The sequence below is a fragment of the Apodemus sylvaticus genome, chromosome 16 (genome assembly GCF_947179515.1).
Source record: "Apodemus sylvaticus chromosome 16, mApoSyl1.1, whole genome shotgun sequence".
Classification (NCBI taxonomy): domain Eukaryota; kingdom Metazoa; phylum Chordata; class Mammalia; order Rodentia; family Muridae; genus Apodemus; species Apodemus sylvaticus.
Genome location: NC_067487.1, coordinates 68,051,202 through 68,195,380, shown reverse-complemented (window position 1 = coordinate 68,195,380; position 144,179 = coordinate 68,051,202). Strand labels below are relative to the sequence as shown.

At 44.1% G+C, this 144,179-nt stretch overlaps 1 protein-coding gene across 1 annotated transcript; it reads right to left on the bottom strand.

Annotated features, from left to right (window-relative positions):
• Positions 1–35,795: 35,795 nt before the first annotated feature.
• Positions 35,796–143,432, bottom strand: Cmya5 (cardiomyopathy associated 5). The gene is made up of 15 exons (XM_052159650.1): positions 143,284–143,432; positions 93,254–95,658; positions 91,325–93,169; positions 85,731–91,000; positions 80,812–80,907; positions 79,387–79,620; positions 77,671–77,693; positions 70,818–70,936; positions 65,465–65,614; positions 61,503–61,649; positions 59,839–59,986; positions 46,537–46,670; positions 45,275–45,383; positions 42,267–42,440; positions 35,796–36,405 (listed from the first exon to the last, which is right to left on the bottom strand). The coding sequence occupies exons 1-15, from the start codon at positions 143,430–143,432 to the stop codon at positions 36,159–36,161; spliced, it is 11,250 nt and encodes a 3,749-aa protein (XP_052015610.1). The 3' UTR covers positions 35,796–36,158.
• Positions 143,433–144,179: the final 747 nt, after the last annotated feature.

The following is a 144,179-nucleotide window of genomic DNA, read 5'->3' as shown; positions in this document are numbered from 1 at the left end:
ATGGCAGTGGGATTTTCTTTAGATTGCTGGGGACCTAGGCAAGGCGATGAAAATGCTCTGTCCATGAAGTCCAAGGCAGTAGCTGGGTGTGGCTACTTCAAGTGGGAAACTACATTTTAAATTTTAATTTATTTCTATTAATTTACCCCCTATTGTAAATGTAGATATATAGGTCGTTAACTATAGGACACGGTTTGAAAGCAGATTCAGGGAGTTGAGACAAGACAAGCTCCTCCTGCAGCAGGCTCACACCCACGCCGCCCCCTTTCCTGGTGGATGAGCCTTCCACGAGCCACTACAGCGAACTGGACATTTCAGAAAGCAGCTTCCTCTAGCACATGGCCATATCAATTTCTTTCCTAAAAGTGATTATATCTTCCAACTACTGTTTCTGTGTGGGCTTTCTGTGTGTAGAATATATGATACTAAAGCCCCACTGTCTCGTTTGAATGTTAATGTACAAACCATGAAGCTTTTTCTTGAGAAGAAATGTGAGGCCAACCTCAGGTCAGAAAGGACTACTGCAATCCATTAATACTGTCTGCTAAAGTTGTGGGCAGGGGTGGAATGGCAGCACTGGTTCTCATATTGACCAACTCATTATTGATCTTTGTAGCTTTGCTTCAAGAACTATTGAACTAAATTATGTCGCTTACATAGTCCATCGAATATAGGTTCCTATAGTCTATGATTCTAAATGTATTTTACAGCAGCTGCCTCTTGTTTTGTTTCTTCTTTCCCAATATCTGTAACGTCCTAAGTCTCTTGACAAGATAAAACTAAAATATATAATAAATATTTGATAAACACCTTAATCTCTTGTTGGATGAAAGCCAGAGATAAGACAGTGAGGAGAATGCAGTCTTCCCGTGAACTTACCCCTCTGGACTGGTAGACAGCGAATGAGCGAATGCCCTACAAACAGCCACAGGACTCATTCTCTGCTTGGTGCAGGATTCCAAGATTGGAACTAAGAGCAGATTCAGCACTAAGATTACATCTGTCCAGCAGAGGGCGGAACTGTGAGCCGTCTCCCCTGTCAGTCTGTTCACGGCTCAGGGATGAGATTCAGACAGCTCCCACTTGCTACTGATTTAGGCCCGTAAGTGACCATAACATTCACACCTTATTAGCAGTGGGGTGAGGGGGGAATGGGGGGGGGAGACCACAGGCCTTCAGGGGCATGGTCTGAGGTGCCACAGACACTCCCCAAAACAACGGGTTGGAGCTTGGAAATGTGCTTGGCCATCTGTTGGGGTGGGGAGACCGGCAGTGACGTTTGGGTCATTATCATCCCTGCAGCTTTTCTGTCACCAGTGACTGGTGAGACGTGTGGGAGTGCAGCCACTTGGAGCTACGTGATGATACTGTGTTCTACCAGTGTTTCTGTGTGGAAGTCTGACCTCCACATAGTAACAGTATTAACAGGGAACATCTCTGTGGGATGTCTGAACCACGTGTAACTGAAGACTAGGGGAGCCTGTCCAGGGACTTGGCAAGAAGGTGCAAGAGAACAAGCCCTCACCAGACGTGGAGCTTGCTGCCATCTTGATCTTGCACTAGCTTGCTTCCAAAGCTTTGAATCCTCAGCTGCTGTTGTTTATACAGTACCCAGACTAAGATAGTTTGTTATAGCAGCAGGAACAGACTAAGATACAGAGTAATAAGCAGGAAAACCCAGGTCTGAATGAATGTCAAATGTCACCCTGGCTCTTGGCAGTGTGTCCTACCAGCTGTTGTTTAGACTGTGCAGCCTTAGGCCTTCTGTGCTATCTGAGACAGTGATGGCGGGTGAAGGAGGAAGAGATACAACCCAACACTTCTGGAAAATGCCCACTGGGAAAATAAACATGGATCTAAGAGAGTCCCAAAGGAACAAATGTGTCCCACATAGACCACCAGAATAATACCCAGCAGGCCCCTGTAATGAGCACAGGCCTTGAATCAGCCTCGTGGCTGTCTGGTGGCAACCCAGGCAAGGACGTCTGTCCCACTTGCTTCCAGGAAAGCTTGCCAGCCCCCCCACCCCCACCCCCCGACTCAGGATACTCAGCAGATACTTGTTAGCTGATTATCCAATTTTAAATTCTCAGGCATCTACATTTTTTTCCCAAAGAAATTTGGCAAAGAAAACCAAAGAACTATTTCTGGCTTCTCTTTAGGTTACACTTTCTCCTGCTCAGTTTTGAGCCAATACAGTAAGAATATAGAATTCCATATGGGGCAGCTGTACCAGTTTTATTCAAGATGAACTTCCTTACGACTGTTATTTGTGTTCTCATGAGAACGCATGAGAAGGTGACGCTACGGGTGGCCCCAGTTCTGGACTCCTTACCCTCAAACCTTATTGGCTCTTTGCTTCACCCCTCCATGTCTTCTCTTTCTTTTCTGAGGTCTGAGCAACTGGAACTGGAGTTAGAGACAGTTGTGAGCCACCATGTGGGTCCTGACAATGGAAGCCAGGTCTTCTAGAAGAGCACCCAGTGCTCCTAACCACTGAGCCATTTGTCCAGTCCTTCCCTTTTAGTTGCTAGAGGTTGGATCCTAAATGTCCCGCAAAGACTCACTTATCACCTTGATCATTGGCTGTTGGCAAAGTGACAGGAACTTTACACAATGGGCCACCATGAGAGGTCTTTAGGTCACTGAGAGTGTGTCCTGGTTGGGAATCATGTGACCGCACACTTCCTCTTCCTCTCTCACATCCTGGTGAGGAGTTTCACTCTTTGCTTCAATCCTACATAACTGAACTCCCTCCGCAGAGCAATGGGCCACTAATCATGAATTCTGGCCTCTTTAAGTGGTGAACTAAAATAACTGTTTCTCTGTGTGCATGTGTTTCCTCATGACACAGTCACATGAGTGAGCCTTTTATTGTTAGCATTACTAACACATTTTAATATCTACTTCATGGTTCCTGGTTTTTATTTTAATCATCTATAGCATAAATTTTAGGTTCCAATCGCTACTGGACTTCATCCATTTATATTATTTTAAGTCTCTTCTAGTTGTATCTTGTTTTTTTTAAAAATATACTCTGAACATTCTTTAATTAGAATTCTAACTTTTCCTCTAACTTCCTAAACACAAAATGTCTCACATGTTGGCTTTTTAATTTGAAGCCTTTAATTTCTCTCATTTTCAGCCTAATGTATTTTAATTACTTTTCCTTTATATTGAAATTTTAAATTAAGTTTTTTTTTAAGTTTTGTTTGTGCCACATATTTGGCTTTTGTATTGTACTTAAAGCTTCTGTTTCTGTGCTGTTCCTCTTGTCTCTTTGTCTTTCCCATGGGAGTGGACAGTGTGGCTCTGGACGGCTCAACCCCAGCCAGACTGGAAGTCACTTTCTCTCCAGCCGCCTCCCAGTGCACCTTTGATCTCTTAACAGAGAAGTCACCTCAGGTAAGTGTTGTCTGGCAAAGGTTCTCCCTTCCTCTGGCTTAAGAGAGCCTGGGGCAGAGTCCCATCCTGTTCCCACATAGTGGGTCTCACTGTACAGAGGGGAATTCAAGAAAACAACCTCCAGGCCTTCTATCTTGTCTCACCTAAACATGGGGATCTTTGAGGCCTGGGACTGTTTTTGAATCTCCTCTTCCCCAGTATGCTTGCCCTGCCTGGGGAGAGCACCATCCTCCCCAGGGAAACAAGGACTCGGAGGACTCCTGAACCTACTCTCAGGACCTTACTGGGTGAGTGAGATTCCATCTTGAGACAATTTGACTCCAAAATCCTTGAGCCCCTTTGGAGGAAATCCCAGGGTAGGCTTTCTCAAGAGGTATCTACTCTAATTACTGTTGAGCTCAGTGCTCTGAAGCACCAGCCTACTCGAAAAAAGATGCCATCTTTGGGCCTTTCCAAAGAAAAGGTAATAGGGTATGTTTAGACCACCCTAGTCTCACACCAGTCTCATTGTCCATGGGAGTGAGCCTGGAGAATTCTTTGGCTCTTTCACTAGAGAGCCTTCTTCTAGTGTGGTTACTTAGTTCAGAAATCTTACATACATACCCCTTAATTTTAGAAATATTTAAACATAAGCTAGCATAGCTTGAAAGAACTTATCCTATTAAATCTTTGACCATCTTACTTGGAAAATATAAACAATTTAAAATCTTTGACAATCTCCACCCCCAAATATTTGAGTCTCCAGAGATTCTGCCCTCCACCAAAGAACCACATCGTTAAGCATAGTCAGCCTCTGGGGTCCTCCTGATATCCTAGGTGGAGCCACTTTGCTAAGCAATGTCCACAAGGCCAGTTTTACTCTGTTATTCTTTTGGGGAACCAAGAGCTGAGAAATTCTCCTTTTCCCTGGTAAATATAGGAGATTTGCATTTGTCAGATGCAGCCTGCATCTGCCTGTGATTCTGAAGTCTTCATCCTCTAATCAAATGGCCAACAGATGGGTGGGAAGGGGGTGAAATCCAGGGAACTGGGCCATAAACATTTCTCAACAGCCATGAGACTTCAACTTTCATACAACATTGAGTTATAATACTATTCCTCCCATAAGATGTCCCTTAAAACATGCTAGGTGTCTAAAGCCTCATGCTGCTGAGAGCACAGAGGCCATGCCCTCATTGTCCTTGGGAGATTAGCTTCTGAGAAGCAAGTTGGTCATGTAAACCCAAGAGCTTTTGAAAGGTTAATATTCTATATTGAACTATCAGTTTTATTTTATTTTTAATCTTAAAATTCAGTTGTTATTATTAGTGCTCGCACGCGTGTGTAAAATATGTGAGTGTGAGCACGCACCTGTACCATGGTGTGAGTGTAGAGGTCAGAGGTAGCTCTGTGGCATTAGCTTTCTCAGGGTGCAATCACCTTTACTCCTTGACTCATCTCATTGACTCAAAGATCAATTTTTAATAGAAAAGATTACTAGGGACACATTAGAAACAAGGAAGTTTATTAAAACATTATCTATAATGTAGAAACGAAACAAGAGAAACAGCTAAAAAGAAACACAAAGAGGTGGGGTTTAGTGTAATACCTGCTTGTACATGTAGAAGAGGAGCTATTTTATAGTCATCCTGTACCAGGTCTGCTCTATCAACACAGAAAGATGCTCTATTTAAATAATCTAGACCAATCGTACTTCCCAATTTCTGAGATAAAAATTGAAAAGAGGAACCAGAGGTTTAACAAAAAAAAAATTATGAAGAAATAATAAGAGCATGTTGATTATACATTAAAATGTAAAATTTCGCCTTAAGAAACATTCAAAGATAAGAAATAGATGTCTTAAGAGTGAAGAAATTCAGTACATTTCTGGGATTCCTTGTCACTTCTGTGTTGTTCTTTCTCTTTAGTGTTTATCTGTAAGCCTGAGGGGCCTGGGGAGTGACTGGATCCTGACCAGGCAGAAGGGTACAGGTGACTCCCCCTACCAACCAGAAGTTCTTTGCAGTACCCCAGCTCCTGAGAACAGTGACTCCGCCCACTGGAAGGCAGGAGGGATGGGAGGCCCACAGACTAGAGGTTAAATTCAGCTCTGAAGTTCAACGTTTGGGATCCAACTGACCTGCAGTCCTGGGAGCCCTTCTGTGACATCAGTCTTACCAGGGAGCAGTAAAGCACAAAAGAAAGATACTATTTTTTTAGACCTCTTCAAACCACCAACAGATTGGTTGGATTTTATAGTTAAGAAAAAAAAAACTGGTTATACAAAGAATAAATGTAATAAAGCACGGCTAGTCTCAGTGAGGGAGATGTTCCTGACATGGAAAGCTCTCGGGCCCTGGGGATGGGAAAGGGCCCCGGGCATTCAGGACTGGCCTCTGGGGGCGAACCATTGAACAAGCAGAAACACCAGGCAAGGTCTACCCCACTTCCTGCCCTGGTCCTAGTCAGCTCAGTCCCAAGATGCTGCTGGAAGAAGCATCTGCGCAGTCCTCTCCTTGCAGAGACTCTTGGTTGCTAAGCAGATCCCTTGGGTAACTATGTGGGCATAAAACCTTTGCAGAACTGCCAGGAATCTGCTTCACCCAATTGTCAGAGTGAAAAAATGAAATCATTCCTCTCACCTGTCACTACTTTGCACAAAGCTTCCATTATTGAATGGTGATGGCCCGGAATGTATTCTCACCTACTTGTGGGAATATAAATGAGTTTTTGCATATTCTACCTCCAAGAGAGTGGGAGGGGAGAAAGGGGGTGTTGGTATCTCCAGAGTATATACTCTGGGGATCCAGTGATTGGGGAGTAGTGGGTAGAACAGACCAGCTTGGTCTTCACTGTTGGCAAATGGGTGCTTGGAACAAGTGAAGAATCCTTTGTTTTTGAATGAGTTCTTAGACTCAGCAGTGCCTGGGGACCCCACTGACACCCAACTTGTTGAGTCAGTATCTGTGGGAGATGAGATTCAAACGAGATTTCTGCTTTCTAAAGAAATTTCTGAGATGAATCTTTTAAGCACTAGTGAAGTTTGAAACCCACCACTTTCTCAAATACTCATGTCTACACTGATAATAACAAAGACTTATTACAGATGTTCAAATAAATGTCAGGAAGGAGTGGTTAACTGATGGTGGGGTGGTTAATTTTGACAGCGTATATTGAAACAGCTGCTTTGAGTCTTGGGTAACCAGTCTCTTTAGAAAGCCAAGTGTCTTGCCCTCAGCCCTAGAGATTCGGTAGTTTCAGAAGGGTTGCTCACCCCTGAGCCTAATGTGAACTCTGACCAGAAAGCAAGGGTTTCACTTGATTCACTAGATGGGGGCAGATTCATCTCTAGGAGGTGAAGAGGGACAGAAGGACTAACAGTAGAGAAGGGTAGGAAGCTGGCCACGTAGGCAAGGAGTAAGAGTAGATCAGCATAGCTTAAGTCAGCTGCGCAGGGTGGGGGGTGAGGCGGGGTCAAACTGTGGACTTCCAGTTAGTGAGTTTCTACCAAGAGTGTTTGGTAAGACAGAGTTATGACCAGATATGCATTCAAGAAAAGCAGCTGTGATCTGTGTGGTAGTGGTGCATGCCTGTAATCCCAGCGCTTGGGAGGTAGAGACAGGAGTTGAAGGTTAGCCTCAGCTGCACAGTGAGTTATAGGCTTGTCTGGGCTTCATGAAAACCCTCCTCAAAAACAAAGCAAAACAAAACAACAACAAAACAAACCAGAAGCAGAAACTAATGGAGGGGGAGAGAAAAGAAAGGTAATTCTGAAGAGTATGCAGAAGGTAGGCTGGAAGATGGGAGGAGACTGGACTCTCTTGCAGCTTTAGAGAGGCCACACTGGGCAGGAAGGCAGAAGCCATGAGATCTTTCTTGTACACAATATTTCACTTGTAAGCCATGACCCTGTTCAAAGAGTGTGCCTGTTGGGATTTTGTTTGTTGTTTGGTTTTTGGATTTGCTTGTTTATTTGTTAATTAAATCATATGGAACTTCTGATATAGCACCAAATATGCAGATGATACTTATTTTAAAGAATTTAAAAACAGTATTTAAATTAATCTCACAAAATAAACTTCAGTACTCGGGAAAGCTAATGAAGTTGGTGCTTTTTAAACAGGTCTGTGGCCGGGCAGTGGTAGCGCACACCTTTAATCCCAGTATTTGAGAGGCAGAGGCAGGCAGATTTCTGAGTTTGAGGACAGTGTGGTCTACAGAGTGAGTTCCAGGACAGCCAGGGCTAAAAAGAGAAACCCTATCTTGAAAAACAAAACAAACAAACAAGAAAACAAACAAACAGATAATTATAGTGCTGAGAGTTATGTAAGTCTAGGAATAGTGTTTCCCTGCCATCCACAAAACCCCATCATTGCCTAAACCGTGTGTGGTAGCAAACACTTGCAAGCCCAGCACCGGCAATGTGGAGGCAGAAGGATTAGAAACTCAAGGTCATCCTTGGTTACACACCAAGTTTGTGGCCAGCCTGGGGCTACAAAAGACTAGCTCAAAAAAAAAAAAAAAAAAAAAGAAAGAAAGAAAGAAAGAAAGAAAGAAAGAAAGAAAGAAAGAAACAACAACAAAAATAATAACAAAACTTTGCTTTTTCTAGAAGTAATTGCCTTAAAGATTAGGGAAAGTGTTTCTTTTTGAAAACAGGACCTGCTTAGATAGGTGGTTGGTTCTTTCTGGCTGTTGGCCCAGCAGGAAACTGCAAGTTAGTAGCATGATCTCTGGAGAATGCCCAAGACCTGTGTTCTATTCCTTGGTAGTTAACAGCCCATCTTTTCTCTCTGGGTTTTACAGAAAGGTCATTTTTTCCTATTTCTGTAAGGTCACCCTCCTCAATTCATATTCTGACTCTTGGCAGCTCTTCAACCTGATCTCAGACGCTCCTTGGCTCGGGGTGGGGCCCCTCAGCCTCTGGCCCGCACACACTTCTGCTCAGCCAGCAGTTTCTCCTGCTTCCCATCTGTCTTCTCGGGGCCTCATCAGTCTCCTCTTCCTAATTTAGCCTTCGCTCCTGAGGAGGGAGCAGTCCACCCTCCAGTTGACTTCTCCCTCAATTACTGCGGAGTTGACATTTCCCCCTTCCTTCTGAGCAGTCCTCCCTGAACTCTCACTCAGAATCTGAATTATTTTGCATTCAATGACTTTTCAGCTTTTGATTTAACATTTAACAATGTTGCCTGTCAGCCTCCCTTCTTCCCTTCCAAATGCTGAGAGTGCTTATCGGAGCTTTCCTTACTACTTAGAGGGGGGGGGGGTTGCTGAAATTTTAACACAAATTTGACTGGTTTTATCAAGCAAGGAGGCAGAGATAGAAGCCTGGTAGTTCAAGTTCATTATTTTCCCTTTCCCAGGTCTTTGGCATGACCTCAACACACACACACACACACACACACACACACACACACACACACACAGGTCTTTGACATAACCTCAAACACACACACACACACACACACACACACACACTTTTTTAGAACTTTGGTTTTTTAGTACTCTGGCCAGAGACTGTCAAGCTTCATCCTGAATAGAACGCTTGTACAGCAGAGCCCCAAGGATGGGAGCAAATTCATCTCTCAGTGGAGAAGAAACCACATCAGGGCTTTTTCAGGATTGTTGCAGGACAACTCTTATTTAAATAAATAAATAAATAAATAAATAAATAAATAAATAAATAAATAAATCCAGAGGAGAAAGTACCCCAGGAACCTCATTTACAGACAAGATTTCTGAGTAATGAAATCCTAATTTGATTAGGAAAAAATGGTCTCATGGATAGGTAACTGCAAGGTCCTTAGAAAAGTATCAGTATGAGAAAGTTCAGTTATAAATCTAGGAAGAATTGAAATTGTATTCAGATGGTAATAATGGCAGAGTTTTCTATTAAACCTAAAAAGCACACAGCACTGTTCCTATCAACACCATTCAACAATCAATGAGGAAATGCAAATTCAAGCCAAAAGAAGCCACTTCAAAATGTGTGATGGTTTGTAGATGCTTGTCTCAGGGAGTGGCACTATTAGAAGGTGCGGCCTTGTTGGAGGAAGTGTGTCACTGTGGGCATGGGCTTAGAGATCTTCCTCCTAGATGCCTGAGCATGCCCAGTCTGTTCCTGGCCTCCTTTGGATAAAGATGTTGAACCCTCAGCTCTTCCTGCGCCATGCCTGCCTGGATGCTGCCATGCTCCTGCCTTGATGACAATGGACTGAACCTCTGAACTTGTAAACCAGAACCAATTAAATGTTGTCTTTTATAAAGCTTGCATTGGTGTCTGTTCACAGCAGTAAAACCCCAAATAAAACAATATGTCTGCTGGAATACCCAATCTGGAACCTCGTCATTATTGCAAGCTGATGGAAGGAGTTCATCTGGGTCAGCAAATGAGGTGAAATAAGAGGGCCTGGTTGGCATAGGCTGGAAGTAAAGAGTGTTTGCTTCCGTAACAGAACATAGGATAACACTGATCATAACAGAGGTCAAGAAGGAACTGATATCCTGCCTACTATATAGTACCTATCATGTGTCAAACACCAGATTTACATTTGCATATATAAACAATTTTATCTATTTGTGTGTGTGTGTGTGTGTGTGTGTGTGTAAAATCAACAACACCTGAGGAAATCACTGGAGAATAGAAGCTGTGGGATGAAGAACCACTATAATGTTTTATCACATTTCAGAACACAGACAAAGAACACACAAATTCTTTTCTATCTGCATAGGTATGCATAGTCTAGGTGGGGTTTTAACTATATTTGCAAAGATCTTAAGAGTTTGGTCATTATCAGATCAAAGGTAATTAGACCGACTGATTTGAAAACATTAAAAGGTAATGATGTAAAAACATGTATGAAGTAAAAAGTAATTATGATAATGAGGCTAGTAAGAAGGAATTCTGATAATGAGGTGTTAGCATAAAAGTAGGTTGACTGGAGAACAGAGCTGGGCATCTACACAATCCTGGTCAGCTGACTTTTAACAAAGATGAGAAGGCTTTTCAGCACAGGAAGAAGAACAATGCACAAAAAGGCAAGCAAGCACACCGAAAGGCCAGTGCAAGCTAGTCACTGCTGCTGTGAGGAGACACCGTGACCAAGGAAACCTTCAAAAGAAATCTCTTTTTTTTTATTTATTCGATATATTTTTTATTTATATTTCAAATGATTTCCCCTTTTCTAGCCCCCCACTCCCCGAAAGTCCCGTAAGCCCCCTTCCCTCCCCCTGTCCTCCCACCCACCCCTTCCTACTTCCCCATTCTGGTTTTGCCAAATACTGCTTCACTGAGTCTTTCCAGAACAAGGGGCCACTCCTCCGTTCTTCTTGTACCTCATTTGATGTGTGGATTATGTTTTGGGTATTCCAGTTTTCTAGGTTAATATCCACTTATTAGTGAGTGCATATCATGATTCATCTTTTGAGTCTGGGTTACCTCACTTAGTATGATGTTCTCCAGCTCCATCCATTTGCCTAAGAATTTCATGAATTCATTGTTTCTAATGGCGGAATAGTACTCCATTGTGTAGATATACCACATTTTTTGCATCCACTCTTCTGTTGAGAGATACCTGGGTTCTTTCCAGCATCTGGCAATTATAAATAGGGCTGCTATGAACATAGTAGAGCATGTATCCTTATTACATGGTGGGGAATCCTCTGGGTATATGCCCAGGAGTGGTATAGCAGGATCTTCTGGAAGTGAGGTGCCCAGTTTTCAGAGGAACCGCCAGACTGATTTCCAGAGTGGTTGTACCAATTTGCAACCCCACCAGCAGTGGAGGAGTGTTCCTCTTTCTCCACATCCTCTCCAACACCTGCTGTCTCCTGAATTTTTAATCTTAGCCATTCTGACTGATGTAAGGTGAAATCTCAGGGTTGTTTTGATTTGCATTTCCCTAATGACTAATGAAGTTGAGCATTTTTTAAGATGCTTCTCCGCCATCCGAAGTTCTTCAGGTGAGAATTCTTTGTTTAACTCTGTACCCGGATCAATGGAACAGGATTGAAGATCCAGAAATGAATCCACACACCTATGGCCACTTGATCCTCGACAAAGGGGCTGAAAACATCCAATGGAAAAAAGATAACCTTTTCAACAAATGGTGCTGGTTCAACTGGAGGTCAGCATGCAGAAGAATGCGAATTGATCCATCCTTGTCTCCTTGTACTAAGCTCAAATCCAAATGGATCAAGGACCTCCACATAAAGCCAGACACTCTGAAGCTAATAGAAAAGAAACTGGGGAAGACCCTTGAGGACATCGGTACAGGGAGAAAGTTTCTAAACAGAACACCAATAGTGTATGCTCTAAGATCAAGAATTTACAAATGGGACCTCATAAAATTACAAAGTTTCTGTAAGGCAAAGGACACCATCAAAAGGACAAATCGGCAACCAACAAATTGGGAAAAGATCTTCACCAATCCTACATCAGATAGAGGGCTAATATCCAATATATATAAAGAACTCAAGAAGTTAGACTCCAGAAAAGCAAACAACCCTATTAAAAGAAATCTCTTAACTGCTTGCTTGCTTATGGTTTCCGAGGGTTGGTCCGTGACCATCATGGCAGGCAGGCGTGGTGCTGGAGCAGAGGCTCAGAGTTTACCTCAGGGAGGGGAAAGTTCAAAAGCCCACCTCCAGTGACACACCTCCTCAAACAAGGCCACAACTCCTAATTCTTCCTAAAGAGCTTTCTCACATTCTAACCCCCACATTCTGTTCTCTGGACCCATAGGCTTGTAGCCATCTCATAATGTAAAAATAATGCAAAATGCATTCAGTCTGACTTCAAAGATCACCAAGGTCTTTCACCTTCGGAAGACTGCTTCAAAGCACAAAGTTGCTTCTTAAACTCAGGGTGATCTCTTTACTGTAAACCCCTGTTAAAAAATAAAAATAAAAACCAGATCACAAACTTCCAACATTCAATGGCACAGAATATATAATATCATTACAAAGGGGAGGGAAAGGAGCACAGTGAGGAAATCCGGAACCAAAGCAAGAATGAAACCCAGCAGGGCAAACTCCAAATTTCGCACCCTCATGTCTGATATTAAAGGGTTTATTACATAGTTCTGCATATCTCCTACTCCTTCCAGCTTTGCTGACTACAACACACATCTGTCTCTTGGGCTGGTTTCACTTCCTGCATGCCTGCCCTCTCCTTGGCTTGTATCCCACACTCTAGCATCTCCAGCACCTTGGAGTCTCCAATGTAATTGAGGCTTCATCTCCACAGTTCACACAATGGCCTCTCTAGGCTTCCATGCAAGGACTCTCTTGACACATGTCTGGCCTTGGCGGCTTCCCTTAGCCACAAAAGAAGTTTCTACAGTCATTTTACTTCTTCATTCTTCTTGATGAAACTAGAACCATGTAGCTAAAGCTATCAAATTCCGCTACCTCTTTAGGCTAAACCCACTCCAGTGACTGTACCAATATTATACAGTTGTTATCACTATATCTCTGTAGTATAGCCTGAGGTCAGAAATGGTTATTCCCCCAGAGGATCTTTTATTGTTTAGAATAGTTTTCGCTATCCTGGGTTTTTGTGGTTCCCAATGAATTTGAGAATTGCTCTTTTTAACTCTATGAATAATTGAGTTGGAATTTTGAAGGGGATTGCATTGAAACTGTAGATTGCTTTTGGCAAGATGGCCAATTTTACTATATTAATCCTGCCAATCCATGAGCATGGGAGATCTTTCCATCTTCTGAGGTCTTCTTCGACTTCTTTCTTCAGAGACTTGAAGTTCTTGTCTTACAGATCTTTCACGTGTTTGGTTAGAATCACACCAAGATATTTTATATTGTTGATGACTATTGTGAAGGGTTTCATTACCCTTATTTCTTTCTCAGCCCATTTATCTTTTGAGTACAGAAAGGTTACTTATTTGTTTGAGTTAATTTTATATCCAGTCACATTGCTGAAGTTGTTTATCAGCTTTAGGAGTTCTCTGGTAGAATTTATGGGGTCAATTAAGTATACTATCATATCATCTGCAAATAGTAATATTTTCATTTCTTCCTTTACAATTTGTATCCCTTTGACCTTCTTTTGTTGTCTAATTGCTTTAGATAGAACTTCAAGTACTATATTGAATAAATATGGAGAGAGAGAACAACTTTGTCTAGTTCCTGATTTTAGTGGGATTGCTTCAAGTTTCTCTCCATTTAGTTTGATGTTGGCTACTGGTTTGCTGTACATTGCTTTTATTATGTTTAGATATGGGTTTTGAATTTCTGTTCTTTCCCAAGACCTTTAACATGAAAGGATGCTGAATTTGGTCAAATGCTTTTTCAGCATCTAATGAAATGACCGTGTGTGGTTTTTTTATTTGAGTTTGTTTATGTAGTGGATTACATTGATGGATTTCCATATATTGAGCCATCCCTGCATCCCTGGGATGAAACCTACTTGATCATGGTGGATGATCGTTTTGATGTCAAAGTAGGTCAAGGACCTCCACATAAAACCAGGTATACTGAATCTAATAGATGAAAAAGTTGGGAAAAGTCTTGAACACATGGGCACAGGGAAAATTTCCTGAAAGGAACACCAATGGCTTATGCTTTAAGATCAAGAATCGACAAATGGGACCTCATAAAGTTGCAAAGCCTCTGTAAGGCAAAGGACACTGTCAATAGGACAAAATGGCAATGAACAGATTGGGAAAAGATCTTTACCAATCCTACATCTAATAGAGGGCTAATATACAATATATACAAAGAACTCAAGAAGTTAGACTCCAGAGAATCAATAACCCTATTTAAAAAAGTGGGCAACAGAGCTAAACAGAGAATTTGCACCTGAAGAAATCAAATGGCTGAGAAGCACCTAAAGAAATGTTTAACATTCTTAGTCACCAGGGAAATGCAAATCCAAACAACCCTGAGATTCCACCTCACACTAGTTAGAATGGCTAATATCTAAAACTCAGGTGACAGCAGATGCTGGTGAGGATGTGGAGAAAGAGGAACACTCCTCCATTGCTGGTAAGATTGCAAGCTGGGACAACTACTCTAGAAATCTGTCTGGTGGTTCCTCAGAAAATTGGACATAGTACTACTTGAGGATCCATCTATACCACTCTTGGGCATATACTGGGAACATGTTCCACTATGTTCATAGCAGCCATATTTATTTTTTTAAAGATTTATTTATTTATTATGTGTAAGTCCACTGTAGCTATCTTCAGAGACTCCAGATGAAGGCATCAGATCTGATTATGGATGGTTGTGAGCCACCATGTGGTTGCTGAGATTTGAACTCAGGACCTTCAGAAAAGCAGTCAGTGCTCTTAACTGCTGAGCCATCTCTCCAGCGCAGCAGCCATATTTATAATAGCTAGAAGCTGAAAACAACCCAGATGTCCCTCAACAGAGGAATGGATACAGAAAATGTGGTACATTTCTATAATGGAGTACTACTCAGCTATTAAAAACAATGACTTCCTGAAATTAAGAGGCAAATGGATGGAACTTGAAAATATCATCTTGAATGAGGTAACTCAGTCACAAAGGAACACACATGGTATGCATTCACTGATAAGTGGATATTAGCCCAAAAGTTCAGAATACCAAAGATACAATTCACAGACCACATGAAGCCAAAGAAGACAGAAGACCAAAATGTGGATGATTCAGTGCTTCTTAGAAGGATGAACAAATACTTATAGGAGGAAATATGGAGACAAAGTATGGAACAGAGACTGAAGGAAAGACCATCCAGAGACTGCCCCACCTGGGGATCTATCTCATACGCAGTCACCAAACTGGATGCTGTTGTGGATGCTGGAAAGTGCATGTTAATGGAAGCATGATATGACTGTCTTCTGAGAGGCTCTTTCAGAACCTGACAAATACAGAGGCTGATGCTCGCAGCCAACCATTGGACTCCAATGGGTCCCTGGTGAAGGAGAAGGAAAAGGGACTGAAGGAGCTGATGGAGTTTGCAGCCCCATGGAGGGAGCAACAGTGTCAACAGGCAAGACCCCTTGGAGCTCCAGGGGCTGGACAACCAACCAAAGAGTACACATGGAGGGACCCATGGCTCCAGCCGCATATGTGGCAGAGGATGGCCTTGTTGGACATCAGTGGGAGGAGAGGCCCTTGGGCCTGAGGCTGTTTGATGCCCCAGTGTAGGGGAATGACAGGGAGGGAAGACAGGAGTGGGTGGGTGGGTGGGCGAGCACACTCATAGAGGCAGGGGAGGGGGAGGGGATAGGGGGACTTTCAGAAAGGGAGACCTGGAAAGGGGAAAACATTTGAAATGAAAATAAAGAAAATATCCAATCCAAAAAAAAAAAATTTAGACAGTGAACTATACACCGATGCTAAAGCTTCAAGTACTTCCCAGACCTGCGCTAGTGCCCTGGTGTGCTCCTAGCTCTTGGGTGGCTGGGGCCTCTGGTCTCCCATCTGCACCCTCATCCCCACTGAGACCAAGAAGCACAAGAATGCTCTTTCTGACAGTAGCTTCTGAGAATGCCAAGCACAATGGACAGAGCTCTACACACCTTTGTAGCCCATCATGACTTAGAAAGTCTCTTGCATAAGGCTGGTAGACCAAAGGCATAGAACTTTATGAATCATAACCCAGCATATAACAGGTCAGGAACTCCACCTGACTTATGTTGAATCACTGCTCACAGCCCAGTGATCACTGTGCGCTCACCAAACGCCAGCTCCAAGAGTCTTATTCTAGACGGAAGAATAAATGATGTCAGTGAAGTCAGAGTTTTCCAGACTAACAAAAAACAAAATAAAAAACCCAAAACAACAACAACAACAACAAAAACCAGATGTACTGGGAGAAAGTAGACAGGCTCAGAATCCAGCTTCAGCTTGAGGACCCATGGGTGCAGGCAAAACTCAGCCACCAATCCAGGGGCAGTCTCCCACCACTCAGAATAGGAGAGAGTGGTGAGTCCTCAGAGACTTGGAACTCTGGAGAATGAAGGGCAGACACAAGAAAATAGAACTAGGTGTCATTATTCCCCACAGAACACTTCACTTTTGTTTCCCTTTAAAAAAAAAAGTTTTAGAGATTCTGTTACAGATTCACAGGTAGGGTCTTAAGAGAAGAAAGAGCTCTATTAACTGAGTTAGGCATGGAAATCAACCAAATGGTGGACAAGCCCTGGTGGGGAGGGGAGCTTTAAGGAAGACTGAAAAAAAAAAAAAAAACAACCCAAATACCAGAGAAAGCACACCGAAGCTCTGGCGAGAGCATCCATCGGGACCATGGGGAGACAGAAGACAACAAAGGTGCAAAGTTTTGCCTCCCCGAGTCCTGATGGTGGCTTGAGGGAACATGCTGAGTGCAGGAATTCTGGGAAAGAAAAGTCACAGTGTCAGAGATATGGCCACATCCAGGAGGCGAGCCACAGATGGAGAGGACATTGGTGTGCTCCGCCTGTGATCGCCATTCCCGCAGACGCCTGCCTCAGCTTGTGCTCTACGGTTGTCTGTGCAGGGTCATTCTGTCCCACTCTGCGCTGTGTTTTCTATATTAGCCTATCCCAGGTTGCCCATGGCAACGCTGGACCAATATCTGAAGGCCAGTTGTGGTACCAGTTCCTCTCAGAAGCCTTTCTGCATCCACTCCACTGTGAACTTTGATCCTTCTGGAAAGCAGCTGAGACTGACTGAGTCAGATCCTCTGACTTCCAGATTCCGCTGTCCACCCAGCCCCAGCACCTCTCACAACAGACAGCAAGAACCTACTGCAACTCCACTCTATTTCTGTCCTCACACTGACTGGCCAAAGTCAACGTGGCAACAAATTTCAAACGAAGCACCAGATTTGTTACTAAGCGATGCCCGTGTAACTCCACACCTAAATGTTCACATTAACTTCCTTCACTCAGTGCGGATTTTACTCTGAAGATGAAGAGTAGCTCCCCGAGACACAGGATTTTTAGGATGGGATGGAGAAGGCGTAAGTGTGTGGCTGTCCCCTTAGGAAAGTACAGGACCTTCTGGTCCCCAAAGTACTGAGAGCCCACAGCAAACTTAATCTGCTCAGCACTCTCCAACTGTGTGCTTAAACATACAGGAATGGGGCTAAGATGATGAAGTTGACATGTGATTGCTTGTTTTGTTTTTTTACCACAGTTTAAGAATCAATCAGGTCTAACCTGAGCCATAACGTGCCGTGTCAGATGACAAGCAGACATCATCAGAGGCACAAGGAAGCAGGTACTCAGCAGGAAAGGGCCTTGCTGTCTTGGCTACATGCATTTTATTTCCTCAGCCTTCACCTGGGACTCTGAGGGTTCTGTGTCCCAAACCCATGTTTAATTTCTTGGGGTTACTAGAACACATAACCACCTGGGGGTAATTTACACAAAAGACAGCTATTCTTTTCCATCTCTGGAAGCCAGAAATCTGCAATAAAAATGTCTACAGCAATGTGCTCGCTCCAGAGACTCTAAAGGAAGCCCTCCCTTGCCTCTTCTTAGCTGCAGGGATTGACAAACTTTATCATCTCTTGACAGCAGATAAACCAACTTTTGCATCAGTCTTCAAACGAATTTTTCTCTGTGTTCTCTGTGCATCCAAATCTTTACCCCCTTACAGCAGTGACATGACAGCAAGGCCTCTTCTCAGCTTCCTGATAACATCTACAATGACTCTAATCCCAAATAAGGTGATTTTTGCTGGGAAGCGTGGGGGGAGGGGAGGTTGGAGAGGGAAAGTAGTGTTAGGACCTTTTTCTGAGCCACAACTCAACCCTTCACCAGATGAGGGTATCTCCTCTGTTCTTCTCAAAGGAAAGGATTCTGCCTAGAGACACAAACAGTTTAAACAGAAGTTCATTTAGCAAAGCAAAACTTAGTGTTCCCTAGAGAGAGCCTGGACTGGCTAACCTAAAGGAGTTGCATTTTTAAGGGCGCTTGGCGAATATTCATGAGATTACTAGCATATTCATGAGGTGAGATGAATATTCATGAAAGACTGGCATATTCACAGGGTAAAATGAACCTTTCTCCCCTCCCAAATCATAGTGGGCCAGGGTATTTCTTCCCACATCTTGAAAAGCTCACAAAGTGTGTGAGGCAGGGGGATGGCGGGGAGGGCAAGCGACATTATAATACAAGTGCCCGTGGCATTAAATGAAACCAGGATCTTTTAAGCACAAACTAGACTCTTCATTAGTTCTTATGGGTGGCAATTATGGAAATGTCTTGGTCATTAGTTTCTGATACAGCAGGGAGAAGCTGACTAAAGTTTCAAGGATGTGTAACCACCAAAGGGGCATCGCCACCCTCCAGAGGCAGTTTCCTTGGTCCCCCATGTTTATCTGCCTGACTGGTGACACAGCTGCTGAAGGCTACAGCTTTCCTCGGCTCCCTGTTGCCGGACTCCTTGACTCCCTGGTCTCAAGCCTACAATAGTCACAACTATTTTTCTTTTCTTTTCTTTTCTTTTCTTTTCTTTTCTTTTCTTTTCTTTTCTTTTCGTTTCTCTTCTCTTCTCTTCTTTTCCTTACGTATGTGGGAAGATGGTGTGTGTGTGTGTGTGTACTGTGTATGTACCTGTGTGTGTGTACACATGAAGGCTGGAAGTCACCCTCAGGTGTTGTTTCTTGGTAGCTAGCCACCTTGTGTTTTGAGATACATTGTCTTACTGGGACCTGGGGATCACTGATCGAAGCACAGGGATCCACTGTCCCCACCTCCCCAGGCTGAGGATACAAGTGTACAGAACCACATCTGGACCACGACAGGGTTCTGAGCAACAAACTCTCATCCTCATGGTTACACAGAAAGCACTTTATTGGCTGATATTTCCCTGCCCACCCTCAGACATTTTTTTCTTTCAAATTTATTTGACCAACCCAAGAATTAGAAACTTCTATCAGCAGCAGTATTGGCTGTTCTATCTCCTTCGTCACAGAGAAAGGAAGGAATGATGCTCCCCAAGTGCATGTGCTTACGTTTTAGACCCACACCAAACATGCACGAGCCCTCCTTTGGGGCCAGCACAGGTGGCAGTGGCAGATTAACAAGCAGAAGGGACGGGCGGAGCTGTCACTGTGACCCTGGGAAGCGTGTCAAAGCACAAAAGCGCCTTTCCCTGAATCATAAGGGACATAATTTTGACTTTGAAAAATCTCTAGCTTTGTAAAGATAAGTCTGCACCTTCCCATGAAACCCTCCATCACCATGGCAACCAAGAGGGTCCCATGCTCTAACTCTGAAGGAGCTGTGTCCTGAAACTTTGGAGTAGTCAGCATGGGTTCTCTGCCTAGGACAACTCTGGCTTGGCGAGGTAACTAAGGCAACTTACAATCTTTTTTAGAAAACAGGGTTTCTTTAGAGATGGAGTCCTGTCCTCTCCACCTCACTTCTCTTTTATTTCTTCTTTCGTTTTAATTACGCTAACAAGGTAGAGCAGACGGCAGTGTGGAGTGTTGAGCAGTTCCTTTCTCTGCCCCGTGAGGCCTCTCTACTCCAGAGCCCATCCCTCTGCAGCCATGGAGTGTTTCCATTTCCTTCTTGGCCCCTGCATGACCCTGGACATAAGGGAACATAATGACAGATGGTGTGTACACACGTGTGTGGGTGCATGCACAGAGGCCAGGGGAGGACATGGGTATCCTGCTCCGTCTTTCTCTGCTTTCATCCACTGAGACAGGGTCTCTCACTGAAACTGGAGTTAGGCTGGTAACCAGCGACTCCCGTCATCTTCCTGTCTCCACTTTCTTCTCATCTAACCCTGCCATAGCACTGGGATTCCAGGAAGGCATATGGCCAAGTCTAGCCTTCCGACATAGATACTGGGTTCTGAAACCCAATCCTCTTGCTTACACAGCACACATTCTTACCAGCTCCCCATCCCAAATTTAACTTTAACCCACCATTTCATTTCTAGGAACTTACTTAAAGAAAGTGATGAAATGTGTATGAAAAATATTTATTAATAAGAATAGCACCTTTGAATCTTCTATTATAAGCAGAAGTTAGAGGAAACATCTTTATCAAGTAAATGATTACATATATTTGCAGCAGAATATTAGGCACATGTTTAAAATAATATTCTTGAGACTATTTAAAGATATGGAGAAAACATAAAGGTGTACAAAATCATAATCTATACCAATATTATTCTCAGGCTTCTACTAAGAAGAAACAACTCATGGATGGATGGATGGATAGATGGATGGATGGGTGGGTGGTAGATGGATGGATGAATGGATGGATGGGTGGGTGGGTGGGTGGATGGATGGATGGATGGGTGATGGATGGATGGATGGGTGGGTGGATTGATGGATGGGTGATGGATGGATGGGTGGTGGATGGATGGATGGATGGATGGATGGATGGATGGATGGGTGGATGGGTGGGTGGATGGATGGATGGGTGGATGGATGGATGGATGGATGGGTGGATGGATGGATGGATGGATGGATGGATGGATGGATGGGTGATGGATGGATGGATGGGTGGGTGAATTGATGGATGGGTGATGGATGGATGGGTGCGTGGTAGATGGATGGATGGATGGATGGATGGATGGATGGATGGATGGATGGATGGGTGGATGGATGGATGGGTGGATGGATGGGTGGATGGATGGGTGGGTGGATGGATGGGTAGATGGATGGATGGATGGATGGGTGATGGATGGATGGATGGATGGATGGGTGGATGGATGGGTGGATGGATGGATGGGTGGATGGATGGGTAGATGGATGGATGGATGGATGGATGGATAGATGGATGGATGCAGCACTCAATGGATGATCACTTGCCTAGCACTCGGGAAACCCTGGACTCAGACCTAGAACTGCCAATAAATAAACAAAGTTAAAACAGATCTAGTGCCCTAAGTACTTTTGACAGAAGGAGTGGCAGACTGCATTCAGAGATCAGCAGTTACGGGACTGGGGAGATGGCTCAGTGGCTAAGACCACTGACTGCTCTTCTAGAAGGACCTGAGCTCAAGTCCCCCAGCACTGACATACTGGCTCACAACCATCAGTTACTCCAGTTTCAGGGGCTCCATAGGCTACTGGCCTCTGTGAGCACCAGACACCCACGTGTTGCACAGGCAAACATGCAAGTAAAACATCTATACACAGTAAATAAATAAATCTGGAAGAGGAGAAGGAGGAAGAGGAGGGAGGGACAAGCAGCAGTGTTATAAATAAGGGCTGGGGCTGGGGCTTTTCCCCCATAATTAAAAATTTCATTTGACTATATTATACACAAAAAATATAGCATAAGCCTAATATATATGAAAAATAAATACCTACATATATACAGCCTAAATGTGAAAACTAAAACAAGTTTTAAAAGAAAATCTATGTTACTATCCCCATGATCAAACAATAGACAGAACTTTCTTAAATCAAATATGAGATCATCTAACTAAAGGGGGGAAAAGATAAATTGTATTTGACCAAGACATGAAAACATCTGCTTATCATAAAACATCATTAGGATGCTGGAAACTGATGCTGCAGCAATGAGGGAAATGCTCCCAAGCACACATCCAAGGAAAGACTCACATTTAAAATATACAAAGGCATTCCACTAGAGAGAGAAATGACATCATAGAAAATGAGCAAAACATTTGACCAAGAACGAAAGGTGCTCAGTCTACATAACTGCACGTGAAGGCATCTCCATGCACATCTGTTTAAAATCAAATGCCCCAGATGCACCAAGGGACAGTAAGGGTGTTAAGGGAAGCAACTGAATGCCCAGACCCTCTGGTGGGAACAGAGAGGGGTACGACATTGGCGGTCTCCTAAAGTTGAATACATCTTGCCATAGCCCCCAGTGCCCACAGCAGTGATGGACAGAAAGTGCGTCAAAGTGCATGCATTTCTCACACACACACACACACACACACACAGCTTATGAGCAGAAGTACTCATAACAGCAGTATTTGTGAAGAGTCAAAAGCTGGTGTTCTTTCTAAAGAACATCAATACACATATACAAGTTCAAAAGAACCCCTTGTGATGACCTCAAATTTACTTAACTTGTGGAAAAATAAAAAACTAAGTAGCTAAAAGGTTGGGGCCCCCAGAATAATGGGCCAAGGGGACGCGAGAGACCAGGTGTCCGTCAGTCATGACCCCTCCCAATAAGCTTGACTTGTTGCAGTTGTGCTGTGGTCTCCACTAAAGCAGAACATTGTGTTCCTGAATAGTTGCACGTTCACAGGAACACATCACAATTTAGAGCATAATGAGGTTTTCACAGGGAATGTGCAGGTAGGCGCTTGTCAAAACAAGGGGAAAACATTAGCATCACCAGGAAGAGGCGCCAATCATCCCTTGAGACGACTGAGCATCCACAGTATGTTAGCTTCGCCTGTTCTTGGACCTTATATGAATGAAATCACACAGTATGTTTCTTGCTTTATAGGTTTTTTTTTTTTTTGATCAATGCCACCAGGGCCCCCCAGTCCCTTGCTCCTTTCCCCTAAATTTCTTTGTCCCCTTTCCTCTGTTTCTAAACACTGCATCATCTGTCTCTGTCACCCAACCCCTTTGTCCACAGTGCCTAGCTGATAGCCCTCTGCACCCATCTGAATTGGTCAGCCACCTCTCCACGTATGGTTTTTCCCTTTAAAACTTGATGGACTCTGTAAGCTAGAGTGTATCTCAATCTCCTCTCTCTCTCTCTCTCTCTCTCTCTCTCTCTCTCTCTCTCTCTCTCTCATTATCCCTCCCCCCTCTGATCAGTTGCAATAGTCCCATCATTAATGAAAATGACCCCCATAGCCAGGCGGTTGTGGCCCATGCCTTTAATCCCAGCACTCTGGGAGGCAGAGGCAGGCAGATTTCTGAGTTTGAGGCCAGCCTGGTCTACAGAGTGAGTTCCAGGACAGCCAGGGCTACACACAGAAACCCTGTCTCGAAAAAAACAAACCAAACCAAACCAAAACAAAACAAAAAAACACAAAACAAAACAAAACAAAAAATGACCCTCATAGGGAGTAGCATTATTGGAGGTATGGCCTTGTTGGTGTAAGTGTGGCCTTGTTGGAGGAAGTATGTCACTGGGGGTGGCCTTTGAGGTTTCAAAAGCTCAAATCAGGCTTAGTGGCATGCTGTCTCTTCCTGTGGCCTGCAGATCTAGATGGAGAACTCTCAGCTACCTCTCTAGCACCACGTCTGCCTGCACATCACCATGCTTCCCACCATGACAATAATGAACTAAGCCTCTGACTGTAAGTCAGCCCTAACTGAATGGTTTCCTTTATAGGAGTTGCCATGGTCATGGTGTCTCTTCACAGCAGTACAACCCTAAGGCAGGAGTATTTATTTATTGGCTCACATTTTCAGGATATTTCAACCCAGGGACGCTGGGAGAAGACGGCGGGTGAAGAGCTTCAGTCTGTGCCAGCTGATCCCATCACACCAGTCAACCATAAAGCAGCTGATGGGTAGAAACTGGGTTATAACCCTCAAAGGCAGGTCTCCAGTTGACCCTCCAACCACCAGGGCCTCACCCCCAGAACAGCATGCCCTAGCTGAAAATTAAGTGTTCATTCACATGGCACTGTGGGGACGTTTCACATTCAAGTCATAACATCACAAATAAACTCCATCTTAAATTGTTCTGTGTTTATCTCAGACACAGGAAGTTTAGACACATGTGGTGGAGAACCAGAGAGGGATCTCCACAGACTCATTTAGAAGCCAGGCTCCTACCTTCCTGCTCTCTCATGGTCAGTGTGTGAACTTCATTCTCAGGGTGTCAAGATGTCTGTGTCACCCCAAGGCCTTGAACCTGCATTTTGGGAAAGGACAGACAAGAAGCCCAACACCTTCAGAAACCATGACGCTGGTCTATGTCTATGGTATACAGGTCACATTAGTCACTGAAATTCTTCGCTGTGTCCTAGTTTCCCACAATGATGTGTACTTATGCTTTTTAAAAATAAAACTTTGCTAATTACATGATAATGAAGCAAACTCATTCTCGGATTTTGAACTTCAAGTCTTGTGGAAATAACGCATTCATTGGGTTTCCTGTTGGGCTGAATAAGTAGAGAATCTTTCTTATCCTTCTAGGGGCAGGAAAATACCCCTGGTCCTATTCTTGAGGGGATGCGGAGCCATGACTACTTCATGACTCTCCTACGATGCAGATGCACAGAGCAGCATGTGGGGGCCTCCAATTGACATTCTCTGGGAGCAGAGGTGTTTCTGACCTGAAATGACTTGAGAAAGAGGCAACGTCCCACACAGCCGGGTTTGCTGTGTGGGTGTCTGTCGCTGCTGCTCTGCTCTCAGAAGCATCTTTTATCCACTTTCTGGAGTTCTGCGGGGAGGGGAGGGGTGGCTTAGCTAACAATACTTAAGGGAAAATGCAAACCAAGAAATAAGCGTGCTTAGAGTTTAATTCACTAAAAGAAGTGAAGTAACAGACAGTGTAAATTGTATGTCAAGACAGAATTGATTTCCAGAAAGGAATCATTGTTCAACACTTCTGAAGAAAATCACCCTGGAAATAGCTCGTGGCTTGAGCAGAGTTGAGTGTGTTCATCATAGCTGAGTGAAAATTCTTGACCCCAGGCCTTCTATCCTCCTCCATTAGCTATTTCCAACTGAGAAAACTTGTTTTTCTGCGAGCAAACTCCAGTGGAGTTTCTAGAATTTGGAAGTGGAGCTTTAAGAACAAAAGGAGAGGCTTACCTCCCCCTTGACCCGTAAGCCAAGAACTCAGGGGAGCCAGAGGAGAAGAGCGGGAAGTTGATTGGCAATGGCTGTAAGTTATAAGAAAGAGAAATGGCGTTCAAGACCATTTCAGAATTCTCTGTCAGCGAAGCAGCTTCCCTGTTCACTCAGTGTGAGGTCTCTTCTAAAGCCTGTCCTGTCCAGAGAGCATATCGCACACCAACAGGGACCTTCACAGCTACCCCACACAGTTGCACTCTTCATAGAAGTCTCTTCTCAGACCCCTACATGGACACCCAAAGGGTCGCTGGATCCGTCAGACCCTTGATTGCCGTGAGAAAATAATCCTATCCCCTTTGCTCCCTGAATGCCCCATTAAAGCCAATGTGAAGGACAAAAGCTTATCTTGGCTCATGGTTTTGGGGTATGTCATTCTTTATGGTGGGGTGGTGCCTGGGGGAACTGAGCAGCCCACATCTAAAAGCTCATAAACAGAGAAAGGAACGGCTATGCTCTCTGGGTCATTTCCTCCTTTTACTACAGCTGGGTCCTCGGGCTATGAAATGAGCCACCCACACCCCTTACTTAGTCCTCTCTGAAAAGTTCTGACAGGCACACCCACAAGTACACTCTCACTAGTTCACTGGACATTTCCTAACCCAGTCAAGGGGCTAATCAAGGCCACCCATCGCGGGTCATCTCCCACCAGAACCACCACAGATGACCCAACTCAGACATGCTGCCTCAAGACAGCCAGTCTGCTTGCAGATGGCACCAGGGCAATTTTTGTCTCCTCTACAGGCCCAGTCAGGCCCTGGGCCTTGGTTTAGGTGTTTTTACAAGATGGAGCACAGAAGTCCTCTGAGTTCTTCTGCCTATATTCTCATCTAGAACTTCTCCCCTGGATAAATTTTAAAAGAGCACAAAGAGACCAAAAAAAAAAAAAATTGTTCCTTCTGATGAGCTTATTGGAATCTTGTCACTCAGCATGATGACATAAGTTAACAGTTTCAAGCACCTATTGTGTGTGAGACACTGTTCTAAGTGCATAGTGCATACTAAATGTTATTCCTCGCCACAGCTCAGAGTAGGACGAGCAGGCCTATTAGTGTCACTGTGCTGCAGAAGAAACCTGAGTATGAAAAGGTTGAAGTACATCATCTTAACTGCACAGAGCTGGCAAGTTATTTAGTGCAGACTCCAAAAATCCATTTTCCCGGCCCTAAGTTTGCTCATGAGGTTTGACAGACAAGTGGGTTGTGCTCATGCCAAACTCAACGTGTCCTAACTGAACCAATCTCTCTCCCCACACAGCAGTCCTTTGCTCTCAGCACAGGAAGCTCCTGAGAATCCAAGCTCAAAAGGTCTGTGCTTCTGCTTTTACCTCTTCTGGTCACCCATTGATCCTGCACCACAGTGGTCTGGAGTCTGCTCACTGTCTTCCTTTCTCTTCGCCAGTATTATACCTTGTAATCTCAGTGGCGCATGTCTCTGTGACTGACTAGCAATCTGCCTCTGTGATGACTCTTACTGCACCCACTTCTTGAACACACCAGAGATCTTTATTTAGTCCTGATGGATCCCTAAGCCAAATAAAAGCACTGCCACCACTTGGGCTTGAAGCACCCTTTGTGCCCGTTGTCCCATTTCCTTACGTGTTCCCTGTTCTGAGGAGGACTGTTCCCCAAAACATTAGTTGCATTTGTTTGTTTTATACCTTTGCCCTCCTGTGACCTTCTCAGTGCTGGGCTGGCAGGCAGGCCAGTGAAGGAGTCCTTACTCTAGCACAACTGAGGCACAAATATATTTTTTTCTTGTCCTGTCCTCATTGCCACTGGTTTGAATCACACACACCCCCCATGCTCATCCCGGTGCCCATTTTTGTCGTGTTTTGTTTTTTAGATTTGTTAAAGTTTATTTTATGTATGTGAATACACTGTCCCTGTCTTCAGACATACCAGAAGAAGGCATCAGATCCCTTTACAGATGGTTGTGAGCCACCATGTGGTTGCTGGGAATTGAACTCAAGACCTCTGGAAGGGCAGTCAATGCTCTTAACCACTGAGCCATCTCTCCAGACCCCAGGTCCATCTTTTAATGGCTACATCAACAGTCTTACCATCCATAACTTCCCCAATTCTAATCTACATGTTGTGCTCTAATCTACATATTTGAGTGCCTACCATGGCTTCCTTGAGGTGCAAGGATCACCTCTTACCCTTCTTCATTCCTATCCTGGCTAGTTTATGTCAGCTTGCCACAATCTAGAACCTTTTTGGAAGAGGGAAATCCAACAGAGAAAACGTTCCCACCAGATTGGCCTGTGGGTAAGCCTGGGCTGCATTTTCTTGACTGTTGACTGATATGAGAGTTATGCCTAACTCACCATGGGTGATGATTTTCCTGGTCTTGTGGTCCTAGGTTCTACAGGGAAGCAGGCAGGTCATGAGGAGCAAGCCAGTAAGCAGCACTCTTCCATGACCTTCCATCAGTTCTGGCCTCCAGGTTCCTTCCCTGTCTGAGTCCCTGCCCCGACTTTCCTCAGGGATGGAGGAAATGAAAACAGACCCTTTCCTCCTCAAGTTGCTTTTGGCCACGGTGCTTCTTGCTTCATCACCGTAATAAAAACCCCAATTCAGACAATCCAACAAGAGTCAACATAGTATACTGACATGATAGGTGTAAAATACTTCATTTAAATTGAAAGTTGAATTAAATCACATTGAATAGACTATAGATAAAAGTTGTCTTGAAACTTGTTCCATGAGCACATTTTGCTCCTTCTTCCCCAGTTGTATTTGTAAAAGGCAATTAAAATTCATGCAAATATAGAAACAATATATATTTTCACATGAAAAATCCGGTCTACACCCAGGCCAAACAATGGGATGGGGGTGCCTTTGACAGGAAAGAATTCTCTAGAAATGGATCTTAGGATGGAAATGGTGTTCGGCATGAAGACCTAGTTGAGTGTTGAGTGTTGAGCATCATGAGCTTAGCTCAATGCCCCCAGCTGAGCTGTTTGCACAGGTTCCCTGAGAACCCAACATCCTGCGGCTCAGCTTGATTTCTAGGGACTTCCAAGGAGCCTGACCTTTGGCTGTGATTGTTTCTTCCTGTTGTTGTTCACCCGGCCTCAAGTATAAGTTGCAGGTCCCTCAGTAAAGTTTCCACTCTCTCCTAACTGAATGACCCGAGTCTGTGTCTTCTGTTAATTCCCCAGGCCTACACGCCTGACACTTGGTACTGTGGCTGGGCACTGTCAGTTGAGTGGTTTGAGATGGAATGTTCTCAGTGGACTGCATCCAAGCAATGAAACAGACATGTTACCCTATGGCTGCTATGAGAGGTTCATGACTGTAGTGGGTGGGCCTGATAATGCTTGTATTGCGATGCTAAGTGCAGGCCCTCAAGACCTGGAGTAGCCCCTGTGACTCTGCCCCCAAGTCAACTCTAATTGGTGAAGCTGACAGCCATTAGCGGGGCAGAAGAGACATGGGTGGGGTTTAGGTTTCCTGAGCTTGGGGTCTGAAGAAGGAGAAGAATGTGCAGGAGAAGGAAGAGGAAGCAGTCGTGAGTTAAAAGTCAAGAGAGTGTGGCCCTAATGCTGCCCAGTTAGAGCTAGGAGCAACCTAGATGCGGCATAATAAGTAATGACTGAGGGTATCGATCGACAGGAAAATAGATTCTAACAGCATGGAGGGTGGGCAGCTGCCGGGCTCTTAAAAATGTAAAGGCTGTTGAGTGCGTCGTTCATCCAGGAGCGTAAATACCTAAGGCAGGGTAGAAATCCCCCACGGGGGATTAAATACGTTTAAATATTTCCTACTACACTTGACAGAGAGAAAAGTGACAATTAATTACATGACTTTTATTTGCACTTAAAAAATGTGTCCAAAAGAAGAGACAAGCCCAGGATATTACTTTCCAGGATAGTATAGTACTAGATTAGCTCTGGATGATGAAATTAAGGACAGCTTAACTTTTGTTCAAAATATTTTCCTAGATTTCCACAATAAGGAAAATACTACCTTTCTATTGGGACTACATTGACCATTGACAGCAAGATTAATAATTACATGCTAAAGTATAAAGACATTGTGATACTCTGGTGGATCTACCACCATGCTCTGTAATTGTAGCCAGATCGAGAACAGCTATTTTTTTTAATGTTGGATGCTCTAAGACGTTTGTACATATATATGCAACGTGTATATACATTTTCCATTTGTCATAACAACACTTTCGTCCTTTGTTTTTATAGAATGTATCACTTTCTGATACTAAATGGGTCACTTACTTCTCTTCTTCTTTCTCTGTAGTAGTTACTTTTCTGTTGCTTTGAAAAAACACCATGACCAAGGGGATTTATAGTTTATTTGGGCTTACAGTTCCAGAGAGAGTCCATAATGGTGGGAGAGGCATAGTGCCCGGTGGCCAATTAGGAGGCTGAGAGATCACATCCCCAACTGCAGACAAGAAGCACAGGGAATGAACTGAGAGTGGAGTGAGGCTGTGGACTCTCCATGTCCATTCCCAGTGGTGTGCTGCCTTCAGCAAGGCCTGACTCCCTTCCAAAACAGTGCCACCAGCCAGGATCGTGTGCCTAAATACCAGAGTCGGCAGGGGCCATTTCTTACTTTAACCACCATGCTGTCTATCCCTCTTCTGTGAAATAAGCACTAGACTCCTAGGAATATCTGCCTCTCTGATCACTGCTGTGCCCCTAGGGACCTACCATAGCGCCTGGCTACTTAAACTTGGTGAATGGTTGTTGTATGCATGCACGAACAAAGCCACAGAGCTCTGAGACTGCAGGAGCTGAGCTAGGAGCTGTTCTCACGTCAATTACAGCCCACCTGTCGTCAATCTGAGAGAGAGACAGGGAGATGACACATGACATCTTGCAGGGATGGTTTCCTTCTAACTAATGAGCTAGGAAGATTTGCACATAATAGACTGTGTTCCACCTTCTACAATAGTCCCAGAGACAGACACGAGGTTGTTCACATCAAAAGCAGGAGGCAGGGGTCTAAAACTCACACCAAGCATTTGCTGAGTGAAGAAGAAATGGTCACCGAACCTGGGGGCTCCTGTGTGAGAGTCCTTAACCACCGAGTCACACTCTCAGGCCAGGGTCTCGATTTAAGGCCACTTTTAAGAAGCAGATCCTTGAGAATGGGAGAACTTGGGCAGAAGACAGAAATGTCTCCAAAGCATATGACTTTCAGGAGATCCTAGCACCAGCACAGGAAAGGTCAGAAATCCAAACGTACCTGGGCCTGTTGCCACTTGACTCAGAAAAGCTTACCATGAAGATCACCCACTTGACTTGCCTTGACCACCAAACAACCCTCAGCAGTCCTGGGGCTTCTGTGTGAGCAAAAGCCAGCGTGTGTGGGAGTTGAGAGGAAAGCAACTTGAGGCACTCTACAGTCCAGCACAGACAGGTTGGAGACAGCAGACAATGGAGCCTGGGGGTCTACAGAGGGAATTTTACAGCGGGCAGGTACGTGCTCCCCAGTCACCGTGGACATTCAATTTTATACAAGTCACACAATTGCCATTCTGAATTATTACGTTTCCATGGGTCAGCTAATGTGGATGAGACCCAGAGATGGTGACTTCTTGAGAAACACTAACAAATCCAGCTTCCGGATCATCAGTGGGTAAACCAAGCCTGCACCGTGGTGATAGTTCTGAACCTGTTCTCCTCCCCACCCTGCGAGCACACACACTTTCATATACACACACACATTAAACAGTCAGACATGTTTACACATGAGAAATGGACACACACTCACTTGCATACACGTAAGGAGACCGCTGAGGTCCTGTTTGGCCAGCCACCTCCCTCAGCGATACCTCGGGGACACCTTCCTGCCCCCTTCCCTGGAACTGCAAAATGGTGCAGTTGAAACGATGGAAGCCTTTGTGCCTGAATCTCTCCATCTTTGGTGTTACTGCTTTGTCAGGAGGGCGAACAGGCTGTTGTTCAGCACAAAGTCAGCCCAGATACAATGGTTCGGCCTCCCTCGGAATTCTAAAGCAACCAGGCAGCAGGGGCGGCTCCTTTTGAAGCAGAAGTGTACAGGGCCACGGGGTTCCTGGTCAGAGCTGAGAAAGAGGCCATGTGAGCCTTTTCATCTCTCTGTTCCATGAGGCCTTTCTGGACCTTTCTCTGCAGGACCTGAGACCTGGCAAGGGCTAGCCCAGGGGCCTTCAGGAAACTCCTATTTAATGTTGAAAAACACAGCACAGAAACACATAAAAAGCTACATCTCTGATGTAACAACTTCCTCCCCTCCCCCACAATAAGCACCAATAAATTTAATGAATGAACTAACTGTGGCTTTCTTCCAGCCCTTCCTTCCTTCCCTGCTCCGCCCCCGCCCCTCCCCTCTCCGGCCCCCTCCCCGCCCCTCCCCTCCCCTCTCTGGCCCCCTCCCCGCCCCGCCGCCTCAAGTTTTTATATAGTTAAACAACATATTCACTCTAGAAGGCAGGGCACTGGGGAAGCTCTGAAATACCATGTTGGGAGCAGATGAAGTCCCGAGTGATGGGCACAGCCATGTCAAGGACCACAATGCTTCAGATCGTGGGAGGAGCAAAACCTTCCCTGGGTTTCTCAGGGGCTCAGAGGGATGCAGAACCTTCCTCTGCTCCAAGTACCAATGTTGGCAGAGAGTGTGGAAACTGTCTCTTCCAGGATGACTGCTCCTCTATAGAAATTGGCTAAGCCTGCCTCTTCATTCAACCATATACAATAAACCCACCTCCTCGGTTCTGATGTATTAACTAAACAGACTAAGGTTCCAGGCTGCTGTTACAGTTGGTACCCTCCACCAGAGCAAACATGGCCCGCCAGACACCAGCGTTTGTGTATGTGTCAGTGTGTCTGTCCTTTCTCCGTGTCCTCATGTCCTCTTTGCCCCAGTTGTGGCAAGCCCTGGAGCCCTGCAGTCATGAAGCCTGTTACTTCTCTCTCAAGTTTCCCAAGGAGTGAAGTTCTTCACAGTACTGGGGTGGCTCAACACAGCCTGGGAGGTCCACTTGGCCAAGAAGATATTGGCCAGTCAATCGCTGGTCCTGTAAAAGCACTGAAGGAGGAGGTGTGAGGGGATTCTAAAACATTCTAAGAGGTAATGGCCAAATCTATCCCGGGCAGAAGAGTGTCCTTGAGTATGAGGAATTGCTTTAATGCACCTGTTAGTTCTGAGAGGCCCAGGACTTGCACAAGATAAAAGAGACAGAGATAAAGAAGGCATATTTTGCTCTCAGACTGTTATAAAAGATGTCTATTCTAGTGAGAGGTTTTCACATTTTGATGTTTTCTAGTTCCACTGTCTGACCTAAAAAAGGAAACTCAAGTGAACAGAAGCTAGAAGTGTAAAGAAACAAAGTTAACTGGAGAAGGGCTAGTCTGCTGGCTACAGCAGGAAGGCCCAGTTGAAGACAAGATTGGAAGGGACTTTGAACAAAGGTAATGCTTCAGCTGGGGGCTTTGTGTTCTTTTGAAATCCCCCCCCCCCCCCGGTATAGGATCTCTCTGGCTGTCCTGGAACTCACTCTGTAGATTGCTTTGGCCTTAAACTCTCAGAGATCCCCCTGCCTCTGCCTCTCGGGTGCTGGGATTAAAGGTGTGCGCCACAATGATCAGATAGCCCCAAGTCTTAACCTAAGCTATGCCAACCACAGCCTTGGGTTAGTGTCCTGTAAGACACCCAAAGGCACCATGTTCATGCTTGAACTATATAACTAAATGGGCCCACGAAAAATGGAGAACTGATGAAATGCCAGAGGGTAAGAGGGAGAAATTCAGAAGCAGAGGAAGGGTCAGAGGAAAATGTAATCAGGACAGGAAATCCTGAAATTTGGGCTAGGAGGCAGAACATCCTATGGTCAGTGTTATAGCCAAATTTGGATAGAAAGGGATGGATCCTGTAAAGAATGGGATAACGGAGCCTTCTGGATCACACTGGGTCAACAGAGGATGTTAGCCAGTCATTTGACCATAGAAGCCTTTATCGAACGCAGTAATGCAGGGTATTAAAATTGATCTGACTGTATTAGTGAATTGCTCTGGCAGCTGGGCTCAGGACTATAGGAACATACATTTATGGCACGAGTTTAGCCACTTGCAATTGAACATAAGCATCTCTACAGAGTTACTGACCCTGGGCAATACCAGAAATCCTAACATCTGAAAACAAGTGACAGTCTATAGTCTTGCAAACACTGGTCATTTCAGAGCATAGTGTCTTGGCCTGTCAGCCAGTATGATTTGGATATACATTTATATGCATAATGCATATGTATGCGTATATGTATATGTATATCACGTATATATATATATATATATATATATATATATATATATATAATTTTTATTTAGTTTTAGTGGATCATGGAAGGGTTAGAGAGCAGAGTTTCAAAGGTTATGGCTGGTTACATGGGTAGAGTCTCACCACAACCCACCATCACTACTACAAACCAGAGTTGAGCTTCCTGGTACCAAGGTTTCAAATACACAGTGGTGATGGTTTAAGCCCAGAGACAAGGAGAAAAACTATACAGCCAGAGAGTGGAGGGATGAATATGCTTATCCCAAAGATGTCAGGAGCCCTGGGGTACCAATTTTTCCTATGGATGGCTATAGTAGATGCCTTTACCAGAAATAAAACTGTTCCATGAGCGTGAACAGTTGGGAGCTCAAGGGTTCTCTCAGCAATGGGATCTGAAGAATGCTGCCCGTTTAAAAATGATGGTGTCGGATCTGTAAGCATTTGTGTTGGTTTATAAAGTTAGGAGCGACGATACAGTCGGCTCTGCTGGGCTTTAGGGAACTATCCCCGAAAAATGACAGGAACATATTCCACTTTGCTCTAGTTTTGATGAAGAATATGCCCACTCAAGGTTGCTAAGTGTATATGCAGAGAGAGAGAGAGAGAGAGAGAGAGAGAGGGGCAGACATAGAAAGTCAGACAGAAACAGTCAGACAGACACAGAGAGAGACAGACAGACAGAGAATGAGAGAGACAGAAACAGAGTCAGACAGACAGACACAGAGAGAAGAGAGAATGAGCAGTCTCTGCCTTCCTCCTTCCCGCTCCTCACAGGCTCCTTTAGTGACTGTATATTTGCTGAGATGGGCTGCCAGGCATGGCAGAAGCAGCATGTGTTTCCTGTAAAGCAGTGCCTATCGGGAAACCTCCCACCCACTGAAGTCTGTGACACGCCCACCTCTGCCAGGTTCAGGATGGCTTCAAGAGGGAAATCCAACTAAAGCGACCCTGACCATTGCCACCAGGGCTTCCAATCTGACTCTGCCCAGTTTCTCGATTGCCCTTCCTCAGAATCACCTTCTGTACGAACAGGTAATGCTAAGTTTTAATGTCTATGTCTGGAGAAACCCAAGCAGACAAATTCTAAAATTCATGTGATTGCTTATACTGGTTTTGTCTTTAAGCTACATTACATCGTCATTGAAAAAGAGTTTTAAAAACAAACAAACAAATAAACAAACAAAAAAGACCATGGTGGCCCATCAGTCAGAACCCAAGGCAAACACTTTTGAGTCTTGAAAAAAAGTGAAAATTCCATCTACCCCAGGGAACAGGGTATTCCTCCACTTTCTCCAAGAACCATCTCCCCAACAACTGCTATAATTTGAAAGGGAGGTGTGAGGTTCTTTCAAGGAGTTCTATAGGGCCGGTGCATCCAGACCAGATTTTCTAGCTATTAAAAAGCATATTTTAAAATGTAACCCAAAAATTAACATGTTATTTCTCAAGTCGAGACAATAACTGAACTACCAAGCATGGAGGCACATGTGTCAATTCCCAGTGCTCAGAAGGCGGAGGCAGGTGGATCTCTGCATGTGAGGCTAGCCTGGTCTCCATAGTGAATTCCACACTATCCAGGACTACATAACGAGATCCTGTTTTTTCAAAAAGGAAGGGATGGAGGGAGGGAGGGAGGGAGGAGAGAATACTAACAGAAAATTTTTTTGTTTTGTTTTTTGTTTTTCGAGACAGGGTTTCTCTGTGTAGCCCTGACTGTCCTGGAACTCACTCTGTAGACCAGAATGGCCTCAAACTCAGAAATCTGCCTGCCTCTGCCTCCCAAGTGCTGGGATTAAAGGTGTGCGCCACCACCGCCCGGCTCAGAAAATCTTAAATATGATTAAGATGCTCCTATCACTGAAAGAAGACCAATCAGCATGCCTTCTAAATTCATCAAACTTACATACACACTTTAGGAAGATTTTTGAGAACTTTCAGTACAATACCTAAAACATAAATAAGCATATTTTTCATAAAAGAAGTGCCCAGCTCCCAGTGTTTGACTTTATGGACAGCTGTACAGGTGTATGGACTGGGGCTTGTGTGCGAACCCGTCTAATGAGCGTTGATGGTCGCACTGCCCCCAGAACGTGAAGGCATTTTCTCTCCACTGTATCCTGGGCCAGAGAGGCTGGGCTGATGAGTTATGTGCAATAACTTCACACAATAGATTTTATTTTATAAGATGCTAGCCATTTATTTAACAAAATGAGAAATCTAGTGCTTTTCTACATTCAAATTTCCAGAGAAGTGAGGCTTACATTCTATAGCATATGTGATAATAAAAGAATTCTTTGTAAATTTAGATCAGCTAAAACATTTTCTTTAATAACTAGGGTTCATTATCATCTAGTGAAATAAGGTGACATTTTCCTGTGGAAGAAGTCAATGTCCCTTTGTAAGAGGAGACATGCCAGGGACACAACCCTCCTTCCCCCTCTGACCTAGCTACTGGGAAATTTGCTTGACATGTAGAGCAGACATAAGTCCTTTTCTCTGGGTTTGGTTTCCAGGTCAAGTGCAAATCCTTTGAATTTAGGAAACACTCCAACTGTGAACCAAGGGTGGTGGCTGTGTTCACCCCTCCACTGACACACTGCTCCACAAGGCACGGGGTCCCTGGCTTTACTCACATGCTGACTGCAGCACCCGGAGCTATCGTCAGTGCAGGTGTGGGAGACTCTCTGAGTAGTGCACACTGCCTGAGAGACAAATGACAGCTCTGCATCCCAGCTCTCACTCCCATTCTGATAAAGTCTGACTACCCGGGATCACTTGTGCCTAACAGAATCCGGGGGCTCTAAGCCCAGATGCAGAGTACATTTCCCAGGCTTCTCCAGGGCAAAGGCAGGATGCACGCCCTCACTGAACCTGTGCCTCACGATGAAGAGCAGCTGTCCACTCTGGGCATTTATAAATAGAAGCCTCTGGGTGGTGTAGTCCAGCAGAATGCCCACTCTGGCTGGGCGCTCGGTGGCATGCACCTCGCTCACAATGCCACTGTAGAAAAATGTATATCTGAAATGAAACAGAATAGAAAATTCAGTTTTTAAAATCATTGGAAATCCTTAGGATTTCATAAGAAAAAAATCACTAGGAAAGAATCAAGGTCTCACTTCGTCAGGTCAGTTCACGGTAATGAGTTGTACTAATGTTGTCCTAAGTGCTTTTGCCGGAGTCCTTCTAGATGCTAAGGCGTGAGGCCCATGCCCGCAGAGGTGAGCTTTAATAGCTCTCCTTCCATCTCAGGGGGCAGTCCCAGAATAACCAGCGTGTGCCTCCCTTGTGATTTTTCTCCACATTCTAATTCTTTCCCGGCTGCCCACATGTTTTAACTGCCGCATTCATGGTGTGTCATTCTTTTGAATAAAACTCCTTTGAGGCTGCCATGTATTTAAACAGTACTGTGGGCTTGCCTTCCATGCAACGTATTAATTTTACAGTTTTAAAGATTTATAGGTAGCTTACATAAGGGCCTTTATGAAGTTCAAGAACAATGCCATTAGTTTTTGCTAACTCCAAGCTTTGAATAAGCCCCCCTTGCCCAGACCAACTTTTCCATTTTATCTCTAAGTTTTCAGCAGCCTTACAGCTCGATTGGGTTGCCTTCAGGGTCTCTGTCCAATACAAATACATTCACATGTGATACATGCGCATGACTGCGTCCCTCGGTCCTATCTGGGCCCTCCAGGGATGTGGGGGCAGACAAGCTCACACGAGGCCATCAGGAATGGGCAGGACAGGAGTGGGCGGGAAGAGGAAGGAGACAGCTCAACAGAGAGAGCAGCAGGAACAGAACAAGGCAGCAGAATAGGCATGGATGTGGGAGAGAGTAATCCCTGTCTGCTTGGTGGGCTGGAGAGGACGTGGAGCACTGACCATAGGTCGGGATGGAGAGGACGTGGAGCACTGACCATAGGTCAGGATGGAGAGGACATGGAGCACTGACCATAGGTCAGGATGGAGAGGACATGGAGCACTGACAATAGGTCGGGCTGGAGAGGACATGGAGCACTGACCATAGGTCAGGCTGGAGAGGACATGGAGCACTGACCATAGGTCAGGCTGGAGAGGACATGGAGCACTGACCATAGGTCAGGCTGGAGAGGACATGGAGCACTGACCATAGGTCAGGCTGGAGAGGACATGGAGCACTGACCATAGGTCGGGATGGAGAGGACATGGAGCACTGACCATAGGTCGGGCTGGAGAGGACATGGAGCACTGACCATAGGTCAGGATGGAGAGGACGTGGAGCACTGACCATAGGCCAGACTGGAGAGGACATGGTGTACTGACCATAGGTCAGGATGGAGAGGACATGGAGTACTGACCATAGGTCAGGCTGGAGAAGACATGGAGCACTGACCATAGGTCAGGATGGAGAGGACATGGAGCACTGATCATAGGTCAGGATGGAGAGGACATGGAGCACTGACCATAGGTCAGGCTGGAGAGGACATGGAGCACTGACCATAGGTCGGGATGGAGAGGACATGGAGCACTGACCATAGGTCGGGATGGAGAGGACATGGAGCACTGACCATAGGTCAGGATGGAGAGGACGTGGAGCACTGACCATTGGTCAGACTGGAGAGGACATGGAGCACTGACCATAGGTCAGGATGGAGAGGACATGGAGCACTGATCATAGGTCAGACTGGAGAGGACATGGAGCACTGACCATAGGTCAGGATGGAGAGGACATGGAGCACTAACCATAGGTCAGACTGGAGAGGACATGGAGCACTGACCATAGGTCAGGCTGGAGAGGACATGGAGCACTGACCATAGGTCAGGCTGGAGAGGACATGGAGTACTGACCATAGGTCAGACTGGAGAGGACATGGAGCACTGACCATAGGTCAGGATGGAGAGGACGTGGAGCACTGACCATAGGTCAGGATGGAGAGGACATGGAGCACTGACCATAGGTCAGGATGGAGAGGACATGGAGCACTGACCATAGGTCAGACTGGAGAGGACATGGAGCACTGACCATAGGTCAGACTGGAGAGGACATGGAGCACTGACCATAGGTCAGGCTGGAGAGGACATGGAGTACTGACCATAGGTCAGGATGGAGAGGACGTGGAGCACTGACCATAGGTCAGGATGGAGAGGACGTGGAGCACTGACCATAGGTCAGACTGGAGAGGACATGAAGCACTGACCCTAGGTTGGGATGGAGAGGACATGGAGCACTGACCATAGGTCAGGCTGGAGAGGACATGGAGCACTGACCATAGGTTGGGATGGAGAAAACATAAAGCACTGACCATAGGTTGGGATGGAGAAGATGTGGAGCACTGACCACAGGTTGGGATGGAGAAGACATGGAGCACTGACCATAGGTTGAGATGGAGAGAACGTGGAGCACTCACTATAGGTCAGTCTGGAGAGAACATGGAGCACTGGCCATAGGTTGGGCTGGAGAAGACATGGAGCACTGACCATAGGTTGGGATGGAGAGGACATGGAGCACTGACCATAGGTTGGGATGGAGAGGACATGGAGCACTGACTATTGTTCAGTTTGGGGAGGACATGGAGCACTGACAATAGGTCAGGATGGAGAGGACGTGGAGCACTGACTATGGATTAGGACAATGTATTCGAGGTAGCAGAAACCCCAGGCACAGCAAGCAGTTCCAGGGGCACACAGGCTAAGACTTGGGATTCTGGGTGACTCTTGTTTGAATAGTCCTAAGTAGGGACAATAGCCACTAACTACATATAGCCACTTAAGTTAAAATGAACATTTAATGATGTATAAAATTCAGACTTTCAGCCTTACCAGCTACAGTTCAAGAAAAGCTGTAAAGACACCATTTTTCTATTATTGTAGAAGATACTATTGTACAACACAGGTCTAGAGCAGTGGTTCTCGACCTTCCTAATGCCATGACCCTTTAATACAGTTCCTCATGTTATGATGACACTTCCCCCTGAATCACAAAATTGTTTTCATTGCTACTTCATAACTATAATTTTACTACTGTTACGAATCTTATTGTAAATATCTGTGTTTTCTGATGTGACCCCTATGAAAGGGTTGTTTGACTCCCCAAAGGGGCCATGATCCACAGGCTGAGTGCCACTGGTCTATGGGTTTTGGAATGACCCAATGAGCTGATGCCCTTCACCTACGGCTTGAAACGTCCCTATCCCCCAAAGGCCAATCGCCAGTCCGTCCCAAGACAATCCCCATTGTGGAGTCAAGAGGAAAAGATGTTCCTTAAAATCTTAACTCCATTAGTCCCACAGAACCTGGAATACATCTCTGCTTCTGCCATTTCCTTCCTAGCACCCCACTCCTCATGGAACTCTTAAGTGGAATTCACTTGGTTATCACAGGCCACCACTCCCTCAGGCCCCCGTGCTATGGCCCTGGTCACCAGCCTGTGCTACAGGAGATGGTGGACTCCTTAGGAAGGAGGGCTTCATGGGAGGCAGTTAGGCCTCTAAGGAAGAATCTCTTTGAAGTGGGTAGTGAGACCAGGGTTCCTCCCTCTTTCCTTTTGCTCTCCAGCCTTGATGAGGCCAACCGCCTTCCTCTGTTGTGCTTTCTCACCACCATGGCTAAAGGTCACATGGGCCAAGAAACCAGGAAAGAAGCCATGAGCTGAAACCAAGCTCTGCTCTGCTGGAGTTGGTTTTCTTTAGTTTAGCTTGGGCATGACCCCACCCCAACCTCGTGACCAGTTTTTGGCTGTTCCTATTTGGAACAGCTTGTCTCTGTTCAAACAAGAATCATCCAGAAGTCTGACTTTGGCTATCACCCTCAATCTGCCTGCCCTGGGGCTCCCATCACCCTGAACTAAAGCTAATTCGGGTGGAGCTGGATCCCTGGTTTCTACACTGAGGACAACTTCTCTCTGGGCTCCTCTGTTCCTAGCCTGGTCACTGCTTTGTGGTTTCCCTTCTTCACTGGGTCCTGCGACTGCCCCTCCACCCCAAGTTCTGAATCCACTATTTGTGGATTGCTTTTAGGAGAAAGGAGGGAATGTGATAAAATAATGTTACAAACACTCTCTAGGTGTGGCAGGAGGGGGCAGCCTAGCCACAGCCTGACTGGAAAGGATGTGAATGGCCTTGAACCAGTGCTGCAAAGTCAGGAAGGACCAAGAATGGAACTCCTGGTGTCTCCCAAGACCATCTTCATGCTTAGGTTCATTCAAAAGTCATGAAGCTGGTTTAAAGTCGCTGCACTAGCAAACTGAGAACCGCAGGCAGACATGAGGTACCACTCTCCAGAATTCTAAAGGCCACAGGTGCCTGTTGTGGTGCCATCAGTGTGAAATAAAGGTGCCTGGGGCTCGCCTCTGTGCTGTCACCACACAGCTGTGCTGTGTATATTTGTCTCACTGGGCCAGAAAGAACAAATGACCAGAGCTATAGGGAGGACTTGTCACAATTCTGTTTTCTACAAAGTTCTAGGAATTTGTGGTTCTTGTGATGTGTACCAGCGTTCACACTGGAGGTCAGAGCAGAGCTTTGGCAATTGGTTCTCTCCTTTTACAGTGGATTCCAGAGATGGAGTTCAGTATGGCCAGGTTTGCATAGCAAACCCATTCAGCCAATGAACCATCTGCCTGCAAAGAATTTTTAAAATGAAATCAATGCCGATGTTGGGCTTCCATAATTTGCCAACTGTAAACTCTAGGTTTAAATGATTTTAAACTCTGGGCAGGCCTGAGTCCTTACGCTTAACTCAGCACTGAATATCAATTAATCATAATTGCACTAACTTGATGAAATGCGACTTTAAGCTGCACTTGGAGATGGCAGCCTCGTGAACCGTCTCAGAGAATCAAACTGTCAAGTGGGAGAATCGTGCAGCTGAAGACATGAGAATCCCGGTCTGGGGGCCTGCTGAGAGCTCGTGGGAGCACTGAAGGACGGCTTCCCGTTTAAAGCTGTGCATTTGAATGATGTCTGCCACTTGGGAGACGTGTTACAATGCTTAAGTTCTTCCTTGTCTCTGATTTTACATGATCCTACAACCCCAAAAGGGAGCAGGCCGGGCCACAGCCCTGGGCTATAGTTGCATAAAGAATTGCTCCATGGCTAAACCAATTCACTGAGAGGAATGGATAGGGGGCAGAACCAAAGCTAAATCCAGGACAAAAATCAGACCATCCTTTAAGCATGCTGAGATCACAGCATGTTCGCTTGGGCACTGGCTTTGAATATTCACCCACCAAACAATATGAGTAATGGAGACCACGGTTTGGCAAACTTATCTATAGAGAGACAAAATACCTTGACATGGGACAGCTATTCAGTCTCTGTCCAATCTGCCATTGTTAGTGCAAAAGTACCCATAGACAATACGTAAATAAATGAACATGGCTGTTTTCTAATAAAACTTTACAAAGGCAAGCATGGGATCAGGTTTGGCCTGCATGCAGCAGTGTGTCAGCTTCTGTTACAAGCAGATGTTGGGGAGCCGCCTCTCTCTCACACTCCTGCAATTCCTTCTCTATAGAGGGAGCCCTCTGAGCCCCATTGTGGTATTTCTCTCTTGGATGTGTTGAGAAGGGAAATTGGCCCACTTGATTATTCCTCTCCTGGTCTCTTTGTCGAGGCTGGTGAGCGGACATACACCTTTCTCTGCCTCTCCTGAGCACATGCCATGGCTAAATCTGGGTGGATAAGTCTGTGTGGTAATGAGATCGAATATACGACATCCTCTTATCTAGTTCATGCGGTAATCGGGGTGATGCCTTATCTGCCTACCCTTTATGGTTCTCTCTTGCTTAGTTTGGAACTTGGGCATGGATATGGGAAGCTGTCCAATAGGTCCCTCAGAGGTCCCTGCCTAGATGCAGTAATTGATCTTCGGATTAAATTAGGAGAGGCAGGGCTCCAGCTTACCTCTGTGACTCGGAGCAATGCATGTACCATGAGGTCTCCCCTTGTCCCAGGGCACCAGCCCTCACGGCTGAGCTGGCACAGATGCCGAGTCGATAGGCTGGGCTCTCTGTGACTGTGGTTTCCCAGTAATGCTGGCCACAGGCGGGCAGCTCCTCACCCAGCACTGAGGGGATCCTGCAAGCAGAGTTGACCAGATGAAGCTTACCACAGAATCACCAGCCTTTACCTCATAAACATCAACCTTATACGCCTGTTAGGCAGGGGTCGATCTTCATATGCTTCTGCCAGTTGGTTAAAGACACCATCTGTTCTTCATGCTCCTCACCCTGGCCAGATTGCCCCAGGGTTCACTGACCTCCAGCATCCGTCTGACATATGCCCACTGCCTTACAGCATGCACATATGATGCGCTGTATCTCTTAAGGGGTCTGGGAAACAGGAAATGACATAAAGACAGGAAGGAAGGAAGGAAGGAAGGAAGGAAGGAAGGAAGGAAGGAAGGAAGGAAGGAGGGAGGGAGGGAGGGAGGGAGGGAGGGAGGGAGGGAGGGAGGGAAAGAAGGAGGGAAGAAGGAAGGAAGGAAAGGAAGGAAGGAAAGGAAGGAGGGAAGAAGGAAGGAAGGAAAGGAAGGAAGGAAAGGAAGGAGGGAAGAAGGAAGGAAGGAAAGGAAGGAAGGAAAGGAAGGAGGGAAGAAGGAAGGAAGGAAAGGAAGGAAGGAAAGGAAGGAGGGAAGAAGGAAGGAAGGAAAGGAAGGAAGGAAAGGAAGGAGGGAAGAAGGAAGGAAGGAAAGGAAGGAAGGAGTGAAGGAAGGAAAGAAGGAAGGAAGGAAGGAAAGGAAGGAAAGAAGAAAGGAATGAAGGAAGGAAGGAAGGAAGGAAGGAAGGAAAGAAGGAAGGAAGGAAGGAGGGAGGGAAGAAGGAAGGAAGGAAAGGAAGGAAGGAAGGAAAGGAAGGAGGGAAGAAGGAAGGAAAGAAAGGAAGGAAGGAAGGAGGGAAGGAAGGAAAAGAAACACTATAACCTCTGCTCTCAGAGAAATAGAAGGAATGTAAGAGGCAGATAGGATAACATGGCTTACAAAGTTTTCTTCTTTCAAAAACTGCAAAAATAAAAATGGAACATACTTTTCAGTTTGTATGTTGACTCATGGGCTCACTATATAGCTCAGATTCATCTCAAACCTGTAATCCACCTGCTTCAGCCTCCTGAATTCTGGGATTACAGGTGTATACAATCAAGTTCAGGCTTTCAAACCTTCTAGAACTGAGTTCCAGTATGTGCTGGCCTTCCTTGTGACAGAGACCCCATGGGACACAGCTTTTAGATGCCATGACAGCTGACAAGATCGTCTCAGAGTATGGGACGGAGCATCATGACCAGCGGCTCTGGGGGCGGTGCTCCTCAGCCTTTATGACTGGAGAGGCCTCTGGAAGGTGAGTTCAAGGCCTCTTCCTGCCTGGCTGTAGCTATTGTGATGACGAGCACAGTGAAATGAGCCCACTTCCAACCGCGGGCAATGGAGCTCGCTTGCACGGGCTGCTCAGTTTTGCTGGAAAATGGCTGAGCCAGCAAGGAGGACTTTTACACTTCACAGCATCAATATTCAGTCAGCACACCCTACCCTTGAGTAGATGAAAAATGGTTAATGCGAGGAAATGTGTTTCACTTGCTCTATGTCTTTACCCAGTAACTTCATCTCAGAAAGGTTCCCACTGACACGCCCTCACTCCCTGGGACAAAGCTGGACTTTCTGATATTTATGAGCTAATTTTCATACTAATAATAAACAAAGTTCTATAAAATGCATGTCAGTTTCCATCAGACAGCATCTATGAACTCTTGCAACTCCAGTCTCCTTTTTTATCATTCGTTTTTTTAGAAATCCCATTTATTTCTTTTTTTAAGATTTATTTTTAAAGTATGTGTTATGTGTTGTTATATGCCTGATTGAACACAAGTGCGGTGCCTGCAGAGGACAGAAGGGGCATCCGTTCCCTAGGAGCTGGAGTTGCAGGCAGTTGTGAGCTGCCCAACCTGGGTGCTGGAAACCTAACTCAGGTCTTCTCCAAGAGCAGCAGGTTCTCTTAAGCACTGAGCATCTCTCCAGCGCCACCAGATCGCTTCTTCAATTTTCTTAAACTTATTTTTGCAATCTATGAGTGGATGTATTTTTAGCATCTACGGTATTCCAATCCCCATGCTAGATTCTGGGAATTCAAGGTGGCATAAGACAGGGTTTCAGTTCAGCAATTATTCATTATTAAATGGTGGGCAAACAGCTTCATAGATACAGATCAGAGGGTCCGGGGTCCAGGAAAGACCCTGGCCAATTCCAGAAACAAGTAACACCTAAATGTGGCAGTCGAGCATCAAGACTGGACCAGAGTGTATGCAAGTTCCCAGGGACTGGAGTGACTGCGTCGCAACTGCGCCTGCTGACAGCCTACACCTGAGCACATCAGTGTCCTGGCAGCATTGGCTTCAAAAGCCTTGCCCATACTTTCTCCCATTTGGCCATTTGGGGGACAGAGAAAGATAGAGAAAGACAGAGACAGAGACAGAGACAGAGAAGGCACATCGCCAGGCAGAGACCCACCCACCCCAAGCTTGTGGTTGTCTTTGATGTTGCTCCTTCTGTGGGAGCCTCTGGAGAGCAAGCTTCTGTGTCCAGGAGTAAGAACTCAATAAACCGTCCACTCCTCTCCAAGCTGATATCTGGGCTGCTACTGAAATAATCGTTTCTGTTTTTCACTGAGCCAGAGATAGTATCTCAAAGCAGCCAGTGTTTCAACCCAAACAGTGTGTGCTTGTGGTCCCAAAAACAATATTCACACTTGCTCCAAGGTGTGGGCAGTGTGTGCCACTCCAGATCACACGGTGAACAGTGCACGCTGCACACATATTTATATGGATTGCATCATTACACCGAGGATGCACTCAGCTGACAAGGCCCTGGGGAAACTGATCCTCCAGTGCTGAGCGTCAGCCCAGCTGTGCTTGCCTCTACTTACTCTGTCAGCCGTCTCCTCTCTGAGAAGCTGATCACCATCCCGTTCATCCCGTCCGAGGAGATCTGGAGAGCTGGGTGAGCTGTTTCTCTCAATAAGAGGAATCTAGTTCCTATGACAGTTAAGAAAAGAAGGTGACAACACCACCACAATGCCAAGCACTAGGTCAATCCATGCATTTCAAACCCTAGACTCCCATTCTCCTGAAGTCAAACATCCTGACTCGGTACTCCCCATCCACAACTGAAACGCCATTCATGAGCAAGCATTTGTGGACAGCCTGGACTGGTCACGCCTACCTGCTGCTGTAAGTGTGTCCACAGAGGTGGATTCTATGCTAGGCAAAGTATGCTCTAGGCAGCATCCGCATCACCTGGGAATGGCAGACCCTACCTACCCTGGATGAACTGAATCTGAATGCCTATTGGGACAAGATGCCCTAAGATCTGAGTATGGTTTAAAATTGGACAATTAGACTAGTCTGTAGAGACCCCATTGGTGGAATATGTAAGCAGCGTTCTGAGATGGCGGGAAACCCTTCCAGACAGGCAGCCCTTCCATCTCTTCCTCAGACTAACCAACATCTCAAACAGGGAACAGCATGGTGAATTAACGTGCCTCGACCCCTCCATTTTGTGTCATCTGTGGGTCTAGGGTAAGGCAATGTAACTGCCACCTTCCCATTTCATCATTCCTCATAACCGAAAACAGTCGAATGGTTTTTTGTTAATATTTTCTGGGGATTTTTCCCCCAAATGTCACTTAACTGTTTTAGCACTTATTTGAATGACTTGTCCATCCATTTGTTTGTTCATTCGACAAACATCAATTAGCACAAAGTAGGAGACGTAGAACAAAGCCGGAAACTCGTCACAGAGTTCAAAGGATAACAGAATGAGAAAATCATCATGGACCTCCCACACCCAAACATTATAGTGCATTGTGGGTAAATCGCAAAGCACCTGGGAAGATTTCTAAGCCCACACATGTTTCAGTCCATCCCCAAAGCAAATAAGTCCATTCCTCTGGGGTGAGGCCAGGGGATAAGTGTTTTAAGCACCCTGATTGGCTGTTAAGCTCACCAAAGCTTGGGAACCAATGAAGAATAGAAATAAAAGAAACGTCTTGATGCCGGATCATGACAAGCCCTCTCCCGAGCAGCAGGCTGGAACGCTCTGACATTGTGTTAGGTGTCTCCTCTGAATGCCAGAAGAAGAGGAGTAGAAATGCCCAGACCCCTGGCTCTGCACGAAGCAGAAAGTTACCTCTGGTGGAGATGAGGGCAGCTTCACTCTGCTCACTCGTCCCAGAGGTGTTGGTGGCTCTCACATAGAAGAAGTAATTGTCGTTGGGAGGGAGGTTAACTTTGAGCTGGAGTCCTTTAATTCCAGAGAAAGATCTAAATACAAAGGGAAGATAAGTCTGAGCATTATGTAGTATGATTAATACTTCACTTCTGTAGGGAAACCACATCTCTCATTACCAACAGGTAACTTACTTTCTTTCCTTTCAATCAATGCACTTAGCAAGACAGATTCTTAAAAAAAAAAATCACCACTGTCTACTAAAATTACTTCTCTGAATTGTTTCTGTTTCTAATCATCTTTTGTTCAGTATTGGCCTTCTAGAGACAAAACCAGACAACATTTTGAAAAAATTAAGAAAACTCAGGAAAAAAAAAAAAGAAGAAGAATACTAGTGATTTTGTGGTTAATGAGAGAAGCCCAAGAAGACAACGGTTTTTTTAACTGATTTGGGTCTGGTGAGGTTTTGGAGTAAGATGATGGTAAGTCGGTTTCCAACACAAAGGACCTCCATTATCCCGCCCACAGATTCAAGCTGTGGAAACCTGAGGGCGCAGTATGTCTTTATACCTGGACAAGCCACTGTCACCACAGTCAACAAAAACTTCAACTCTTCAAAGAAACTTAGTCTTGGCAAGAGAAGAGAATTCTAGCTGCCCCCCCCCCCCCAAAGGCTTCAAAGCTGCTATTATTCCTAAATTGCACACTTAAATGGAAGGGAAAATTCAGGTTCTAGCACCTGAAAGACTGCACATGGTCTGCATGTGGCCTGTAACAGCCCAAGCATTTACAGAGAACTCTCAGGGTTTGGAGGTGGGGCTCTCTGGACTTCCAGTGAGCTCTGGACTTCTGGTGGGTTTGGGCTTCTTTCTTTGTGATACCCTGGCATGGAGTGAGGCTACATGCCCATAGGCCTCTCTCCTTCAGACTACATAATGGCCTGGAGAGATACAAGCTGGGCTACTTGCTGATGGAATTCCTGCTAGCCTGACTTCTAGAGCAGAAAGATGCTCTGACTTCTCGGGAAAAGAACGGTACCCTTGTTCTCACTCATTCCTGGAACGAGGACTTTGCTGTTGTGATTAATGAATGTACTACAAACACATTAAAACAATACACCCCCATCCCAGGGGATGTCTACATAGTTCTCTCTTCCCTGCCTGTTGTAGAAAATGACATGGAGAGCCAGCAAAAGGGAAAGTGCATTGTGGACTCAGCAGTGTTGGGGGTGACCCTAAGGCCCCGTGGCTGTGCTCTGCCACTAAGTGGCATTCTCATGCCTGCTTCTTTAGAGACAAGAGTGCCACTACATAGCCCAGAGTGGCCTCAAAGTAATTCTCAGAGCTCCTGGCCGCTGCCTCCTGTGTCCTGAGATGAAGGGAGTGCTTCTGGAGCCTAGAATGTCTTCAAGGCAAAAACAGTGTCGGTGTGGAATGCAATCCTGTCCCCCACACCCCATGCCCACAAACATAAAACTCACAGTACAGTCCTCAGGAGGGTGGGGTAGGGAGCAGGCTGGTTCTGCAATCCTGCTGGTTAGTGCCCGGCTGGGAAAGGTCAGTACATGCCCCTCAGATGATACTGCTTGTTATTTCTGGACCTACCACCCGACTAGGCCTCCAGAGAGCAGTATATTTAGCTACACCAAGAAAGGGGCTCTGTGTGTGTGTGTGTGTGTGTGTGTGTGTGTGTGTGTGTGTAATTGAGCCATGTGACCCTTAATGACTAGCTGTGTTACAGGTAATTAGTGAACATACAGTCCTACAATGGCACATGTAAGTCCCAGCTAATATCTAGACTATTAGTCTAGGGCAGACACATTGCTTATCTTAATCTAAGTTGACAGCCCAAGAAAAGTTTTAAATAAACACAGATAACAATCAGCGATAAAGTCATTGTTTTAATACACACTCTCAGCATGAGTGGGAGGTTTACACTTCACTTGCTCATTAAATAACTATAGATTGATCACTTATCACTTGTGCTGGCCCTGCTACCCTGGAGTCTGAGTGGGAGTGGTAGGAAAGGAAGGGGTTAACTCGGGAGCCCAGATGCAACATGTTGTAATAGCCCAGTTGTTAAATATCAAGACAGTTTCTGAAGTCTGTCAAGGAGAGTGAATGCCACGATGCCACATATATCATTAACTCCACTTCCTGTGCCATTGCTTGGATAAAGAACAAAGATTATACAGCACTGAAGTCAAAACACAGCGTCCTACCCTGGCAGCATCCTACCCTGCCTTCGGCACCTGAGATGGCCACACAGATGTGCCCAGGGCTCTCACCCTGTCTGTAAAACAAAAGCACCAACCATCAAAACAGACTATCAGATGTGGTGACATTTAAGGTCACAAGCACAAGGTCAAAGGTCAAGTGAAAATGTGCATTGCCAGATCCTCAACCAAATGACAACTTAAAAGTCTGCAGTCTGAAGAGATACTCCCTTCCATCGCTGATGACTCTATTACTTCAAAACCAAAACCTTGTCAAGCCTCCAACCGAATCCATGTGAAATGTGGTCTAGATTAAAGTATAATTTAGGTCCACAGGCTGTGCAAACTTCAGTAAATGACCAGAAAGCAAACAGAACCACATGAACTGTCGCTCCATGATTAAAGGGGATGCTAGCTGAGCGTGGTGGCACACATTTAAAATCTCAATAGAAAGGCTAAGATAGGAAGACCCTGAGTTCAAGTCCCAGCATGTGCTACACAGTTAAACACTGTGTCAGATAGAGTATAGGTGGGGTTATACCTGTAAGAAAAGTGATAATGATGAAAAGTCTAGAACCACGAACAAGATTCAAAGGGCACTAAGACATGGCTCAAACAATGTCACTTGGGGTCCTTGAGTGTGGGGTTTCTTCTGCAAGAACTATAGAGCTGTGGGAAGAATCAGCTTCATGAGCACAAGAGGGGGCCATGTGAGGCCCCTGGCGGGGCAGTGAATTGACAACTAACAGCCTGAGGCTGGCCCTTAGGATGCTGCACCCAGCACTGCTCATCTCCCCAGCAGAAGGACAATCATTTATTAGGTTCTTGAGCCATAAAGCAGAGACTTTGAAGAGACCTGCCATCTCCTCAGTGTGTTAGAGAGCAACCAAGGGGAAGCCATTAAGTAAGGAAGAGCTGCCTAACATGAATGCTGTAATTCTTTACTCTTTCCAGGGGCATGGGGGGGGGGGGGTGGAGAGGCTAGGAATTCTGACACAGTTGCCCATGACTCATAATGGAGCAAAGATCACTGTAGGTAGGACTTGAAAATGAAGTTTTAGAAAGAAATATTTAAGGACATTGTGTTTATGAAGGAAATTACTAAAAGCATCCGCACTAAGTTTAGAGAGAGAGAGAGCGAGAGAGAGAGAGAGAGAGAGAGAGAGAGAGAGAGAGAGAGAGAGAGAGAGATGTACAGTTAAAATATGGCTATTTATCTGGAAATCAGCTTATAACTCTTCCAAAGGAGGATTCAGTAGGGCAGCTAGATGTGAATCTAACTAGAGAAAAAAGAGTTGTGTGCTACACTTACCTTGTGTGCTAAAGCCCTAGGCTCCGACACCCGCAGCACCAAAACAGAGTTAGCAAACCTCATTAAAAATTACAGCCAGACAGAAGGCAGAGCCAAAGATCAGAGAACTGTGACAAGTAGGAAAGAATAGAGAAAAAGAGATAATATCCACATTAGGGACTTCTGAGGATGCTACTAAGAGGCACACCAGTTCTTCTGCAGGAAAATGTGATGTCACAGAACCCTCAATTCTCCCAAAGATAATCAACTCAACACACTCTCTAAAAATAGCAAATTGTCGAGAGTCAGTTGATGGAGGAAGCTACACAAGCTGACTCTGAAAGAAAAATATAAACTAGAAATGAAAAAATATATATAACATGGATGGGCCGCCTAATCCCCAAGGTTCCCCAATAGGAAAGCCCTGCTCCTAAGAACAGCGTGGTCCTTAAACATAAGCACATTGTGGGTAATGGAACAGGTGTGGGGCAGGAGCTGTCCGGAGTGGAGTCAGCTGCAGAGGCTCTCAGAAAGCGTCTCAGATCACAGGAAGAAATAAGAACTTCTTTTTGAGATAACCACACTACCATATGAGAGAGAATGGAGTATGGCAGTTCATGCCTGTAACCTGTAATCCCAGTACTTGAGAAGCAGAAACAGGGGGACTAAAGTAAATTCCAGGCCAGCCTGGTCTGTATTGCAAGTTCTAGGCCTGAAGCAACTATATAGTGAGATCCTGTTTCAAAATCAACCAACCTCCCCCCAAAAAAGTTGGAATCTCTACTTCACATCTCCAACCAAAGTAAATGACAAAACAGATTTTTAAAACAAAATTAAGAAAATGGGAGGATATATATAATATATATACATGCATATATTCAGAAAGAAGACATTTTAAAATATTGCAAAAAAAACCTGAAAGTGTTTTTTCAAAAGAAATTGAAAAAATTCAACTAAATTAACATTTTAAAATATTCATGACAAAATATGTTTCAAAAGACTCCAAACTCACACATGGAGACTAACTTCCTTTAAGCACACACACACACACACACACACACACACACACACACACAGAGAGAGAGAAAGAGAAGCAGCACAATGAATAAGAAAGAAAGTGTCCCCTGTAGAGATGGCTCAGCAGATAAGAGCACTGGCTGCTTGCTCTTCCAGAGGACCTGGGTTCAATTCCCAGTACTTCCATGGAGTTTTAGTACTGGTTCCAGGAGGAGATCTGGTGCCCACTTCCTTCCCATTTCTGCCCTTCTCAGGATCTAGACATGAAGGTAATGCACAGGCATATTTGTAGGCAAAGTATTCATATACATAAAACTAACAAACAATGGAAAGAAGGAAGGAAGGAAGGAAGGAAGGAAGGAAGGAAGGAAGGAAGGAAGGAAGGAAGGATAGTGTCACAATCTAATGGGACGGGGGAGTAGGGAAAGGGAACAGCCACAGAAAAGGAAGTGTGCGTGGTACAAAACACATGGAAAGGCATGAACCCAGAGACAAGAACGAGGGCTTAAACTACGGTTGTGCTTTGCAGCTATCTAACTGGTAAGCCTGTGAAGAAGTGCGTATCCTACACACTGCTGGCCAGAGAATAAACCCAACAATCCCTAAGAAGTTGGTCATATCTATCAAAATTCAAGACACACACCTTTCAACCAGTCTTCCTATTTTGGGAAATTTGTTCTACAAATACATTGTAGATGCGTGAACTTGTATGAGCGGGGGGGGGGGGGGGGTGTTGCTTCCTACAACATAGTTGGGGACAGAAGAGAACAGAAGGCTGTCTCTGTCTCTCGATTGGTCAAGTAAGTTCAAGAACACCCTGAAGAGAGAATACGGAAGGATTGATTTTAAAAATTGAGGCAGTTCCATGGGTGTGGATATGAATGATCACAAAGATATACACGTGAGCAGAAAAGGCAAATTGTTAGGAAAACATGGAAGATTGTGAGCGTCTGTTTGGAAAGTATAGCTGCTTTTATATGAAAGGTTAAAATTGACAGTTGTTACCTTGGGGATGGGAATTGGGAGATGAAGCATAGATTTAAAGAAAATTAAGGTGTTCCACCTTCCTTTTTTGTCTTTTGAATTTGTACCATTAAATATATGTGATGGACCCAAAATTAAAGAATTAACTTTTAAAAAGCAATAGTACTAGAGAGCAAAGACTCCACGAGTAGACTGCATGTGTGTGTTTACAGAATCTGGAAGCACACATGCATTTCAGCACTTTGAAATACTTTGTCTAGTCATTTGATAATCCACTGACTTGACCATGGGGGAAGGTACCGATGCCTATGATGACCCGAGAGGCTGGCAATTGTGTGAAATAGCTCTTCTCTGTACTGCTGTGCCCTGGCGAGGGGTGGCCTGTGTCCACACTGCATGGAGGAAGCCAGGGCCACCACTCCTGGGAGCAGTCATGGGATGGTGCCATCTCCACAGTGCACAGCAGATGGCTAAGTATGAACTGTTGTTTAAAAACACAGTTGGTTCTTCCTGGCGTTCCTATTGGCAGCACCAACACCCAGCCAGCCAGCCAGTGTCACTCTCTGTGAACTGTGAACAGAGTGCATGCTGGGTCTGTGGGAGGAGTGAGGAAGGAGCATTTCCTACCCTGCCTGGGCATCCAAACTGTTATGTTTTGAAAATTCAGTTTTTAATCAATTGTTTTGTTGGATAGGATCTCACTCCGCAGTCCACGCTGGCCTTGAGATCACTATGTAACCTATGTTGGCCTCCATCTCCTTGTCCTCTTCCCTCAGCCTCCAGGACGCTGGGATTCCAAGCATGGGCCAACCACACACGGCTTCTGAGCTGGGCTCCGAGGAGAGGCCCAGGCACCTGAATTTTGCAAGTAACCCAGCTGACTTTCATGACCGGCAAAGTTTGGCAGGGACAGCCCTAAGAGTGTGGGATAGGGAGGGAAAGGACGGAAAGGGGAAACTACATAACCTAAGCAGCATTAAACATAAAATCAAGCCGGCATGACCGCTCATGGCTGTAATCTCAGCACCAGGGAGACTGAGGCAGTAGGATTCCTGAAAATTCCAACCAGCTTTGGCTACGTTCTGAGACCCTCTCTCCATACAACAACAACAAAACGAAAACACAAAAGACAAACTAGCATACATGCGCTTGAAGCTGCTTATAAATCCCTAGCTAGCCATAAATATAGAAAATTTATAAGATGAGGAAACTCAGTTAAATCAGAATTAAGAAGAAAATTCCTTATATCCTAATTTTCCATGGTTAAACAGACTTGGTAAATAAAATTCTAACAGAATCATTTTTCTTTTGCTAAATAAGGATATTATGAGACTCTATGTTACTAAATATCACCATTATTTCATAACAGTGCAGAAAAATAACACAGGCGCCACACGCTGACAACCACAGGGCTTGGGCTTTCCTGTGGCTCAAATCTGTCAGAAAATCAATGTGAGCCAAAGAATCCAGAGAAAGACCCCGGGTTTCTGTTTTCTCCATCTTTACTCTCCGAAGCCTGAACGATGGATGCTGTTTGTATGTCAGACAGAGGCTCCCAGGACTCATTTCTCTGCATCCTCCAAGCTCTCCTTCACCACACTGCGGTCATCTATGTGGACAGTTACGCAGGGTCTCTTAGGCCAGTCTGCTGAGAACAGTGATGTAACACCTCTGCATTCAAACACTGTTTGGAAACGATTAATAGGTCCGTTTATGCGTCTTTTGTAAAACTGCTCTTAGAAACGACCACTATTATCTTAAGAGCCCTTATATAAAAATCTCCATGAAAAATTCATCTCACAGCTGAATGTCATGGAACATAATTGTCTCTCTTAGTGAAATGTTGTGCTTCCTTTTAAAAGAGGAATGAGTTATATAATCTCTTTCCTCCTCTCTCTCAATCTCTCCCCCTCTCCTCTGTTTTCATTTAAGCTGCCAGCAAGTTCGAATTTGGAGTTTATCTTCCACTGTGGTTCTGTTCTTGGCCTGATCTTTCTGACAGTCTTGTCCCCTTGCATTATGTGACTCTTGTATCTACAGGGCTCTTGGGGCTCTGTTGTATCAGGACCCTTTGCTGGGAATGCCCTTCAGGAAACGGGCATAGCATAACTGAAATGGAGAGCATGTTCTGCTCCCGTTGTCTGAGATTCTATGTACAACCAGGAGGATGTGAGGTATCAAACGGCCAGTTAAGTTGGAGTCTTTCAGGTAGAAAGACTTTGCTTAGAAAATGCTGAATTCCTGGGTTAAATGTGGCTCAGCCAATAAAAACTAGGCTCATCACCAAAAATATACGAAAATGCTAAATGCTGAGAACCCTGGGGAAAATCATCGTGTTACTCCTCTCCCAAAGCCTTCTTCAAAGGGATCGGAAAAGCAATTCCACATAAGCATAGCCCGTTACCTCTTGATCACTCAGTGAATTTGGGCTCTGCCGTGTTAGTGATCCTCCTGAGACCCTGTAAAGCAAGTCTGGAGCAGTATTTGTCTTTTACCTACGGGCTACAGAGAAGGTCAGAATCCTTACTGTTGACTGATGGTCAGTCACCAGCTATCTACCTGCAAGCTTAAGAAAGGTTTCAAGGAGACAGAAACTGAGGTTCCTCCTGGCTGTAGGTAAGGGCAGAACTGGCAGCAGGAGTTCAGGCCTGAGCCCCTGACTGTGAGTGGCAACTCTGTCCCTGCTCTGTGGCTGGCCCTCCAGTAGGAGGCAGCATAGTGGATTCACAGGCCCAGCACCCAGGCAGACCCTCCTAAGGCTGCTGCTCACCCTCAAAGATGAGGCCAGAGAGGATCTCCGGACACCACAGCTAAGGCAGAAGCAGGGACAGGAAGCTCACTCTCAACTAATTTGTGGAGTATTGCGTCTCTCAGATTTGTCATTCAATGCACGGCCCACACAGCTAATCCCTGCACTATATTTCTCTCAGTTTTCCTCCGCCACCCACACTTCTGCTGACTTCTCTCTGCAGAGGAGAGACAGAGCAGCTGAGGAAACAGCAGAGTGGTGAAAAAATTTTGAAAGTGTTTTGAGCCCACCCGACCTGGGGAGAACATTCAAAGAAAAACAGGAAGAAGCTGACTAGGGGGACCCTCCATCTGGCACACAAGCTAGGGATCGTCACTCCCACCCACCTCCACACCTCCAGTCCCAACAGGGGCTGACTAGATGGGACAGGCTTTGGTGCCCACATTTAAAAAAAAAAAAAAAAAAAAAGCAAAATTTTAGAAGAATTGTGGAAAAGTTCCTTTGCGCCACTAATTCAGACACTGTGTAGGGGCGCAGTAGGCTGGCTCATTCTATTCAACCCCCAACCCTAACTCCAGAGAATCCAACCAGCACCAGCACTGGCACCGGCACCATTAGTCTTTTTTTTTTTTTTTAAAGATTTATTTATTAATTCTATGTGAGTACACTGTAGCTGTCTTCGGGCACCCCAGAAGAGGACATCAGATCTCATTACTAATGATTGTGAGCCACCATGTGGTTGCTGGGATTTGAACTCAAGACTTTCTGAAGAGCAATCAGTGCTCTTAACCGCTGAACCAAAGAATATCTAAGAGGTCATCACACCGGGAGAAGGAAGTCGGGTCCTCGGATGAATGATTTCATTCTGGCTGCTCAGATGAGAGTGACCAACCTAACCAAGCACAATCAATGAATCAGTGCCCTCCTTCCACGAGTACAAGAGTGTGGGCGTGGCCATGGGTGTGGCTGTGGCTGTGGGTATGTTTGTGCACGTGTGTGTGCGTATGGGTGTGGGCTTGGGCATGGGCATGGGCACAATTTGATAGTACTCATTCTTTTCTCTCCTTTCTTCACTTCAATTCTTCCTAAAGCACTCCAGAGTTTTTAAGGCTCTCCCTCTTCAAGTATATAGGGTGAGAAAACATGGGACTGTGTATAGTTGTTCCTTGTCTTTTGCTGCTGATTTCAGCTGGTTATATAGGACTTGAAGTGGGCAAAGAACAGAGGGGATTGACTCATTCCATTCCTTCTTGCTCATTAACAGGCCTTTGATGATGTCTCCGGATGAGTTCTCAACCCTTACCCACTTTATGATCCAGGCTCTGGTAAACACAGCCACATGGGAAGCATGCTACCTTTTGTCTACTCTATTCTTCTTCAAGAAGCTCTAAACTAATTTTCTGCCAACTAGGGACATATGTAGAGGTTATGTAACCAGTGGGGAAATGGGATTCAGTTTATTATTTTGAGATTATCCTTAAACTGATCTAACTGCAGTGGCAGAGACTGCCTCAGACACTGGGGCTATAGTTGCATCTACTAATCCCTTTAAGGGGTCAACAAATGGAGTAAACCAGACAGCATTCAGCACAGGTCTTTCCAAGGGACAGCACCATTTTAACATTGGCTGCTGTGCGTAATGCCAAATGAGGCTCTAATGCAATAGAAAAAAGGAGGAATTAGTAAGTAGAGGTGATTTCTAAAACACCTGTGGTTTTTTACGTATTGATTATACCAGATGACTAGTTTTCCATAGCTGTTATCATAAAGTTTAAGCTATATATAATATAGATAACAAGTAGGCTTTTTTACAGAGTTTCAAATCACCAGACTCTGAAGTGATGGTTCATCGGAAGATCTGAGGCATGTGGACACGTTCAAAGAGCAGAATTTCCCTCGCCTCTCGGATTCTTAGATGAGAGAAACAAGAGATACTTGCTATCCTTGTCTCTGAGATTAAAGATGAGTTATTTTAGAGTCTAACTGGGCTGTAAAACACTGAGGCTTCTATGGGAAGGAGATGGCTCTGCTATGGCTGCTCGGTAACAGGCTTGGCAGATGGGCATGGTAGGATTCTACTGCCAAGAAGATTCTGCTTGCTTCAGAAGATTATCTATTGTCAAACTCAGCAGGAATCCAGACTTGAAAAGTCAGGTCTGAGCTATAGGCTGGACATTGCACTTCCTGCCACGCAAGGACTTTAAGCACCTAACTGGAAATCAGCTCTGTCTCCAACACAGCTCTAGACTCTCCACGGTGTTCAACGCGTGGAGCTCTCTTTGGTTTTAAACTTGCTGGACTAGATCCACGCTGAGACAAAGGATTTCCATACAGCTCTAACACTGCTGCAAACTTCTGATTATCTAGACCCTCATATATTTACTTTCAACAGAATAAAAACACATTCATTGACAGAGCCTAGATTGAACAATGCAATGACAAGCTTAATGCCTCAATAAATTCTACCTTGGCTTTGGCAAAATTGGTAGATGATTGTGTCTTCTCTAAAAATAGAGGTGCTACTGATCTCTTCGGCTTTGATCGAAGGATTTGTTCAGAATCATTAATGACAGCAAACAGGCCTCTCTTTTATAGTTCTAAGGGCCCCAGGATGATCAAGCAAAAGAAAAAGATCAAGTAAAGGAGATGTGAATGCTGATATATTATCTTTTGATATCTGTTTTCTATGGGACTAAGGAAACAAGATTACCTCAGTAACTCCCAGTTACCAGGCTCTGATAGCTTAGTGTCTGTGAAGAAAAGAGTTTGAAAAGTAATGGAATGAATGGAATAGACCTCAGTTTGAATTCTAACCCCAAACTCACAGTGCATAATTTAACAGAGTGTTAACTTATGTAAGCTCCGTGGTTCTGATTTAATGGAAAGCATTACCTACCTCACAGTATCAGAGAATTCAATAAGAACAAACAGCCCCCAGCACCATGATGGCCCTCCATGGACACCATTCTGTTCTTCCCTTCCCCTTCTCTCTGTAACTACACTTCTGAGATGACAACACAACTCCCTATGTGAGATAGCTACTGGGTCTCAAGGTTTTCAGATTTTTGCTAATTGAAGTATCCAACTGTGCTAAGATGATTTATGTAAATGCCAGCTGGGGGTGCACACCACAGAGGATGAGTCACTTCAGAGCCCTGTGAACAGGCTGATCTTTCCCGGGAACTGACTCTCCTCATCGATGGTAGGAGAAACCACCCTAGGACTCAGAGGTTCCTGAAACAGTACTCTCATAGCATCAAGGACTCCGCAGAGAGAGAGTCACAGAGTCCCTAACTCAGCTTACCCAGAGGTTAAGGGTTTGGACCTTTAAGTGTGACAAATCTGTGGTTGAATTCTCCGTGCCACTTGCTAGTTGAGGAACTTGTTAGAGTCCTTGTGAGGATATCTGCAGCACCTGGCCAGCACCATCACAATACCAGAGTCCCTTATTTCTGTGCTGACCAGGGCTCACCTCTCAAATGTTGGCTGACTCCTGGGGACCTTTTCTGGGAATTTGCTAGCACAATTGCCAAAGGAAAGCTTCCTTCTTAAAACTTTGCATTTGAGTGGCATATTGCAATGCCAAACCTCTTTCCTGTCCCTGATTTCATGTAATTCTCATGTACCCAAAAGGCAGCAGGCTAGGCCTCTCCCATCCCTGCCACTGGTCTGTGTCAGGGATTGGCAAACTGAAGCCCACTGAGATAGATGAAGTGTGTAAGGACTGCAACCAGGGCCAACCAGCTCAGGGTGAGTGGCCAAGAGGAAGCAGAACCAAGGGCAGAGCCAGGGCCAGCATCAGGCCCTGGCTCTCAGGACAGTGCCCTGTCAGACTATCCCGTAGGCATACTGAGATCACAACATGCTTTTCTGAGCTCTCAGACTGACACACATTAGTGACTTTGTAATATATAAGAATATAATGATTCCTAAAGCTCGCCTTCAGCAGTCAGAAGACATGCAGACAGGCTGCTGTGTTTGTATATTTACTGCATTTTCAGTTCTGCAGAAGTGCCTGCCACCCACCCCTCCTCATGTCCCCAGCCGCCATACACTGTCTGATCATTATTTAGCAATGCCTGTCTTCAACCTGAAAGAAACTATAATTATTGTTCAGTCATATGAAACCTTATATCATAACTAAATAAATAGTTGCTCAATCATGGTGCTAATCGAGAGCTTAAATACACTTTATTAAAAGGTTATTTAATTTTATACCATTAGTCCTTAACTTCCTGACAAAATAGTTTATCTCAGTAAATGTGGCTAAAGAACAAAAAACCAAAAAGCAAAACTAAAAATGTCTCCTACCAAAATGCAAATATCAGTTAGTAAGTAGTAATTAGTAGTCTAAATGTTCATCATGGTATATGAAGGGGCTTTCTATAGCCATGACATCAGAAGTTAAGGAAATACTGCCTCATAGATGAGTTAATATTTACTAACTGTCTAGAGGATATGTGGTCCTTCTTTGATAAATTTTAGCTTTATAATTTTAGTGAGGGAGCCTCAGATTTTCTTTACACTAGAAGAATCTCTGTATTCTTCATGTTCCTGGTCTGTCTCTGTGATAATATATGTGTAATTAGCTCCTTTATGCTGCTAATATATGGTGGAGACATTCAGATGTACATTATACATAAGTGCACTATTAGGCTTCTGAGTTAGGTGGTACCTATTCTGACAGAGAGTAAAATCGGCACAGACTGTGCATAAAAGCTGACTAATGATTCAAGTTAAATATACCTCAAAGAATGTTCTAGCTTATTAAAATTTGCATACATTTTTCCTACAAGAGAGTTATTATTCTGCATTGTAGCATGCGTTCTATTATAAATGCAGAGTTCATTGATGAATAGTGACGGCACTGCAGATCAAGTCAACAGCTTAACTGGCTCAGCAGGATTCAAGGATGCTATTCTTGCTGGGAAAGCATAAGCTCAGAGAGGCAGCCTGGGGCCTGGAGCAAGGTTCCTGGGCTCCTGGGCTCCCGATGGACAGCCTTACCTCAGACCCTCGCCCTCAGGAGAGTGCTGTCTGCAGTACTCCAGAGTGTAGGTCTCTGTGGCCTCAGGGTTAGCAGGCCGCCATCTGATCGTGGCAGTGTTCCAGCACACAGTACAGTCTTCTACGTGGATCACAGGCATGGAGGGTGCTGACCGAGATAATAGAGACAAGTTAGTCACAGGCCAGGGACAACCCTCAGAAGATTACTTAAGTATGGTTTTATTTTTAATTTTTGTATCACAAATATGAACTAAAAACTCAGAGGAGATTTAAAAAACAATCAAACCAAAAAACCTCCACACACATCCTCCACACACACATATAGCTAAAGGTGTCCCTCCTTCTGCATTACAGACTGCCAGGTTCTATCCCATCTCCCAACAGTCCCCAAACCTGCTTTCGATGAGACCCCGCCTGATTTTGTTATATGACTACTATATAAACAAAGACAAATATTCTCTCCCTTCTTCTTTTACCCAAAAGGTAGATATAATCTTGTCCCCAGTATATAGTCAGTAAAGATCTGGGTGGAAGAATTGTCTGTGGCTGTGTTTTAAGTTACTGAGGCGGGGTCTTACGTCACCCAGGACGACATGGAACTTGCTACGAATCTTGAACTCTTCCCTCCACCTCCCAAACGCTGGGAGAACACGTGTGGTCCACCACACATAGCCAAGCACTTGTTTATAAATGCGAGAAGAAGGATAAAGGACCAATGGACAGGAATAAGCTACTTCCTGCCTGAGGCGGTGGCGGCAGGGATCTTAAAGGCAAGGTAACCTTTGTAGTGCTTCTGTTGGAGTCCTTGGTGAAAAGACTTCACTACGAGAATATATTCTCAGTCAGACACCAGGGCTTAAACCATTCTGGGTTTTCCCATGTCTGTGTAAGGGAGTCCAATCTCAGCCTGCAATTATACTTTACATGCTAAACCTTTTAAAAATGATGTCTTCTCTTATTTTCAAGCTTAAGAAATAATGAAGTTCTTATAGAGCCTCATACCCCAAAGTATACTCCATGTCTGCTCAAGTTTTCTTAAAGAGGAATCTATTTTAGGCCAACTTATTTAAATCAGTGCTTTTCACTCTTCCTAATGCTGTGACCCTTTAAGACAGTTTTGTGTTGACCCCCAACCATAAAGTTATTTTCGATACCACTTCATAAGCATAATTTTGCTACTGTTACGAATCATAATGTAAATATATGATATGTGATCCCCCCATTTGACTCCCCAAAGGGGTTGCCACCCACAGGTTAAGAACTGCTGGTGTGAAGCATTCTGTGCGGTTCTCAGCTCTAGGAAGCCATTCCTGGGTCTGCCTGCCCTTCCCCTGTCTGTCTTGGTACTCTCTTGACTGTTACCATAATTAAAGCCTGTAAGTATCTAGACCCTCATCAACCATTCCCAATGATCTTCTGGCTTTTTAACTCCTTGTTGCTATTGTTATTGTACATGAGGAATGATCCCAGGGCTTCGAGCTGCTAGACTGACATTCTACCACTGACTTCCATCCTATACCCCAGTTCAGGCTTCGTTTGTACTCAGCAGCATTTTGCCCAACACCCAATAAGTAGCTAGTGCTTCTTAAATACGTACCGGGTGGTGTCAAGAGTCTGTGGAGAACTCAGTATTAACTCATAATAACGTCTTCGCATCTGCTTACCTGTTCTAAAAATTGCTCTCTCACTGGGCAGGCTACATCCGGTGAAGTTGACAGCCATCACCCACACTTGATAACACCGATCGGGTTCTAAGTCTTCAAATACGCAGCAACTCTCCTTCACTGTTAATCTATATTCTTCTACCAGTTCTAGCACAAGACACAATTATGAATTATATAGTAAACTAAAAACTAGTTATTGAAAAACATAGCCTGCGATTTTTACAGAGGACTCAAACTGATAACTTTACAAATACTATTGTGTGATAATTTTCTCTGTAGGATTTGTAAGTACACAGTCGCTCTCTAAAAATGGGTACTTAGAAAGGCGTATGTGGTATTGCTAGTGAACACGTATCACAACTAATAGCATGTTAGTACATTTCTGAGAGTCATGATCCACAATTAAGGTAATTGATTTCAGAAGCAAATGCCAAACTTGTATAGAGTATATATCACCTTAAATTTCAGTAATAGTTTCAAGAAGAGTCTTAAGACTCAGTGCCAACATTCCACAGGACTCTATCTCCAGAACGGACAGCTTATGTGCTTGTAATTAAGACTTGCGGAGAGCCTTTACAGACTAGGAAACGATTCTACCACTCACTATGACTGCACAGGTCTCAGATCCTGACAGTATCGCAAGAACTTTAGTGCCACACCCTGTACAGCTTTAAGGCCTGACCTAACTAGGGTGATTGGATGAAGAAATGCCTAAAAAAAAGCTGAATGTATAGAAAAGCTGTCATTAGGGAGGCCATGTGCTCTAATGGCGATGCAACACCAGCAGCCGCAAAGGGGAATGGAGTATGCTCGTCAAGGAGGTGGATTTATAAAATACAGTGAACAAAGAACTAGTTTGTCTAATCTTGGTAGGGGAACAGTCTCAGGCCATAAGCATCAAGGAAGAGAAGGCTGGGGTTGATAGTTTCCTTGTGCGCTGATTGGTAATTCCTAACCACTCATCCTTGGACCACAGGAAGGCTTTGCCACTGCTCTGAGCCCCACCCTGGGAAGGCTTCGCCACTCCCATAGTTCTGAGGCACTGAGGTCCTCGGCATGGCTGCACTTATATCAACAACACACGTTCTCTCAGAGCTTCCTCCACACTCCATATTGTAGAATCCTTTTAACTAAATATTTCTACCTTTATAGTGAAATATTTAAACTTAATAGGATAATAAGCTATTACGAGAAGTTGGAATTAGTTCAATCAAGATATTAAATTTTCTTAAGTGATTTTACTTAAATGTTTTTATGGTAAATATTGGTAAATGACATTAAGAATGCCTGTCCCTTTGGATTTTTATTTGTTTAGGGTTTGGGGATTTTTGATACATGGCCTCATTTGGAGCAGACTGGCATGGGATGTACCATTCTCCTGCCTCCATATCTGGAGTACTGGGGTTACAGGGACAAGCTACCTACTACATACAGTGATGCCTTACATGTTAGGCCAATCTGATCATTTTTACTGAAATGCTCTCTTCTTTAAAAAGAATAATTTTCTCCCTGGAATTAGCATATGATAGTTTTAGTTATCCTTCTGTATTGTCCCTGAATGTTACCATCTATAATATCCCTAGTTAAGAACCCAGATTAATTACCAAAAGAAGCTTAGGACTCTTTGGTTGCCTAGAGAAGACAATAGTTTAAAGAACATTGCAAACATTAACACTTCCCCTGTAGTCCAGAGACCAACAACTGCAGTTTTTACCAGAGCTGTTCCTTCAGACACTCCTTTTAGCAATCACATGACACATGTTCTTGGAGAGCTTACAATATGCACCACAGTACCACAGGGTAGGTCCTCAGATAGCAAGCTGTACCAGTACATTTCAAGGCCTTGAAACAATGAGACACTTGAGGACATAAAACAGGAAGTCTTCTGGCTTGCGATGAGTGGGATGATCACCTGGAAAGGCACTCCATGTACTAACTACAACTTAAGAAAGGCCTTGGCCAGACATGGACTTTCATGTGTATAACAAAGCAGAGAGACAAATATAAACGGGTTTGTTTACCAGTGAAAGATCTGTTTGACTCCTGACCCAGTCATGAATAACTTAATGTGACTGTGGGAGAATTATTTAACCCTATATCAGTTTTTCCATGAGCTGTAACATTATGGTGTTGTGTAACTATGTCCGCCACAATTAAAACAGCCCATCCTGAAGAGAAGCTCCTTACAATAAAAAGTAAACAATTCAAATAGCTTCAGGAAGTCCCTGAAACTGACTAGATTCACCAGGCTGTTCCCCCTTTCCCCCCTTCCCTTCTCTTCCCCTCCCCCTCTCCCCTCCTTCCCCCTTCTCCTAAGAATAAACATCAAAGGCTGCTAAGAGTCAGTTTCAGAAAAGACAGACTACATAGGTGACTCTGACAAAACCCCAGACACCTAGAAGAAAGAGACCAGCTGAAATGTCTGGAAGAGGTTCAAACCAACTGAGCCACTCGGAAAGGCCAGGCTGACCTGTTGAGCTGACTGCAGACTGCGCAGTGTGCTCCAGGTTCCCAGCTTTGTGATCTGTCACCCACACTGGGGTAGGCTTTGATGATGTCGCTGTCTTTGAGTCGCATCTACTCCTGTGAGTAACTCCTCCTAGTCCTGTAAGTCACCCAGTAAAACTCACTGGCTCCCTATATGGGTCAAGTAGATATGTGTGTGTTATATCTCCCCAGGAAATGTCTGGCGTCTGGGCTTTTGTCAGAGTCACATAATACATTGATCACTGTTATATGGTGACAGGTCCTTTTTGTCTTAGAGATGGATTTAACCAACTTTATTGTGCCACAGTTACCTTCACAGAAACTTTTGTCTAAATTAACTTTATATTTCAAAAGATTTAGGTTTTGTGGCTCAGTTGGTAGAAGGCTTGCCTAGAATGGATGGGTTTGGTCCCCATGACTGTGTCAACCAGGTCTGTAGTGACACCTCGAATCCTAGCACTTAACCAATAGGACTAGGGAGACCACAACCCCAAGGTCATCCTTAGCTACAAAGTGAATTCCAGGACAGTTTTGGACATGTGAGATCCTGTCTTTAAGAAAAAAAATTAACTTTAAACAATAACCTTAAGTCTCCGCAACAGCAAGCTATTCTACTGTTTCTTCTTCATTATAACTGGGCTCCTGAGTTAGGTAACGGGCTGTTGATACTGCCACGTGCTCATCTAATTTCCCAAGCATGTGGGTGTGTCTTCAACAAGCACACTGAGTGCCAGCGCTCTCCCCACTGATTCACCAGGAAGTACAACCTCAAGCTGCCTGCCTCTTAGGCCTTATCAGGCGTTCTGAGCAGAGAGATCTTCACAAAAGCTTACTTTGTGAGGTCTGCCATCTGTTCTCCATGCTAAGCAATTTCAATTTTCTCTCCCATTACTTGGTGTCACTGGGTAGCTGTATCATACCTAGACCCACACCTTGAAGATTGTGAACTCTGAAACTACAAACCTGATACCCAGTGTTGTGTGTGCATGAAACTTACTGTGGAGGACACTGACCTATGTACAACACATCTCCCGCCCCGCCCCCCTCTATGGAGCAGTACAGACCACACTGCCTCTCAGACTTCTGCATTGGTTAAACCTCCATCTCTCTGAAACTTGCAAATGATACTTGCTTCATGAAGATGAGCATCCCTTACTTGCTCCTGGTATTTTGAGCCCTCAAAGTCTAATCTGAGTCTCAGGATTAATACTCATGTTGACCGCTGTGATATCTGTATGCTTTTCCCTGATACCAATTTCCAAATTGTTCCTTTCCTCTAATGTTGTAGTATGCGGTTGTTGAGGGATTTTGTTATCATTACTGTAAGTGGCTAAAAATGCTTTGTGGAAGTATAACATTTTAATGTGTATATGTGTGTATATTTATACATTTATATGCATATGTAATGTGTATGGGTCCTTTACATTAAGATGCAGAAATATTTGCCAGCATCTCTGGCTCTGCAGCAACCTTACCATTTATTTCTTGATCATCCTGAGGCTCCTCTACACAGTACACCTGGAATGAGTCCACGACATCCTCTTTGCTCACGCTCCAGTACACGGCAATTGTTGTACTGGTAGCAGAACTTGGTTCCTGGGGTTCTAGTCTGGGAGGCTGCGGAACTGGAAGGAAACACAATTCACTATGACTAATGCTATTGTACTGGCTGACTGTTTTGTTTAAAACACGTTTAATAGGTTGTTAAAATACCAACAATACAGAAATCTATGGGATTAAAGTAGGAAGGTTCCCCATTGCGACATACAGCCCAGCTCCGTGCCATAGACACAGCCACTGTGAGAGCGGAGTGCGCGACCCTCCAGGGTGCCTCCCAGGCATTTCTGTAAGAGTGTACAGCAACACAAATAGAAATGAACAGAAGTGCACCCCCAGCTGGGGCCGCTGTGTAACTATTCTGTAGTTTTATACTTAGAGAAATAAACTTACACTGACTAATGGACTATCCAATAACTTGGTTTTAGATAATATGTTTTTTAATAGGAAAATGCTATACTGTTCCATATTGGCAACAATATTTATAACAATAAAAAGTTTATAACAATAAAAGGCAGTGAATCTTTTTCAGACATTGTTATAGGATCTTCGAGGTGAAGGACACATAGTAGATTGAATTTTTAAAGCTACAATCCATCTTCTTTTTAAACATAATAGTCCTACAATTTTTTTAATTAAATGTAAAAATTGAAAGGAGTAGAAGTAACCTCTTGATTAAATGACATATAAATTGTAGATACCTGATGTAATCTGTGCCTCTGAATTTTAAAGACAACAATATCCTCAAGAGTTTTACTGAAGATTCTTGAAACTTACAATCATGTATGTTGAACACTAATGCTGCATAAAATGCAATTATCTTCCTGAACTTATTAAATAAGATCATTGCACATATTTTATACATCAGAGAAAAAGACTATTCTCATAATTGAAAAGACATTATGCTTTTAAGATTTGTGTGTGTGTGTGTGTGTCTTCCCCAGTCAACAAGTTCATGAGATATAAGTGTATAGGAATAATGTAGGCCAAAATTATAAGTTGACCTTCAGGGAAGAGCAAACCACGGTTGGCTCAGCAATAAGGTCAAAATGAGAAACAAATGAATTTGAAAAATGGGGGAAAAAAGTCAAATTGAAATGATTCAAAAAAAGATAAAGAAGTGGAAGAATAATGCAGTTATAAAAAAGGAGGAGCAGACTAGGGGAATGGTCGAGTTCATCAGCCAGACCAGAAGCTGCTTCTAAACACCCCTCCCACACTCTCTGTATCATATTAGCCTCAGGGCTATAGCCTAGGGTTGTTAAATGAAACAAGATAATGTGTATCAAGTGTTTAAGCTGTGTCTACTAGAAACAGTATCTGGGGTGGCACCACAGCCTTGGCAGAAAGAACAAACAGTAGAGAAGAGAGCAAAGAACACCTCGTTGTAAAGACTGAACTGCAGTCCCAGTTAGATAGGTCATAGAGGTCATAGAGACAGGACACATAGAGCAGGAAGCATTGGAAGGCAGACAGCTGCCTGCCTCCAACTTTCCCCAAAGACTGACAGTTGTATCTTCCAACAGAGAACCTAGAATGGTTCTCAACCTTCCTAATGCTACAACCCTTTAATACAAAATTCCTCATGTTGTGGTGACACCCAACCATAAAATTATTTCATAACTGTAATGTTGCTACTGTGATGAATTGTAATGTAAATATCTGATATGCAGGATATCTGATATGCAATCACCAAGGCAGTCACAACCCACCGGTAGAGAACCAATGCTCTGAAGGGATTCATCCAGAGAGAGGTAAGCCAGCAAATTGTCATGTGACCCAGGCCTATAGAACAGCCAAACAAAGCTCTTCACCTATTATTAGTCTTTGAAGCAGCTTGGAGAGCTCTTTGGAGCATGAATAATGTGAATGATATTCCCACTATAAATTATACCTGAGAGTGGAGCTAACCTTGCAAAAATTGGCAACATCTTTCTGTATCCTTTCTCTCCAGCACAACTTCACAAACTTAAAAACTGATCACCAGTCCCCTACCTATCACCTGACTCTAAGGTAGAGCCACCACAGGGAATTAAGGAAAACATATAGAAGCAATTTTGTTTCCTTTTATGCTCCTTCCACCCAAAGAAAATTAAAATATTCTTTTCTTCAAACAGGAGATACATTTACTCTTAAAAATGCTCCAAAAGGGGAAGAAGAATATCCCATAGAATTAATCTAACAATTGTGGCTACATTTAGAATACTGGGACCCAGATTTCACAAGTTAGTAACTCTGCTTAAACTTTTATAGGAGTAAACTTAAATAAGTGTGATGTCAATAAATACAAATGGAATCTTGGGGCTTCTTTGGCAGAAGCTTCCTGTGGAGCCCCTCTGCTGGCAGGATGTGCCCACAGAACATTTTCACACTCGCTCAGGGAGCTAAACATTAATCAGCACAGATTCCACTACCTGGGGCCAAATATAGATTCCACACAACCTGGCTTTCAAAAACTCCACAAAACTTAGTCATAGAAGCATGCATCTACAGTTCCAGCACCCAGGGAGCTGAAGCAAAGGGACCATGAGTCTGACACCAACTCAGGTTATATAGTGAGATGCTTTCTCCAAAAGCAAACACAAGTCAGGAGGAAAGGAGCATCAGTCACAATAGCCAAGAGGTGGAAGCAACCCAAGTTCCATCCATGGATGGATGGATGGATGAATGGATGGATAAAACTCATAGTGTAGCCATATAATAAGTCTTAAACATGATATTTGTGGCATACCTTACAAACATGAGTGAGCATGGAAGGAAAACATGCTAAATGGAATAAAACAGTCACAGAAAGATACTATCTGATTTCACTTCTTCAGAGCATCTAACTCCGAGAAAAAGGAAGGGGAGGGGCAATTTCTGGGGTCTGGAGGAAGAAGGAGTTCGTGTTATAATTGACAGAGAGATTCAATGTTGCAAGATGAAATTCTGGGGATGTATGGTGGTAATAGTTGTCAAAACTATAAACATACTTCATGCTACAGATGTATACTGAGTAATAATACACCTGGTGTTGTGGCACACACCTTTTTTTGTTTGTTTGTTTGTTTTTGTTTTTTCGAGACAGGGTTTCTCTGTGTAGCCCTGGCTGTCCTTGAACTCACTTTGTAGACCAGGCTAGCCTTGCACTCAGAAATCCGCCTGCCTCTGCCTCCCAGAGTGCTGGGATTACAGGCGTGCGCCACTACTGCCCAGTGGCACACACCTTTAATAAGTAGGTAGGTAGAGGCAGGCAGATCTCTTTGGCTGAGTGCCAGGCCAGCCAGGGCTTTATAGTGAGACCCTATCTCAAAATAGATAACTTAGTAAAATGAAATAAAGTAAAATAAAATGAGTGCTTTTTTGTAATAAACATGAGTACATTACTTTTTTAAGATTGATTTTCTTTCAATTACGGTTATACGTGTGTGTTTCTACATGGGTGTGTGTATATACAAATGCTGGTGCCCACAGAGTCCAGAAGAGGGCATCAGATTCCCTGATCTGGAGTTATAGGCAGTTATGAGCTATTGTAGGTGCTGAGAACTGAAGTCAGGTTCTTCGTAAGAGCAATACACTCTCTTAACCACTGAGCCATCTCTCCAGACTCTAATATATGGAAAATTATATATGCACCTTACCGCAATTAAAAATAAATCTAAGCTCCAGAGTCAAAGAGGTCTACCTAGCTATCTCTTTTTTTTTTTTCTTTTGGTTTTTTGAGCTATCTCTTAATTAGTGTTTCTCTCCTCTTCCCTTGCCATGGGGACCATGGATAAGGTGCAGACTCTGTGGGCAGACACTCCACACCTCACCTCCAGCCAGCGGTGTGGTCCTGAGCAATATTCCTGCTTTGTTATCTTCCCATGGGGATAATAACTAAACCTTCCCCCTGGGGATGATGTGAAGAGGAGACTCCTGGATCTGTGTGTCTCACCAGGACCAGACTCTGTGGGAACTGAGTAAGAGGTGAACACTGCCGTCTCTCATGGGGAAGCCTGTGTTCTCTCCTCACTCTGTGTGAGTCAGCAGGAGCCAGATCCTCGAGGGCCTTCTCTCTGTGCTGTTTCATTGGTCTCAGAACAAAATTCGCAGGCCCTGGGCTGCATATTGGGCAAAGCAGACACATTCATAGGAGTCCATTCTTAGGACTCTCTCCCCAGAGGTGTGAAGCACCTCTGAGACTGCATACCCTTCCTAGGGTGATGGCGCACAGTCTGTGACTGTAATTCTGCAGCCTCTGACAGATAGAAAAACCCTCCCACTGAGCATGGGGCGCTCAGAAGTCTATTCTGGTAAACGGGCAGCTGTGTATAAAGAAGCCTTGAAGACAGACAGCTGCTCTGTTCATCAAAACCTTAGTTTGCAGTTGCTGCACCAGTTTAATGCCTGGGAAAGACATAAGAGAACACCCTTCAGTGCAGAACCATCTAAAAAGCATTCATTAGGGTATATGACTGAATTATCTGCTTTATTAAGGTTGTTGGGTATGAGTGTTTTGCAGGAGATGTTTTGAGGGGTAAGCTGGCTTTCTAAAGACACAGCAGCTCCTGACTGGTTACTAACCCAGAACCTTCTCTACAGGAACGAGCGTTTTAAACACCCCTGCCATCTGTGAGATGAACCTGGTTGACAAGGGTACCTCTGGATAAGGACGTGTGCGCACCCTGTACAGTAAGCAGAACTCGGGAACCAGGAAAATGACAGCTTTGAGCATTTAAATGTTGCATTGCCTTGTTTGCTAAAATAGAACATTAAAAAATAATTTGAAAAGCTGGCAGGGTGCTCTGACAGCTGAGTGGGAGGTGCCTGGCTCGGGGCCACGTTCCTGAGCTCTGAGTGCTCTAGGCTAATCTGTTTGGTTGGGGGGGGGTGGAGTAAATAAAGAAGAAGAGGAAGAGGAGAAGAATTGGAGAGGGGAAAACTACTTATAAGGTAAAATTCGTTCACCGCATATGAAAGTATTTTATTCCTTTTTTACCTGTATGCCAGGCTGCTGTTGTGAAGCAATTCTCTTACATAGAGAGAGAGAAATTCCAGTTTTACAAAATAGAATAAAAGAAGGGGGGACTTTTCAGCTCCATTGATTTCATCTCTCCTTTCCAGCCCCAGCAGTCACAGAGCCTCACAGGGGATACAGGACACCAGAGAGCGGAGGCTGTATCTCCTGCCTGATTTCAGAGTCTGGCTTTAAACCTTTAAACCCATCTTCGCTCAGATATAAAAACATAACAAAGCAGGCAGGTAAGCCGCCAAGTTCCGACGAGGCAAACGATGTATTAAAATGCTCACCGGCCACTTGTTTCAACATCTGGTCACTTCGCGCCGAGCTGTCATCGTAATGTTCGAAAAGCGAGAAGGCGGCAGGCATGTTCTCTAAGGAAGCTGTGCTCTCCACGGCAGACAGCAGCCTAACAAGGGAACAGAACTCTATTCAGTCGGGCAAGCAGGAACGCAGAACCAAAACCGCCTTCCCATTCAGCCTGAGGCTGGTGAGGGTTAACTGTGGTTTGTATGAGGGAAGGTCCTGCCAACCCCTAAAGCATTCAAAAGCATCAAAAGAAGAGACATCTAGAACCCACTATTCTTGTTAGACAGCTGATAACAGTAGGGGCCTTGTCCCAGAGCTCTCAAATTTGAAAAGTTTCAAATTATTTAGACTTCGATTCCTATCTAATAAATCAGTCCTAAAATTTTGCTTCATGTCAGTGGTTATTTTATTTCCTAAAGGATATTAATATCCTAAGCCAGTCTGGAAGCTTCCATGCTATAGGGCTATTCCTGCTGTTCTCAACTCTCAGCACTAATCTTCCAGTCATACTAAAAAATAATGCTCACCTACTGAGTGCTGGGCTCTGTTCCAGGGGCTGAAAGTCTAGCTGTGAAAGCAAGGCCAGCCACTTCTAGAAGACAGGCCCCAGCTCACAAAGGAACATGTCCTGCTGACTCAAGTCCTTAAGCAGACAACCTGCTTACACTAAGACTGAGCATTTGGATTCAGGTAAGACACAAATGTGTGTAAACACGTGGGACAGAAACAGGTTAGCTCTGAAAGGGAAAGACAGGAAGTGGAGTTTACAAAATGGTCTATCCTTAGCTTGAGGGGCCAAGGCTGTCTCATACAAGCCCGGAAGGTTCTTCTATCGTGGAAGGCAATGTTGAGGAGAGGCACTGGCTTCCTTCTCTGAGCTCTTGGTTTTCCAACAGCAGACCTACCTTGGGGCCTTTGCACTGGCTGCTGGGACTTCCCCCAAGCCCCCCATACCAGCACAATTCCTTCCTTCACTTAGCTCAGTTCTTTGTTCAAATGTCATCTAGGGGAGAGAGGCAACTAGCCAGGCAAGGCCTGCCCCCTCCAACCTTGCTGCCCACTCTTTCCAAGTCTGTTTATTTCCTGATATTTATCATGGCCTAGTTTATTCTTTAACTGTCAACTATACCAAAATATAATTTGCATGCAGGGAGAAACTGTCTTATTCATTATTGTATTGCAATACCTTACTTGATGCACAGCAGGCATTTAACAAACACATCTTCATTTAAGAAGAGGCCAGTGGTTTAATTTGTATAGAAATCAGGATCTCAGGTATAGTAAACCTGCTGTCACAATAAGGGGAAAGATCATGAGATATTTAGAGTCCTCTCTATGCTTACTGTTAGTAAACATGGTAAGATCCACTATTTGGTTTTGGGAGGCCTCTTCAGTGAGGACCTCGGGGCATTAAAAAATCATCAGAAATCTCTGAGGCAATAGAGAGAGTGAAAATGTTACACAAGGAAAAATGGCACAAGCATAGGCTGGGGTACCAAGGAGCATGGCTCATTAGAGAGCAGAGCTCACCATGGCACAGGAAACAGGTACAGAAGAGGGAAGCATCCTGTGACCTGATGCCTTTCACACCCACTGCAAACTTCTATTTTATCTTTAAAGGTAAGGAGGGTCACAGAACTGTCTGTGAAAGGGAAATGTAGTCCTGGCCAGCAACTGAGGAGAGATCAGAGCCAGTAGACAAGATAGGTGGTGGAAGGGTTGGCAGACTCCCACACTGATCTAGAGAGGGGGAGATTAAAAGTCTATGTTAAGGCTATGAGGTACAGAATATGGAAAGAATAGACTAGGAATTATTATTTGAGTAGTGATCAGGATAAAAGGACACCTTAGCAGTTAAGAGCATTTGTTGCTCTTAGACGAGCCAGGTTTAATTCACAGCATCCGTGTGGTAGCTTACAACCACCTGTAACACCAGCTCCAGGGGATCCAGTGACCTCTTCTGATCTCCTCAGGTACCAGGCATGCATGTGACACACTCACACACATATACATGCAGGCAAAATGCCCATACACAAAAAATAAAAAAAAAACAATGTAGCCAATATGCACACTCAACCTTTCCAATACATTTCACTAATTTTACAGAAGCTACCTGTAGATTCCACAGAAAAATGTTGAGTTTTCTCTTGTACATGGACCAATTCAATTTTAACAGAAAGTTGATATCATTTTACAAGTCAGTGCCACTGTGTTTGAGACTCTTCTGTTTACAGAAGAATAGAACACAGAAGGAAATGCATCCTCTTAATGGGAAAGCATTTATAAGGCAAAAATGTGCTGTTCGAGATATGCAAATGTAGAGTCTGAATATGCTTGACAGCATTCATTAATTTAAGCTGAGAAAAATTTAATATACGAGCACTGTCTTGAGAAATATGACATGAAGTGAGAAAGAAGAAGCAGGAAAGAAACAAACAAGAAAAAATAACAGATTTAGCACTTCCTATAGAAAGGAAGAAATTGTCTTGATTTAAAAGTGTGTGTGTATGGGGCTAGAGAGATAGCTCAGTGGTTAAGAGCACTGACTGCTCTTCCAAAGGTCCTGAGTTCAACTCCCAGCATCCACATACTAGCTCACAACCATCTGTAATGGAATCTGATGCTCTCTTTTAGTGTGTCTGAAGACAGCTACAGTATACTCATATAAATAAATCTTTTTTTAAAAGTGTGTGTATGGGGGCTGGAGAGATGGCTCAGTGGTTAAGAGCACTGACTGCTCTTCTGAAGGTTCCGAGTTCAAATCCCAGCAACCACATGGTGGCTCACAACCATCTGTAATGAGATCTGACACACTCTTCTGGAATGTCTGAAAACAGCTACAGTGTACTTACATATAATAAATAAATCTTTTTAAAAAAAAACTTAAAAAAAGTGTGTGTATGTGTGTGTGGTATCTGTGTGTATATGTTTTTATGTGTGTATATGGGTTTGCCAAGAACCAGCCTCGAATTGGAGAGGGGTTCCTAAGAGAAGGGGTGTCTAGGAGTGGTGTAACAAACAACTGGAAGTCAAATTGTGGGTTTCAAGCTGACAGCCTATGTTTTACTTGAGACAGCTTTCCAGATTGGTCTCTCTATGCTCTCCTTTCTCTGGAAATTTCCAGACAGCTCTCTGTTTGAGACAGCCTCGTTTTGTAATTGTAAAAATTCTCTGTATAGCTCATCTCTTGTAGATCAAAAGCCTAGTCTTTTATTTACATAAGGATTCAGTCTTTACCCCAAGTTCCTTTTCAATTATCCCATGAATCAGCATCCCATGACTCCAGCTCCTGGGCTTTACCTAAGCACCCTCTGCCCCAGGCGGACCTTGAACTCAGGAATCTGTCTACCTTTGTATCTGCCTGTCTTTGTATCCTGCCATGCTGACCCTAGTGCAACTGCCTCTGCCTCTTTAGATCACTGAAGCTCCTTATACAATTCATAGTACATCTTTATATTTTGCATAGTTGAGAAATTTTTGAACTCAGGTTTTCGGTGTTCTTTCCCACAGCCTTAAGGGCTGTCCTGAAGGCCACAGCCTTCTATCATTTTGCTGAGACATAGACACACCCTTGCCTCCCAGACTCCTGCTGTCTCTGATTATCATGGAGTCATTAACTCTGGCAGAGAGGACATTCCTTGAAGGAGGAACATGAACACATGTACACTTTTATACAAACAAGCTTTTTGTCCAAAGCAATCATCAATACCCATAGAGACCCACTCGCTGAAGGCTCTGTTCCAGGGGCAGGAAACCATGTCATACTGTCCCTTACACAGCCAAGCTGGGCTCAGCATGTGTGTGTGTGTGGGGGGGGGTTGTTTGTACTTATAGAAATTTATTTATTTGTTCATATTTCTTCATCAAATACCAGAGATTTGTTGTCCTTTATTTCACTACATAAAAAAAACAATATCAGTTATCCTAACACCTACACAACCTATTGAACATGGAGCTGTCAAGCTGGTGCCTACATAGAGTCTCCATCTCTATATTCTAGTGTTTTTAGTACAGGAGTATACTCTGTAAGCTAATAAAAGAAGAACATAAATATCAACCTAGCTACAAGGCCTTTGATCTACAGTGGTATCCAACCTGAAAGATATGCTAGGGCAATAGTGGCACAAACCTTGTGGAAGTAACCAACTAATATCTGGTTTCACTTAAGGCCCACTCCATGAGAGGGAACCTATACCTGACACTGCTTAGAAGCAGAGACAGGATACCCTAGGAACCTAGCGTAAAACCAAATAACACTTACTGATCTAAAAGCAGGGATGGAAATGTAATAATAAAGGATACCAAGAAAATATAGCTCTCTAAATCAACATGAGCAAAAGCTCATATGATCTCATAGATCCTGAAGCAGCATCCACACAGCCTGCACAGGTCTGCACCAGGTCCTTTCGTGCATATAGTATGGCTTCCAGTTTAGTGTATGGGATCCCTGAGTGTTTGAACAAGTGGGACCCTGATTTTTGTGCTTTCTCCTGGACTCTTTTCCTTCTGTTGGTTTGTTTTGTTCAAATTTGATGTGATACTTTTTGTTTTATCTTATTATATTTTATTTAGTTATATTTTGATGAATGAATGAATAAATGAATGAAAAACTAGCCTCTAGGGTAAAGGTTAACAACTGAACTGTCGTTATACTTGCTGGGAGAGGGAAAAATCCGCTTCTCCAATGGAGTGAGAATGAGAATACCAATCATCCCAGGGCAGGGCCCGTGTTCAGGAGTAGCTGCCGACACATAATGGGCTCCACTGTTTTTGTGTGCTTTTATTTGTTTACAGTTTGGTGTTTTACATTTTTTTTTTTGTTTTTTCTGCTTGGGTGTTATATTTTGCTTTCATGTTTGTGGTGTTGTTGTTTACTTGGGTTTCTGTTTGTTTTGTTTTGTTTTTGAGAAAGAACTTAAAGTTAAGTGGGTAAGGATGGGGAGAGGATCTGGAAGAACTTGGAGGAGGGAAAGAATATAATCAAAGTATATTTCATTTTAAAACTTGTTTTAAATAATAAAAAAGTATAATAAAAAGACAGTATTGGCTACCCCTTGAAATGATATGCAGCAATAGTAAAGATTAATTCATTGTCATTTGGGAGTGAAAAATAAATTAATTAATATGACATGTAAATTATCAAGTTAAAGCACAAAACAAAAGAAATGGTGTTTAGTATGCAATGGCTGTCAATTCATATTAGTGGTAATCAAGTATTTAGAAAAGTGAAACCATCCTTCAGCAGTTTTACAGTGAAAGCATTTATAAATTTTCATCCACCAAATTTCTTCCTAATAAATATCGTACACATATGGATGGGATAAAAATAAATAAATATGTATCTGTAGTGTTCGGTATATGTGGAATGTCACTATTAATCACATATATTTTTAACTTAAAAATCAGTAATTACATTACTGACCTCTAAGTTAAAACATATTTGGATTACTGCTTGGGTATGAGTTTCTCAAACTCACCCATGAGAACTGGTGAGGTGCCTCATCTTACCTACGGGCTCCAGGGTCTGGGCATACATATTAGCAGGTGTAGTCAGTCAGTTTTGGAAGCCACTGGGTCTGAAGACAGACTGTGCTCAACAAGAGGTTCCCAGCCCTGCCTGCCCATCACAATCATTCAGGAAGATTTGTACCCAGACCACACTTCAAAACAATGAAGCCCCAGTGTTAAGGCATAAGAACAATCAGACACCACCAGCATCCGGGGGCTTTGTTTGTTGTTTTTGTTTTCATTTTTCCAGGTAGGGTTTCTCTGTGTTGCCCTGGCTGTGCTGGAACTCACTCTGCAGACTGGGATGACTTTGAACTCACAGATCTTCTTGCCTCTGCCTCCTGGTGCTGGCTTAGCATCAGTGGGTTTTAATGCTCCTCAAGTAACTGTTCAGAGTACAGCCACTGTTATAAAACTCTGCTCAATTAGTGCTAACACTAAAATATAAATAGGTTTTATAAAGTATATTAGCACTATCTTATAAGCAAGTAAGACTAATTTCTGCAGCTTCAGATATCTGAAAATGATCAGGTTCCCTATTCAAACGTATTTTTTCGTACATACATCCCAGATAAATATTTCTGTTTTAATATTGATGGTTTACTCTCTGTCATTTGAACATCAGTAGAAGTAAAGTCCAGGGAATATTTAAATAATTTAGGAATGGACATTTATGCTTCCAATTAAGACTGGGCTTAACTAGCAGGAACAATCTCAAGTTCTTGCTATGAGGTTAAAGGAAAAGGGGTGAGAACAGTATCTGGATGCCGTCAGTCAACAATACACGAGACAAACGGAAATCGGATGTCTGGTGTTTTTATAGACAGCACTTTTTAATCTTTCATTTTTGCCTCTCACAAGAATGAAGAATCTCTTAGACCAAGTGTTAAGAGCATCATCAACACAAGATGCAATTAACAGGGTATTCACTAGATCAGTGTCTATAGATAACCCATTTGATTAGTTGAGCAGAAGGAGTAGAGGACAGAAGTCGCTTCTGTGGGAAAGATAAGCATGCCGTGAAGGTGACACAGGCCTGACATGTCCGTGACAGCAATGGATGATTGCTTCAAATACTCATATTTATCCAATAAGGCTAATCATTTATAATTTTTGTGTACTCAGTAGCGGGAAAGATGGTTGAGATTAGACAGAAAAATGCAGGCTTAGAACTGTACTCTGATGATTGTTATTTAACCAAAGCACATGCAGTTTCCTTCTGAGCTGTTATTTGACCTTTAAAAGTGCTATGTGTAAGAGTGAAACCCCAGCAGATCATCCCCCACGTTCTCTCCCCTCAGCTGCAATGCACCATGCTGCATGTACCTTTCATTGATTTCCTCAAAGGACTTGGGTTGGGAGAGGAAAGAGATGAGGGGGAGGGAGGGAAAGAGGAAGAGAGAGAGGGAGGGAGAGGGGAAAGAAGGGAGGGAGAGAGGGAGAGAGAGATTAATTAACAACAGAAAGTAAAAGCAACCAGGAGCATTAAGATCAAACAAGGTCCACAGCCTTTACTCCCAGGCATCCCTGAAGCCATTTGTCTTTGGGGCTTTGGGTTCTAGCAGGGAAATTGGCACTCAGAGAGAGTGAGAGCCCAGTGTGGAGAAGGGAGGGCCCTTCACTTGCTCTGCCTGATGGGCAAGGCTGCCAGTGGGCTGCTGTACCCTGCTTCTCTTTAGTAACAAATGTTTTAGAATTCGGTTTAGCAAAAAAACAAGATGACTTGAATTTGTTTGGTGTGGGGTCTTTATATAATGAACTCAGCAGTCATCTTTAAGGGATATCTTTGCTCTGTGTCCTATATTCTCCAGTTTCTCTAGAATGAATAAATATCACCACCAAAAGCAGAAACAAATGTTTTACCCTCTTCTAATTTGTTCTTCTGGAGAGAAAGAAATAGTCTCATCAAAGGTTACTATGAAAGACAAAGCCCCTTATTAATGTTATACTTCATAGGAGGGTCCCAATTTAAAAATATTAAAGTTTTCCTTTAATTAAACAAAAAGCCACCTAATGATTCTAAATTCTCCTTTGAGGACATCCATATTCACTTGATATGAATCTGCCCTGGCCAGAGGTGTCTACGAAGGCTGGCCATGAGCTCTTTAATGCCTATTTTTACCTCAATCTGTCTCTCAACTTCACTGGGAGGTCTAGGAAGATAGGGAGCTTGGAAAGAGGGGGCGGGGTCCGTTCTTATCATCTCCATCTGTAGATTTCCCATTTGACAGGCTTCGGTCTGACCTCTGGGAAAATGTCTGTATTACTCACAGTTAATCATGAATCTACAGAGAGACTTTTGGAGCATTCTAGGGGTTTATGAAGAGCAAACTAAAGTGCATCCAAGAGAGTCTTACTCTCTACAAGTCCCTAGTTTGAATTAAGGAATCTTGTCACAGGGACACTGCTTCCAGCAATATCCCTGTCCTAATTGAGGAAGGGGCCACAATTTTGTCTCCCTGATACATCAAAAAGAGAACCAAAATGTTTTGTCAGACACTTGGTAAGGTCAGATGGAATGGTTTACCTCAGATGTTTCATAGTACAGGCCCAGGGACCAGCATGAGGATGCTAGCTAACCAACAGGCAGCAGGGCTGGCCCTTGCAGGAAAGGCCTGGCATGAGTGAGGTTGAGAAGGCTCTTCCAACTTAGGTGATCAACCTTCTGAAGCATGCTAACCAGACGGCCTCCTTCCATGGTTCTCTCGGGGATCTATTAGCATTTGTGGAGCCTTTTATATAGTATAGACATCATGGATGCCCAAAGAATTTTGAAATTCCAGAATTGTATGAATTCCATACTGAGAGATGATCTTTCTGGGTTTGCCTTGGAGATGTTACTTGCTTTGTTTGCTTTTTGAGAGTCTTGTGATACAGAACAGACTGGCCTTGCACCTGTGATTCACACTGCATCAGCTTCCCAAGTACTGTGATTACTGGATTGTGCCTCTGGACACAGTTTATAAGCAAATTTAGGAATAGCTTTTAGAGTAGACTTGTGTCAGCACTGCAGCAGGTATCGGCCTGTTTGCTGGTACTTACGGCCAGGAAGACTGTCTCATCAAGCTCCTCGGCCTCTCTCACGATGGTCTCCAGGGTGTCCTTGGCCGTGTCCATGCTCTGCAGGAAGTGGACCATCTGGTCATGCAGGAACTCCATCTTCTTCTTCTTCACTTCCTCGAAGCTCTGCGCTTTCTCATCATACTGCGCCAAAACCTTCTTCATCATTTCCTCGTTCTGCATTTCCAGTCGCTTCTCATTTTTGCTACAGTTTTCCTACAAGGGTGGAACAAAAGCACTTTTTAATAGGCCAAGAAGTGATGCCTTTACTTGCCCTTCATCATTTTTTTTCCTTTGGAGAAACTGGCTTCTGACATCACAGTAAAAAGAATCAAACATCAAACACGTGGTCTAAACTGTTAGCTTATATATCTTGTTTGCTGTCACTAGCCTTGCAATGGAATTCACTGTAAGAGTATCATCAAAAAAGTACAAAAATATCAATTTTTTTAAAAAAAGAAAGTTATATTCAGGGAGAATGCTGGCTATAGAAAGGTCTTGTGTGATTTTTACCTCTCTGCACCAATATTCTCCTGGGAGGAGCAGATTTGCCACAGTGGAAGGAACTTTCCCGTCCATTTGGACACACCTTGTGATTGGCTATTCTCACTAGAACAACTGAAGAAGGGGAAATAAAGCAGGTGCTCACTGGTCGACAACAGGAGCAAGGGGATTGGATGGTCATTTTCTGCAGTGACCGGGAGCCTGACAGACACTCCTGGTTGACAGCTGCAGTACCTGGGCCACCTCTGGATAAGGGCTGAACATTCATACCTACTCCCTTCATGGTGGAGGAGCAGGAGCTAACAGAAAGTGTATATATTCAGAGGTATCCTGAGGCATCCATTGGCCCCTAATCAGTTGCTATAGAACATTTCTGGAGGCCAAGCCAGTGTGGGGCAGGAAAATAGAGTGGAAGTCTCTCACTCGTGACACAGTAACTAATACCTCTTGGTAACTGGTTGTAAGGGTTAACCTTCAGAGAGCATCAGCCTTAGGATGCAGGAGTCCCAAGAAGTGATTGTCTTTAGGAGAAAATGCTTTATCCTTAGACAGACAGTGGTCTGATGGCTCACAGTGAGGGAAGACTATAAGAACCGTTACTTTTTATTAGGATAACCAACAATGTAAACCTCACACACATACATACACACTATATATTACATCCCTCAACAGGCACTCTATACCACACATGCACACACACACACACACACACACACATACACACACTGCACAAAACACATGCATATGCCCTATATGCCTCCTACACATGCATACTACATACTACACACCACACACATACTACATAGCACATGCACACTACAATACACACACCAATTTAGTTCCAACTGTTTTCCTATTGATACAATATATAAAGAAGGATAGAGTAGAAGTATGTTAACTTACCTCAATGGTATTAAAAAAGGATTCAATCTCACTAACAAAAGCTTCAATCCTCAAGGATTTTTCTTGTAGGTTCTCAAGAAATTCTCCTAATTGTACCTGAAGGGAAGAATTAAAATATCTTCACTGTATAAAATTAAAGGAAAACATTTCAATTAGTGAGCTCCAGTTTCTTTAATATATTTGCAGAAACTCACTATACTATTTTCACTGACAAATTGAATTTGAGATATTTTTCTGTTGCTTCACCTAAATGGATGCAAAACATTATGCATGATAAACAGTGGAGTTTTGTGGTGCTAGATAAGTAGCTCAGTTGGCTAACCACCTTTTTTGCTAGCATGAGGGCAGGAGTGTGAATCCCAGTAAAGCCAACTGGGAATGGATGCACAAGTTCGTAATCCCAGAAATGGGGTAGTAAGGATGTGTGTAATCCACCATGAAGTCATCACTTCATGCCGTGGGTCACTTTGTACTTACTGTCTATCTACAGGTGATTCTAAAATTCCTCAAACTGATAATCAACACCATAGGGTTCTACTTCAGAGTATATAAAACTCATGTCCTTATGAACAGTAATAATTCAAACCCAGAGCTTAATAAACACAAATGTCCATACATTTGTGTACTTACATTCACCAGAGGAAAACCTCAAGTACTTTTTTTTTTAGGCACTATCCACCTTTTTTGCTTTTGACAGGTCTCTCACTTCACTTTCCCGGAACTCATTAAGTAGGTTAGGCTGGCTGGCTAGTGAGTGCCTCCATCACTTCCTCCTCCAGGGTATCCAGACAGCACTGTACACCAGGCTGGAAGGGTGAATCGAGTCTGGGATGAGTGTGTGTGTGTGTGTGTGTGTGTGTATGTGTGTGTGTGTGTGTGTGTTGCAGGGTAGGATGGGGGTCCTTCTCTGAGGATTTGAGTGTTGCAGCTCTTGTAGACAACACTCAATGCAACAGCTCTCTTAGACGGTCTTCAGAGAAGTAGCTTGTGCACATACACTTTATTTGGGGTGTTTGTATAGGAACTTTGGAGAATGCGAAGGGGTGTTCAGGGTAAATGTAAAATCTTTGGCTGGAGCGTTGCATGCTGTGAACGCCTCCTTTGTATTAAAGGACATTCCTGGAATCCCAGATACTTTCTGGGTGGGTTCTTATCAGGAAAGAGGACGTTGAACTTGTAGGTTTTCCAAGGGCTAGGTGACCTTCTTCAGGTAGAGAGCTTGGGGGTCAGATCCCAAGACAAGGTCAGAGAAAGAGAAGCCCTGCTTCATTTTGTGCTGAGCTCGGGGGAGCTCTCCAGACATGGTAGACATTAAGTAGCAGGATTTCCCAACAGCCATCTAGAAAATTTGGAGGGTAGGGAGATGAGGCTAGTCCCTACTTCACCCATGGATCTAAGCCCAGCAGTATTCTGACCTGATGGGTTTGGCCTAATGCTACTTGGATTCTTATGTTAATCTGGGCTCCCCAAATTGTCTGGGTTCCCCAAATTGTCCAAACATCCCAACATGTAAGGCACTGAGGGATCCTGCCCCCAGTTGGTTCTGACTGGCAAATAAAGTTGCCGGCAGCCAATGGCTGGGCAGGGCAGACAGGGGTGGGATTTTAGGATTCCCAGGCTAGGGACCAAGGGAGGAAGGAGAAGGAGGAGGAGGAAGAGGAGCAGGAAGAGGAGGGGAGGAGCAGGAAGAGGAGGAGGAGGAGCAGGAAGAGGAGGAGGAGGAGCAGGAAGAGGAGGAGTAGGAAGGGGAGGAGCAAGAAGAGGAGGAGGAGCAGGAAGAGAAGGAGCAGGAAGAGGAGGAGGAGCAGGAAGAGGAGGAGCAGGAAGAGGAGGATGATGACGAGGAGGATGAAGAGGAAGAGCAGGAGGAAGAGGAGACCTGCCGTGCAGGGAGAAGGAGAGGAGAGACACCACACCTGAGAAGGTGTAGGAGCCTAAGAGGCCTGCCGAACTGGGTCCAGGGCAGCCAAGGAAGAAAGCAAAATGTCGTAAGTGATAACTCCGGATTATCAGAGGCAGGTGGATCACCACTTGGAGGTTGGGAAGTGGCTCAGCCATCAAGCTGTTTTAGGCATATCAAAATATAAAGGTGTGTGTGTGTCTTTCATTAGGGAATGTAAACCATCGGGGTAGGTAGCAGGAACCCATCACCGGGATTTATTTAATTATTTTCTTACTACAAAAACAAAAACTGAAAAACAGAGCTGCAGCTGTCCACAGCATGGTGATGGTGTTACATCATGAAGCCTCTAATTTCCTGCAGGTCTCAGTCCCCAGCCCTGCCCCCGGCCCTGTCCCCAGCCCTGCCCCCGGCCCGTGGGCTTCTGTGACACAGCTGCATCTTTTTGTAGTTTCTTCTCATACGTGTGTTTTTTTCCTATATTTTCCACGTCTAGAATGTCCTCATTGCCGTTGACTATTAGAAGATCTCTACCTCGTTAAGGTTCAGCCACACCTCTGCTTTTAGAGACATCTTTCCTGTCCTGCCCACTTCTACCCAACCACTAAACCCCCAAAGGCTTAGTCTCTCTGCTCTTGTACCGATCTGAGGAGCCTCTAAGTGCATGGTCTCATTTTCTTTTCTTCCCTCTCAGTCCCAAGGACTGGCATCCATCCTGACATAAAGCAGGAGGCCTGCGAACACTGCAAAAGCAGACAAGTAGAGACCCAAGGATGAAATTAAATAAATAAGAGGCAGTCATCACCATGTTGGGGACATGTTGGGGATGGGCAGCCAACTGACAGTCCTGGAAGAGGAACGGAAGTCCACCCAGTAGGTGCTACTGAATTCTCCAGTTACAGCTGTTTGTGATATAATTTTACTTTCTTAATTTTCTTTAGATTTACTCATGTATGTGTATGAGTGTTTTGCCTACATGCACTGTGCACCACAGGTCTTAGAAGAGGGCATTGTTTTCTTGGGATTGGAGTTATGGGTGGCTGTTAGCTGCCATGTGGATGCTAGGAACTGACCCCAGTTCCTCTGCAAAGGCAGCCAGTGCTCATAACTGCTGAGCCATCTCTCCAGCCCCCAGTTTTCCTTCTTTTGAAAGTTGCCTCCAACTCTTATTAATCGTTTTGGATAACTTTAATTATCCAAAATATCCAAAAGCAAGCCTTCCTGGCTTTAATCAACTGGTTTTCACTTTTCTCCTTCCCACTCTTTTTAGAGAATATCATACAAGCAAACAACAAACAAAACCTTTACTATGTTGTTTTAAAAATGATGTCATCCTACTTTTGAACTGTTCTTAAAATTTTGAAAAAAATTATATGATCTGAAGACTATATGAATATATATATTGAAGATTATATGATCAGAGTATTACTTTTGGACTTTTTAAAGATTTATTTATTTACTGTATGTAAGTGTACTGTAGCATCTTCAGCACCCCAGAAGAAGGCATCAGATCTCATTACAGATTTCTGTGAGCCACTATGTGGTTGCTTGGATTTGAATTCAGGACCTTCAGAAGAGCAGTTGGTGCTCTTAACCGCTGAGCCATCTCTCCAGCTCAACTTTTTAAATTGTCAATATCTAGAAAAAAACTTATATAGAATCATCATCATGATCTATGGAAAACTGAGCCTTGTCTCAGACAGTGGCCAGTAGCTGTTAGTCTTCAAAGCAAATGTAGTTATAGAATTGGGAACATTTTAGTGGTATTATTGCATCTGTGGCCTTTAGAGACACATTTTTGTGGAATCTACTGAGATTCCACAAAAGAGGATGCTTCAGCCCTTCCTATAAACTTTAATAGGAACAACATAAATAAAATTTCACTCTAGAGAAATAACAGAATTAAGTTGATAGGAAAATATCCAGAGTCTAAAATGCAATCCTATTTAATCAGAATGAGTGACAATTATTTAATAGCAATATCACTGAAAGGGGGTTGAAAATCAGTGATAGCAAACAGACAGACACACAGCCAAGAGCAGAAAGTCCAACATCAGGCCAAATCACTCAAACTCCCTGAACCCATTCCATTACTGGCAAACTGATGACAATGATGAGGAGCTACAAGAATTAAAATGCACTCTATATATGAAGAACTCAACCCATGCTGGCACAGAGAAAGTCCTCAAGTTTTGTTATTATTTACTAATTTTAAGATCATTCTGTCTGCTCTATGTTGAACCATACGTGAAAACAGAAGGTGGCCAGGGGGTGAATGGGTGCTCAGTGGAAGGGTACTCAGTAGGTGGGTGCTCAGTGAATGGGTGTTCAGTGGATGGGTGCTCAGTAGATGAATGCTCAGTGGATCGGTGCTAAGCGGAAGGGTGCTCAATGGATGGGTGCTGAGTGGAAGGGTGCTCAGTAGATGGGTGCTCAGTGGATGGGTGCTCAGTGGATGGGTGCTCAGTGGATGGGTGCTCAGTAAATGGGTGCTCAGTGGATGGATTCTCAGTGGATGGGTGCTGAGTGGATGAGTGGTCAGTGGATGGATGCTCAGTGGATGGGTGCTCAGTAGATGGGTTCTCAGTTCACAGCATCTCTGAGGAGATGGGATATGATGAGACTCGATATTAAAATCTTACTGTTTTAAGCATTTTTTAGCACTTAGAAGAATAGAATTGGTCAGGACACTAGACATATTTTAAAGGACAATATTATTGATTTTAAAAAGTAACTTGCTTTGTATGCAAATGTGTAGCTATTGAGTTTAAAGGCATTTTACTTTTTTATACATTAAGAGCCTTTGTTATGAGATAGTGAGCTCTTGAGAACCTAAAAAAAATGCTCTGACACATAACCTACCAGTAAAAATAATAGATAAGTTAGTTGTAACTAAATTCTTGGGGATATATCCATATGTTTTCAGACTATTTTGCTTAAAATAAATATCAAATATTGGTCATTTTAAAGAGAATGTGAAAGCAAACCCATTATCTATGTGTGTGTTAAGTTGGTTTACCTTAACAGCACTTATAGCCGTGTCAAGCGCCGAAACCTCATGGTCTTTGTGAATGTCTAGCACCTTGTCCATTTCAGAGACCAGGCTTTTGCAGGTGTAGCAGTAAGATTCAACCTGGGCCTTTTTCTGTTCCTTTTGTGTTTTAGTGGTCACTAATTCTGTCGCTGACTGGTCTTCTCCCCTTCTGTCCCGCTCGTCCTGTGAAGCAGACATTCTCAGTTCCCCCTCATTCGTGAGTTCCTGTTCCCTGATATGCTCAAAGGATTCTGTTCCTTGAGATAACACTTCTTTGGGTGAGGATTCTGAACGTGGTTCTTCTTGTAAGATACCTGGACTGGCTGTTTCCTGATTCAGAGAGTCAACAAAGTCATACTCATCCTGCACGGGGACATTGTGGAGCCTCTCTTCACGTGACATGGATGGGGCCAGCTCCTCTTGTGATACTTCAGGAGCATAAGTGGCACCTGCTGCAAATTCTTCCTCTGGGAAAGACACTTGTACTGGGACATTCAGATTGACATCTGGATTTGCATTTCCTGCCTCATTACCCTGGCTGCTTGGCTCACTCTCCAGAACCCAGGGTGCGTCCTGGAATGGAACTGCATAGCTCATCTTCTGGGTGGCTGCTCGGACTTGCTCTGTGATGGGAGCTTGCCGCTGCTCTGCCGCCTCATCAACAGTCTCCACGTGGCTTACGGGTTCTCCTTCCCTGTCAACAGCCTTGTGCTGTTCTTCCAGATTCTTCTCCCAAAAACTAGTTTCAGGCTTTCTCCTGATTTCCCTTTCTGCAACTCTCAGTTGCTGTGAATCCTCTTCACCAACTGGCTTTTCTTCCAGGCCTTGGCCTTGATCTTCCTGAGTCACAGACTTGTCGTGAAGAATGTCATCTTTGAGTATGTACTTCTCGAAATACATACCTGTTCCGTCATCGGTGTCAGAATGTCTCCTTGGAAATGGTGTCTCAGAATCCACACTGTCACCTTCTGAAGCTGTTTCTCCTTCATTTTTCTCCCCACGTGCTGCTTCATACAGATCCTTGTAGAAGAAGGAAAGTGCAGGTGGCTCTTCTAGCAGCTCGGGATTGACAGCCTTGGTGGTGGTGGGAAATATCTGTCTTCTTGACAGAACTCCTTCCTGCACATCAAATAAAGGCATCCCAGGAGACCTGGAGTCCACATCTCTACCAATACCCTTTGGAGCACTTCTATCATCTGGTTTTTGGATAACCAAAGACTTTTGCATCTCTGTGTGAGATAATTTGCTACTGTCCTTTTCTGGCCCATAAAAGCATTCATCTAACTTTACTAAGTTATAGTCATGGTCTAGGGCCTGTTCAGCTGAACTTTCTGGGGAAGAAGTCAGCGTTTCTATGACTTCTTCTGAGGATTCCTCAACAGTTGATTTCTGCTTTTCTGAGCCTGGGGAGAGGTTATAATCAATCAACGTATATTTTTCAAAATAATCCTCTTCACCAGAAACTGTGGGTTGGAGAGATGTGAAGTCACCCATTTCAGAGTCTGTGGTTATCTCCTCCTTTGTCTTGTGACTTTCTTTTGGCTCGTTTTCCATCTGTGATGTGGTTTTCCTACCAGAAACTTCTAACTTGCTCTTCTGTGTTTCATGGGAATCAACTGCCTTCCTCTCATCATGAACAGATATGCTTTTAAACGAAGCTTTCTCTTCCAAATACTGTAACTTATCTTGCATTTGTTCACTTACTTCCTGATCCACTGAAGGGATAAAGGCGGGGGCATGGATATTCAGTATCTCACAGCCTTCGGAAATGATGCCAAAGGCACTCTTTTGATCTTCTGAAAGTCCAGCTGGCTTGCTGGTCACTGAAAATTCTTCATCTTTCACAGAGGTGCCTTCAGGCTCCTGGGTTGTGCTGCCCATAGGAGGAACTCCATCAGCACTGATTGCTGTTGCACTAAGCATAAACTGAGTATAGTTGCTTGCTGCCGAAGAGGGTGGTTCGTTTCTGTGCACATCCTCCACAGCTTCCAAGGGGCGCTTTGAAATAAGAACAGATTGTTTCAGCATCTCTTCTGGGTGATCGTTACATGTCTGGATAGTGTGGACTGTGGGCCTGTGTGACCATGTTTCTTGTTTCTTTATTGTATGTCCTACAGAAGTTCCTAAAACAACATTTTGTGGTTCTACGGCTGACAGCTGAGTCGGCAGCATTCCTAAATCCTTTCTTTCCTCAGTCATGTGCTCTGATGTCCTCTCGGCATCCTTAGATAGGGGTCTTGGCTGCACACTTCCATCTTCCGCAGTCACTCTACTGTCATATGACTTTTCCAGCTCCAGATTTCCTCCCTGAGTAAAAGAGTCCATTTCCTCTCCATGGGGAGGCTCCACATGGGAAGCCTTAGTTTTCTCTACTAATGTTTTACCTTCTTCCTGGAGACGTGGTTGGGTTTCTGCTGCCTTTCTCTCTCTAATTTTTGGGTGTACCTCTGTGAATATATGTTCTGGTTTTTCAATAACGGGTGGTGGTTTAGCCAGTAAAGGTGGTTCAGCCTTATCCAAAGAGGCAGCTGTTGCTCCTGGCACAGGCATGGCCGCAGGAGGGGAGTGCGATTGGCATCCTTGCTTCTCTCCTTCTGAAAATTCCTTCACTTCCTTTTCTCTCCTCTCTGAAGCAAGCGTCTTGCTGGGTTTTTCCGTGCGCTCTTCACTTGGAGAGATGCGCTGTTCCAGCCTCTTAGCAGCTTTTGATTCTTCCAACTTGAAAGGTCGAGATTCCGGCGTCGTTTGCAACTCTCCTACTGCTTTATTTTCCCTGAGTTCCAAGGGAGCCATGATTTCTTGCTTCTCTGCCAGCCCCCTCTTCCCTGCCAAGGAAAATGATCTGGTTTCCCAGCCATCCTTCTCCTCCGTTGGGCATTCCACTTCCTCCTCACAATGTTCCAGAGACATAGGTTTTGGCATTTCTTGTCTTAGTCTGTCTTCACCAAGATCAATTAAACTGCCTTTTGATTCCACTGGCAGACTCACTGGTGCTGGCTTCTCTGAGTCCATCCTTGTGAAGGCGGGCTGAGCTGATTCTGGCTGTTGTGGCATTCTATCTACTACACCAGATGATGAGAGCTGTGCTTCCTTGTGATCACTGCTTGACTCTTCCTTAAGAGCAGAAATACTCCACATAGATGGAGGAGAGATCTCTGGCTTCTGGCGTCTTTGGTTCTCAGGAACGTGAAGAGGAGCCATGCTTTGGGCATCTTCCAAACCCACTTTCTCACCCGTAGGGGAACAAGGACGAATTCCAGGATGTTTGTCACCAGCTGAAGTAGCTAAGCTTTCACCCGTTCCCTCTGAAAAGCCTAGGAGTTCTGTCTTCCCATAGTTGTCAGAGTTAGATTTAGGCTGCTTTAAAACGTCTTCGTTTGATAAAAATGTGAGTTTTTCTTTAAGGTCTTGACTTGCGCTGGATTTAACTGAAATACCTTTGGGTTCCTTGGCCAGTCCAACTGTGGCCTCAGGTAATGAATGAGCCCCTGCCTTCTCAGCTGCAGTAATCTCAGCAGGAACTGTACCTTTAGGTTCCACGGCAGTTACTGCTTTCTCTACAGAGGGACTTGGCTGAGTTTCCAGATCTTCACCGTCAGAGACCTTATTATCCGGAGGGCTCGATCCAAACAATAAACTAGACATCCATGATTTGAAAGACGAAATCCCTTTCTTCCCCTTCTCTGCAGGAAGACCTTGCTCGGCGACCTGTGACTTCTTGGATGGCTTTTGTGTCACCTCTGGGGTCTCTGGAGGTTGAGGTGGGGCTTTTGCTTTCACAGCAGGGATAGATTTACTTTGGGTGAGGACTTCCACATTGCCAGAGGATAGCCTCCGCCCTTCCTCAGCACCCTCTACAGCCCTGGACTGAGGAGGTTCTTGAGATGGCTCCTCACCAGTCACTGGTGCTTTGCTTGCTTCTTGGTTTTTGCCCGGTGCAGGTTCTGCAACTTGAGCCAGGAAATGTGCTGGACTGGTAGGAATCGGGGTAGTTTCTGCCTTTACCGGCTCCACGGATAGGCCAGTCTCTGATTTCTGGAGAGTTCCTTCAAGAGGTAGTTTGATTTCCTTCTGGACATCTTCTTTGCAAGGCCTGGAAAATTCTGCATTTGTTTTCTCTGATAGCAAATTTTCACTCTCCATGAAAGAACTGTTCTGCCTCTCCTCTGTTCCACCTCTATCCACCTTTCCAACAGGAACCTCGGCCTTGGTTTCTTCAGAAAGATAGGTCTTAGCAGATAACGTTTCTACCTTGCCACTAGATACATGAAGGCTAGGTAATTGTTCTTGCAATGGCAAATGGGGTTCTTCCACAGCTGGGAGTAGAACCTGATTCCTGATTCCAGATGTGTCATCTGCATCCCACGGGGCAGCCCCAGGTTTCTCTGGCATCAGATCATTGCTCTCAGGGGACTCCAGCTGCCCAGATCCTGGTTTTCTAGCTTCAGGCTGATTAACAAAGCCATCTGGCTTTTCCAGAATCCAGGTGTTACCCTTTGGAGAAATGGGCGTCTCCTTCACTTTTGTTCCTGTAACATTAGCAGGCTCAATTGTCATAAATGGCTTTGGTTGCTCCAAACTGTCTCTCTTCTCTGCTAATTGTTTAATACCCAGATCTGGCTTATCTGCAGAAGGGCTTCTCACATTAGGCACCTTAACAGCTTGACCCTCATGAAGGGTCGTTTTAAGCTCTTTCTGCTCTATAGGAAGGTCAAAAGAAGCAGTCTCTAATGGAGATGCAGGAGGCACAGGAAGCTCCCTGCTTTCTTCTTGCTCTTGTCCTCTTCTAAGTTCAGTGGGACCCTTTTCTAAGATAGAAGGCCGTGGTTCAGTTCCGATGGGTTTTACTGGCTCTTTACCTAAGGATCCATCTCTACCTCTACTATCAATGAGTTCTGACCCAGCAGTCGGTACTTCTGATAACTGACTGTGCTTCTTAGCCTCTGGGGGTAGCTTTATGAGCTCTTGCTCTCCTGACAGGAAACTCCCCAGCCCTGGAGAAGATGTCTCCTCTGCTTGCCTGTTCATTCCATGGCTGAGGGCCCGTGATGTTGGGGCTAAATCATCTGACAAGAAATTTTCAGTATCAGGGGACCTTGTTATCTCCTCAGGTTTGTTGTCTGGCACTGTGTGTTTGGATGTGGGTGACACTTGCAATGGAAGAGGCTCCCTGTCTTCTCTCTTTACCTCACCACCTGAGTTGACAGGAAGTTTGGGTTCAGGCCCTAACACCTCTGAGACAGACACCAAGTTCTCTTTCTGTGATGAAATGGAGCGTTCGGGATTAAGAGCTGGAGACACTGAAAGGCCTCCTTTGCCTTCTACCCTGGCTTCCCCAGCCACACCTGAGGGCACTTTGGATATTGGCAACCCAGGTTTAACTTCTTCAGTTTCTACTTTTGACCAAACAGAGAGCTCTGAGGGAGATGATAAACTCGGAGATGAAGCTAATTTCCTTTCTTCCTCTGCTTCTGGCCAAACTGAACCTCTGGATGAAGAGTCATCGAAGACAACAGCAGCACCTTTAACTGGTTCCTTCTCTTCCCCTCTGAGGACTGTGTGCCCGGCGATAGATGCACTGGACGGCGGCAAACCATGCCCCTGTTCGCTCTTCCCTACTCCCTTTAAACCCGGGTGTTCCTCAGGGCTGGCAAGAGATGAGTCTGTCAGGATTTCATCTCTGCCTAACTCAGCTGAATTTGAATCGGGCTTAGTTACTGGCACTGTGGTGGTGGAGAAGCTGGCTTCGGTTTCTCTCCCCATTTCTTCCGACAAAGCTGGACGTGCTGGTGGCACAGGCGTACTGTGTTCAGCTCCCTTCTCTGTTCCCGACAGAGCTGCAGGAAGTTCCCTGGTTATTTTGGACTCCCGTTTCACTTCCGTTTTCACTGCAGATAAAACCTCACGTCCAGAAATAGATGTTTCCTCTGGAGGTGAATACGGTTTTGCCACTTTGGGCTCATTCTTTGACAACGTTCTCTGTTCTAGTTCAGAAGTCACAGTTGGAGCTAAATTGAGTTTGACATCCGCCTTTGGCTCATCTCCCAAGTCAGACAAAACTGAATATTTCATCCCAGACCCTGGAACATTTGGGGGCTGAGGCTCTGGTGTCTGATCCTGTGATTCGCGTGCTGTCGCTTCTTGAGAATCCGGCACAGTTTCTTCCCTTCTGACTTTGGGCAAAGCCATCTGTTCATCTGCACTTGTTAGAGTGAACGATGCTTTGGGTTCCTGTTCTGTCTTAAGCACACAGGCTGACTCAGGTGAAATTGAAGACTGAGATGTGGGCAAAATGGATGTGGTTTCTTCCTTTACCACCGATGAGAGTGCAGAAGAAGCTGTTATCGGAACTGCTGGTGGATTACTCCTTGCATCTCCCTTCTCCCATCCACTGGTTAACGGTGGTGGTACCAAATCTTCAGCCTCAGTCTCCAAAGATGCTTGAGTTTTCTGCCGCTGTGCCAGGATGAGATATTCAGATACAGAGGTTGAAGTTGGAACATCCGACATAGTATCTGCTTGGCCTGCCTTCTCTGCTGAAGGTGGCAGGCTCCGATCTTCAAACTCAGGCATAAAAGGGAAAGGCTCCTCTTTCCGCTCCTGCGATGGATCAGAATGTTCCGGCACAGGCGTGACCACTGCGGAGCCCGTCTCTGTCTCTTCTTCATCTCCCTCTGAGAAGCAGCTGTAGTCCGGAGCAGGCCCCGCAGGTAGTAATTCATCTGGACCGACTTTGTTTCGCTCTGTTTCTGCGATTCTGTATGGTGGGATTGAAACCTGGGATGCTGAGTCTGGAGAAAAGAGTTCAGTCTCTTCGGTGTCCTCATCAGACAGAACAGCATGCTCAGAAGGCGACGTTAAGCACAGTGGAGAATCCCGCCCCAGCTCTCTTTTCTCCACTTCCTGAGTTGGATAGGGTGAGAATGAGAATTCTGACGCAAATGCAGAATCAGGGGAAAGGGGCCCAATATTGTCTTCTTCCTGCCCTTGATCTGATAGGCCTGTGGGTGAGGAGGCACCTTTTAGAAGCAGAGGGGATGTGTGGAGAAGGTCTGGTGTGGAAGATACTGAGCGCTGCGGGCCTTCTCCACTCCCTTCTTCTGATTGGACCACATGTTCCGATGAGGTGGCCGAGGGAGGTGGGGATTGGCTTTCAGAAAGCCGCTCAGTGGTTTGTCGGGGGAGAGCGTGTTCAGCTGCAGAGACCTCATTGGATAGACCAACCCCAAGGGCTTCTTTCTGTTCTTCTAAGAGGGTTGCAGGCTCAGAAAGGCCTTCTGGTTCGAATTGGGACATGTCATCTATTGATTTTGGGGGGGATTCCTGTGTTGCATTTTGTGGAACTGGGGGTTTAAATGGCAGCTTTGAATCTGAGGTGAAACTTCCACTTTCTAGACCCTCGTCCGATAGAGCTGCTTGTCTCAGTGTGTCAGCCAGGGATGGTGGCCCGCGGCATTCAGAAGACTTCTCACTTAGTGAGGGTGAGTAAGGGTATTCAGAAGTAGCATCCACAGCTGGAGACCGTAGCCCAATATCTTCTTTCTCATCTTCTGCCTGATTAATGGGTTCGGAAACATGTTGCAACTTTAATGGGAGCTTGTGGTCACCTGTTTTCACCAGCAACTCTTGCGCATGCGCTGGAACAGAATACTCAGACGCAGATTCGGAATCTGGTGAGTGACACACGCTCTCTGAGGCCTCATCTCCAGACAGAACCAAATGGTCTGGTGAAACTGCTGAAAAGAGTGGGGACTGGGTGGCAGATGTCTTTTCAGTGGTGGATGGAGAGAGAGAGTGCTCAGATACAGAGTTCACAGCTGGGGAGTAAGACTCACGTTCCTCGTCGTCCTCTGAAAAGACTGCAGGTTCAGAACTAGATTTCACATCAGATTCAGAAACTGCCTCTACTTCTAGCGTCTCTGGTTTACGGTTCAAATCCTGTAGGACGGAATACTCGGATACAAAAGCAGAATCAGTAGAAACAGACTCGCTCTCCTCTCTTTCTTCCTCGGACAAAGTGATATGTTCAGGTGTGAATGCCTTCTGTGATGGTAGAACGGACTCTTTTCTGTCCACTTCAGGGGACAAAGGCAATGGGGAAGCCTTCTTAGAAACTAAAGGACTTTCTGGGTAATCAAGTTCTATGATCTCTTCTTCTAGACTAGAATCTTCGGGTTCAGTGGTATCCGTGATTGATGTAGAAGTTTCCACTCCCCTCTCTAGTTCTTGTGAGGCAAGGGATAGAGGCGGCTTGAGTTCATGCTCCTCCTCTCTGTGGACTATGGGCTCAGGCGCATGCTCCTCCTCTCTGTGGACTATGGGCTCAGGCGCATGCTCCTCCTCTCTGTGGACTATGGGCTCAGGCGCATGCTCCTCCCTAAGGACTGTGGGCTCAGGCGCATGCTCCTCCTCTCTGTGGACTATGGGCTCAGGCGCATGCTCCTCCCTAAGGACTGTGGGCTCAGGCGCATGCTCCTCCTCTCTGTGGACTATGGGCTCAGGCGCATGCTCCTCCTCTCTGTGGACTATGGGCTCAGGCGCATGCTCCTCCTCTCTGTGGACTATGGGCTCAGGCGCATGCTCCTCCTCTCTATGGACTATGGGCTCAGGCGCATGCTCCTCCTCTCTATGGTCTAAAGGCTCAGATGAGGTCACATATTCAGACACTTGTTCTGTTTTTTCTGTTGAAATTGGCTCTAGCCCTTCCATGTCTGGCTCAAACCTTTCTTGGATGGCTGGTTCTGGTCTTGGTGGTCCTGTCTCTAGAGACTCCTCTGTCTCCCATGACATGGAATGGTTGACAGAAACCATGCCTTCCTGTTGCACATCATCGGCTGAGCCTGTCGGGACTGAGGCATCATCCTCTGAACTTTCCTTTCCTTGCGTGTTCTGTTCCAGTTCTTCCTTTGCTCTTTCAAGGACCGTGGTTGCTGGAGTGCTTGGTGGCTCTGTTCTGTGGGTATTTGATTCGTCCGCTGGCTGTTGTGGCACCATCTGTGGAGGTCTGAGAGTTTCTTCTTCATCTGCTGTATCATTTCTGGAATAAGAGGGAGATGTATGTTCTGTTGCAGATGGAGCATTTAAACGGGAATCAACATAGGTTTTCTTTTGCTCTTCGTGACTAAACAATGAGGTCGTGGACCCTTTGGAGAGGGCGCCTCTCCAGGGTGGAGCAAGCTCTCTTGCCGCATCGTCTTCTGGGCTCTGGGCTAACTTCCTTTGGGAAACTATGTTAGAAGCACCATTGCTCAAATCCGGCTCTAGACTAATGGAGGACTCTTTTCCTCTCCTGTAATGTATTTCCTTAATTACATAACCCTTTGGCAACGTCCCATAAAATTGTAGAGGAATTAACTCTTCTTTCACCGAATTGAACATCTTTATTTTGTACTGTACCGTTCCTATGTAGACTGGCTTCAACACTAATGGTTTGTGCTCTTTGTAGATAGCCCCAGTGATGGGAGGCGTATTTGATGCAGTCTTCTTCCTTCTTGTTTTATCATAAGTGCCAATAGATGACTTCTCAATATTGAGCACAGAACTTTCTGGAATTGAAGGACCATCTTCTTGGTTTGTCAGAACATCTTGTGATTCCAGAGGATTCCTTTTTTTGCTGCCTTTGCGACGCAATGATGGTGAGCCACGCTTGGACTTCTGAGATCTTTTCCGTGTCCTTTTAACTTCATCCATAATAAAGGAAACACTTCCTGGAGGAGAAGTCAGAGCTGACCCTTCCAAACTACATATTCCCGAAGTCTGACTTCCTTCTGAAGCCCAAGGAGTGGAAGATCTGCTTGAGTTGGTCTCCCAGGTTATACCACTGTCTTCCCGTTGTACTGCCACCATGGAAAAGGATGGGTCAGAGATGAGACACTCCTGCTTGGCCGTGCCCTCTTCATCCTCATCTGATAACCTATGGTGAGTAATGCCAATAATCATATATGATAGTAATAAAATAAAATTCATATTAATTATTAGGACAAGTAAATGTAAAATATAGACGTCAATTCTCACATCCACCTCAAATATGGAGTGAATATAAAATATAAAGTTAAAAAAGTTAAAGTCCAGATGTCAGTGCCGTAAGATATCCCAGGCCAGAATGGCTCTGTAGGCAGCCTTGAGCCAGAAGGAAAGCTGAAGTTCATTTCACACCTTCCCTCTTCTGGGTTGCCTGGCAGGTCCTCCCATGTTCCCTGGTCACTAAGGCTCCCTTCTCTCACCAGGACCCACATGTGACCCTGGCATCTGTGCTCTTTGTTCCCACAGGTGCCCCGAAACCTAGCTGTGGACCACCCACTCCGTCTGCCTCCTGTCTGGCCAGGAGCCTGACCCCTACCTGTTTCATTTGCCTGGTCTCAGCCCCTCCTCCTTTCCCCCCAGCTGGCTTTCCCAAGCATCCCATCGGTATTCTTCGTGGAGACAAATCTCAGTAAACTCTTCTTACTTACAAAACAGGAAGATCCTTGGCTCTGAATTCCTATCTGATTTTATTTTCAAGTGCCTCCCCTTACCCTACAGGATTGACTTCTATTATAACCACAACTGTGTACCACAGAATGGTATTTGGCTAACAGTGGACCATATAAACAACCATGGTCCTAGGGAATTAGAATAGAGTTGGGGACTTCCTTTTGCCTAGTGTCACTGTAGCCATCATGACATCATAGCTAGTGATTTGATTACATTTGTGATGATGCTGGGGAAAATCCCTACTATAGTTCCAGTTGCATAAGAGCCTAACACATAAAGCTCATAAAGTATAAAACACTTGATAATGAGTGTGCTACGCCACTAGTTTATGCTACATACTCTTTAGTTTGGAATGTTAAATGGAATATTAAAAAACAGAGGACCAGAATTTGCTTAGCATGTGGAAAACTGTGGTTTTGATTCCCAGAACCATAAAGAAAAGTTTATGTAAGTCCATATGCCCGGCATGGTAGCCCACAGCTGCCTTTTCTGAGCCCCACCTTGCATCTGGAGGCCATGGGCAGGATTGACCCCTGCCATCTAGTGCAAGTGTGTGCTACGATGCTCACAGAAAAATTAAGACCACTAACCAATGCATTTCATAGAGCATGGTCCCATAGTTAGTGTATCTAGTTCACTATGTAGTAAATATTTCATGGGCAGTTATAACAAAAGAAAGTCATGTGCCTCCTCACTTTCACCATCTGTAGAATAAAGATGATAAGTAAATACATGGTAGAGTTGATGGAAGGATTAGGCAATACATAAACAGAATGCTAAGCAACCACTCCTGGCATATATTTGGTACTCAATAGATGCTATTTGCTGTTGGGTTTCCATAAAATCCTTGAACTTGATATTAGACTCATTTTTTGTTTCTTTTATTGTTACTGTTTTTTAGATTTATTTATTTATTATATGTGAGTACACTGTCGCTGTCTTCAGACACACCAGAAGAGGATGTCAGATCTCATTACAAACGGGCGTGAGCCACCATGTGGTTGCTGGGATTTGAACTCAGGACCTTCGGAAGAGCAGTCAGTGCTCTTAACCGCTGAGCCAATCTCTCCAGCCCCTAGACTCATTTTCATATGCTTGGCCTGCTTCCATGTGCCCTCTGAGACAATGGGTCAGGCTGCCCCTGCATGTGCCATGGGGCCCAGCCTCAGGTTCTGTGGCACTCACTCAACTTTGTTTCTGCCCCCTTCCTCCGCTTTGCTTTTGCCGTTCCTTCCTTTGAACTGCTTCCCTTCCACGATGCCCCACCTCTTGTGCCTATCCAAATCCTATCTACCAATCAGAAATTTAAGATTTCTGCTGTAACCATTCCTGGCTGATTTAAGCAGCCATGTTGTATATTGGCCATGGCTTCATAAACTACCAAGCTGGAGAGTCAGACCCCGGATTCTCTTCTCCTAGAAATATAGCTATAACTTGAGGTAATTTTAAAAATGCTGATAGGCCTATTGTACTCTCCTACAGCAAAAGAAACAAAACTATGCAACCATTGAGTGTAAATATTAAAGCAAAGTACTTTTTTAAAAAAAGAAAGACATACAAAATTCAGAGCCTTTATTAGCTTTTCAGAAATCATTAGTCTCTGCTTTGAAGACTGGTTCTAAACTCTGGAGTACTTCAGAAACACCTGTAGGAGCCTTAAGAAAATACTGCCACCACCCACGCCGCTCCACCACTACCAACTCTGGTATTACTGTTGGGACAGACGCTGGACTTTGCTGTATTTTTGGTTTTAAAACTCTAGGGAGCTTCAGTGTGCACACAGAGTTGTGAAGCCCTTTTCTGAACAAACCTACCTCTGAAACTTACCCAGCATGCTTAGAGGCTTTCTTGCTCTGACCCCTTCCTGATGCCCTGGACTTAGGGCCAGGACTTCAGTGCATGCGGCTGTGCTCAGTTACCTTTGCTCCACATCAGCGACCCTGGAAGTCTGTTATAGATAGGCACAGCCTTTATCTCCTCAGTGCCCAACACGGGGACATCAGCCTCATCCCCTGCTATGGTGTGCAAAAAGGAACAAAGTCCTGCAGGTGGCTTGGGTGAAAGGGACTGGGAAGAAGCAGGAAGAATTCATTTCTCCATTTTCCTAGAAGCTTGTCTCTCCTTCACTTGTTTTGATATTAACCCTCTAAACTTAGGAATCAATTTTGGTCCTAGGCTGAATTCCTTTTTTTTTTTCAGACTCTTTTGCATATCTAATTAAGCTGAAAATGTACAACTCAGGCTACTCCTTCTCTTTCATGCCATTCAACATAAATCGGATGGAATTAAAAAATGAAAGTTATACCACAAACAGGGGAGTTGATGTTGGGAAGGCCTGTGAGCACAGTAGCATTATAAAAGCAATTAGAAATTCAATTTAGAGTTCGTTATTGATTGTAAATCAGTGTACTCAAGCAGAGGCAGTTTCATTACTAGCTAAAATGAGTTCAGGAGTGCTGAACGGAGCACCCAGAAGGTAGCACTAAAAAAACAGAGACCTGCTGAGATAGCGATGCCTGATCAATCCCTTGTGTTTCCACTTAGTATTATTCCTGCACATAATAAACTTTTGTTAAGTTTAGATAGTAAAAAAAAAAAAACCATAAATATAAAGACATAGGTCCTTTCCTTCCCTAATTGTGGAGCTCAAACCCAGGGCACTGTGCATCTAGGACAAGGAAGTTACCACAGACCCACATCTCCGGCACAAGACCTTCCCCAAGAAGTTCAAATCTAATACAGAAAATTAAATACTATTAGGGGAGAAAGGGAAGGTTCAGTGAGGACAGAGGGGGAAGTCTCATAAAAGAAAGGTGTGTGTTGGTTTGCAGGAGACATGGGAGTTTGGGGACGGACGAACAAAGGAGCTATGAATATGGTGAAGCTTGTTGCAGGAAAGCACCACAGAAGGTGGAAACCGCGCATATAAACAAGCAGCCTGGATCACTGAGAGACCAAGCTCAGTAGTGTCTTCTTCAGTGTCCTATTGCTGTGAAGAGACGCCATGGCCAAGGCGACTTTTATAAAGGAAAACATTTCATTGGGGCAGGCTTACAGGTTCAGAGGTTCAGTCCGTCATTAACATGGTAGGAAGCATGGCGGCATGCAGGCAGCCATGGTGCTTGAGAAGTAGCTACAGCCAGATCCGTAGGCAGCAGGAAGAGAGAGACACTGTGCTTAGCTTGGACTTTCAAACCTCAAAGCCTGTCCCTGGGCACACACTTCTTCCAACAAGGCCAATCTTTTCAAATAGTGTCACTCCCTGGTGACCAAGCTTTTGAATCTGTGAGCCTGTGGGGGGCCATTTTTACTCAAACGACCACAAAGAGCAATGGGAAAATGAGTATCTTAGCATGTATTTAGCCATAACCCAAAATTCATATTATACGTTACCTAAAGAAACAATGAACTCGGTTAACGGATGAGAAGTTGTCCTGGGGAGCTCAGGAAAATTCCTAGGGTTGTTTCTCATTGTGCAGGACAAGTCCTTGCTTTCCGGTGCCATCTGCTTTGCCTAATTAAAGATGCTGGCTATGGAAATCATCTCTTCCTCTCCCACTGCATTCTCAAAAAGGAACTGTCTGATCATTTCCTAGCTTCCCGTTAGGTAATGGAGTGAGATGAATACCCTTTAGAGTTGGACAAGAGAACAATTCAGGAGGAGTCAGATCTAGAAAACAATAGACCCACAATACCAGAAAGGAGCCCTGAAGGCTCCTTCTAAGGACTGCCTTTATTGGACTAAGGGAGGTTTTTACTGTGTTTGCTAGGACCATTCTACAACCACTATGAATCCGTGTCAACTTAATTAAAACGGTTTGTATTTGACTATGACATCATCATATTTTCTCTTTTATGGCCTTCATGTGAATTACAGCGACCAATATACAGAAACCAACTGGTAGTTTGACTATGCTTGGCACTATTAGGAGGTGTGGACTTGTTGGAATAGGTGTGACCTTGTTTGTGGAAGTGTGTCACTGTGGGAGTGGGCTTTGAGGGTTCCTAGTGTGCAAGCTCTACCCAGTGTGGAGGAGACCCTCCTCCTAGCTGCCTGCAGAGTAGAGTCACCTTTTGGCTGACTTCAGATCAAGATGTAACACTCTCAGCGCCTTCTCCAGCACCATGCCTGCCTGGATACTGCTATGCTTCCTACCATGATGGTAAAGGACTGAACCTCTGAAACTGTAAGCCAGCCCCAATTAAATATTGTCCTTTATAATAAGAGTTGCCTTGGTAATGGTGTATTTTCACAGCAATAAAGCCCTAAGGCACCAAACTTGAACTTCTGAACTACACTCAATATGGGTATGGTGTTATACTTTTTATATAAAGTATATATTAATAAAAAATTCTTTTTTTTCATGAATAATACTGAACTGCAATATACCTGATTATAGCGGTTTGTTCCATTTTCATATCAAAATTATGTTGCTTCTTAAGCTAGTTAGGAGTTATTCCCTCCTATATTGTCTGGAGGAGTTTGTTGCATTATTTCTTCTTCAAGTATTCAGTAGAATTTCTTGAAGTCTTCAGATCTAGCGTTTTCTTCATGGTAAGGTGTTTATCTGATTCTTCGTTTGTTTTGGTTTTCGGAAACAGTCTTCCTGTATAACTCAAATGGGCTTCCATCTTGTGCATTATGCCTGGCTCACAGTAAAGTGTTTAATAGTAACTTATTCAGTAGATAAATGACGCTCAGACCTCTGTGGGTGTGTATTTTACTTAAATTATGAATTTGTTGTTGTACTGGCTGGTTTTGTGTGTCAACTTGACACAGTCTGTAGTTATCACAGAGAAAGGAACTTCAGTTGGGGAAGTGCCTCCATGAGATCCAGCTGTGGGGCATTTTCACAGTTAGTGATCAAGGAGGGTGGGTCCATTATAGGTGGTGCCATCCCTGGGCTGGTAGTCGTGGGTTCTAAAGCAAGCTGAGCAAGCCAGGGGAAGCAAGCCAGTAAGAAACATTCCTCCATGGCCTCTGCATCAGCTCCTCCTTGAGTTCCAGTCCTGACTTTCTTTGGTGATGAACAGCTGTGTGGAGGTGTAAGCTGAATAAACCTTTTCTTCCCAAATTTGCTTCTTGGTCACGAAATTTTGTCCAGGAATAAAAAAACCCTGACTGAGACAAATTGGTACCAACATAGTGGGGTGTTCCTGTGACAACCTGACCATGTTTTGGAGAGGACTATGGAAGGACTTTGGAACTTTGGGCTAGGAGATCCATTTGGTGTTAAGAGCTCTATGGGATGTTGGAAGTTAATGTTGAGAACAGTGCAGAAGGTGGAGGCCTGGCTTGTGAAATTTCAGAGGAATGATTAAAGACTCTTTAATCAGGGCCATGTTTTGATTGTGAAGATTCTATGGTTTTGGTTAGCTGGGGCTGAAGAATCAGTTGTGATTAACAAGATACCAGAACCACTAAAACAAACCTTTGTGTTACTGGGATGCTGGTTAGCTGGAGCTAAGAAATTAGTGGTGATAAAGAAGAAACAAGCATCACTGAAGTGAAATCTTCTGGGAAGTGTTTTCTGAGAGCACAGAGGCTGTGTTCCAAAGTTGTACCTTGTGCTATGGCTGGACTTGGTAATGTGTAAGAGTCACCTGGGTGGTACTGGTTTTGAAGGCATGAAGGGATCATGAAGAGCATCTGAGGCTTGGCACTGTGAAAGGTCACAGAAGGACATTGGTAAAGGTGCAGCCTCAGTTTCAATTGATAGCCAAGGACTGAGGGTGTCATGCAAAGGAGTTGAGGCCTGGCACCATGAAGAGAGCCTATGAGAGGCTCTTGGTGAAGCCTAGTTACAGCAGAAGATAGCAGTGTGTTAGAGATGCCAGTACCATGAGATGTCCGCCAAAAACAGCAGCAGCAGTGGAGTATAGTCAGCTGGAGTCTAGAAGACAAGCTGTGTGCTACAAAGGACAGAGCTGGAGAAGTGACCAAAGCCCTTGGAGGAGCCCAGAAGATTGTGAGTGGATCCCAGACATTGAACAGTTAGAGTTTAATTTTGCTTTTGATTGTGACTGTGCCCTGATATTTTTCCCTCTTGAAGAAAGAAGGTATTTTTTTTTTATTCGATATAATTTATTTACATTTCAAATGATTTCCCCTTTTCTAGCCCCCCCACTCCCCGAAAGTCCCGCAAGCCCCCTTCTCTTCCCCTGTCCTCCCACCCACCCCTTCCCACTTCCCCGTTCTGGTTTTGCTGAATACTGTTTCACTGAGTCTTTCCAGAACCAGGGGCCACTCCTCCTTTCTTCTTGTACCTCATTTGATGTGTGGATTATGTTTTGGGTATTCCAGATTTCTAGGTTAATATCCACTTATTAGTGAGTGCATACCATGATTCACCTTTTGAGTCTGGGTTACCTCACTTAGTATGATATTCTCTAGCTCCATCCATTTGCCTAAGAATTTCATGAATTCATTGTTTCTAATGGCTGAATAGTACTCCATTGTGTAGATATACCACATTTTTTGCATCCACTCTTCTGTTGAGGGATACCTGGGTTCTTTCCAGCATCTGGCAATTACAAATAGGGCTGCTATGAACATAGTAGAACATGTATCCTTATTACATGGTGGGGAGTCTTCTGGGTATATGCCCAGGAGTGGTATAGCAGGATCTTCTGGAAGTAAGGTGCCCAGTTTTCGGAGGAACCGCCAGACTGATTTCCAGAGTGGTTGTACCAATTTGCAACCCCACCAGCAGTGGAGGAGTGTTCCTCTTTCTCCACACCCTCTCCAACACCTGCTGTCTCCTGAATTTTTAATCTTAGCCATTCTGACTGGTGTAAGATGAAATCTTAGGGTTGTTTTGATTTGCATTTCCCTAATGACTAATGAAGTTGAGCATTTTTTAAGATGCTTCTCCGCCATCCGAAGTTCTTCAGGTGAGAATTCTTTGTTTAACTCTGTACCCCATTTTTTAATAGGGTTGTTTGGTTTTCTGGAGTCTAACTTCTTGAGTTCTTTATATATATTGGATATTAGCCCTCTATCTGATGTAGGATTGGTGAAGATCTTTTCCCAATTTGTTGGTTGCCGATTTGTCCTCTTGATGGTGTCCTTTGCCTTACAGAAACTTTGTAATTTTATGAGGTCCCATTTGTCAATTCTTGCTCTTAGAGCATACGCTATTGGTGTTCTGTTCAGAAACTTTCTCCCTGTACCGATGTCCTCAAGGGTCTTCCCCAGTTTTTTTTCTATTAGCTTCAGAGTGTCTGGCTTTATGTGGAGGTCCTTGATCCATTTGGATTTGAGCTTAGTACAAGGAGACAAGGATGGATCAATTCGCATTCTTCTGCATGCTGACCTCCAGTTGAACCAGCACCATTTGTTGAAAAGGCTATCTTTTTTCCATTGGATGTTTTCAGCCTCTTTGTCGAGGATCAAGTGGCCATAGGTGTGTGGGTTCATTTCTGGATCTTCAATCCTGTTCCATTGATCCTCCTATCTGTCACTGTACCAATACCATGCAGTTTTTAACACTATTGCTCTGTAGTATTGCTTGAGGTCAGGGATACTGATTCCCCCAGATTTCCTTTTGTTGCTGAGAATAGTTTTAGCTATCCTGGGTTTTTTGTTGTTCCAGATGAATTTGATAATTGCTCTTTCTAGCTCTGTGAAGAATTGAGTTGGGATTTTGATGGGTATTGCATTGAATCTGTATAGTGCTTTAGGCAAAATGGCCATTTTAACTATATTGATTCTGCCGATCCATGAGCATGGGAGGTTTTCCCATTTTTTGAGGTCTTCTTCCATTTCCTTCTTCAGAGTCTTGAAGTTCTTGTCATACAGATCTTTCACATGTTTGGTAAGAGTCACCCCAAGATACTTTATACTGTTTGTGGCTATTGTGAAGGGGGTCATTTCCCTAATTTCTTTCTCAGCCTGCTTATCCTTTGAGTATAGGAAGGCCACTGATTTGCTTGAGTTGACTTTATAACCTGCCACTTTGCTGAAGTTGTTTATCAGCTGTAGGAGCTCTCTAGTGGAGTTCTTTGGGTCACTTAGGTAGACGATCATGTCGTCTGCAAATAATGATAGTTTGACTTCTTCCTTTCCAATTTGTATCCCTTTGACCTCCTTATGTTGTCGAATTGCCCGAGCTAGTACCTCAAGTACAATATTGAAAAGATAAGGAGAAAGGGGGCAGCCTTGTCTGGTCCCTGATTTCAGTGGGATTGCTTCAAGTTTCTCTCCATTTAGTTTGATGCTGGCTACCGGTTTGCTGTATATTGCTTTTACTATGTTTAGGTATGGGCCTTGAATTCCTGTTCTCTCCAAGACTTTAAGCATGAAGGGATGCTGAATTTTGTCAAATGCTTTTTCAGCATCCAATGAAATGACCATGTGGTTTTGTTCTTTGAGTTTGTTTATGTAGTGGATTGTATTGATGGATTTCCGTATATTGAACCAACCCTGCATTCCTGGGATAAAGCCTACTTGATCATGGTGGATGATCGTTTTGATGTGTTCTTGGATTCGGTTGGCAAGAATTTTATTGAGTATTTTTGCATCGATGTTCATAAGGGAAATTGGTCTGAAGTTCTCTTTCTTTGTTGGATCTTTGTGTGGCTTTGGTATCAGCGTAATTGTGGGTTCGTAGAAGGAATTGGGTAGTGTTCCTTCTGTTTCTATTTTGTGGAATAGTTTGAAGAGTATTGGTGTTAACTCTTCTTTGAAGGTCTGGTAGAATTCTGCACTGAAGCCATCTGGTCCTGTGCTTTTTTTGGTTGGAAGACTTTCTATGACTCCTTCTATTTCTTTAGGCATTATGGGACTGTTTAGATGGTCTAGTTGGTCCTGATTTAATTTTGGTATTTGGTATCTGTCAAGGAAATTGTCCATTTCCTCCAGATTCTCCAGTTGTGTTGAGTATAGGCTCTTGTAGTAGGATCTGATGATTTTTTGGATTTCCTCAGTTTCCGTTGTTATATCTCCCTTTTCATTTCTAAGTTTGTTAATTTGGATACTTTCTCTGTGCCCTTTGGTCATTCTGGCTAAGGGTTTATCTATCTTGTTGATTTTCTCAAAGAACCAGCTCCTGGTATTGTTGATTTTTTGTATGGTTCTCTTTGTTTCTACTTGATTGATTTCGGCCCTGAGTTTGATGATTTCCTGCCTTCTACTCCTCCTGGGCGAAATAGCTTCTTTTTGTTCCAGGGCTTTCAGGTGTGTCATTAAGCTGGTAATGTATGCTCTCTCCATTTTCTTTTTGGAGGTACTCAGGGCTATGAGTTTTCCTCTTAGCACTGCTTTCATTGTGTCCCATAGATTTGGGTATGTTGTGTTTTCATTTTCATTGTGTTCTAAAAAGTCTTTAATTTCTTTCTTTATTTCTTCCTTGACCAAGGTATCATTGAGTAGAGTATTGTTCAGTTTCCACGTGTATGTGGGCTTTCTGTTGTTTCTGTTGCTATTGAAGACCACTTTTACTCCATAGTGATCAGATAGGAGGCATGGGATTAGTTCGATCTTCTTATATTTGTTGAGGTCTGTCTTGTGACCAATTATATGGTCGATTTTGGAGAAGGTACCATGAGGTGCTGAGAAAAAGGTATATTCTTTTGTTTTAGGATAGAATGTTCTATATATATCTGTTAAATCTAATTGGTCCAAAGCTTCAATTAGTTTCATTGTGTCCCTGTTTAGTTTCTGTTTTCCTGATCGGTCCATTGAGGAAAGTGCAGTGTTGAAGTCACCCACAATTATTGTGTTAGGTGCAATGTGTGCTTTTAGTTTTAATAAAGTTTCTTTTACAAAAGAGGGTGCCCTTACATTTGGGGCATAGATGTTCAGGATTGTCAGTTCTTCTTTTTGTATTTTTCCTTTGACCAGCAAGAAGTGACCCTCAGGGTCTCTTTTGATGACTTTGGGTTGAAAGTCAATTTTATCTGATATTAAAATGGCTACTCCAGCTTGTTTCCTGAGACCATTTGCTTGTAAAATTGTCTTCCAGCCTTTTACTCTAAGGTAGTGTTTGTCTTTGACCCTGAGGTGTGTTTCCTGTAAGCAGCAAAATGTAGGGTCCTGTTTACGTATCCATTCAGTTAGTCTGTGTCTTTTTATTGGGGCATTAAGTCCATTGATGTTAAGAGATATTAAGGAATAGTGATTGTTACTTCCTATCATTTTTGACGTTATTTTTTAAATTTTAATGCTTAACTTCTTTTGGGTTTGATGAAAGGTTACTATCTTGCTTTTTCCAGGGTGAAGTTTCCCTCCTTGTATTGGTGTTGTCCTCCTATTATCCTTTTTAGGGCCGGGTTTGTGGATAGATATTGGGTAAACTTGGTTTTGTCATGAAATATCTTAGTTTCTCCATCTATGGTGATTGAGAGTTTTGCTGGATATAGTAGTTTTGGTTGGCATTTGTGTTCTCTTAGAGTCTGCATGAGATCTGCCCAGGACCTTCTAGCCTTCATAGTCTCAGGTGAAAAGTCTGCTGTGATTCTGATAGGTCTTCCTTTATATGTTACTTGGCCTTTTTCTCTTACTGCCTTTAGTATTCTTTCTTTGTTTAGAACATTTGGTGTTTTGATTATTATGTGACGGGAAGTATTTCTGTTCTGGTCCAGTCTGTTTGGAGTTCTGTAGGCTTCTTGTATATTCATGGGCATCTCTCTCTTTAGGTTAGGGAAGTTTTCTTCCATAATTTTATTGAAGATATTTGCTGGCCCTTTAAGTTGTAAATCTTCACTCTCCTCTATGCCTATAATCCTTAGGTTTGGTCTTCTCATTGTGTCCTGGATTTCCTGGATATTTTGGGTTACAAGCTTTTTGCATTTTGCATTTTCTTTAACTGTTGAGTCCATGGTTTCTATGGAATCTTCAGCATCTGAGATTCTTTCTTCTATCTCTTGTATTCTGTTGTTGATATTTGTATCTCTGTCCCCTGATTTCTTCCCAAGGCTTTCTATCTCCAAAGTTGTCTCCCTTTGAGTTTTCTTAGTTGTTTCTACTTCTGATTTTAGATCCTGGATGGTTTTGCTTAGCTCCTTCACTTGCATGTTTGTGTTTTCCTGTAATTCTTTAAGAGATTTTTGTGTTCTCTCTTTCATGAGCTCAGCCTGTTGACCAAAGTTCTCCTGTATTTCTTTAAGAGATTTTTGTGTTTCGTCTTTCATGACCTCAGCCTGTTGAGCAAAGTTCTCCTGTATTTCTTTAAGTGTTTTTTGCATTTCCTCCTTGTTGGCTTTTGTATTCTCCTGGATTTCTTTCAATGATTTTTGTGTTTCCCTTGCAAGGGCTTCTACCTTTTGATCCATTGTCTCCTGAATTTCTTTATGTATGACCTTCATGTGTTCCTGTACCAGCATCATGACCAGTGATTTTAAATCCAAATCTTGTTTTACTGGTGTGATGGGGTATCCAGGACATGTTGGTAGAGGAGAATTGGGTTCAGATGTTGCCATATTGCCTTGATTTCTGTTAGTGACGTTCCTGCGTTTGCCTTTTGCCATCTAGATCTCACTGGTGTTAGTTTATCTTGTCAGTGCTGGACTCACCAGTGCAAGCTGCCCCTTCCCAGTTGGCCTCTGGTGCACAGCTTATCTCCTGCACTGCTTGTAGACAGTGTGCTGCTGCCCAGGCTGTTCAGATCCCAAAGCAGGCACCCGAAGGCTCCCGCTGGGGCCAGCTGGATTCACTGGAGCACACTGACTTCTCCCAGCTGGCCGCCCGGAAGCCCAGCTAGCCACTTGCAGGACTTGGAGATGTAATGCTGCCGCCCAGACTGATCTGGATCCGGAAGCGGAGAGAGTAGAGCTAAGGGCTTCTGCCTGAGGCCTTGCCCCAGATTGTGTCTGTGGAGCAGATGGAGCCCGTGTGCACTCCCAGGGAGTGCCGACGGTGTATGCTACTGTGACCTCCCCTGAGTTCCGCTCACTCCGCTGGGCAGCTGATCTGCCAACCGGGCTATCGCACACAAGGTTAGCCTGGCCGCCCAGTCCCTGAGTCCAGGCAAAAGCCTGGGAGGCCAAGGTCCGAGCAAAGTTCCCCTACGGCTTTGACTGTTAATTGGGTTTGCCAGGTGACTAGGATGGCGGGCGTGTGCGCCCGCGCTCCCTGAAAGCGCCGGGAGAGTCTGCTTTGCTAACAATCACCTGGGCGGGTTGACTCACAGATGGCCCACCAAGCCGCCCAGTTCTTGGGGTCAGTCCTGTGCCTTTTGGGGCCTGGACCCCCGCTTTGTTAGCCTTAGGCTATGCCTGTTACAGGTCTGCCCGCCTGAGCTCTCTGTCGTCCTGCAGGCAAAATGGCGGCGGCGCGCTCGCAGGCCTGGGCAAAAAACCTCCTGGTTGGGTTGGCACCCCGATGGCCCCCCGACCCGCCCAGGGCCTGGGTGCAGGCCAACGCCCGTCGGGCTCAGACCACCGCGGTATTGGCCTCGGATTATGTTTGTGTACCTCAGTCTGTCCGATTCCTGGAGTACGGAACCAAGATGGATCCTCCTCTCCTGACTGGTGGGAGGCCGAGTTCTGAAGTGGCCTCCGTGCAGGAAAGGCGCCGCACAACTGCAGCTGCTTGCTGTCCGGCTGGTCAGCGAAGGTCAGTGGTCGTGGGCGCAGGGCCTAACTGGTCCCTGTGACGCCTTGGTTCCACTGCTGATGGCCCTTCAGCTGGAGCAGCCACTGCTGCCGCTGCTGCCGCCGCCGCCGCCGCCGCCCATTCGATTTTCGAAAGAAGGTATTTTAGTGGAGCCCACAGTTAAGAGACTTTGAATTTTTAAAAGACCTTGAATTTTAAAAGATATTGGATATTTTAAAAGGATTGTACTTTTAAAATGCAAGACAGTGGAACTTTTACGTAGATCTTGGGGATGAATAAGAAAGTAAGGGTTGAGGCTTAATAGTGTTGTGTTTGTGTGTCAAGTTGACAAGGGGTCAATTGTACTGGCTGGTTTTGTATGTCAACTTGACACAGGCTGGAGTTATCACAGAGAAAGGAGCTTCTGTTGAGGAAATGCCTTCATGAGATCCAGCTGTGGGGCATTTTCTCAATTAGTGATCGAGGGGGGTGGGCCCACTGTGGGTGGTACCATCTCTGGGCTGGTATTCTTGGGTTCTATAAGAGAGCAAACTGAGAAAGCCAGGGGAAGCAAGCCAATAAGCAACATCCCTCCATGGCCTCTGCATCAGCTCTTGCTTCCTGACCTGCTTGAGTTCCAGTCCTGACTTTCTTTGGTGATAAACAGCTGTGTGGAAGTATAAGCTGAATAAACCAGTTCCTCCCCAACTTGCTTCTTGGTCGTGATGTTTCGTCTAGAAATAAAAACCTTGACTAAGACAGTTGTTTTCTGTATTATGACTGTCATCTCCCGTTTTTCTTCAAGTATCCTGGATTTTAATTAGCAATATTTTTTTCAAACTTCTTAAGACAAATTCCTACATCATGAATTTCTGGACCTTCTTGTTTTCTAACATGTAAAGTCAAGGTTGCATGCATCACTGTAAGTCGAGCTTCAAATATTTCATGCAGAAGATTTGTGCAGCATTTGATTTATTATTAATCATAAAATGTTCTAAAATATTCTTTGTGATTTCTTATTTGGTTCATATATTCTATAAAAATCTATTTCTCAACTTCAAAAATATATGAGGATTTCCTTGTCATCTGTTTGTTAGTACATTCTAGTTTGATTGCATTGTGGTTGAAAGAATCCTTTTTGTATTATTGTACACTTCTTTTTTAAAAAATTGATATTTTATTTATTTACATTTGAAATGTTATCCCCTTTCCCGGTTTCCCCTCTGCAGAGCCCCTATGCCATCCCCCCTTACCCTGCTTCTGTGAGGATGCTCACCTACCCACCCACCCACTCCTGCCTCACCACCCTAGCATTCCTCCACATTTGGGCATGAGCCGTCACAGGGCCAAGGGCCTCCCCTCCCACTGATGCCCCGTCACCTCCTTCAGTCCTTCCCCTACCTCCTCCATTGCAGTCCTTGTGCTCAAACTGATGGGTGGCTGTGAGCCTCCACTTCTGTATTTATCAGGATCTGGCAGAGCCTCTCAGGAGACAGCTGTATCAGGCTCCTGTCAGCAAGCACTTCCTGGCATCCACAATAGTGTCTGGGTTTGGTGTCTGCATGTGGGATGGATCCCCAGGTGGGGCAGCCTCTGGACGGCCTTTCCTTCACTCTTTGTCCCTGTATTTCCTTTACACAGGAGCAATTCTGGGTTAAAATTTTGGAGATGGGTGGGTGGCCCCATCCCTCAACTGGGTGGGGGGCATTGCCTAACCTCTGGATATGGTCTCGACAGGTTCTCCCTCCCTTTGTGGGGTATTTCAGCTAATGTCATCCTTGTGGGGTCCTGGGAGGCTCTTGTTTTCCTGGCATCTGGGACTTCCTGGTTGCTACCCCCAGTTCCCTATCCCCCATTGCTACACACCTCTCTTCAATTTCCTGTACATCTCTTCTTTCTCCTCCCATACCTGATTCTACCCCTCTTTTCCCCATCCCCCTCCACTCTTCCTTCCACCTTCTACTTCCCTTGATTATTTTCTTCCCCCTTCTAAGTAGGACTGAAGCATCCACTCTTTGGTCTTCCTTCCTCTTGAGCTTCATGTGGTCTGTGAATTGTATCGTGGGTATTCCATGTTCTTTGCCTAATATCCACTTGTCAGTGAATACATACCATGTGTGGTCTTTTGTGACTGAGTCACCTAACTCAGTCCATTGATTGATGTCTAGATCCATCAATTTGCCTGCAGCTTTCATGAAGTCATTGTTTTTAATTGCTGAGTAGTATTTCATTGTGTAAATGTACCACATTTACTGCATCCATTCCTCTGTTGAGGGACATCTGGGTTGTTTCCAGCTTCTAGCTATTATAAATATGGCTGCTATGAACATAGTGGAGCATGTGTCCTTATTACATGTTAGAGTCTTCTGGGTATATGCCCAGGAGTGGTATAGCTGGGTCCTCAGGTAGTAGTACTGTGTCCAATTTTCTGAGGAACCACTAGGCTGATTTCCAGAGTGGTTGTACCAGCTTACAATCCCACCAACAATGGAGGAGTGTTCCTCTTTCTCCACATCCTCTCCAACATCTGCTGTCACCTGAGTTTTTGACCTGAGCCATTCTGACTGGTGTGAGGTGGAATCTCAGGGTCGTTTTGATTTGCATTTCTGTAATGACTAAGGATGTTGAACATTTCTTTAGGTGCTTCTTGGCCATTTAAATTTCCTCAGTTGAGAATTCTCTGTTTAGCTCTGTTCCCCATTTTTTGATTGGGTTATTTTTATTATATACTTCTGGGTTGGAACTTACTTTATTTCTGTATGTCTGTGTCAGAATGTCTTTGTGTTCATGAAAAGAGCTGTGTTCTCCAGCTTTTCAGCAATGCATTTCGTGTCAATTGAATCTGTCTGGCCAGTTCTGTTACCAAGTTGTTTTTGCCCTTGTTGATATTTTTGTTTGCTTATTCTAACACAAGAGATGCCAGTGTTCTCCACTACAGTTGCATGGGATTTTTTAAGCTCTATAATTCTATTTTTTAACTTATGTGTTCTCAAACTGTAATGACAGATTAAAATTAGTTTAGAACATGCATATCATCCTAGAAATTTAATCTTAATAAAATGACCCTTTTATGTGGATATACTGATTTATTTCCTATTCTATCAAAAATATTGATAGTAATAAAACTTGCTTTTATTATTAATGCAGGTATCAGATATATTTTGGCTGTTTACATGGTTATCTTGTTGCATTTTAAATATTTTTAATTGTCCTATATACTTATTATGGTGTTTTGAATGATAATGGCCCTCAGAAGTTCATATGTTTGAATACTTTGAACGTTTAGTCCCCAGTGGGTGGAACTGTTTGAGAAGGATTAGGGGGTGTGGCTTTGGTGGAGGAGGTGTGTCACTGGGGGTGGGCCTTGCAGTTTCAAAAGCTCACACCATTCTCAGTGTGCTCTCTGTTTGCTGCTTCTGTTCAAGATGTGAGTTCTCAGCACTGCTCCAGTGCCAAGCCCCACTGCCTGCTGCCATGCTGCCTGATGCGATAGACATAGAATAAACTCTTCTATGAGTTTGGTCATGGTGCTTTATCACAATAATAGAAAAATAACTAAGACACTTCTGTTTTAGATGCTCCTCTCACAAGAAATATATATTTTAAAACTCCATTGTGATAATTCAAATGAAACACCAATTTACATAATGACATTTGAGGCTAAATCTTGCTGTCTTACTGCTTACTATTTGTCCTACCTATTCTATGATCTTTTTTCTCCTTTTCTCTTCATTTATTTTATATTGAATATTTTCATTATTAAATTTTCCTCTCTTTTATGATAGTCTGTAAGTTATACTCTATTTTACTATTCTTGTACTGCTGACCCCTACAAAATGCTTCCTTGACTCATTAATTTCTAACATTAATTGGTACTTTCACTTTTTCTTAAACAATAGGATAACCATGAGTCACTTTAATTTCAACTTACTGGCCACTGTAATTACATATTTTCAGTCTGTACATTTTTAAGTTTCACAAGACATAATTATTTTTGCTTTTTAAAACTGTCAATATTTACTTAACTTTACCTACATCAAACCTTTAATCATGTTTCCTTGGTTCCTGTATTTCCAATACTCTATTTGGAATCATCTCTGCCCTCCCTGAAGAATGCCTCTTGATATTTCCTCTGTTGTGAATTTCTTGGTGACAAATTCTTAACTACTTTTTCATTAAAGGTATTTTAATACCCTTCCTCTTGAAATTTTCTAGATTATTAGGTATTTTATTTCAGCACTTTAAACCATCATTCCATTATCTTCTGTCTTCCATGGTTTCTGTGGATAAACTAGCTGTCAGTCTCATTGTTACCTTTCTTATAAGCAATGAGAACGTTTCCCCCAGCCAACTGTCTTTGTGGTATTTGATACTATCTTTTATTCTCAGGTTATTTTAATATGCTTAGCTATACTCTACTGCTCAGAATTGATATGGTTTCTTAAGTCTGGACAATAATGCCTTTCATCACTGCTGAGACAGCCAAAGCCCTCTTCTCTTTTCAAATACTGCTTTTGCTACAATTTCTCTCTTTTCTACTCATATTCCAAGTTTCCATAAATTACATCATTCTTCTCACTCCATGGACTCTGGGTGTTTTCATCCAGGATGCTGATTCCACACTTGTACATTTCTGAACTGCTTACTAAAATCATCAAACATATTATTTTGCAATGTTATACATGTAAGCTCTAGAGTTTCCATGTCTTTGTTTCTAGTATCTGACAACACTCTGTCTTATTGTTTCTTTCTGTTCACTCAACTCCATAAATAATTTAAGCATTATATAAGCACCATTGTACTCCAGAAAGCCCTCCCTTCCTATAGCAGTCTAGCCGTGGCCTGAATCAATATGGCTTTTTGTGGAAGGAAAGCATAAAGGACTGAGCATGCTCTGCTGTTCCATTCCCAAGTTTTCCCCAACGAGCTAATTTGTATTTCTCTATGTGACCTCTCCCCACAGGGGAAAGTATGTCAGTCTCTGAGCAGGGTTGTGTGTTTGCTGCTGCTATTTTTTCACTTTTTTATTGACAGTTCTATGGGTTTATATATTTTAGTCATTTTCACCTCTGTTACCTGCCCTTGACCCCTTACCCCTCCTACTGGTAGTCTTCTCAGTGAGTTCCCTCACACTTTTATCTCTTTTTGTCTGTGGATTTACCTGCCTTAGCATGGGTGGAAGTTACTCAATGGAGCAAGAGCAATGTATCTGTGGACTCACTACTGAAGAAAATAACATTTCCCTAAAACTAGCACTAATTGCCCATAGTCTCTTTGGGAGGGGTGGGGTCTCTTGGTCCTTCCCTTAACCATAATACAACATTGATGGGCCTAGTCTTGCTCAAGTCTTGTGGAGATCACCACCGCTTCAGGGAGTTTATGGGTGCAAGGCTATGTCATGTTATGCCCAGAGATGTCTCTTATGTTGTCTATCTCTTCGTCCTCAGCTCTTACATTTTTTCTGTCCCCTCTTCCACAGTGTTGTCTGAGCTTCCTGTGTGTGTTGTAGCTGTCTCAGCTGGGACAGAGAACTCCACCTGTCACTTACTCTAGATACTTTGCCCAGTTGTAGGTTTTTGTATTAACCACCTCCAGCTACCAGAAGCTTCTCTGATGGAGTCTTAACTCAGCATTGTTTTATGGGTATAAATATGAGTATTGAGAAGGCAGATTAAATGTACTCCTGTTTAGCAGTACATTAGCTGTAGGTTCATCTATGACCTCCCAAACCAAAGGCTTTTGACCAGGCTTATAGAACCAAGTACAACTTCCCTCCATGGAGCAGCCCCCAAATCCTATTGGAAAGCTATGTCCATAACAGTCATTCCACTATTGCACTGGAAAACACATCTTTCTTGGTAGTTCATTTTTGTCTCACAAGTACAAAGCTAAGTAAAACTGTTAATGGCTTTTCTCCTTTACTACCCTACATAGAAACTTCTAGGACCATGTAGCCTAGTTGTTATGGAAGAAGCTTTCAACTCAGCTCCAGCTTTATCTTTGACCAGGAACCAAAGTATGGGATAGTTTTAGCAATGGGGGTTTGACCATCAAGATCTAGTAGTCAGACAAGAGCAACGGCAGTATCCTGTATTGGTTTTTGTTGGCAAGGGGAGGCTCTCTTACTCAACAACCCATAGGAAAATATCCCACACCTGATGCAGGGATTTTATTTAATAATCCAAGGCTTCTGGGAGGAGCATTATCCATTCTTGGAGGGCATATCCATTCAAATTCCTTTTTATTGTATTTTTAATAAGATTATGAAACAGTAGGTTTCTCTGTAGCTTCTTCGTTGCCCTCTTCTTCCCTGTCCTCCCACTTCCCTCCACGTTTTGACCTTTCTAACTCAGTAATCTCTTCCATCTTCATGGCTGTCTGTTCTACCACCAGCAACCCCTTCCTCTAATGGCTCTTGTGTAATTCTGGATTTTATGCTGGGTATATTCTTGTATCTCACTGTTGTAATGACATTTTGGTTTTGTAAGTGATAATAACTTAAATCAGATGAATTCCCCTAAAGGTACAAAAACACCCTACAATTTTATTACATTCTAAAATGATCAGGTCTGGTATATAAAGGTCATGTCACAACCCTGCCCTGTTCAGGTTTTGATTGTTCTTCCTGGTGTGCCTTCTGCCTCTTTCTTTCTTCATTTCACCTTAGCTCATACAGAGACAAGTACTTTATTTAAAATGAAGTTAGGAATCATGAGTACTAGGGAGATGACTGAATGGGTAAGAGAAAGAGGACCTTAGTTCAGATTCCTAGAATCAACATGAAAGCTGGTATACTCATGAACATCTGTATAGTACCAGAGAGACAGAAAGATTGGTGGGCCTGCTGGCTAGTTAGCCTAGCCACAAAGCAGAGATCTCAGTCAGACACCCTGCCTTACAAAAAATAAGGCAGAAAATGACATAGGAAGACACCTGACATGTAGGAGAGCAAACGGCGGGAAACCAGGCCCTTGAGAATCCCCTTGTGCTGACCCCTTGTTAGAAGCCTCTTTTATAAGGATGATTGTGGGAACTAACTGGTTCTTATCTTAGATAAACACCTGAGGTTGTTAGAGAAGAACCAGCATTCCCAAAAGGCTATAAGATGCCTCCAACTGCCGCCAGCCTGTCGCCAGCATCCCCACCAGATGTCCTCCCTTTCTTCTGTGCCCTAAATCATTCTTCTCCAGCCCCTCATTTTTTTTTTCTTACAGTGTGCTTAAAACTAGGCCTTCTTCCCGATAATAAACAGACCTTGACATGAACTCCTGATGCTTGGTCTCGCCCCTGTCTCTCCTGCTTATTTCTCTCTTACAGGCTTGGGTCCTCCTCGGGTCTACGAATAACTAGGTCCCGCGGGCTGGGATACTGACATCCTATTCTGTCCTCCACATGCATCCACGAGTACATGCACCTGCACACACATGTGCACACACATAAAATTGTGAATAGAAAGAGCCTTGTGGTCTTATAATATTTCTTAGTCCAGGGACCAGAGAGATGGCTCAGCATTTACAAGCACTGGATGCTCTTCTAGAGGACCCAGGTTCAATTTCCCAGTACCCATATGGTCACTCAAAACTGTCCATAACTCTGGTTCTAGTATCTGAAATTCTCTTCTGGCTTCTGTGGGAATCCAGTGTGAACATGGTGCTCATGTATATACATACATACATGTAAGCAAAATGTTCGTATATAAAAAATAATATTTTATAACAGAGGAAACGAGAGGGGGAATACTTATATCCATGGTAAGTCTTAAAGAGGGAAGCGTATGAAAGTACAGTCGCCAGCATAATGAACTTTCCTTCGTGATCTCTATTTTGTTTTAAATTAGTATTCTCTACCCATTCCCTAAAGCGCCATACTTGGAAACAACTGAAATAGGGCCTTGAATGACTTCCATCAAGCTAAGGTGTGTAACTACTGTGCTTTGTTCCTATTGGCATCCAGACTTATCTTCTAGAAACACATAGTTCCTTTCTCTAATAAACAGTTAGGGTTGCATTAAAGTTCTATGTTGGAATATAATTATGAACAATACATTGTGTTTTCGTGATACCTAGTTCCCTTGTAAGTAGCCACCATGTGCTACGAGGACTATGTCAAGTAAAGGGGGGTGGGGATTGGACCTATTTTTTTCCCAATTAAGTCTTTTAAAAATACACTAAGTATATATTTTAATAGAATAGCAATGGGAAAGTCACATGTGATCCTTACGCTACAAACTTTGAAAATCATATGTTGAAGCTTAAAATGCCAATCACATACAGATTACTGTTTCTCTCTTTGGAGACAGCTCCTTTGGCAGTTTCTAGGAACTGGATCTTATTGTCTCAGGTGGCATTTGTCATCCTACATCCAAGCCCCAAGCTCCTCTCTAGCAAGCGCTGCGAAGTTGCTGTGAGTAGACATCACATCATTCAGTAATTGTTGTCTAGTTATTTACTGTGTGTGTGTGTTACAGTATACACGTGGAAGTCAGATGACAGCTTGCAAGTGTAGGTTCTATTCCTCTACCACATGGGTTCTAGGGACTTAACTCAGGTCAAGCCAACATGTTTGGTAGCAAGCACCTTTTACCTATTGAGTCATTTCATTGACCCTTGAAATATTTCTTCAATGTTCTTTTATAAATCATCCTAGATAGTCAACTTTATTTTCAGAGGAACAAATTTCTTTTAATCATCAGCTTAAATGAAATTTAATTAATTTATATTCTAACAACACAAATACGACCAGTATAAGAAAGATTCATGGACAAAATCAAATGACCCTACCTAAAACACAGCTTAGGGGCTGGAGAGGTGGATCAGAGGTTAAGATGCAAAGGACCTGAGTTTGGATTCCAAGCACTCACATTAACAGGCTGATAAGCACTCTAACTGTGCTTCCAGGGCACCTGACACCCTCTTCTGACCCCTGCATGCCCTGCACTCACATTCACAAACCCATGTACTTTTAAACGATAAAGACTAGAAATACGTCTTTAAAACAAATACAACTTCAAGTAATCGGTGTTACTAAAGGGCAGTCTGCTCTGTAGAGTGACTGGCTCTCTGTGAGCACCAGGTAAAATGGAAAGCTCTGGGGACCTCCATTGGTCTAGTTACAGTGACTTAGGGGCTTCTCTTTTTATTGCTAGTTTGCATTTGTCGGCATTGACCCCTCTTCAGTGTCCGTTACATGTGTAACTTTAAGACTTCAGCAACCCAGAGTGGCTTCCAGCTGACATCAGAAAGATGGAGAGCCACTCATTCAACAAGTCTTTATTAAATCAAATTATGTACAACTACAATTTTAAGCATTGTTTGATAGCAAGATTGCTGTTCAATGCAAATTCTCTAAAAGCTCTTAAGATTTTACTTAGAATTGACCAATTTTGGCTGAGCTTCAGATTTGTAGAAGAAATATAAATGAGCCTCATCGCTGTTCCATCTTCTGAAGCTTAGGATGTGTCTGGATGAAGATACTAGGGGTGGTTCCATAGTAAAGCAGCATTTGCCTAAGCCTTCATCCGTCCAAGAATGCCACTAGACACAACAACACCCTAGCTGAGCTCGCAAACAGTTTCCTGCTCCATCTGTACAATAGTATAGGAATAAAATGTGTGAGATAAAGATTTACATAGACTTTTATCCGTAAAATATCTTAAAATACATGGTAGCAAGTTACTTAAAATATCAGTCTGGACACTGATCTCTTATTCCTGTCCATGTAGAAAGACATTTGTTAGCAATGACTTGCCTGGACTAACTTCTCACTCTCCCTGGTTAACTGAGTTTCTTGTGCTATGGCTTAGATGAGAAAGGCCTGCAGTTCTCTGTGGCTGGATGCATACATCTTTCTAGTTCTAAAACTGGGTTTTGTAAAGCACATTATCTTTCTAGATACCCATGCCATCCTAGCTGATATCAGCCTTGACGATTAATAAAGGAGACATACATGTCTTTATCTACCAGCCCTTAGATCTACCTATTAATTGTTTGAGAACTTAGAGAGAAAGAGAGACCTATGTTGTAATACTTCTTGCCAAGTCCCAGTGCAAATAACAGTAGCTAGTAGGGTCTGAAGGACACTCCCTGGTAGGAAGAACAGCAATGATACATAATCCAGATGCTTTGTGAGTGTGCACCACAAACTAATGTGTTAAGGTGACCAAGAGAAACCCACCAATCAGATATCAGCAATACCCTGCTCTTCTGCAGGTTTCCTCCAGACACCAACACAACCGCATCATGCACAAGCTTTAAAAGTGGCTGTCATAATTCTTCAGAAGCAACACAGAAATGTTAAAGGTGTATTATCTGTGATCAATGATGAATAATGTATATACTGAAAAATAGCTGTTAGGTTGTAAAGACTAGGCAACTTGAATTTGATGATGGGGGGGTGGAGGTTGAATTTGGTATTCTTAAAGGAAATGCCTCAGGTCTATATGGCCATCTGATAACACAAGCACAGAAATCTAGAATTTACTTCTCTGGGCACTCACCAAGTATTTGGTTTTCAGTGACAATAATAAATTATAATTGTGTATTACTTAGTGGTTTTCAAAATACTTTTTACATATAAAATCTCTGTTCATCTATAAATTCACTCTCCTAGCTAGTTGTGCATCAACCTGATAGAAGCTAAAGCCATCTGACAGAAAACCTCAATTGAGAAAATGCCTAGGCTAGAAAGCCTATAGGCCATTTTCTTAATCAGTGATTGATGTGGGAGGGGCCAGCTCTTTGTAGGTGGGGACATCCCTGGGCTGGTGGTCCTGGGTGCTATAAGAAAGCAGACTGAGCAAGCCATGAGGAGCAAGCCAGTAAGCAGTAGTCTTCCATGGCCTCTGCATCAGCTCCTGCCTCCAGGTTCCTGTTCTCTTTGAGTTCTGTCCTGACATCACCTGACTTCTGGTGATGAACAGCAATATGCAAGTATAAGCTAAACAAATCCTTTCTTCACCAAATTGCTTTTGGTCATGGTGTTTCATAACCGCCATAGAAATCCTAATTGGATATTCACCATTCATTTTCTTCAACAAGATTTAACACCTACTGTTGCATGTAGCTTTTGCTATCCCACCTTAACTCCAGGAACTGTTCATGCTGCCATCCCCCGCCCAGAAAATAGTGGATCTGCAGATGAAAAACACAGACACACACAGTTGTTCAATTTCAACTTGCCTTTTTGGCACAATTGCTGGGCGCTACTTATCTCCTTCCTGGAAAAGCATGTCCTTATCAATACTAGATTCAGGTCTAGTCTGTAGGGGTACAGCAGAAAATGAAGGGCCAGCTCTCCTGTTGCTTAAGAAGACAATTAAGTGTGGTGGACCAGAGAAAGTAGCTGTGAGTTAGAGGACTGTGCTATATATGAGACCAAAGAAGACTTCTCAGCTAAAGAGATACCTGAACCGAGTCACAAAAGAACACAAAAGAACTAAGGGGTTAAACATGAAGAACAGAGCAAAGACAACCAAGGTGCAGAAATGGGACCAGACTCACCATAGGTAATAAAGGGCAGAGCTGGGAGTTAGTTGGAGCAGAACAGAAAATGTAAGACAAGGCAGAGTTATAGATGGGATCCAGCCCAGCAGAGCCTGAAGGGGGCTTGAATGTCACTATGTGAGAAAGTAAGCCTGATATCTTCCAACGAGACAGAGATAAACAGCTACTCACGCTGGTATAGCTGGGGACTCAGTCACCATGAAACATCTTATCCCAACACTGAACATCTGTATTCTTGGCATATTAAACACTTTTAGACATGGGTACATAAATATACTTTTAAGTGCACAACTAAAAGCATTCTTATTATAAGTAATTTAACAACTAGACAGACGTTTCTTAATTGCCACCACTTTAACCTCTGTCCTGTGTCACAGATAGCTCAATTAATAAATGACACTTTGCAAATTTAAAAAAGCAAACGTAAAATCAGAGCCTGGAAAAATAAATCAGAAAATTTCCTTTTGAGTTCTAATAAAAACTTCCAATGTGCAAACTCATGGGAACAGAACATGGAAGCTGTACCTGCAAACCCAGCCTTATAGTCCAGTGTGACTCCACCTCTGACAGAACAAAGGCACTTTCCTTGGAAGGGAACAAAGGATGTTCATAAGGGTCTGAAACAAACATTCCAGGAAGTAAACAACTCAAAGGCTTCAGGAAGTCCCTGAAACTGACCAGATTCTCTAGGCTTTTACTTCCCCAAGCATATATAAGCAGTAAGAGATACTTCCAGAGAAGCTGAACTCTCTGGAAGAGACAGAGACCAGCTAAGCTACCTGAAAAAGCTGCTTCTGCAAAACCCCCAAAAACCGAGGGTGCCCCAGCACCCCATGCCCCGGAAGGCGACACCCAAATCACTCAAGAGAAATGGTCTCGATGCAATAACATGAGGATTTCTTTATTCCGGAATTCTGGGTTCCACAGCCGTACACCTCTAGCAGGGATAGAGGACTGTGGACCATGAGTGCTGAATTGCGACAGCTTTTATAAGTTTACGACAAAGCCCGCGAATCACAAACCAATCATTTCTTAGCATGGAGAGCCCACAAAATGTTAGCCAATTGATTTGTACCATTCCATAGTTTTTAGGCCAATCAGTTTAAATTATCGAAGCCCACGCTCAGTGGACCAATTAGTTTCCTATTTTCTGGAATGGCTATAGCTGTGTGAACTCCTGCATAGGGATAATGGTGTAAGCAGTTTACAGAAGCAAGATAAGCTTAGCCCATTTCCAGTTACCCTGTGGGGCCAGGATCACCTATTCAAGGTCTTTCTGCTAGATCTAAACAAAGGGCAGGCTATGGAATGTGACCTTTTACCTAGTTTCTAACAAAGTGAGATAGCATTTTAAACTTCTGACTTCTTGGAGTCATTAGAGTTAGGCTGTATTATTTTCTATCCTTTCACTTCTACCTGTTGAGCTGCCCACAGGCAGAGCAGTGTGCACCAGGTTTCCAGCTTTCATGGGCTGTCACCCTTTCTGGAGTGGACTTTTAGTGATGTTGCTTCCTGAATCACTTCTGCTCCTCCAAGACCCGTTTCCCATGTTCCTGGAAGTAGCCTTCAATAAAATACATGTGGTCACCAAGTTGGATGTTGGTGCCACTCTTATTTGTCCTGCTCTCAGTTCCATATTTGGGGTGAGTAGACATTTATTCATATCCTCCTGGGAACAGTGTCACACAACTGCCAAAGGCCCCAGATGTGGTGCACGAGCGGCAGTTTCATTGTTTTTTACCTTTGGGATCAAATGGGACAATGTATAGGTGTAAGAAGAGAGGCACAGAGCATAAGCTTGGAATATAAAAACAGGTGTGGGAATTTACAAGGAAAAATTAGCTTCCCAGGAGGACCATGCTGCAGGCAGTTAGAAGCGATTCAGGTAAAAGAGCACAACGTGTTCTGAAGAGAAAAAAAATGTGAAACATAAAATGAGCCTGGTGTGTTGTGGGCACCTCCACAAACAGTCTGTATTTGTCTTGAAGTTGTAGCTCCGGGATAGAAATGTTAGCATTTTACAGATGCTTGCAGATGCTATTCCAAGCTGCAAGCAGACTGGAAAGTCCCTGTCACCATGGCTTTCCCAAGAGTTTATGGGAGGCTACTTTGTAACAGCACCTGATTCATCAGACTTTTAAGAAGTGTCATAGAAAATGCTTTGGGGTGCTTTGAAGATGGCTCAGTTGGCAAAATACTGGCCATACAACCATGAGGCCCGGAGTCTGACCTCCCCAAGCCAGGAATGGCAACGTGCACCTGTAGTCACAGTGCCAGGAGGCAGAGAGGACAGGACCCCAGGGCTTGATGACTCGCCATTTGAATTGTAATCAGTGAGCTCTGGGCTCATGGAGAGACCTTGTCTCAAATAAGATGGAGAATGCACTCAGGCAGGATGTACTGAGAAACACACTAGACACTGTCCTCTGACCTCCACACCCATGCCCACACTCACACCCAAAACCGCTTTTTTTATTTAATTTTTTATTTACATTTCAAATGATTTCCCCTTTTCTAGCCCCCCACTCCCCGAAAGTCCCGTAAGCCCCCTTCTCTTCCCCTGTTCTCCCACCCACCCCTTCCCACTTCCCCGTTCTGGTTTTGCCGAATACTGCTTCACTGAGTCTTTCCAGAACCAGGGGCCACTCCTCCTTTCTTCTTGTACCTCATTTGATGTGTGGATTATGTTTTGGGTATTCCAGTTTTCTAGGTTAATATCCACTTATTAGTGAGTGCATACCATGATTCACCTTTTGAGTCTGGGTTACCTCACTTAGTATGATGTTCTCTAGCTCCATCCATTTGCCTAAGAATTTCATGAATTCATTGTTTCTAATGGCTGAATAGTACTCCATTGTGTAGATATACCACATTTTTTGCATCCACTCTTCTGTTGAGGGATACCTGGGTTCTTTCCAGCATCTGGCAATTATAAATAGGGCTGCTATGAACATAGTAGAGCATGTATCCTTATTACATGGTGGGGAATCCTCTGGGTATATGCCCAGGAGTGGTATAGCAGGATTTTCTGGAAGTGAGGTGCCCAGTTTTCGGAGGAACCGCCAGACTGATTTCCAGAGTGGTTGTATCAATTTGCAACCCCACCAACAGTGGAAGAGTGTTCCTCTTTCTCCACACCCTCTCCAGCACCTGCTGTCTCCTGAATTTTTAATCTTAGCCATTCTGACAGGTGTGAGATAAAATCTCAGGGTTGTTTTGATTTGCATTTCCCTAATGACTAATGAAGTTGAGCATTTTTTAAGATGTTTCTCCGCCATCCGAAATTCTTCAGGTGAGAATTCTTTGTTTAACTCTGTACCCCATTTTTTAATAGGGTTGTTTGGTTTTCTGGAGTCTAACTTCTTGAGTTCTTTATATATATTGGATATTAGCCCTCTGTCTGATGTAGGATTGGTGAAGATCTTTCCCAATTTGTTGGTTGCCGATTTATTCTCTTGATGGTGTCCTTTGCCTTACAGAAACTTTGTAATTTTATGAGGTCCCATTTGTCAATTCTTGATCTTAGAGCATACGCTATTGGTGTTCTGTTCAGAAACTTTCTCCTTGTACCGATGTCCTCAAGGGTCTTCCCCAGTTTCTTTTCTATTAGCTTCAGAGGGTCTGGCTTAATGTGGAGGTCCTTGATCCATTTGGATTTGAGCTTAGTACAAAGAGACAAGGATGGATCAATTCGCATTCTTCTGCATGCTGACCTCCAGTTGAACCAGCACCATTTGTTGAAAAGGCTATCTTTTTTCCATTGGATGTTTTCAGCCTCTTTGTCGAGGATCAAGTGGCCATAGGTGTGTGGGTTCATTTCTGGATCTTCAATCCTGTTCCATTGATCCTCCTGCCTGTCACTGTACCAATACCATGCAGTTTTTAACACTATTGCTCTGTAGTATTGCTTGAGGTCAGGGATACTGATTCCCCCAGCCTTTCTTTTGTTGCTGAGAATAGTTTTAGCTATCCTGGGTTTTTTGTTGTTCCAGATGAATTTGATAATTGCTCTTTCTAACTCTGTGAAGAATTGAGTTGGGATTTTGATGGGTATTGCATTGAATCTGTATATTGCTTTTGGCAAAATGGCCATTTTAACTATATTGATTCTACCGATCCATGAGAATGGGAGGTTTTCCCATTTTTTGAGGTCTTCTTCCATTTCCTTCTTCAGAGTCTTGAAGTTCTTGTCATACAGATCTTTCACATGTTTGGTAAGAGTCACCCCAAGATACTTTATACTGTTTGTGGCTATTGTGAGGGGTGTCATTTCCCTAATTTCTTTCTCAGCCTGCTTATCCTTTGAGTATAGGAAGGCCACTGATTTGCTTGAGTTGATTTTATAACCTGCCACTTTGCTGAAGTTGTTTATCAGCTGTAGGAGCTCTCTAGTGGAGTTTTTTGGGTCACTTGGGTAGACTATCATGTTGTCTGCAAATAATGATAGTTTGGTTTCTTCCTTTCCAATTTGTATCCCTTTGACGGCCTTATGTTGTCGAATTGCCCGAGCTAGTACCTCAAGTACAATATTGAAAAGATCAGGAGAAAGGGGGCAGCCTTGTCTGGTCCCTGATTTCAGTGGGATTGCTTCAAGTTTCTCTCCATTTAGTTTGATGCTGGCTACTGGTTTGCTGTATATTGCTTTTACTATGTTTAGGTATGGGCCTTGAATTCCTGTTCTCTCCAAGACTTTAAGCATGAAAGGATGCTGAATTTTGTCAAATGCTTTTTCAGCATCCAATGAAATGACCATGTGGTTTTTTTCTTTGAGTTTGTTTATGTAGTGGATTGCATTGATGGATTTCCGTATATTGAACCAACCCTGCATTCCCGGGATAAAGCCTACTTGATCATGGTGGATGATCGTTTTGATGTGTTCTTGGATTCGGTTGGCAAGAATTTTATTGAGTATTTTTGCATCGATGTTCATAAGGGAACATTGGTCTGAAGTTCTCTTTCTTTGTTGGATCTTTGTGTGGTTTTGGTATCAGCGTAATTGTGGGCTCGTAGAAGGAATTGGGTAGTGTTCCTTCTGTTTCTATTTTGTGGAATAGTTTGAAGAGTATTGGTGTTAACTCTTCTTTGAAGGTCTGATAGAATTCTGCACTGAAACCATCTGGTCCTGTGCTTTTTTTGGTTGGAAGACTTTCTATGGCTCCTTCTATTTCTTTAGGCATTATGGGACTGTTTAGATGGTCTAGTTGGTCCTGATTTAATTTTGGTATTTGGTATCTGTCAAGGAAATTGTCCATTTCCTCCAGATTCTCCAGTTGTGTTGAGTACAGGCTCTTGTAGTAGGATCTGATGATTTTTTGGATTTCCTCAGTTTCCGTTGTTATATCTCCCTTTTCATTTCTAAGCTTGTTAATTTGGATACTTTCTCTGTGCCCTTTGGTCAGTCTGGCTAAGGGTTCATCTATCTTGTTGATTTTCTCAAAGAACCAGCTCCTGGTTTTGTTGATTCTTTGTATGGTTCTCTTTGCTTCTACTTGATTGATTTCGGCCCTGAGTTTGATGATTTTCTGCCTTCTACTCCTCCTGGGTGAAATTGCTTCTTTTTGTTCCAGGGCTTTCAGGTGTGTCATTAAGCTGGTAATGTATGCTCCCTCCATTTTCTTTTTGGAGACACTCATGGCTATGAGTTTTCCTCTTAGCACTGCTTTCATTGTGTCCCATAGATTTGGGTATGTTGTGTCTTCATTTTCATTGTGTTCTAAAACATCTTTAATTTCTTTCTTTATTTCTTCCTTGACCAAGGTATCATTGAGTAGAATATTGTTCAGTTTCCATGTGTATGTGGGTTTTCTGTTGTTTTTGTTTCTATTGAAGACCACTTTTACTCCATAGTGATCTGATCGAGGCATGGGATTAGTTCGATCTTCTTGTATTTGTTGAGGTCTGTCTTGTGACCAATTATATGGTCGATTTTGGAGAAGGTACCATGAGGTGCTGAGAAAAAGGTATATTCTTTTGCTTTAGGATAGAATGTTCTATATATATCTCTTAAATCTAATTGGTCCAAAGCTTCAATTAGTTTCATTGTGTCCCTGTTTAGTTTCTGTTTTCCTGATCGGTCCATTGAGGAAAGTGCAGTGTTGAGGTCACCCACAATTATTGTGTTAGGTGCAATGTGTGCTTTGAGTTTTAATAAAGTTTCTTTTACAAAAGAGGGTGCCCTTGCATTTGGAGCATAGATGTTCAGGATTGAGAGTTCTTCTTGTTGTATTTTTCCTTTGACCAGCAAGAAGTGTCCCTCAGAGTCTCTTTTGATGACTTTGGGTTGAAAGTCAATTTTATCTGATATTAAAATGGCTACTCTGGCTTGTTTCCTGAGACCATTTGCTTGTAAAATTGTCTTCCAGCCTTTTACTCTAAGGTAGTGTTTGTCTTTGACCCTGAGGTGTGTTGCCTGTAAGCAGCAAAATGTATATTACTGAATATTAAAACTGTGTGAATCATGTATGCATCTAGAGTTAAAAAGAGTGTGGTACATTAGAAATCGGGGTATAAATACTCAAGGGTTTCTATTAAAAGGCTGGCCCTGGGCTATGTACATGACTCAGCCACATTTATTACAAAAAATACCTTGGTCTTCTGGTGAAAAGTCATGCCCATTGTCTTACTTGGGGTTTTACTGCTGTGAAGAGACACTATAACCAAGGCAACTGTTATAAAGGAAAACATTTAATTGGGGCTGGCTTACAGTTTCAGAGATTCAATCCTTTATCATCATGGCACAGCATTGTCCAGGCACGCATGGTGCTAAAGGAGCTGAGAGTTCTACATTTTGATTTAAATTGGATTTATTTCACACTGGACATGGCTTGAGCATTTAAGACCTCAAGAGCCACCTCCACAGTGACACACTTCCTCTAATGAGGTCACACCTACTCCAACCAGGCCACACCTCCTAATACTGCCACTCCCTATGGCCAAGCCTTCACACACATTGATGCGTAAGGCCTATCTACTCAAACCACCACATCCATCCCTGGGCACAGTAGAACACATCTGTAGTCTCACTATTCAGGAGGAGTCTGAGTTTGTGGCCACCCTGAACTACACATGTATGGCAATTCTGTCTCAAAAACCAAAGACAGTGGACATAGTTCAGTGGTGGGGAATTTTTAGCATGCACAGGGGCCAGGATTTGATCTCTAGCACAAACGAACAAACAAACAAAAACCCATCAACTTTTTCACTATTATTGAAAGCTAAAAGATTAAGAGGACGTCAGCTGCAGAGAGAGCAGGGTGTGATGGTCTACACCAGTAACCCTGCTTGCTCTGGACTACTGGTGTGTCAAAGTCAGAGAAATGCAAATTCAGGACCAACCTAGACAACTTCTGAGACCTATTTCCCAATTAAATAAAAACAGGAGGGGTTGTAGCATGGGAAGAAATTGTGTAAATATGTGCCCTTCCCCCAGCCTTGAGCAGGCTAAATGAACCTTAAGAGTTTGCCACAGTTGGTCTTCTGCAGACCTCCTTGGAGTTTTCTGCCTTGCCACAAATGCAATTCCCGGCAGGAGCAGACTGCCTGCTGAGCTTGCTTTGCAACATAATCCAGTTGAAACAAAGGATGGGTCTGTGGGTATTCTCTATATAACAAAACACAGTGCTGACTGTTAAACTTTGAGTCTTGATCAGAAACCTTAGTCTTGGCTTTATCCTTCTCTAACCCACCCATCCTTTTTCATTTCCAGCCTCCCTTTCAGGTAACCCAGTTCATCCATGGCTGCTGGACAGCTACATAAATATAGTATTCATATATGAAATTAAAAAAAAATTAAGACTAAGATGTAGCTTACTGGTAGCACACTTGCCTAACATGCACAAAAGCTTAGGTTTGGTCACTACAATAGAGGAACCAACAATCAAAACAACATCACAAAGCACGGGGCTTTGTGGTTCGCAGTTCAGTAATATCTCCAGCTAAAATGTGGACAAGGCAGTTATGTGTGGTCTTGGGAGCTGGAGGTGCCCCAACAGTGGCACTCCTGGAGAGGACAACCCCGCTGTCCGTGTGTTCAGATGCATCAGTATCAGCTGGTCCCTGTCTACTAGATGCCAGCAGGACCCCAAGTCCAACTGTAACATCGGAAATATCTTCAGATCTATATTGGCTGAGAACCCCTGCTACAGACCTAAGAATGAAAAAGGGAAAACAAGTAGGTGAAGACGGACACACAAAACAATGCAAACTAAGAAAGTCTGAGGAGTTGGATGCAGGCTAAACTGTTCAGCCACGGGATTCTTCAACAACTGCTCTGAATATTGGTTGGCTCAGAGCAGAGATCTGCTCCCAAGGCCTGCTGGGAAATGCCTAGTGGTGGTTACTAAGAGACAGGGCGCTTCATCTGAGTAGAGTGTGTCAGGTTAGGAACTTTTTACATCAATCACAGAGCCAGGATAGACTTCTTGGCTGCCCTACTTCTTTAAGCCTATAATTTGTGACTGTAGTATGAAAGATAATTTGTCCAAAAACCAGGAGAAATCTGGCAAGCTTTCCATGATGGCCCTCCAGTAATTTTGCTTGCTAAATTTGCAACAAAGAACCCACACACAGTGGCCTTGAAAACACTACTATTAATAATACCCTTAAAAAATATAAAACCTGGTTCAGCTATCAGATGCTCTGCTGGTTAAACTCAGTCGTCAGTTTGATTAGGATCTGGAGCTATCAGACGTTCCTTTAAGGCAGTCTGTGGGGTATTTCCTGGGAGGAAGACCTTCCCTCAGAGATAGTAGCAGTAGCCCAGCTACAAAGCGGTCTACACAGAAGCTGAACCCCTTTTGTCAGCCTTCTCTCTTGCTGCTATAGTTGTCATCACTACCCCTCCCTCCAGGGAAACGAAGGCAGGGATTTTCCTTGGTTACTGGGGGAGTTACCCAGGCTACCTTGCTGCTATGGTTGTCTTCACAACCTCTCCTTCCAGGGAAACGAAGGCAGGGATTTTCCTTGGTTACTGGGGGAGTTACCCAGGCTACGCCAGGCCTCCAGCACCAGAATAAGCTAAGGCATCCAGCCTTGTGTACTGAGGCAGCTCCTCTCCTCTCAGGCACATAGCTAGCCATTCTTGAATCACCCAGCATGTGTCAGATAAGCCATCCTAACAAACCCCTCTCCAATGTGGAGAACTGGAACCTGGAAGATTTCTCTCTGAAGAACACAGTTTCTTGACCACTAAACTTCAGTCACTCTCTTCAATGCTCCCAGAAATTTCCTAGGTATTTTACATTCTTACCATTTTTAAATGGTAACAGGCCAGCAGAGCCGCCAAATGGGAAAGAAAGCCTCAGAAGGCCCAGCTGAGGGTCCCACCAGCAGGCTGAAAGCCCACCACCACAGGAGAAAAAGAACACAGGAGCCTTGTAGCTTAAAACATTGCAGGCTACAAAGCAGAGCTCTAGGAGTCTCTAAAATTCCAGAGGGAAACAAGAAACAGATTAAAGTCCTGGCTGGCTGCTGGTATACCAGAAAGTAGCTTGTGATGGGTTATACAGCTTAAAAGTCTGTACAGCTGGTTCAACAATGTAACTTAGTTTTGTGAAGATCACTGTTGGGGTAAGATAAATGGGATTACTGTGAAACTCTATATCCCCCAAATCAGCTATATGAGACATTAAGTTTCGTATCTCTGAAGTAGTTCTAGAAATTAAGTAGAATTTTCCAGAATATCTCTTCTTAAACACCCATAAAAGAAACTTATAAAGCCCCAGTTTAAAAAGCAATCCATATTTCATCCAGTTTTTGAAAAGCCTAACACAGACACTGGCTTTGACTTTGCTGCTGACTTGCAGATTACAGTGGCTGTTGTCTTTAGCCTACACTGAACTTGAAACTGGTGGTCTACCCAGCTGCCAGATGCAGCCCAGGGGATCATCAATGAGCCTTTCCTGCGCTCTCCTCATCAGGGAGTTAGAGTGGGAATGTGAAGAAGACCCAGAACACTGTGAAAATGGCCTTGACCCGTAAGTGATTTCAGAGAGAACATCCTTAGAGAAACACAGTTTGCTCTACCATACACCATGACACCTGATTTGTATAATACCTGGCCAATACCTTCCTGAACATTTAGACTGAGTCCACATTATGAGAAAGGTTGCTGTGAGCTGAGCCTGCTGACCCCTGCCTGTATTCCCAGCATTTAGGGGGAGGCTATGGCAGAAGGATCACAAGTTTGGGCTAGCCTGGTCTACCCAGCGAGATCTCTTATTTAAAAACACAAAAATCTTTATAGGTATGACTGTCTACATGTTCGTTTTCTTAGAATAATGAATGCCTTAGGAAACAGAGTTTAAGGTCAAAAGCAAAATTATTTTCCAGGCTCCTCAGATCTGTTTTCCAAGTTTTCTCTCCAGATAGCATTTCTGTCTGTAGCGTGAGGAGGAGCCTCGTGCTCTTCCTACCCCCTTGTCAACATTCCTACCCCGTGAGTCCTGTCTTGATAGCTGGTTTTAGAAAACCAGCATCTGACCAAGTTGGCTGCTACTGAGCTCATTGCCATAATGGTGAGCTACAGTTCTTGAGGTTTCCAGGGACCCGGTGCTGGCAGAGTGCTGCCTTGATAATCCCGCCCTAGTGTTTACTGAGGCTACTTTGTATTATTATATTTATATTTACCTTGTGTCTTGTGAAGGAAACTTGCTTGTCTCTGTAGCTTCATAAATACCACAGCATGGGCTAGAAACAGCATGAGATGATAAGAACTAGCATCTTCACTTCCGAAAGGCTGAGGTTTGCAGCTTGGCTTCACTGCTTACAGCTATGTGCAGTCTGAATGTGTCCCAAAATTTCAAGGAAATTAAATCAGCGAGTGACCATTCTGAGAGGGTTAAGGTAATTAGGTCCTAGGAACGGAGTTCTCATAAACAGGGGTCAGAAACCTTGGGGGGATTTTTGCTCCTTCTGTCACATATGGACTCAGCAAGAAAGGGCGGTCTCTCTCACCGTCACCACCACTGTGGCCCTTTTCTCACGGGCTAATGTGTTAAGAGGTTTAAAAAACACATTAGCTAAAACTTCTGAGAATAATTTGACATATGAGATGATGTCCAGAAAAACAGAAGGTATTTAATGTTAAATAAAAATCGTATGTTAGGACAGGGATCCCAAAGCAGGAAGAGATATAAATTCAAAATGTGGAGTATGGTTTACACTGAACACTTACTGTCTCTACATCATAGGTAATGTAAGACAAACCACTGAAAGTCTGACCCTGGGGCGTTTTATTCCTATTGTGAAATAAGTGCATTTCTGCTTAGCCTTCAAGCCCAGGAGAGGAAAGCGAACTATTAACCTTCATGTGTACAAAGCCTTAGCCTGCTTGCCCTGCTTTAACAAAGTCCCCCAGACTGCACAAGGTATAGTCAGCAAACCATACTGTCCACAGTTCTGGTGCCCGTGGAGGCCAGAAGATGACGCCAGCATCTCTGGAGCTAGAGTAGGCAGGCATGAGCCACCTAACATGGGTTCCAGAACTCTAACATCCTTTGGAAGAGTAGCAAGGACTGAACCATCTTTCCAGTCTTATATTTATCGACTTTCTACTAGTAAAATTAACTGATAATTTGCAAAGATAAAAACAAATACGATATAATACAGTATTGCCAAAAAGCAAAATACAGTTGAGTAGGCCCCCTAAATACCTGGCCCCCCAAGTCCCACTCTTCAAGCCAAACACATTGGACCCCAACTGTGTTCGAGTTAACAATGAAGAGGATTGACACCACTTGAGTCCTGTTTCTACCCATCGAGATCTTATGTGCCCACACTGTGAGTTGAAGCACTGTTCTCCAGGAAGGGACTGGCCTGCTATCTAGACGGATTAGAAGGGATTCACTTCCTGACAATACCAGATAGCAAAGGGAGTTCAGTAGAGTGCTGAGCCCCCAACCAGACACTGTCATGTATAAGAGAGTGTGCTGAGTACCCCCTCCTGTTGCTTTTACTGAGAAATGGAAAGGCCACGCTGGAACAAACAGTATAAATAGTCAGAACCTGCTGGTTCTTGATTGGGTGAATACTCCATATGGTTGTGTTTATTTACCACAGAATGTGTTTTTTCAATGAAAATTTGAGATGTATTAACAAGCTTGTTCCATTGTTTCAATAAAAATGTAAAATATCTATAGGAAAAGCAAACTCTACTAGGTCGCATGTTAAATGGTCCACGGAGAAGTCATGAGCCTGAAGGAAGTTTCCCCGGGGCCCCTGCTGGTTCTGTCTACTGCTCCAGGAAACACTCAAGTCCTTCCTGGGGGTCTAACAACTGGCCTCTGCTCCCACTCAGGGACTTCCTCACATGTGCAGACCAAAGCCTGATTTTGAATGTGTTCTTCAATTACTCCCCCACAAATGTGATGGCAATCGCCACATTTTTCAGTGCTAGGCAACCACCAATCTCCTTTCTGTCTCATTGGCTTTGCTATTCTGGATATTTTGTATTAATGGGATCACAAATACATGACCCTCCATGCCTGGATCTCTCACTTAGCCTGCTGTTTCCAAAGTTCATCTATACTGTAGCATAGCAAAGGGCTTAGTTCCATTTTCTGATGAACTAACATTCTCCTGTATGGGCCACATTTTCTTTATCTGTTATTAGCTGGTGTACATGAGAGTTGTCACTCTTACTGATACTTATTATTTAAGCATTATATAAGCATTATCTAAGATGGCATTGGTTATTGCCATCTTAGAAGGTGTTTTGTGAGACCTTGTGGTTGTAATTTGCATTTTTCTAATGGTTAACAACAGTGAGCATTTATGTTCTTTGGACTTTGTATATTCTCTTTGCGAATCCAACTATTCAAATCATTTTCCCAGTTGTAAGCTGCCTTACCTTTTTATGATTGAGTTACAGTGAATCATGAGACCCTTTCTGAGGTGTGACTTAGGGACTGTCCCCAGTTGTTTAAAAGCCTGTTTTCTCCCCTTCCCAGGAGTCTCTGATCTACCAAATCATCCTCATATCATCCTAGGATTCTATTAGTCAGTTAGCTTCTGTTACAACCTACAGCCCCAGCTGACAGAAACTGAGCTCCCCTATCTGGAGACAGTAACTTAGATATAGCAATATCAAGTCTGTTCAATGGCCATCCTGTGCCCAAAGCCCAGGTTTCCGAGTTGTGATTCTAAGCAGTTTAATGGTAAAAATCATTCTAAGGAAACCTAGGAGATTGAAAAATGGAAGCTGGCAGGCTGAGCCAGAACTGTGAACTGGAACAAAGGGAATAGAAGAATCTAAGGAGCAGGGTCCCTTTCTCACTAGTTTCTACTAAGATAGGCCACTGATGCGGGTAACTTATTCAAAGAAGGCCTCTTTCCCTCTGCGTTCTCTGCCTTGGACCTCTACCTGTTATCTCATTTTTCTGCCAGTCTAGGTTGGTGTCCAAAGACTCCACTAGTATTTGTTTGAGAATGGTCAGGTATGTAAATAAAGTAGGGATCCTAATTCTATCAGCCAATCAATTTAACCACACATCTGGTTGCCAGGCAGATTTCATCTCTATCTCATCATTACTATCTCCCATCACTATCTCTGAATATGTTCCTTTTCACACTCTTTTAATATTAGATGCTTTTAAGGAGTCTGGGACTCCTGAGAACAATAGATAGAAGGAGGTTGTCTTCCTCAGCTTCCTGAAAAGAACCTCACATGCACCCCGGCAGCCAGAAAGACAGGGTACAACCGCATAGCCACAAATAGGGCCCACTCCCTGCCAAGCCTCATCTTCCCCTTCCTAGGGCCCTCTATCCCACGACCATGGCCTAGGTGACATGAACCTGCTATCCCAGCTCTGGGGGAGCTGAGGGAGCAGAATTGCTGTGAACTTGAGGCTAGTTCTAGGCCATTCAGAGGTAAAGTATGAGACCCTATGTCAAACAAATAAAGGTATGTGGGGAGCAGATCTGAGAGGAGTTAGGGGAAGAATGGGGCATAAATATGATAAATATACATTATAGAGATATATGAAATTCTCAAAGAAATTAATAAAAATATTTTTAAAATTCAAAAGAAAAAGAAAACTGGATTGAAAAACTTAAAAATTTACCACCTTATACTTAACATTGAAGAAAGTATCAGAATTTGTGGCTATTATGTTAAATGCCTACGACGTGTATCATGTGACCCTGTGTGGCACATAGAGAAGCGTTTGGTGTTGCTAGCTTTGACCTTATGAAACCCAAGTGTGCTGGGTTGCTTAATGTCTATTTTTAAACACAAGATTGACTCTCTTCATTACACACTAAGAAATTTAATATAGCAAAGGTGCTGGTCAGAGTTAGCAACAACTTGCCAGGCGTTTTATGCTTTTCCTTTAAAAACAAGTAAATTGAAATAATCATTTCTTTGGGCCAGGGGGAGGGTTCAGCAGTTGAGAACACACATTGTCTTTGCAGAGGCCATGAGTTTGTTTCTTGGCACTCATGTTGGATGGCTTACAAACACTTGTAACCCCAGGGTAATCAGACACCCTCTTCTGGCCCACATACATGTATGCATAACCAACAGATAAATACATATACACATAAATTTTTTTAAATTTATAAAAAATAAATCTTAAAATAGTAAAATTGTGCTCCAATAAAAATAAGTTGGAAAATAAATAACAGGCATCAGTTTAATATGAATTATATGGAGTGTCTTTATATACAAAGTATATTATATGCTATATATTTTTATATATGATCTGAAGACAAACAGGAGAGTTCAAGTGCTGACTGTCATAGGATATGCTAGCATCCTCACTTATATCCTGCAAGCTATCTGAAATTATGTAAATTATTGTATTTTTTCCTTCCATTTTCTTTCTCACAAAATAAGGGTGAAAGCAATGTCTGTATCATTGAGGTATTGTCTTTTTTTTTTTTAATCCTTATAATGATTGGCAGTGTTCAGAGTGAGTTATGTGCTCCCTGAGCAAGTGTTGATTGTCTTTCCCTTCCCTGGGCCTCTGTCACTGGTCCCAAGCATAAGAGGGTCAGGCAAATGACATCAAAGTGTCCCTCTAGGGCAAGTGCCATCAGCAGCCAGGCTATCCTGCCAAGAACATGACAAAACAGTGACTGATCTTGCTGTGGATGGAGGGAGAAGGGTTAGCAGCAGGGACCCAGAGACTGACAGAAAACCACTAGGTGTCCAAACCACAGCCTTCCTCAGCTCCCCAGGACCTACCTCACTGTGCAGTGACTTCGGTGACAGACACCTGTCTGCCCACTCCCTAGTCTAGAGTAGATATATTAGAAACTTTACTTAGAAATAAAAATTAGAAGTACAGAAGGAACGGCACAGAATGATGAGCGATTTTTAGCATATGAGTTCTCATGAAGAAAAGCACATCCAAATCATGGGAGGCCCATGGGGAGTGGACTCGGAAACTGAGGTTGGTCGATAGAGCGGTGGAGACTAATCTTCCCACATATGGTGGGTTTTCCAGATTAGGGTGTAGGGTTTTTGAACTGAAGACATCCCAGAGAGAATTCTTCCTGGAGTGAAATACAAAGGCTCTACCTATCCCTCCTCAGTCTAGGGGCAGCTTTGGGACAAGCCACAGGAGGCAGAGATGTTCCCTGCAGATGACATAACTGAGCAATTCTTTAGAGCTTGTCACTGTCCCCTCCAAGTTACTGCATTTCTAAAGTTGTTGAGCACTGTCGATCTCTGATCACCAAGCAGCAATAGTCTACCTGATCCAAGTTCAATATCCCAGTGACATTACTTCCTGAAGAAGTTCAGCGTGTTCCTATTCGCTCGCTCACCCACTCACTTATACCTTCACGCACTCAACCAACAAACGTGCTCCACTCCGGGGCCTCCTGAGTGATTATGGATGACGTGAGAATATTTTCAGCAGCATCAGGTAGCAGCACAGGAAGTGCGGGAACGGAAACGTGAGGTGTACTGCGTCTATGTCACGCTTGCGTCACGCTTCATTGACCTTTCTCCCAGTTAGTGTCGCTCCGGGAAGCAATTTTAAGTCTAACTTGGGGAAAGAATCTTTCTTTCTGGCTTTTTGGTTAATAAAGGCTCTTTGTGGAGTGAATCTGATATCGTGTGGAAAGTAACTTCTCAATGCTGTCATTTTAATATCCCTACTATCGGGCACAGGATCTGGTGTAGCCTCTGAACTTACTATCAATGAAGCACTTGTTGCATGGATCCCACAAAGCTGGCTAATATCTGCATGGTATCGGGTCTGCATTGTTCTGTGTGGTTTTCTCATCACGGGTAGCTACAGAACCCTTGGATGTCTGTAGTGAGGGAAGGACACCTGAGCTGTGTTCTAAAATAAAACGTACCCAGAGTCTCAAGACACAGTGCAAGACAATGTAAACTATCTAAGGACTAACTATAGTTTACAAATTGTACCTTGATTATTGAATTAAATAAAACACATTATTAAAATTACTGACATCTGTTTCTTTGTATAAATTCAATGGCCACTTAAAAATGTTAAATTAGTACTAGGCAGTGGTAGGTAGTGCATGCCTTTAATCCCAGCATTCAGGAGGCAGGGGCAAACTGATCTCTTGAGTTTGACACCAGCCTAGTCTACAGAGAGTTTGAGGACAGTCAGGGCTACACAGAGAAATCCCATGTCAAAAAGAAAGAAAGGAAGGAAGGAAAGAGGGAGAGGGAGAGAGAGAGAGAGAGAGAGAGAGAGAGAGAGAGAGAGAGAGAGAGAGAGAGAGAGAGAAATTATCCATGTGGTTGACAATATATTTCTACTGGCTAACACTGGACAGACAAAAGATTCTTTTTATGTATGAACCACAGCTGGTCTCTTGCGTCTGACTCTAAGTTGGCTTGCTGTGGAAGAATGGTCTGGCTGTAATATCTGAGTGGTGCTGTACTTTCCCCAAGCCCACACTCAGAACAGCCAGGGAACATAATTTTGTTGTTGCCGCCCTCTCGGTGTGTCCTACACTTTAGTAGGTTTGCTGTTTTCAAGGGGGAAAAAATAATTATAATTCTCACATTATTCCTCACTGTTCAAGGTCTCACGAAGGGCAGGTGACAGCCAATCAGCTGACACTTCAGCGACTCCTAGCTTTCTGGTTCCAAGAAAAGCTGCCTCAGTTTTCTCCTCTCTCCTCCCTCAGCCTCTGGCATAGTAGGCAGCCAGGCACCCTTCCCACGCTAGCACTTTCCACTGACCTCAGAAGAGAGCTAGCTCAAATAACACACTTGTCAGGACACCTTGGTAAGCAGACCAGTGAAAGACACCACACAAAATGACTCAAGAGTGCCCTGAACTGATAGCAAATACCTTTGTCTCCCAGAAGATTGCTGCCCTGTAATGATGAGTTGGAACGCCATTAGGACATTTAATGCTATCAGCCCAGATTTGGCATGTTTTACACAGATCCTGCCAGTGTTCTGGAAGTTTTAGGAACTGCTATAAAACCCTCCATGTTTCCACAGGGAAAACCAACCTTGCCTCCATGGAGACCGCCGGAAAACAGAAACAGTGCAAGGCCCTGATTAGCGGGAAAGGCCTCAGACAGAAAACAACAACAACAACAAAAACTAAGACTCTCTCGACACATCTCTGCATTCAGGGGACTGTGGGTTTGAAACATGGACAACAGCGCTTGAACAGCGTTTAGCCTTTAAGGAAATGCGCCAATCACTACTTCTAAAAAATGTTTTGTTTTTGACTCCTGGATGGCGTGATAGAACACAGCTTTTTAGTTTTACTAGGAATAAAATCTAATCCCTGATCACAGCCTGTGAGGCCCTACCTGGTCTACAACCCAGGCATGGGGAGGGGGAGGGGATGTTAGTAGCGGGTGTATGCAGGGAGAAACCACAAGTTAGTATTGGGTGACCTCCTTAATTGCTCCTTCTATATTAAAGCAGACTATTCCACTTGATCCCAGAGCTCAAAGATTGACTAGTCTAGCCAGTTTGCCCCAGGGATTCCCTGTCTCATCCCCTGAGTCCTGTGATTCAGACAGGCCACGTATGTACAGCAGGCATGCCGGAAATCCCAGCCCATGTCCTCACACTTTACCCGCTGACCCCACCCCCACCCCCAGCCCAAATCTGCAGTCCAGGTTTCTTGCACTCTCCCTTGACAACCTCCCTTTGCTCACTCCAGTCCAGCAGCCTGAGCTCCTTGTGCTCCTAAGCCGACCACACCTTCCTACCCCAGTGCCTTGACACCTGCTCTTCCGCTTGTCTCTGCTCAAACATGGCTTGGCAAGCATTCATTCTCCAGCGTCCTCTTCCAAACGGCACCACCTTTATCCTGCTACAGTTGTCCCCACAGAACTCACATCCACCTGGGACATTACGTATTATCCATTTGCTCATCTCCAGACTGGGAAGACAGTTTCAGGAGGGAGCACTCAGCTGTCCACTCACTGCATTTCCTGTCATCTTTTGGACCTAGGAAGTACCTGGCACACTGGGTGTCCAACAAGTATCTGCAGATGCAACCGACTAGAGAGTATTCGTATGGCGTCCAGACCCCTGGGATCTAGTCTTAAGTTCCACCAATGGAAAGTGGTTCCACTTTTAAAAACTGTCTCTGACACTAGGCTTCTGAATCTATAAAATGATTGGCTGCCAGCAGATGTTCCTGGGCCTCTCCTGGCTCTAAAGCCTGGGGGTCTCATGGACCTGCTTTGAAAGACGATCTTGGATAAAATTTTAGCAACACAATTTTCTTTTCATATGCAGGAAGCACCAAACCTTCTGGAACACCTCATTATGACCCCAAAGTCCCCTCCAGGGCATAGCTCCTCAAACCCATCCTGCTGGGTTGGAGCCTAGGATTTGCTCTACGCTTTGAAGTGCTTCTTGTTGGCCCTCAGTCCTTCTGACAGCTAATAACATAATTTTGGTTTTCTGTCAGTTTACCCAGAGTATAAGTTCCTTGAGGACAGTAGTGAACTCTTGGTTAAATTTGTCTGCAGCATGTGTCACAGTCCCTGGCTCTTCACAAATATCCACTGCATAAACACAGACGAGCCCGACTGAAACAGAACCACTTCTCTGCTGAAAGCTGGTACCACCTCACCCTCGCTAATGAACAGCAGGCAGAAGTGAGGTTTCATGCCTGGCAATGTCCTACCCAAGAGCTGTTAAGAAACTAAAATTTGGCTGGGCGGTGGTGGCACACGCCTGTAATCCCAGCACTCTGAGAGGCAGAGGCAGGTGGATTTCTGAGTTCGAGGCCAGCCTGGTCTACAAAGTGAGTTCCAGGACAGCCAGGGCTATACAAAGAAACCCTGTCTCCAAACAACAACAACAAAAACAACAAAACAAAACAAAAAAAGAAACTGAAATTTGCTGGGAGTTCTTGAGAGTCAGGTTTGCCCTCACACTTTCTTGGTTTATTTAATCCTTTTGACAGCCTAATAACTGGAAGCTAGTCCCTCCCTGGGGCCAGCGCAGAGCCCACTGGTGGAGCACTCGCCTAGCGTGACACAGCAAACGGCAGCCAGGAAAAGAATTGGCTCCTTGAAGGATGGGGATGAGCCTTCTGAACTCCAGCAGCGTTTTCATCATTAGCAGGGACATTTTTGTTGATCATAAAGGTAGGAAATTCCACACACGCATTCACTGGAAACAGCCTGAGTACAAAGTGCTCCGTGATCTTTATCTCTTCACGCAGAGGTAAACACTATCACCCTTGAGAAACCTTAACCTCTGAAGCCTTTTCTGGTATATTTTATTTTATGTTTGACATCTGTCCTAGTTTGCTGTGATAAACACCATGACCAAAGTCAGCCTGGGGAGAAACGCTTCCTAATCTCACTCCATCGAGGGAGGTCAGAGCAGGACTCAAGCAGGAACCTAAAGGCTGGAACTAAGCAGAAACCAGAGGCTACCGCTAAACGGCCTGCTCTCCGTGGCTCGCTGGACTTGATTTCATGTACAGCCACCGCCACCGCCACCTTGCCATTCCTCATGAAACATCAGTCAAGAAAATCTGCTACAGACCAGTCCGAGGGAGATGTTTCCTGAACTGAGTTTCCCTCTTTCTAAATGACCTTACCTTATGTCAAGTTAACAAAGTGTTAACCAGTACAACATCATTATTATTCTATGATCATATTGTGGTGTAGAAAGATTATACCAAATAAATGTACCTACCATTCATTTCTGTTACTACGTTTACTTTTAAACTTGTATATGCTTCTCAATTTCAAAAGTTAATTTATAATGCTAGGGAGATGGCTCTGTTGATAATGTGCCAGCTGTGTAAGAGCACCCCACTTTAGATCCGTAGCCTCTACGGAAAAGCTGTCCACAGCCATGCCATCTGTAACTCTGGCAGAGGCAAGTGGGCTCTGGGTTCAGTGAGAGGCCCTGTGTCCAAACACACACACACACACACACACACACACACTCACACACACACACACACACACACACACACTGAGCTTGTAAGTGTAGTTTCTGGCCTTTCAGAAAATCTACATAAGCTCTGTTTAAGCAGGGTGAATATTCTACTATGACACAGAAATGAGGTCTTCCTTCTTCCCCTCAAAGTAAAAGCTGAGTGGACTGTTTCCCCCAGAGCAGTAGCTCTCAACCCTCCTTAACACTGTGACCCTTTAGTAAGTTCCACATGTTGTGGTGACCCCAACCATAACATCTTCATTGCTGCTTCGAACTAATTTTGCTACTGTCATGAATCACAATGTGAATATTTGTGTTTTCTGACAGTCTTAGGTGCCCTGTGAAAGGGCCATTTGACCCACAAGTTGAGAACTACCCCAGAGTCAGGAAGGACCCCCCCCCCTCAAATCAGAACTGTCAGAGCCTCCTAACGTGCTGTATGCACATGCTGGCTCACCCTGCATCTTCTAAGTTCTCGCTTCGCTATCCTCAGTGAATGGTATGAGGCTCTAGGGTTTTCCTCCAGAACAGCACAATGGCCTTGTCATCCTGCTGGAGGGTTTAACACAAAATAACACAGGTAAATGCTTGGTACTGTGCCTGGCACAACAGGGCTCTCTTCTGAGTGTAAAACTTCCGTGCCAGAGTCCAAGGAAGGCTGACCCGTCAGTCCCACCTTCCATGTGTTAGAACCTATTCCAGATTCTCACCCCTGTTCGCAGAGGAGCGTGGAACCTCAGGCTGTGTTTATAATCTCACACAATGGAGTGGTCTGATTCCTGACCACACTGAGGAGAGTCACATCTGCCCTTCGAGCACCCCATCATGGTCCATGCTGACTTTATGCTGCCCTTCAGACCCTCTTCTGACATTCAACTTTGCTATCTGCCTGTCAAACTGCTTCAGTACGGTGTAGTGTGTGCTTTCGAATCCTACTGAGTCACTCACCACCCAGCTCAAACATGGGCGGCTTTCCAGGGCTCCATCATCTCCTTATTCCCCTCAGCTTATCCTGACGTGTTTCCTTGCAGTTACCACAGTCAGAACAGGCTAAGGTTACCTCAGATAGACTAAAGCCTCACTAGAAGGTCTTAGCTTTTGACAAAAGACAACTCAGAAGCAGTGCTTAAAACTGTCAGGTAACCCAGTTGCTGTGTAGATGAGCTTCTCTTTAGAAAATGGTGGCTGGCAAGAATGTGGGTGTGCCACAGGTCACCATGAGTATCTCTTCTCCTCATACCTGGGCGCTGCTGATCCTCCCACTCCCTCTCCCATTTCCCACAGGCACCTTCTCCCCTGCCCTTCCTTCATGCTTCTCCTGCCCATCTTCTGACCCCAGTCTGGGGTCCGTGCTCCTTGAGTGTAGACATTCTACCGTCAGCATGACCTTCCACAGCACAGTGCTTATATTCTCCCCTCACAGTCTTTAGCATAAAGGCTTCCTTAGCATGTAGCCAGATACCCATAATTCCTATCTTTTCCCTCCACGTTCTTGAGGGTAGAGCTTGTTTCCTTCTTGGTCGTTGCTTGCTAAGAATGTAACTAATGCTTCAAGACTTCCAACTGATGGTTGTTGGTTTCTGTGGTTGGTGGTACCCTATGTGTGTACACAGGACTACACATGTATGCATGTGGAGACCTGTTCCTTACGTACAGTTTACCTTAAAAAAGAAAAAACCATCACCACCAGCCTGGAACTCACCAAACAGGTGAGGCTGACAGGACAGTGAGCCCAGGGCCTCTGTTTCCATCTCCCTAACAGAGGTAACCAGCACAAGCCACACGGTGCTGGGCTTTTCAGTCAGTACTTCTGGTACTTCATAGGAACTGGGGATTAAGCTTGGGTCCTTGTGCTCACAAGGCAAGCACCGTACCAGCGGAGCCATCTCCCCAGCCTGCAATGCCACTCTTGGGATACTCCAACTTGAGCAATTCTGGCCTTGGTTGGGCATTCTGAAATGATAAACCTTCACTTGCCACCCCCAAAGCCTTCTGATCAGAGTACCCAGGAAGAGATACCATTGCCTGACACATGCTGAGGATGAAATAAAACATCCATACTACTAGTCTCATTTTAGGGCTGGATGAAAAGGGACAGTCAGAGTCTTCCTGCTTCTGCCTTTCTATTATTGAATCACAAGGGCAGGCCATCCACACCTGGCCTTCATGATTCTTTCCTCTAAGAAATGTATGGGATGCTTGCAAACAAACATAATAGTTTCCATACAGCAAACTAGCAAAGCACTAGAATTCTAGAAGGCTGCCTTACTTTTGAAGGTAATGGACAGAGCCTTCTCTGACTCCAGACCCTTCCCCAAGCTCAGGCAGACATTGATCCAGGGCGAGGAGCCAGAGGCAAGTATTCCAGCACAGTTTTGCAGTTAGGCAGAACCCCAAGTAAGTCTCCAAGAATAAACGAGCAAGTCACAAGGAGCTGGGAGGCGGGGGGTGGGGGAGGGGGTGGGGACCGACTGTGAACTTTGCTGCAGGCGGACCTGTCACTCCTGCTGACAGCAAGAATCTTCCACCTTCAAGTTTTTAAAGAAGGCGGCGCGCCCCAGACAGTGCTTGGCTCCGGGAAAATGAACTCCTGAGGTTGGGAAGGGAAAGGAAAAGGCTGGGGGCGGCCAGCGGCCCGGCAGGGCCGGTACCCGCTCAGGCTACCTGGCGTCGGGCTCCTCCTCCGACTCGGCCGCCGTCTCCTCCCCCTCGCCCTCCGACTCCTCCTCCGTCTCCAGCTCCCGGGCCACCTCCTCGTCTGCACCCCATCCAAGGAAGCCCTGGGCTGTGAGTCCGCTGTCGCCGCTCGCCATCGCGCCTGTCCTGGCCGGAGTCGGAGCTGCCCACGCCTCGCCCGGTGTTCTCCGTCTGACTGCACTTTGCCAGGGCCCCCGCGGCTGCTTGGGTTCCCGGCGCGCGGGGCGGGGGCGCCCCAAGCCTTTAAATAGAAGGCGTCAAGAAAGTTTCGCCACGAACCAGGCTCAGCTTCCCCTGGTCCCCATCGCTTGCCAACTTCCCCGCCCATTTTGGCAGATCTCGGCGGCCTTGGTGGCCAGGGCCCAGAGCAGTGTTGAGCATCAAAACGAGCCACCAGCCCAGCCTTCCATCTAGTGACCTGGTGGTCCTCACACCTCGGGCTGAGCTACGGGATGCTTCATGCTGTACGAGGCAGCACACAGCCAGGGTCTGGTTTCCCCTCTTCCTGAGAAGATACCGTTATGGTGCCGGTTTCTAGACAGCTTAAGGGTGCACTGCTCTAGTACAGTGACAATGAAACCAAACCAGCAACACCCGAAGGGACTAAGATCTCACTGGATCAAGTAAAGCCAGTGCTTAACCTCTCAACCACTGCTCTAGGACTAAAGCCCAAGATCCTCCTAGAGATCAAATCCTGACTAATCCACTTTGAGAAATCAGGTATTTACACTGTATCAAATGAATTCTATCTGAAAGGCTCACTCACCTGTTCACTTATTCGAGATCACCACATTTCTCTGAAATCTGCAGGTTTGAACTCACTGATCCTCTCCAGGAACTCAAAGTAGTCTTTTGAATATGTG

Coding starts and splice junctions, on each gene's coding strand:
- Cmya5 (XM_052159650.1), bottom strand. CDS start 143,432: ATGGCGAGCGGCGACAGCGGACTCACAGCCCAGGGCTTCCTTGGATGG. Junction 79,621..80,811: donor CCTTTTTTAATACCATTGAG/GTAAGTTAACAT, acceptor CCACCCTTGTAG/GAAAACTGTAGCAAAAATGA. Junction 77,694..79,386: donor ATGAGACAGTCTTCCTGGCC/GTAAGTACCAGC, acceptor TCCCAACCCAAG/TCCTTTGAGGAAATCAATGA.